General features: G+C 43.1%; 2 protein-coding genes across 8 annotated transcripts; one reads left to right on the plus strand and one right to left on the minus strand.

The window, feature by feature from the left end:
• Positions 1–7,396: 7,396 nt before the first annotated feature.
• KATNAL2 (katanin catalytic subunit A1 like 2) lies at positions 7,397–59,040 on the plus strand. Its single transcript, XM_047764222.1, has 14 exons — positions 7,397–7,563; positions 9,394–9,436; positions 14,732–14,849; positions 16,471–16,569; positions 19,806–19,904; positions 20,085–20,162; positions 24,501–24,599; positions 25,325–25,388; positions 25,583–25,701; positions 33,305–33,396; positions 36,260–36,370; positions 56,622–56,784; positions 58,029–58,131; positions 58,608–59,040. The coding sequence occupies exons 1-14, from the start codon at positions 7,437–7,439 to the stop codon at positions 58,745–58,747; spliced, it is 1,455 nt and encodes a 484-aa protein (XP_047620178.1). The 5' UTR covers positions 7,397–7,436; the 3' UTR covers positions 58,748–59,040.
• Positions 59,041–66,528: 7,488 nt separating this feature from the next.
• On the minus strand, positions 66,529–114,629 carry HDHD2 (haloacid dehalogenase like hydrolase domain containing 2). 7 transcript variants are annotated; one of them, XM_047764235.1, is made up of 7 exons: positions 114,473–114,629; positions 98,002–98,112; positions 94,715–94,923; positions 87,444–87,528; positions 75,692–75,908; positions 72,604–72,667; positions 66,529–67,615 (listed from the first exon to the last, which is right to left on the minus strand). In XM_047764235.1, exons 2-7 carry the CDS (start codon positions 98,100–98,102, stop codon positions 67,512–67,514), a joined length of 780 nt encoding a protein of 259 aa, XP_047620191.1. In that variant the 5' UTR covers positions 98,103–98,112; positions 114,473–114,629; the 3' UTR covers positions 66,529–67,511. The 7 variants fall into 7 exon arrangements, with proteins under 7 accessions (XP_047620191.1, XP_047620198.1, XP_047620185.1 ...); XM_047764242.1 differs by having other exon boundaries at positions 114,332–114,618; XM_047764229.1 differs by having other exon boundaries at positions 114,416–114,617.
• Between the last annotated feature and the right edge of the window lie 10,415 nt (positions 114,630–125,044).

The raw sequence follows: 125,044 nt of genomic DNA on the forward strand, positions 1-125,044 counted from the left end.
ATTGCAGTATTCAGGGCTTTGCAAACCGATCTGGCGGAGGAACACTTTCTTTTCTTCAGGCCATCTTTTTTTTTTTTTGTCTTTTTGCCATTTTCTTGGGCCGCTCTCGCGGCATATGGAGGTTCCCAGGCTAGGGGTCGAATCGGAGCTGTAGCCACCGGCCTACGCCAGAGCCACAGCAACACGGGATCCAAGCCGCGTCTGCAACCTACACCACAGCTCACGGCAACGCCGGATCATTAACCCACTGAGCAAGGGCAGGGACCGAACCCGCAACCTCATGGTTCCTCGTCGGATTCGTTAACCACTGCGCCACGACGGGAACTCCTCTTCAGGCCATCTTTAGGGACTAGTTTTCCATGGAACACTTTGAGAAATGCTGCCTTCACAGGTTAATTGTCTCTTATAAAACCTGAACTCACAAGACCCTGACAAGGTGAGCACTGAATTTATAGATGTTTGATAAATATTATCTGAACAGCTGTTGAGGAACTTACTAGCAGGTAGATGGGTAGAATAATTAGAAAGCAAGACACAGTCGTTTCCACAGATGATTCCTGATTTTTATTGTAATGTATTTTGTATTATAGAAACTGTATCAGAAAGGAGAACTGAAGGGAGTTCCTGCTGTGGCGCAGTGGGTTAATGATCTGGCTTGTCTTTGTGAAGGCAGCTGTTCCATCCCCAGTGCAGTTGGGTTAAGGATCCAGTGTTGCTGCAGCTGTGGCATAGGTCGCAGCTCTGGCTCAGATTCGGCCCCTAGCCCAGAACTTCCATTTGCCACAGTTGTGGCTGCGAAGGAAAAAGAGGAGAAAACTTTAAAAACTAAAAGACAAAGACAAGTCACATTGCTTATTCCTTCTCCTGCAGGTACTGTTATGGCCTTAAGAGTTTACTATTTACAAAGCATGCATTTCCCCTTTCTGCCACAAGATGGCCTCTTGCATTTAAAATCAATGAAAACTATGCTAGAATTGATCATTTACCTGAGACCTGCTGGGAAAGGGACTTGTGAATGAATTATCAGGATGAAAAATGAACCATAGGTATGTTTAAGGTCATATCAATGTCAGAAAAATATACCCGCCTTTAACAACAACAACAAAAAAACCCCCTGAGATTTCAGCAAAGAGGGTAGATAATTGTGGATTGGAATAAACAGTTAGAGAAAGCTTTGTAGAGAAGGATGTGAACTGGTCTTGAAAGATGTGTACAGTATGGATAGAGAGATATGTTGGACAAGGACATTCTAGACAGGGGCACATGGAAAGAAGGGGCAGAGCATAAGTGGAACATTGAGAGAATTGGAAAGGTCTGAGTTCAAAGACATGAGGGGGATTAGAAAGGTCAGAGAGTGGAAGGTCATGCAGGTTCTTTTAGTTCTGTACATGCATCTTCTCTGGCCTGAGTGCCTGTTAACAGCCTCACTCCCTCTCCTACTCTGCTTCTCTCGTTATTGCTCATGCCTCTTCCTGAAGTCCTGTCCTGTCACTCTGTTGGTTAAGAACTTCTAGTGGCTCCTCCTCCCAACCCTATTAGGTTCAAGCTCAAACAGTGGAATAGGAACACTCAGAAGCAGTTTTATTCCCTTCATCAATTAGTTTATGAAATATAGGGCCTGCCATTGTCTATTCTTTTTTTTTTTTTTGTCTTTTGTCTTTTTTAGGGCCGCACCCACAGCATATGGAGGTTCCCAGGCTAGGGGTCTAATCGGAGCTCACTCGGAGCTCTAGCTGGCAGCTTACACCACAGCCACAGCAACGCCAGCTCCAAGCCATGTCTACGTTGTACACCACAGCTCACAGCAACGCCGGATCCATAACCCACTGAGCAAGGCCAGGGATCAAACCTGCAACCTCATGGTTCCTAGTTGGATTTGTTTCCACTGTGCCACGATGGGAACTACCATTGTCTATTCTTATAATTGTTAATTTAAGTCAAAACTCTATGATCTTGTGATCCTGTAAAGAAGATGTGGTATGTGTGTGTATACACACACACACACACACACACACACACACACACACACACACGCACACACACACACACACACAATGGGATACTACTCAGCCATAAAAAGAATGAAATAGTGCCATTTGTAGCAACATGGAAGAACTTAGAGATTTACATACTAAGTGAAGTAAGTCAGACAAATACCATATGATATCACTTAAATGTGAAATCTAAAATATGGCACAGATGAACTTATCTGTGAAACAGACTCACAGACACAGAGACAGATTTGCGGTTGCCACAGGGGAGGGGTGTGAGGGAGAGATGGATTGGGAGTTTGAGGTTAGCAGATGCAAACTATCATATACAGGATGGATAAACAAGGTCATACGGTATAGCACAGGGAACTATATTCAATATCCTGTGATAAACCATAATGGAAAAGAATATGAAAAAGAATGTATGTGTATGTGTGTGTGGGATTTGCAATGCTGGATCCTTAACCCACTGAGTGAGGCCAGGGATTAAACCCGCAACCTCATGGTTCCAAGTCAGATTCGTTAACCACTGAGCCACCATGGGAACTCCCTTGTTTTTTTGTTTTTTTGCTAAGTTGTTGGTTTCTTAATTGCACGTGCATCTCCAGTGTCCTGTACCCACCTCTTCTTATGATTTCTGATTTTGGTGGCATAATTGTGTGTGAATGATTTCATATCTTTACTGTATATATACCTTTACTGGTGAGCCTTGTCATGTGTGGTATTTTTGTTTCTGGTTGTGGTCTTTTCTTTTCTGCCTAGAGAAGTTCCTTTAGTATTTGTTGTAAAGCTGGTTTAGTGTTGCTGAATTCTCTTTGCTTTTGCTTATCTGTGAAGCTTCTGATTTCTCCTTCAAATCTGAATGAGAGCCTTGCTGGGTAAAGTAATCTTTTTTTTTTTTTTTTCAACCTTTTGTTTATTGTGATGATAAAGGGTAAAGTGATCTTGTTGGAAGTTTTTTTTCCTTTCCTCACATTAAGTATATCATGCCACTCCCTTCTGCCCTGCAGAGTTTCTGCTGAAAAATCTACAGATAACCTTCCCTTGTATGTGATTTGTTTCTTTTCCCTAGCTGCTTTCAAGATTTTTCTCTTTGTCTTTAATTTTGGTCAGTTTAAAATAATATGTGTCTTGCGGTATCCCTCCTTGGGTTTATTTTATATGGTACTCGTTGTGCTTCCCGGATTTGAGTGAGTGGTTCCTTTTCCATGTTAGGGAAGTTTTCGGCTATTATCTCTTCAAATATTTTTTTCTGTACCTTTCTCTCTCTCTTCTCCTTCTGGCACCCTATAATATGGATTTTGGTGCATTTAATGTTGTCCCAGGGTCCTATGAGACTCTCTTCATTTGTTTTCAGTCTTTTTTCTCTTTTCTGTTCCACATCCATAATTTCCACTAATCTGTCCTCCACCTCCCTTATTTGTTCTTCTGCCTCCTGTATTCTGCTGTTGGCTGCTTCTAATGAATTTTTTACTTCAGTTATTGTATTTTTCATCTCTTCTTGCTTAAGTTTTATATCTTGTATCTCTTTGCTCAGTGTTTCCTGTAATTTATCCATCTTTGTCTCCATTTTATTTCTAATGTCTTGCATCATCTTCAGCATCCACAGTCTAAAGTCTTTTTCCTGGAGGCTGAGAATCTCCTGATCACTTAGATGATTTTCTGGGGTTTTTTCTTTCTCCCTCATCTGTCTTTTCATTTTTACAGGTTTTTGGTGTGGTGACCTTTTTACAGAAAATAGAGTTGTAGCCTCTCTTACTTCTGGTATCTGCCCCCTTGTGGCTGAAGTTGGTACAGCGGCTTGCTGTAGGCTTCCTGATGGGAGGGACTGATGACTGCCCACTGGTAGGTGGAGCTGATTCCTATCCCCTGGTGGATGGGGCTTTGTGAGATTCCAGGTGGCTGTGTGCCTGAGGGGTCTTTAGGCAGCCTGTTTACTGAGGGGCGAGGATATGATCCCACCTGGATTGTTGTTTGTCCTGGGTTTCTCAGTGCTGATGGTGGAGCCAGGTTTTCCCAAAATGGCCACCTCCAGAGAAAGGCACACTGATGAATATTCCCAAGGGCTTTGCTTCCAATGTCCTTCCCCCACAACAAGCCACATTCACCCCTGTTTTCCCAGGAGGCCCTCCAAGAACTGCAGTCAGGTCCAACCCAGATTCCTATGGAGACTTTGCTTTGCTCTGGGACCCAGTGCATGTGAAAGTCTGTGTGCACCTTTTAGGAATGGGGTCTCTGTTTCCCCCAGTCCTATGGAGCTCCTATGCACAAGCACCATTGGCCTTCAATGCCAGATGCTCCAGGGGCTCTTTCTTCCAGTGCCAGATCCCCACACATGGCTGTGCTCCAGAGGCTCTTTCTCCCAGTGCCAGATCCTCACACATGTGAGAACTCTCACTCCTGTAGGTGAGTCTCTGTGAACCAATTACTTTCCAGTCTGTGGAGCTTCCGACCCAGAAGGTATGGGATTGATTATATCGCATAATGGCCCTTCCCACCTCTTGATGTGGCCTCTTCTTTGTTTTCTGGAGTAGGATATCTTTTTGAAAGTTTCCGGTCCATTTGGTGGAAGATTGCTCAGCATTTGGTTGTAGATTTTGTTGTTTTTAGGAGAGAAGTTGAGCTTCAGTCCTTCTATTCTGCCATCTTAATCCCCAGAAATCAACACAACATTATAAATCAACTATACTTAAGTAAAATAAATTAAAAAAAACCAACTCTATGATCCTGGAAAAAGTTCAGTTCAGAATATAATGTGATGTCAGAAAAGCAATCTTTTCTTTCTTTCTTTCTTTTTTTTTTTTTTTTTTAATGGCTGCACATGCGGCATATGGAAGTTCCTGGGCTAGGGGTTGAATTGGAGCTGCGGCTGCCAGCCATAGCCACAGCAATGCCAGATCTAAGCCACATCTGCAACCTATGCAGGAGCTTGTGGCAATGTGAGCTTAATCACTGAACAAGGCCAGGGATTGAACCTGCATCCTCACAGACTATGTCAGGTTCTTAACCTGCTGAGCCACAAAGGGAACTCCTAGGAAAGCAGTCTTTATGTACAAGCAATCTCTAGTGTATGTTCTCTTCTCCCGCCACCACCACCCCTTTTTTTAACAAGTGCATATGTGTATGCATATGTGTACTTAGTCATTAAAAAGTGTTTGGAAAAAGAGACAATGTTAACAGTCACTGTCTCTGAGTATTGGAATTTTCTTTTGACTAATCTGTATTTTCTAGTTTTTTCTTAAGTGTACATGTATTATATCATATTAAATAAAAATTACTAATGCAAAAATTATTTTTTCTCTCTGTAAAATGGAGTTTAAGACATAGGGTAGAAGCCTGGTGAGCCACCTATATAAGCTGACTGACTACAGTCAATTGACATTCTCAAATTCTTTACAATTAGCAGGGTCACTGGAAATAGTCATGGCAACCTCTTCTAAGAAAGTTCACTCTTCTCACTAATCTGAATCTGGGGTGGGGAAGAAAGCATAATTTTAAAAAGGAAAGTTTTCTCTTCTGCTTTTCCAGATTTGCAATCAAATTCTTAATTTCCTCCATGAATTCTTTTTTTTTTTTTTTTTGTCTTTTTAGGGCTGCACCTGAGGCATATGGATGTTCCCAGGCTAGGGGTCTAATTGGAGCTGTTTCCTACGACCTACGTCATAGCCACAGCCACGCAGGATCCGAGCCATGTCTGGGACCTATACCACCACCTACACTGAGCAACGCTGGATCCTTAACCCACTGAGCAAGGCCAGGGATCGAACCCACAACTTCATGGTTCCTAGTCGGATTCATTTCCACTGCACCACGACAGGAACTCCTCCTCCATGAATTCTTAATCTGGGGACCTAGGATGAGGTTCTGGAATTGTTATGCTAACTTGTGCATTTTCAGGAGAGGGTTTTTGGTTGTAAAAGAAATCAACCCTTACATTAGAACTGGGAGAGTTTTTCCACTTTCAAGGATTGTGAGACAAGGAACTTGCTTATATTTCTAATACCACATAAGTCAGACAGCCGTATGAGTGACCAGCTTAAAAATGACTGAAGAAACCGATATGTACAGTGAAAATGCTATTTACATACAGATGCACTTGATAGTGGAATCTGTGACTGGTAAAAAAATTGTCAAGGGGTTCCCGTCGTGGTGCAGTGGTTAACGAATCCGACTAGGAACCATGAGGTTGTGGGTTTGATCCCTGGCCTTGCTCAGTAGGTTAAGGATCCGGTATTGCTGTGAGCTGTGGTGTAGGTCACAGATGCAGCTTGGATCCCGTGTTGCTGTGACTCTGGCGTAGGCCGGTGGCTACAGCCCCAATTAGACCCCTAGCCTGGGAACCTCCATATTCTGCGGGATCGGCTCAAGAAAAGGCAAAAAGACAAAAAAAAAAAAAGAAAAAAAAAGAAAAGAAAGAAAAAAAAGTCAAATAATTTATCTAAGTGGATGAATTAATTCCACTGGTGAAGAAATTATCAGAAATAAATCATCTTAGTTGATGTCTTCTTATATTAAATTTCCTCTGTGATTTTTTTTTGATAGGCGAGAAATAGATTTATTAAGATAGGATGCTTGTGAGAGATGCAATCAAGGAGGCTCTGCCCCCAGGATCTGGTGGGCTAGTTTTTTCTCCTCAGTGATGTTGATTAACATATTTTTGGAATTCCCTTCAGAGCGCGTGCCATGTTCTTTTGCGTTGCCTCAGTAATGGAAAATCTTGCCTGTTGGGGTTGAATTTGGGTTTTATCACTTGTCAAATATTACCTAAAGTTAATAAATGCTAGTGAATAAAGAAGTAATCAAGTTGGGCAAATAATCACTTTTGGCTAAAAATGAGTAAAAGTAAATCATAAGACATTGTCTCAGTCGATTTACTTATTTGAGTTTTAAGTACTTCCAAAACATTTCCAAATACAATATTTGGATATACTTAACATATGTGCAGCTCCTTTCTCTATAAACAAACTTCATATATTTTAGTTTCTTATTATTTATTTATTTATTTATTGCTGTTTTAAAAAGCAAAAACTTTCCATATGCACCTCCAGCATATGGATGTTCCCAGGCTAGGGGTCCAATCGGCGTTACAGCTGCCAGCCTATGCCACACCACAGCAACTGTGGGATCCAAGCCTCATCTGTGACCTACACCATAGTTTATGGCAATGCCAGAACCCTGAGCCACTGAGCAAGGCCGGGGATCTAACTCACACCCTCATGGATTCTAGTTGGATTCGTTACGGCTGCACCATGAAGGGAGCTCCCTCATATATTTTAGTTTCATCTAAGGTATTATTTAACATAAATTTTACTATTTGCGTTGAGTCTGTTTGGACTTGTAATGACTGTTTACATTTAGTCTTTTTAACTAGAGTTAATTTTTTTTTTCTTATGTGAAATGGCCAGATATATTGATACAGCCAATGCTCTGGATCAAGAAACTAAAATGGGGTTACGACGCTTTGAAGTTTGTGACAACATTGATCTTGAAACTATTTTGATGGAATATGAGAGCTACTATTTTGTAAAATTTCAGAAATACCCCAAAATTGTCAGAAAGGCAGCAGACACAGGTACCTGGCTATTTTCTTTTTCTTTTTTTCTTTTGGCCACACCTGAGGCATGAGGAAGTTCCCGGGTCAGGGATCTAAAACCCCTGCCACAGCAGTGACCTTGGGCCACAGTAGTGATCACACTGGGTCCTTAGCCCACTGAGCTACCTGGGGAACTCTGATGACTATTTTCCAGAAATAAGGCTTCATCTCATCTTTCTTTTGTGTTTCTTCTTCATCTTAATCCCAGGTAGATGATGTCCTTCATCATACACTGAAAGAATAGACTAGAAAATTGTGTAGCCTCTCTTAGATCCAGTGCAAATAATTTAAACACGATCATCTGAACATGGACATCCCTTTAGATATGTTGGCATTTGTTTGATGAATGTATGTTTTGGGGCAATGAAAACAAATTCCCAGTGTATCACGGGTATTTTTCAGAAGATCAACATTACTTTCATTTCTTTAGAGTTGAAAGAGCTGTTGGAAGACCATAAATGACAGAAGACTTTTCTTGTTAGGAAGACCTATTATCTATCTTGAAAATAACATGAAAATGAGTATTGGTGAGGCTAATAGCTCATGTATAGATAATGAAATGCTTTTGAAAGCCATCAATCCAGATAATGATCAATATAATGCAAAGACCCTGTATAGGTTGGCAGTCAAGGAGGCTGGCTGGAGGAAAGATCTAAAGTTAGGGCCCCACGTTTTGTAGTGACATTGACTTAGAAGTCTGTAAGTGGGGGAAGTAATTATAAACCAAGGGAGATCATTGTCCTGTTTACAAGGCACTTGTTAAGCCACAGACTTTAACATTTCATGTGGGGACCAGGAAACCAAGAGGAACATCAATTAAAAATAGCCAGGGCTGAATCTTAGAGCTAGAAGGGGTCCGAGAGAGAGAGAAATGTTTTATCTGAGCTCCCTTCTAGTGCAGGGTTCAAAGCTCTATGTCCTTTGCTGGTGGTTGGATCTGGGTTTTGACAGAAAAAGCACTGACGCCTAACCACTGGGCCACCAGGATTCTTATTGGCATGATCTGATTTCTAGAATGCTACTTCTGGCTTGGAGCCACGTTCTCCTGGGATATTGGACACAATGTCTTTATTTTAAAGTAAACAGGCAGAGTATGACTGATAAGCATTCTCTCCTAGACTCAGACAATCATCCTGGTGTCCCAGGACCCATAGAAAAATGGTGTCAAGTTCATGAAAACTTGAAATGGTAGCTCTAATGCCAGCCCACATTAGAGGTGCCACTGAGCCTGTGGTCTCCAACGTGTGTAATATCTGAGGTCTTTGGGGTCTTGGCGTGGAAACACTTGTGAAACCTGGGCTTTTTTCTCTTTGGCAATTCCACTCCTCTCTAGACGAGAAAGGTTTAGTGTATCTGTATATGTAGTATGCATTTAAGATGTATACATCATGAGATGTAGGATACTTAAGGTGTAGGATACTTAAGATGTCTTTTTTTTTTTTTTTGTCTTTTGTCTTTGTCTTTTTAGGGCCACACCCGCATCATATGGAGGTTCCCAGGCTAGGGGTCTAATCGGAGCTACAGCTGCCAGCCCACACCACAGTCTCAGCAACATGGTATCTGAGCCTCGTCTGTGACCTACACCACAGCTCATGGCAACACCGGATCATTAAGCCACTGAGCGAGGCCAGGGATCGAACCCTTGTCCTCATGGATACTAGTCAGGTTCATTAACCACTGAGCCACGATGGGAACTCCAGATGTAGGATACATTTTAAGAACGATGTAAAAGGACAGACATGCCTGAAGAATCACTTTCTCTTAAAAATTAAATCTTTCCTTTCCCTCCCAATATTTGTTTTGCCACAGCAGAAAATAATTTACCACAAAGAAGTGGAGGGAAGACCAGAAGGTAAATGGTAATTCATCTTGACCAACTCAACTCTAGGCACCTGTGGAGTTTCCAGAAGACTCTCCAGTGTGGTTCCACATCAGCCCACCAGCAATGTGACTTTGGTGGGCCCAGCCAAGGGTTCCCCTCGTGCTACAGGTGTCTGGGACATGGACCAGTGTCTATCGGCTCTCTGGTTTTACCACAAAGCATTGCACCCACTGATGCTGTGTCTTTCTAGGTGAGGTGGTGTGAAAAGTATGGACCTCAGAGATGAAAAGACCCAGGTTTAATTTCTGGCTCCGCCACTTAGAAGCTTGGAGTAAGATTCTGACACACAGTGGGTTCCCGGCACATAGTGAACACCCAAGAAATATTATTTTCCCTTTTTAAATTGTTATCTTTTCTTTTCTTTTCTTTTTATGGCTGCACCTTCAGCATATGGAAGTTCCAGGGCCAGGGATCAGAACACAGGCTTCCACAGCAACCCAAGCTGCTGCAGTTGGATTAACCCACTGTGCCACAGCAGGAACTCCTCAAATCGTATTTTAATTTTTTCCCCCTTCTTTTTAAGGCCGCACCTGCAGCATACAGAAGTTCCTAGCCTACTGGGAGTTCCCATCGTGGCGCAGTGGTTAACAAATCTGACTAGGAACCATGAGGTTGCGGGTTTGATCCCTGACCTTGCTCAGTGGATTAAGGATCCGGCGTTGCCGTGAGCTGTGGTGTAGGTCGCAGACACGGCTCAGATCCTGCGTTGCTGTGGCTCTGGTGTAGGCCGGCTGCTACAGCTCCGATTGGACCCCTAGCCTGGGAACCTCCATATGCTGCGGGAGTGGCCCAAGAAATGGCAAAAAGACCAAAAAAAAAGTTCCTGGCCTAAGGGCTGAATCAGAGTTGCAGCTGCAGGCCTACACCATAGCCATGGCAACACTGGATCAGGCTGCAGGTTGTGGCCACGCTGGATCCTTAACCACTGATCGAGGCCAGGGATTGAACCCACATCCTCACAGATGCTATGTCAGGTTCTTTTTATTGTGTGTTTTTTTTTGTTTGTTTTTGCTATTACTTTGGACCGCTCTCTCGGCATATGGAGGTTCCCAGGCTAGGGGTCAAATCGGAGCTGTAGCCACCGGCCTACACCAGAGCCACAGCAACGCAGGATCCGAGCCGCGTCTGCAACCTACACTACAGCTCATGGCAACGCCGGATCATTAACCCACTGAGCAAGGGCAGGGACCGAACCCACAACCTCATGGTTCCTAGTCAGATTCGTTAACCACTGCGCCACGACGGGAACTCCTATGTCAGGTTCTTAACCCACAGCCACAACGGGAACTCCAGATCGTTAATTTCTTTGTGCACTCTAGATCACATGTCCTGACTGTCTGAAGGGAATCAGATCTTTCTTTTCCTCTCCTTTTCTCATGCTCACCTTATATTTCTTTCTCCAGCTTCTCAAATCCAAATTTCATTTGGGACTCATGGCACCTGATGGGAGCCCCTCTGTCTCTTGACTGTTCTGGGTTGACACAGGCCTCTCACTCTTGCTTCAATGTCCACCTCTTTCCTTTCTTCACTCCCAACTGCATTCCTGTTGTCAGAACCTGTTCAGAGGTGCCTGGGATAGCACAGCTTTGAGGCTGGAGTTCCCATTGTGGTTCAGTGGTAATGAACCCGATGAGAATCCATGAGGACACAGGTTCGATCCCTGGCCTCACTCAATGGGTTAAAGAACCGGCATTGCCATGAACTGTGGTGTAGGTCACAGACTCAGCTTGGATCTGGTGTTGCTGTGGCTGTGGTGTAGGCTGGCAGCTGTGGCTCTGATTCAATCCCTAGTCTGGAACTTCCATATGCCATGGCTGTGACCCTAAGAAGCAAAAAAAAAAAAAAAAAAAAGTGCCCAAGTTGATACAGCTTTGGGGCATCAAGGCCTATGGGTTTCTGCTATTATGATAAAGTCCAGACCTCAGGGGAAGGTGGAAGTGGGGTTCTGGCAGGGGTAGTGAACAAAATTTTTTTTTTTTTTTTGCTTTTTAGGGCTGCACCTGAGGCATACAAATGTTCCCAGGCTAGGGATCTAATCGGAGCTATAGCTGCCAGCCTATGCCATAGCCACAGCAACACAGGATCTGAGCTGCATCTGTGACCTACACCATAGCTCACAGCAACACCGGATCCTTAATCCACTGAGCAAGGCCAGGGATTGAACCCACAGCCTCATGGTTCCTAGTCGGATTCGTTTTCACTGTGCCAGAGAGGGAACTCCGTGAAAAAAATTTTTAAAAATCTTAGAATGCAATAGAAGGATGCAAACTTAGGTTGTGATCATAAGCAGCTCATTAGACCCTCAAGAGGTGCGGTGAATTCCATAAGCCCCACTTAGCTCCCTTCTCTCTGACTCCAGTGCCCTGTCTGGAGCCTAGAAAGAAGGTACAGTGACACCTCACCTTGTAGTGAGAGAAGATGTTTGGCATTGCTTATAAAAAATCATGGAGCCCTTGCCTGCTTCATGATAATACAGTGATATTTGACCTGAGGATACCTTTGCTTTGTGATTCTTTAGGAGCAGTTTTATGGTTTTGACCAAAGCATTATTCTTTTATTTATAGTTTCCATAAAGCTAGTCAGACTCTGGTAATAAATGATAACTACCTGCAAACAGAAACAGTGAGGAGCATTTTAAGAGGCAGCTTTGGAGTACATCTGGATTCTGATTGTTTTTTAGCTACATATGCATGCCTGGAGCTTCCTTAGTGTGCCTTACCTGGCAGAACATTCTGGGAGCCAGTGTCCTTGGAGCCCTTTGCTTCCTTCTAGGGCTGGAGCTTGGTGGCATAGGATAGCTCAGGATTGCCTCAGCCCCTCTTGGGGTAGCTGTTTGTGCATGGTGGGCACTGAGGTTGGATAGCAAATGGCTGGAGTCAGGAAGGATAACTAGAAGAGTGATGAATGGTGTTTGTGTATAATTTTATACTCAAAGATAGTTACTGAAATGAGCAGTTGTGTCATGAGACTATTAACAAATGAAAGTGCTTATTCCTAATTCTTGCGTCTCACATCAGAGAGCAAACTCCCACTTTACAGGTTTGCAGATGATCCAAAGGAGGAAAGGTTTTCTAGTGTGATGGATGACTGAATTAGGATGCCAAGAGATCTTGACAAATGGGGAGGTGGGTCCAAAATAACAAGATGGAATTTAATGAAACAAGGTTTAGGCTCTAATCAAAAATTCACAATAGTTCCCTCATTACAGAATCTGAGACCTAGAAATCTGAGATAGCAGATGCCCTGTATGTCAGCCATGTGATGTGATTGCTAATGTAGTCTCAGGCCTCATCAGTAGAAATACGGTGTCCAAAATGTAGGAGGTGACTCTATTCCAGTCAGATGACAATGGACAAAGGGAAGATGACTAGGACAAGGAAGACTCTGGGAGCCAGTTAACCTTAGGAATGCTTGGAGCTACTGGAGATATTTAGCTGGAAGACCAGATGACTTGGAGTGGGGGTAGGGCCACCTGGAATAACATGGTGGCAGTCTTCACTCTCTAAAGTGGGATTGGGCCTTCATTGCAGAATTCCACAGGGCACACCCAGGACTGGTGACTGAAGTTAAAGTGGGGTGAATTTGGTTTCATATCCAGAAGAATTTTACAGTCCTTACAGCTGATTGGAAATGGATCGCATTGCTTTGTACATCAGTGCCCTTGACTTTGGTCATGCTGAAGCAAATCTGTGAATTGGTTATCTCCCGTGGGAAATCACTGTGGGAAAATAAATTCAGAGCTCCTTGTCAGCCTCACAAGGAAGTTTAGGCAAGATATATATATATTTTTTTCTTCAAGATTTATAATATATATATTATAAATCCTTACTTCATATAAATCAGTGCTGCTCATAAGGGTTTGTACTTATAAAATGCTTGGTACTCATTGATATTTCATTTTTGTGCCTGTCATTGCTTAGTGCATTTAGGATCTGGTGTTGCCACAAGCTACAATGTAGGTCGCAGACATGGTTCAGATCTGGCATTGCTGTGGCTGTGGTGTAGACCAGCAGCTGCAGCTCTGATTGGAACGTAGGCCAGGAATTTCCATCTGCCACAGGTGCAGTCTTTAAAAAAAAATTTCCAATACTGAATTTCATGTATACTTATGAAGACATGGTGAACAGATTTCTCTTACCTTTGAATTGCTATATAACGTAAATACAGTCAAATACTTAATATACTCTCGTAACCACCACATGTCCACCCCCCCACCCCCATCCCCAAGCAGGCCTCCTTCCTGGTCATGACTTCCCATCTCCATCAAAGAGTTGCTCTTTTGACTTCCAGCCCCATCAATTCATTTTTCCTTAATCATACAATATTTGGTGAGAAGTTGTTCTGCAAATATGATCTATGACAACAGAGATGAGGGAAGGTTTGCCTTCCCCACCCCGCTTTTTTTGGGGTGGGGGCCATACCTGCGGCATATGGAATTTCCCAGACTAAGGGTCAAATCAGAGCTGCAGCTGCCACCCTATACCACAGCCACAGCGACACCAGATCCAAGCCGCATCTTCAACCTTTGACCTATGCCACCACTTGTAGCAATGCTGGATCCTTTAACCCACTGAGGTAGGCCAGGGGTCAAACCTGCAACCTTATGGATACTTGTTGGGTTTGTTATCACTGATCCACAACAGGAACTCCCATAAACCCCTATTGATGGTTGTTGGACACGACCTGAATGGTACTTTCTGTAGACAGATCCCTAAGCTTCTTGATGTTCCTTAATTTGAGCAGGAGGGCTCCCTCCTCCCCTGCCCCTCTTCCATGGTCTGAGTGCTGTTCTTTAAGGAAGGAGGAACGGAACATTGGAAGAATACTTGTAAAGTGGGATGTTCTTGAAGATAGAAATTTATCTGCAGGAGTCCTGTGGTGGGGAGACTGGAGAGGGACAGGGCTGGGCTGGGCTGGGGAGGGGGATGATACAGATGGACTTGCATCTGCCAGTCTTTCCAGAATTCTCTCTCTCTCTCTCTCTCTTTTTTTTTTTTTTGTCTTTTTAGGGCCACACCTGTGGCATATGGAGGTTCCCATGCTAGGGGTCTAATTTGAGCTACAACTGCTGGCCTGCACAACAGCCACAGCAATGCCAGATCCTTAACCCACTGAGCAGGGCCAGGGATTGAACCCACAACTTCATGGTTCCTAGTCGGATTTGTTTCCGCTGCACTGCGACGGGAACTCCCAGAGCTCTATTTAGGGTGTTTAGCTACCTCAAATTAAAAGGATTTCCTCCAAGATCTTTGTTCCTTCCCCTAGGGTGATGAGCGACAGCTGTCAAAATCTTCCCAAAATCAGCCAGCAGAGGCCACGGTCCAAAACCACGGTGGGGAAGCCAGGGGATGCCAAGCCCGTGCACAAGGAACATCCTAAACAGGTCGGGATGGCTTTGCTTGGTGTTAGTACAATTGCAGGTAGCTGAGGAACAGTCTCAAGAAAAAAGTCACAATTTTTGATTATTGAGGACAATTTGAAGTTCCCGCTGTGGCACAGTGGGTTAAGAATCCAACTATAGCAGCTCGGGTCACTGCAGAGGTACGGGTTTGATCCCTAACCTGGCACAGTATGTTAAAGGATCCAGCATTGCTGCACTTGCAGCGTAGGTTACAGCTGAGGCTTGGAGTCAATCCCTGGCCATATGCCAAGGGAGCAGCCATAAAAAAACAAAAACACCCAAGAAGACAGGGGTTCCCACTGTGGTGCAAGGCATTAGCAGCGTCTCTGCAGCACCAGGACGCAAGTTTGATTCCCCAGCCTGGCACACTGGGTTAAAGGAGCTGGTGTTGCCACAACTGTGGCTTCACAACTGTGACTCAAATCTGATCCCTGGCCTGAGAACTCCATATGCTGCAGGGCAGCCAAAAAGGAAAAAAAAAAATAGAAAAAAACAGGATAATTTGATTTTGCTAAATTGTAGATTTTCTTCCAGGACACTGGGTAAAAATGACAGGCAGATCTTCATGCTTTCTAATGTTTCTTACCTTCGGTGGGAGGACTCCTTCCCTGCCTCCCTCACCATCCCGCATTCCCATGCTCCGAGTGCTGGATATCAGTCTGGCCTTTCAGGCTGAGGCCCAGGCAGAGCAGGAGGCCTGGTTCCTGCACAACTCAGTCCTCTCATTTGAGGAACCATGGGCACCAGCTCTTCCTGTTCCGAGAGATATCTCTGGGTTCCTAAATGTAGGCGGGGGGCGGTGTCCGGGTGTGGCTGGGCCTGAGTCTCTAGTTAGGTTTCTCCGTGGGATATCTGGTTGGTCTCCATCCCTAACTTCCATATTGGACTTTCTGGAGGAATGGATGGGCACTGAGAGGAGAGCGCCCAGCAGGCAGGTGAAATCCATGCCCAGAACCTCCTGGTTTAGGACAAAACATAGCAGGTTTCAAAGGAAAAATAACTTTTTCCTTTGATAGTGGAAATCGTGAAGAGCAAGGGGGAGAATGCATGTCAAAGGTGGAGTTACCTTTGTGGCTCAGAGGTAAGGAACCCGACTAGTATCCATGAGAATGCGGGTTTGATCCCTGGCCTTGCTCAGTGGGTTGGGGATCCGGCACTGCCATGAGCTGTGGTGTAAGTTGCATACACGGCTGGGATCCTAAGTTGCTGTGGTTGTGGTGTAGGCTGGTAGCTACCACTCTGATTATACTTCTAGCCTGGGAACACCCATATGCTGCAGGTGCAGCCCTAAAAAGACCGGGGTGGGGGGCTGGGGAGATAGAAAAGTGTCACAAAACACAATTGGTCAAGGGGAATCTCACCGTCAAGGAAGTTGTGTCTTTCTGGCCATTGCCAGTTGCTTCCAGGGACAGCTTCTCCCACCTGGTTCTGCCTCTTCTCCCACAGAGTTCATTCATCTTGTTGGGTTTGCACAGAAGTGGTCGAATCATACACAGGGTCCCCATTTATAGAATGGTTTGGGACAGTTGGAATAGGCAGCTGCAGCCAGCATCTCGAAGTTGATTTTTACTGCTGACTTCTCACTCTCTTCCTCTTCCTCCAGGAGCTTGTCAATCACACTCATATGGAGAGTGCTGATTTTGGCTTAAATATATATGGAATAAACAAAGGCAACGGAGAAGACAACATCCGCTCACAGAAAGTGAGTGAGACTCAGGAACCGAATACTGAGTGGGGAAAGTTCCCTTTTCTTTTTGAACATGAAAAATTGTGTTATTTTTGTCCATCAGGGAAGTTGATATGTGATGATCAAAGGCTGGCTCTGAGGAGCACTGGGAAGAGACTGGCTGAGGATGAGAACCTGGGGTTCTGGTCTGGACCTCACTCCTGTCTGAATGGACTTGAATAAACAGCCCCCTCACCTATTTGTCAATTGGGGTTTGGAAGAGATGACTTTTAATGTTCCTTTCAGCTGAAAAATTCTGTGATTACAATGATCCACTGTTTGGTATCATTTAAAGAGTTGTGGCCTCACATTCATTCTTTTCTGCCATGTCAGTGACAGTTAACTAGTGGTGGCCCTTTCTCTTTGGAGATGTGGCTCCAGGCTTGAATGTCATTTCATATGAACTGGGAGACCTTACATGATAAAGCATTGATCTTATCCTCAATAGCTATTTCTTCCACTGTCCTAATGGACCTCATGTCCTGATTTGAAAATAATAGTCTCTCAAACAGAAAAGACCCAGATTGGGTGGCTATAGGCCAGAAGTAGGAAAAAACGTGTCACCTGGGAATAAAAGGCAGCATTGACACTAACATGTTCCCCTTGATTGTAGCTTCAAGGGTTGAATTTCATTGAGAGTCATCTTTTTGGAGTTCCTATTGTGGCTCAGTGGGTTAAGAACCTGACATAGTGTCCATGAGGCTGCGGGTTTGATCCCTGGCCTTGCTCAGTGGGTTAAGGATCCAGTGCCACAAGCTGTGGCATAGGTTGCAGATGCGGCTTGGATCCGGTGTTGCCGTGGTTGTGGTGTAGGCCCCAGCTGTAGCTCCAATTTGACCCCTAGGCAAGGAACTTCCATATGGCACAGGTACAGCCTAAAAAAGAAAAAAAAAGTCATCTTCTTTCTTGGGTCATACAAGACTGCTGACTTACCTGTGGGCCAGTTCTTCTCAGGCAAACAAAACCCTGGGTGTTTGGAAGGGGACACGGAGCATCTCCCTGGAAATCAAGGGGTGCTGCTTCATTGGCCAGAACTGGCTCTGTTTAGAGCATCGATGATATGGGTGATGGCCGGAGGTATTACATTCAAATCAGAACTGCGCATGGATTCTGGATACTTCCCTGCTCACCGTCACTGCTTTTTTCACATTTTTGGTCACTTGTGTGCCTCACAATGTTGTGGCATTCGTTGCTCTCATGAGCATCTCACATTGATATGAATGGATATTTATTTTTGATTTTTTTTTTGTCTTTTTGTCTTTTTAGGGCCACACCTGCGGCATATGGACGTTCCCAGGCTAGGGGTCAAATCAGAGCTACAGCCGCTGGCCTACATCACAGCTCATGGCAACACCAGATCCCCAACCCACTGAGTAAGGCCAGGGATTGAACCCACATCCTCATGAATACTAGTCAGATTCATTTCCATTGGGCCACAACTGCTGGCCTACGCCATAGCCATGCCAGATTTGAGGCCATGTCTGCAACCTACACCACAGCTCACAGCAAAGCCAGATCCTTAACCCACTGAGCAAGGCCAGGGATCAAACCTATAACCTCATGGTTCCTAGTCGGATTCGTTTTCACTGCGCCATGACGCCATGACGGGAACTCCCTGAATGGATATTTCCGATCAGGTCAAGGAAGGGGCTATTTAACTCAGCATTTAACCTCTGAAAGAGTCTGCCTATAAATTCTCTTGGCAGCAGGAATGTCCTCAGGGTAAAATATGGATGGGTTTTCTCCCTAGTGTTATATAAGCTGAATGAGGGCTATGTTCTGGGGCTCATCTCCAAAATGGGCCCCTAGCTTCATGACTTCCATGTCCCACTGCAAATTTAGTGGGTATGTTGGTCCTGAATCCTCCAGCTTTGGAGTCAGACTGCCCAGGTTCAAACCCCAAGTCAGACCTTCCTGTCTGTGAACCTTGGGCAAGTTGTTTAATCTCTCAAACAAGGTGTTCCATTTCTCTCGTCTGTGAGACAGAAATAATCATAGTGCCCACTCTCAATGTCATAATGAAAAGAGAGCCTTAGTCGTTTGCCTAGCATGTAATAAACACTTAATACATGTTGGCTATTGTTATTTTTTTTTAGTTTCCACATGTGTCCTTGCTTTTTCTTCTGCCTCTAGCATTCATTGGAAGGGGTATGGAGATGGGAGACATATCTGAGTTTGAATCCTGGCCTTAAGTCACTGTGTGGCCCTGGGAAGATCACTTACCTTCTCTCACATCTTACCTCCACATCTATGAAACTAGTATGCCCCTTCTGGCCAGCAGAAGTGTTATAAGAATTAGAAATAATCTTCACAAGGTACCTTGTACACCTGTTTTGTGCCAGGGACAAAATAGGAGGAGGAGACATGTAAGGAAGCAGATGGTGTGCTAGGAACTGAAAAATGCTTGGGAACTTTTATTCAAGCCAACTTGATTCTGAAGAATTTACTTACAACTTTTTTATTTCCCATAGAGTGCCCAAACTTGAGGAAATCAACCTCGTTCATTATTAGCACAAGTTATTTTTACTTATTTATTTATTTTTAAATTTTATTTATTTATTTATTTATTTATTGTCTTTTGAGGGCCGCACCTGTGGCACATGGAGTTTCCCAGGCTAGGGGTCTAATCAGAGCTGTAGCCACCAGTCTATGCCACAGCCACAGCAATGTGGGATCCAAGCCGCATCTGCGACCTACATCACAGTTCACAGCAATGCCAGATCCTTAACCCACTGAGCGAGGCCAGGGATCAAACCTGCAACTTCATGGTTCCTAGTCAGATTCATTTCAGCTGTGCCACAATAGGAACTCCAGCACAAGTTCTTTTTAAAACTTCACTTTAAGTTTTCCCTATACAACAAGGTACATAAATGTGTCTTGATTTAGAAGTTCCCATCTTGGTCAGTGGTAACGAACCCATCTAGTATCCATGAGCACATGGGTTCGATCCCTGGCCTTGGTCAGTTGGCTAAGGATCCAGTGAGCTGTGGTGTAGGTCACAGACACTGCTTGGATCTGGCATTGCTGTGGCTGTGGGGTAGGCTGGCAGCTACTGCTCCAATTGGACCCCAGCCTGGAAACTTCCATATGCCATGGGTGCAGCCCTAAAAAGACCAGAAAAAAAAATGTGTCTTGATTTCATGATGCTACCTTCTTCAAGATAGTCTCTTCTCATGTTTTAATGGTGTAAATAACCATTTTTCCCTTTTTAGAGCCAACTTGTTGACTTCCGAGGGCTGCTCACAGATGCTCTCAAAGGAGCAACCAGTGAACTTGGCCTGAACAGCTTTGACTGTAACCCAGATCCCTCAGTAAGTGGCTAAGATCCAGATAAACTTTAGGAATGCAATTTTGAGTCCATAGGAACCTTGAGATCAAGTTGAAGGTCATAGTAACCTGCCACCATTTGTGTCCTGGAGATCCATGTTCAGTTTTTCTTTCTAAGTGATGAGGCAATATTGTAACATGAGGTCTTATATTCCCCTCGTCAGGAACGATTGCTGAAACCTCTGAGTGCATTTATTGGCATGAACAGTGAGATGCGAGAATTGGCAGCCGTGGTGAGTCGGGTAAGATCTGATATTCAATTCACAAATTTACGGAGGCGGATTGGGGCTCCTGGAGCATTGTGGGCTGCTGCTTTTATTAATAACAATAAATATGATCATTTATTTATAAAGTGCCCCCACTTGCGAAGGCACTCATATTGTTTAGAGGCACAATAATGCATGATAAATAAATTATAGAATCATAAAATTACAATATAAAGAGCCCACCATCCTACTATAGAGGCCAAGAAAACCGAAAGAAAGACTTCAAATGGAGGGGACAGGTGAAAGGTTTTAGAGCTGAGCCAAGAGTTAAGGAAAGAAAGCTTCTTAGAGAAGGAAAGAGCACATCTGTGTCTTGCTTAAACAGTTTAAGCTTAGAAATAGAGATGTTGGAGTCTGATTTCATAATTGGAAATTGTCATGAAAAAAACAGATTAGTAGGAAAGATGTTGCCATTGAGACTACTGATTTTTCAAGCTTCTCCTCCCCTGCCCCCAAACCTAAAGGCAGTGAAGTCTAATAGTTAATGACACAGGTCTGGAATAGGTTGACCTGGGTTTGATTTCTAGATCCTCCTAAGTGTGTGACTTTGGGCAAGTTCCTTGGGAGTAGAATAGGTTCTTGAATCATAGGAGATAGTTGTAATTTCCAGTGATCTCTCTCTCTCTCTCTTTTTTTTTTTTTTTTCTTTAGGGACAAACCCGAGGCATATGGAAGTTCTCAGGCTAGGGATCTAATTAGAGCTGTAGCTGCTGGCCTACACCACAGCTACAGCAATGCAGGATCCGAGCCACATCTGCCACCTACAACATAGCTCACAGCAATGCCAGATCCTTAACCCACTGAGTGAGGCCAGGGATCGAACCCGTCCCTTCACGGATACTAGTTGGGTTTGTTAATGCTGGGCCATGACGGGAACTCCTCCAGTGATCTCATGTTTAACAAAAGACTTCTTAAACTCAGGAAGGCTCAGAGAGGATGCAAGGAGTCCTCATCATGGCTTAGCTGATTAGGAAACCGATGTAGTGTCCCTGAGGATTTGGGTTCAATCCCTGGCCTTGCTCAGTGGGTTGAGGATCTGGCATTGCTGCAAGCTTCAGTGTAGGTCACAGGTGCAGCTCAGATCAGGTGTTGCTGTGGCTGTGGCATAGGCTGGTATCTGCAGCTCCAATTAGACTCCTAGCCCAGGAACTTCCATATGCTGCTGGTGTGGCCATAAAAAGAAAAAAAGATGCAAAAACTACAGGGTGGTCATGAAGGGCTCAGCCCAGCAGGTGTCCTCTGCACACCTCTGATGTATCAAACATGTCGTGGAGGCTGGAAACACAAAGGTGAGCAAATCAACGCCATCCTTGCCCACAAGGGTTTCTTGTGCAACCCTTAGAGATTATAAAGTATGGATGTTATTGCACCAAAGAGCAGGGAAAGTGTTAGGGAAGAAGATACATAGGAAACAGCCAGGTAAAAAAAGAGTAGATGAAGGTGGAGAGAGGCATCCTGGGCAAAAGTTCAGACTGTGAAATTGCAGAGCTTTACACAGTGTTTCTGGGGAGCCAAGTGGGATGCCAGGAATGGTGGGAGATGGGGCGGAAGGGAGAGGCTGGGGTTCCTGAGTAGCGGTGCTGTCGATAGGACCTAGGGCTGGCACCTGTCCTGTAGGAGACAAAGAATCCTTTGAAAGGCATCCATCAGGAGCATGGGATAATCAAATGTGCTTTCAGATAGCTTGTTCTAATGACAGTGTGGAAGGCTCAGAGAAATGGAGACAGACGAGTCAGAAGTGATTACCAGTGAAAGAGGATGAGAGATTGAGCCAGGCCATGGTAAATGGAATGCCTAAGACAACAGAGAAAAATAATTTTTTTTTCTTGTTAGGGCTGCACCTGAGGCATATGGAGGTTTCCAGGCTAGGGGTTGAATTAGAGCTACAGCTGCCAGCCTACACCACAGCCACAGCCATGCCAGATCTGAGCCACACCAGATGTGAGCCACACCTGTGACCTATGCAGCAGCTGTGGCAACATCGGATCCTTAACCTACTGACTGAGGCCAGGGATCAAACCCACATCCTCACAGACACTATGTCAGGTTCTTAACCGCTGAGCCACAACGGGAACTCCAGAAAAACATTTTGTAGGCCTCCAAATCAATAGTTTCTTGTTACCGTTTTGCAAAAGGATACCATGACTAGTGATGATAAAGTTGTAGAGTGGAAGTGGCCTGAAATGATTCTATCTGGAATCCTTTCTACAGTACCAAGGGAGGTAGTCTCTAGCCTTGCTTGAATGCTTACAGGGACAGGGAGCTCACTACCTCATAAGGTACTTCTATTGAGTTCTGACCCATAACTTTTGATTACTGTAAGAAGGAACTTCCTATTGGGAAATTAAACACTACCATGTGAAATTCAATGTCAGTTCTAGAAGGGGGCAAGAAATATTGCTATTGTCTATGGATATTTTCAACTCCAAGGTAGATGAATCCCTGTTGTGTGCAAAGCTTTTCCAAAAAAAGTGTAATAATGAGTGGTTAGGAGTTCCCAAGAGGCTCATCAGGTTAAGTATCCGGCATTGTCACTCAGTGGTTTGGGTCACTGCTGTGGCTCAGGTTTGATCTTCCTGAGCCAGGAATGTCCACATGCCACAAGTGAGGCCAAAAAAAAATCATGAGTGTCTGGTGGGCCAGCATGAAGATCCATCCTTTAAAAACAGGGTGGTTTTCCCAAGGTTATGGAAGACTGAGAGCTTTTCTCTGTCATCTCCCTCAGGAATGGATCATACATATCATGCAATGCCAAAATCACCTGCATAAATAGTTTCTCTAATAGAAGTAGTAAGGAGTTCCCACTGTGGCTCAGTGGTAACAAACTCGACTAGTATCCATGAGAATGCAGGTTTGATCCCTGGCCTTGCTCAGTGGGTTAAGGAGCCTGCGTTGCTGTGGCTGTGACATAGGCTGGCAGCTGCAACTCCAGTTTGACCCCTAGCCTGGGAACCTCCATATGCCGCAGGAGTGACCCTAAAAAGACACACACAAAAAAAAGTTTTCACCCATGGTAGAGGGAACTGAGGGGATAGGGAACAGGAGTGGGAACATAACATCTCATGGGCATTTTTTTAAGTGTGTTTTTATATTTTTGAACTTTGTACTTGTATTGCTTATTTAAAAATTAAATAATATAAAAGTAGTTTCCAGATTGGTCTGTAGTTGCTCAGAATGACTTTGGAAGGGAGATTTTTTTTTTTTTTGGTTGTAACACTCTAGATGTTCAGTTTGCCCACAATAGCTTCTCCTGAGAGAGGCCCTTGAGTGACTTCTGAGCATCCAGTGAAATTGAAGTTTGGAAACTGTAAATTAGTTATCAGTACAAGCCACCCTAATTGATCACTCTCATTGCTACAGGGCTCTTCACTGTGAGGAAAACTGCACTTTTGCTTGGTTGTTGGCTTCCTTGGATGTTGTAGAAGCAATTGCTCCTGATGGAAGTGGGGAGCGATCACTAGGGAAAAAGAGAAATTGGTTTCAGAGGAGCATTATCTCTTTTATGCAACAAATTAAAGTATTTTAGAGATCAAGGAGCAAGAGAGAGGCCAGGCACTGGCTTGGAACTGTTTTGGAATAAAAGCTAGCGTAATTTGAAGCATATTCTGTAGCTTTGATTATGGTCATAAATCAGCATGGTTTGCTATTGACTAAAGAAAGATACAGTCCATCATTAGGAATTTTTTTTTTAACTCTAAAAGTACCATATTTTATCAGCAGTATCTTCTTGGGGGAAAAATTACTGAATATTTTCATGGCATCCCTTTGGTGAACTAACCCCAAATTATTTGTGTGTGTGTGTGTGTGTGTATGTGTATGTGTGTGTGTGTACATATACACACACACACACACACACACATTCTATAGGAGTTGCCATTGTGACTCAGCGGGTTGAGAACCCAACATAGTGTCAGTGAGGATGTGGGTTTGATCCCTGGCCTCCCTCACTGGGTTAAAGATCTGGAGTCGCCACAAGCTGTGGTGTAGGTCCCAGACATGACTCCAGTTTGATGTTGCTGTGGCTGTGGTGTAGGCCTGCAGCTGCAGCTCAGATTCCACCTCTAGCCTGGGAACTTCCATATGCCACAGGCATGGCCATAAAAAGAAAAAAAATGTTTTCAGTAGAATAAAATAAGTATATCTAAGGATAAAATAAATATACACACACACATATATGCATATATCTAATATGTAAAGTTTTTCTGACAAGCACTTTATGCCCTGTTGTAAGTCAGTTATTCTTCTGCTCCCATGTTTATTACACCCGAAGAGGAGAACATTAGTTTTAACAAAATGATCCACTGTGCTTTGCAGGACATTTATCTCCATAATCCAAACATAAAGTGGAATGACATTATTGGCCTCGATGCAGCCAAGCAGTTAGTCAAAGAAGCTGTTGTGTATCCTATAAGGGTAAGGATGGGAAGCCTCTTGGGAGATATTTCTTTCACTGTCCATTGGACAAGCCGTCCATCTTACACCCATCAGGAAGAGAAGGACAGGGTGACTTTCTGCCTACAAGTTAACTTTTTGCCTGTGTCACAGTACATTATCTACACTGGAGCACCAAGGTGCAGTCCATTCTAGGCAATTTGAAATCATCTTACATATTGGTTGGGAGCAGATCAGAAGTCTGCTCTAGAGGTAATTTAAGATCTAATACTCCATAGTATATACAGTTTGTCAGTTCCTATAGGTTCAAATTGGCCTGCCTCCCTCAAAATATACTTTAAATACCTCCCAGAGGAGAGAGCATCTTTGTTTGTATAGATCTTCCCCACAGCTCCCCAAACCCCCATCATCTGGGGCTTTGCTTTTTGCAGGTTCTAAGACTAGATAGCTTTAAAAAAAAAAGGGAGGGCGTCAGAGTTCCCTAGTGGCCTAGTGGGTTAAGGATCAGCATTGTTACTGCTGTAGTGTGGGTTCAATCCCTGGGAATTTCAGCATGCCATGGGCGTGGCCAGAAAAAAAAGAATGAATAATTAACCAATGACTAGATCTTTAAACACATAAAGAAGAGGAGGGCCTGACCTAGACTTGTGCCATGTTTGGCTCTTGCCTCCCTACCTGGTCTGTGCTAAGGGCATGTAAACGGACATACAGGTCCAAAACCTCATCATTTTTCCTTATTTCTGTAGTACCCACAGCTGTTTACAGGAATTCTTTCCCCCTGGAAAGGACTGCTGCTTTATGGACCTCCAGGTAAAGGAATCTTTCTGTTTTGGTCTTGGTTTTAAGCGTGTGTGTGGTGGATGTTACCCAATCCGTCCTTGAATCAGGGCTGGGGCAGTGACAGCTGACTGACTACCTCCTTTTTTGCCTGTGTGACTGCCTCTGTCTGTAAGCAGAGCCACAGAGTTCCAGGGCCGCTCATATTTTATCCACATGTGTCCTAGGTACAGGAAAGACTTTACTGGCCAAAGCAGTGGCTACGGAATGCAAAACAACCTTCTTTAATATTTCTGCATCTACCATTGTCAGCAAATGGAGAGGAGATTCAGAAAAACTTGTTCGGGTAGGGATTCTTGATTTTGATTTTTTAGAATAAGATCTGCAGACTTGTAGTTGCCGAGGGGGAGGGGGAGGGAGTGGGATGGACTGGGAATTTGGGGTTAATAGATGAAAACTATTGCCTTTGGAGTGAATAAGCAATAAGATCCTACTGTATAGCACTGGGAACTATATCTAGTGACTTGTGATGGAGCATGATGGAGGAAAATGTGAGAAAAAGAATGTGTATATATTTATATGCATGTGTGTGTGTGTCTGGGTCACTTTGCTGTACAGTAGAAAATTGACAGAACACTAAACCAACTATAATGAAAAAAATAAAATCATTTTAAAAAATAAAAAATAGAATAAGTTCTGGCAGAATTTATCCTGGATCTTAATTACCAAAAGCCCAGGGGGTGGATGGACTACTGTATGTGGATATTGGTCATACTGCCATCAGCAAACACAGTCTCCCTTCCTTTGGTAATTTGACCAACAGCCCTTTTTTCTTTTTCTTTCCCCCTTTTTAGGGCCATACCTGTGGCATATGGAATTTCCCATGCTAGGGATTGAACTGGAGCTGCAGCCACAGCAAGACCAGATCAGAGCTGCATCTGTGACCTATGCCTCAACTTGCAGCAACACCAGATCCTTAACCCACTAAATGAGACCAGGATGGAACATGCATCCTCACTCTGGACATTCTGCCAGGTTCTTAACCTGCTGAAACACAATGGAAACTCCTAACAGCCCTTTTTTGGATTCATGCAACTTAGGAATGGAAGCTGGAAGAGAAGGGTCTCTGAAGTGGGCTATTTTTCTTCACTCAAGAAGCTTTTACTGGAGCTCCTCTGTGGCTCAGTGGGTTAAGGACCCAGCATTGTCACTCTGCTGCTTGGGTCTCTGCTGTGATACAGGTGTGACTCCCTGCCCAGGAATTTCCACATGCCAGGGGCTTGGCGTAAAAGAAAAAGAAATGTAAAGGAAGCATTTATTATTAAGTATGGGCAGTACATTCAGTTAACATTTATTGAGAGGCTATTATGGTATACTAGTCCCTAAATACTCTAAGGAAGAATCAAGAAACTTGAAAATTATTCTTTCAGATGCTCTGAGCAACTTCCTCTGAAGTGCCCATAGCCTGTAGCGTTGTTTTCTTCTTTTAAGAGATTGTTTCCATTTTTACAATATTTTCATTTATCATATGGTATGTTTTATATTATAAAATTTTACTGTATCTTCCAGTGACCTTATAAAAAGACCTGCTTTTGACTTGAGCCTCAATTTAAAGTGGGTCCTGCTCAGAAATGCTTGTAAACTATTGTACTCTATAGGATGACTGATAAATAGTCAATATAAACATAAATATGATATATTTTCTGAAAAGAAACTTAAAATTATGCTTAAATGACATTGCCTTGAGTAGACTCATTTTCAAAATATTATGTCTTATTAGAAGTGATTAATAAAATATTTCCAAGGATCGATTTACATAAAATAACCTATTATTTTTTACTTGGGTATTGTTCTCAAGTTACTTCAAATGTGTAAGTTTTTATAAATTCTTATCATCCCTACCAGATTTTAATTCTTGGAAATCTATGTTCACATCTTCTATTTCATTTTTCTTCATCTAGAGTCTAACTTGATACCAGATGGAGTTTAACCTTAAAGTTATGAGTTCCATGTCGTTCTAGCTAGTTAGATTTCAGACATCTTAAATCCAATGAACTAGAATTCTTTTTTTTTTATTGAAGTATAGTTGATTTACAATATTTCTTCAAGTTCTGTTGTACAGCAAAGTGACCCAATCACACATGTCCCTGTGCTGTACAGTAGGGCCCCATTGCTCATCCATTCCAAATATAACAGTTTGCCTCCAAAAAAACCCCCAAAAACCCATCCATCCCACTCCCTCCCCACCCCAGGAACCCCAAGTCTGCTTTCCTTGCCCATGATCTGTTTCTGGGTTTTTTTTTTTTTTTTTTTTTGTCTTTTTGCCATTTCTTGGGCCGCTCCTGTGGCATATAGCTGTAGCCACCGGCCTACACCAGAGCCACAGCAACGCGGGATCCGAGCCGCGTCTGCAACCTATACCACAGCTCACAGCAACGCCAGATCGCCAACCCACTGAGCAAGGGCAGGGATCGAACCCGCAACCTCATGGTTCCTAGTCAGATTCGTCAACCACTGCACCACGACGGCAACTCCCTGTTTCTGTTTTTTAAGATAGAATCATCTATACTATATTTTAGATTCCACAAATAAGTGATATCATATGGTATTTGTCTCTCTCTTTCTGACTTGACTTCACTTAGTATGAGAATCTCTAGTTCCATCCCTGTTGCTACAAATGGCATTAATTGTCTTTTTTTATTGAACTAGAATTCTTATCACCAGAAGATTTTTTTCTTTAACATTCCATTTCTGTGTGCTAAGGAACAACAAAATTTACAAGATGGGGAGTTCCCATCATGGTGCAGTGGTTAATGAATCTGACTAGGAACCATGAGGTTGCAGGTTCCATCCCTGGCTCTGCTCATCGGGTTAAGGATCCGGCGTTGCTGTGAGCTGTGGTATGGGTCACAGACACGGCTCAGATCCCGCACTGCTGTGCCTCTGGTGTAGGCCAGCAGCTACAGCTCTGATTAGACCCCTAGCCTGGGAACTTCCATATGCCGAGGGTGCAGCCCTAAAAAAAAAGCAAAAAAAAAAAAGACAAAAAATAAAAATTAAAAAAAACCTTACAAGATGTCCCCAGAATCAGATTAGATTCATTTCCTCTTATGAAGAGTTATGTTTAGAACTTTGAGTACAAAACACATCAAGGGGTTTGCAGAGAGATTCCATAATGTTTCCTGGATAGGATTCACTCAGGCAGAAGAAGAAATTCAGATGTTTTATGAAATTTTTTTTTTTTTTTTGTACTTTGGTCTTTTTAAGGCCACACGCATGGCATATGGAAGTTCCCAGGCTAGGGGTTGAACTGGAGCTGTAGATGCTGGCTACACTACAGCCATAGTAACTCGGGATCCAAGCTGTGTCTGCAACCTATACCGCAGCTCATGGCAACACTGGATCCCCAACCCACTGAGCGGGGCCAGGGATTGAACCCACATCCTCATGGATACTAGCTGGGTTCATTAACCACTGAGCCACGACGGGCACTCCTTATGAATATTCTTAACAAGGATTTAAACTAAATAGATTTTCTTGTTAATGTTGAATAGCCAGAAAATTCATCTAACGAGAATGCTCCCTTCTGTGCCAGCATTTTATTAAAGTTTTCCTCTGCTTCAGTATTGTTTCATTAGACTTCTAAGAGTGAGAAAATGATTCCACCTCCAATTTCTCCCCTTCCTTTACCATATATTTTAAAAAGTAGTCTTCCTGAAAGAAAAAAAAAGAAAAGACCCCGAGCCCCCCTCCCCAGAGGAAACTACCATGATTGCTGGTGCAGACTTCCAGAACATTTATTTATATCTACATTAACATCAACAGCTGTATCTTTATCTCTCTTCCTTTTAAACTATAAGTAGATGATACAAAAACTTATTTAAAAAAAAAAAAAAAAAGGAGTTCCCCTCATGGCGCAGTGGTTAAAGAACCCGACTAGGAACCATGAGGTTGCGGGTTCAATCCCTGGCCTTGCTCAGTGGGTTAAGGATCCGGCGTTGCCGTGAGCTGTGGTGTAGGTTGCAGACGCGGCTCAGATCCAGCGTTGCTGTGGCTCTGGCATAGGCTGGTGGCTACAGCTCCGATTCGACCCCTAGCCTGGGAACCTCCATATGCTGCGAGAGCGGCCCAAGAAAATGGCAAAAAGACAAAAAAAAACAAAAAACCAGAAACTCGCAGATTTCAAAACCAGTTTCATAGTTACCACAGGTGAAACTGTTGTGGGGAGGGAAGAATTGGGAGGGTGGAAATAACATACACATACTACTATATAAAATAGAGGATTAGTGAGAACTTACTGTATAGCACAGGAAAATCTACTCAATAGTTTGTAATAACCTATATGGGAAAAAAGAATGGATATATTTGTATGTATGACTGATTCACTTTGCTGTGTACCTAAACCTAATACAACATTATAAGTCAACTCTACTACAATAAAATTAAATTTTAAACAATAAAATATAAGTAGGAACATGCTACACATACTTTTCTGTACCTTGTGGGTTTTTCACATTCAATGACATAACTTGGGCAGTTCCTGTCGTGGCTCAGTGGTATTGAACCCGACTAGAATCCATGAGGATGTGGGTTCCTATCCCTGGCCTTGCTCAGTGGGTTAAGGATCTGGTGTTGCTATGAGCTGTGGTGTAGCTTGAAGATGTAGCTTGGATCCCGCTTTGCTGTTGCTGTGGTGTAGGCCAGCAGCTGCGGCTCCGATTCAACCCTTGGCCTAGAAACTTCCGTATGCGGTGAATGCAGCCCTAAAAAGCAAAACAAAAAACAGCAAAAAAACCCCCTGTAACTTGGATATTGTTCCACACTATTATGGATAAATAGAATGTGTTTTGTATGTGTCTTCATGGCGTTTCACTGCATGGGTGCACCAAAATGTGTGTAGCCAGTGTTTTCTTAATGGACATTTAGGTTGTTTCCAGTCTCTTGCTATTATGAACAAAGCTACAGTGGAGAGTCTTACTATATGTGTGTCTTTGCACATAGAGTAGTGTAGGACAATTTCTTAGAAGTAAGCCACTTGGTCAGAAGGAAAGAAAACCACCGACTGACAAATTCCCTGCCAACAGGGTTGCACTAGCTCACATGTCACATGTGTTGTTTGCTTCTCCACACCCTGGCCAACACCATGTAGTACACAAACTTTAAAATATTTGCCAGCCTGATAGTGAAAGTAATATTTCAGTGTTCAAGTATGCATGTCTTTAATTCTGAATGAATCTGAGCATCTTCTTATAGGTTTAGAAAGTATTTGTATTTCTTTTTTTCTGTGAAATACATTTTTATTTTGGATATTAAAAAATAATTTAAAAGGAAAACAGATAACCTCTGCTAACCTTGAAGGATCTTATTGTCTAGCCTTTCCAAAATTATTCTATTTTCTGAGCTCTTAGAGCCTCACCTGGAAAATCTTGGTCCTGCTGTCAAGATTCTTACTGTGAAGCTCTCAGGTAAAGAAAGCCCTTCAAGACCTTCCCCTAAATCAGAAAAGCTTTCCTACCATTTGTTTCTTTTTCTATTCCGATTAAAGAGTTATTTATAGGGAACCCTTTGGTCGTGTTTCTCCCTCCCCTCATAATGTTCATGCCTCTTAAGAATTGATGCTATTGAATAGTTGAGTGGCCTCTTTAGCAAATGCATACACCTGTTGGCGCTTACATCTTTCAACATTCCTCCCCCTACCCCATGTATGATTTAACTTCCTCCAAGTACTTTTGAAAATTTTAGACTAATGCTTCCACAGCACTTACCCAGGATTCCATATCTTCTCTACTAGTGGAAGAGCAGTGGTGTGGTCCATGTAGAGACCTGGGCTCCAGGTGTGGTCCTCCTTCCAGTGGGATATTTGGTGTTATCGAGCCTCTTGGTCTCTCTGCACTTTGGGAAGCTCCTTAAAAACATGTATGGTTCTAGGAGTTCCCGTCGTGGCGCAGTGGTTAACGAATCCCACTAGGAACCATGAGGTTGCGGGTTCGGTCCCTGCCCTTGCTCAGTGGGTTAACGATCCGGCGTTGCCGTGAGCTGTGGTGTAGGTTGCAGATGTGGCTCGGATCCCACGTTGCTGTGGCTCTGGCGTAGGCCGGTGGCTACAGCTCCGATTCAACCCCTAGCCTGGGAACCTCCATGTGCCGAGGGAGCGGCCCTAGAAAAGGCAAAAAGACAAAAAACAAACAAACAAAATGCGTGGTTCTAAAAGAGTTTTTTTTTTTTTTTCTCCTTTTACAGTTGCACCTGAGGCATATGGAAATTCCCAGGCCAGGGATCGAATTTGAGCCAGAGCCATGGCTACACTGGTTCCAAGCTGCATCTGCCACCTATGGATCCAAGCCGCATCTGCCAGCTTGCAGCAACACCAGATCCTTAACCCACTGAGTGAGGCCAGGGATCGAACCTGCATCCTCAGAGAGACAACGTCAGGTCCTTAACTCACTGCGGCACAACAGGAATTCCTAAAAGAGTTCTAATTTCCTTTTTTCATTGGGTAGATTGCCGATGTTGCAATCATCCTTAATATCCTTAATAAATGCCCTTTGGAGTTCCCTGGTGGCCTAGTTGTTAAAGTACCTGGCGTTGCCACTGTTGTGGCTTGGGTCACTGCTATGGTGTGGATTTGATCCCCAGCTCAGGAACTTCCACATGCCATAGGCATGGCCAAAAACAAAAAACAACAGCATCCTTTGAGCTTTTTTGTGACAGATAGACAGGTTATCTGCTTCTTATGAGATGGTGTCTGTTGTGTCTAAAGGTATTTGCAATGAGTGTCCCAGCATTGACACTGGTCTCTTTAGCTCCTTAGGCTGAGCCAATTGTCTCGGCCCAATGAAACAGGATGCTGTAAAAGGAAAACCCTTCTGCAGGATCATGGAGGCACTGCACACATAAGCAGGGGTGAAGATGAGGAGGTTCCCACTCAGGGACAGGGAGGCTTGTAAAGGATGATGCGTTTTGACCATGGCACACACCCTGGCCTTTTCTGAGCCCTTCCCCTCTGGTTTATTCTGTGATGCTTTGCTAGTGCAAAGTATACGGAGAGCAAATCCCTTATGCCTATTAAAGGACATCTATTCTTTTCTAAATCTCTAATGCTTTCTCTGATCAAACGGGGAAGAATTGTATATGGTGCTCCAGAGATCAGTTTCGGGGTTTAAAAAAAAAAAGGTATAGTTTTTATACTCTCTTCATCACAACCACATCTCCCTTTAGAGCTCTTTATTTTGTTTTTATATGTCTGTTCTCTTGCTGGTTGCTTTCTTGTTCTTGTTCAGTCTATAATATTTTATTCTGGGATGGAACATTTTATTCCATTGGGAATTGCCTCCAAGCACCTGAGTTTACCAAACAGCAGTGCTAAGGACTTCATGGAGTAATTTGAGGTGTAGAAAGGGGCAAAATTCTTCAGCCAAAATTCTTCTTACCCACGACTGGAACTCTATCCTTCCCCTGCAATTAGTTCTTCCTCCTGAGAATAACCCTCTTATTGCCCCTAAATGTTCAGGAAAAGAGCATTCAATGATTTTACATATTCCAAGGTTTCTGTGTCCATATGGAACATGTTATTGGAAGCGGTAGCAGCGGCGGCGGTCGTGGCGGTGGCGGTGGCGGCGGCGGCAGAGTGGGCGGTGTCCCAGGGGTTAACTAACTGGAAGCTTCAGGAACTGAGTTTTATCTTAAGCTCTCCCATTCGTGATTAGCAACCTTGAGCTAACCACTTATTCTCTCTGACTCTAATTTTATCAAGTGATAAATGGAAGTAATTGGACCATCCAACCCCACGGGGTAGTGCTAGAGAGAAATAATTGTAACAATGAACGGTTACTATGAAATACCAGAGTTTAGCATAAATGCTTAATATCACAGCCGTCCTAAGCTTTTAATCTCTGGGAGCATCTGAGAACTTATGAATGTGAACACATGCTTGCTTTTCTCCCACCCAGGTGTTATTTGAACTTGCCCGCTATCACGCCCCCTCCACCATCTTCCTGGACGAGCTGGAGTCAGTGATGAGTCACAGAGGCACAGCTCCTGGGTAACAGACAGACAGGGTTTTTTTGGTTTTTTTTTTTTTGGTCATCACTTCTTCCCTCTTGCCATAAGTGTGTTTGATGGTCGGAAGCCCATCGACATTTACCAGCAGAATGAGCCTATTAACAAGCCCACAAATTTTCTGCAGACACACGGAAAGGTCTTTAAATTAGATCCTGTTAACTGAATAGCTGATTTAAGTAGTTTTTATAACCGGAGGAAATGTCATGCGCCCTTCCCCCGCTTCCCCGCAGAATGGTTTTCAGGCCTGAAGATCACCAGCCCCATGATCTCAGGTGGCCCTAAGGGCCCTGCTGGCTCAAAATAGCCACGTGTGAATACCTCCCCTGGAGCCAGAGGGGCTGCCTGGGGCCAAGTCCCGGGAGGTGGTCCTTGACAAAGTGTGTGAAGTCAGGGAAGGCACCACTTCTCTGTGACACCAGACTGTGGTTCAGCCTGCCCGATTTTAAATGTCACATAAGTTATCTCTAAAGATTAAGTGTCTGCTAATGTCCCCAGCAGGAAGAACACATCCCAGACAGTAATGAGGCAGTGTGTGTGTATGTGTGTGTGTGTTTTAAAAAATGCCTTTTTGTCTTCATCAGAGGTTTTTTTTTGAAACTTTTTACTAAATTTGGTATCCCTGGCTTGAAAAAACAGGTCTTGGGGGAAATCTCAACACAGCTGTATTTATTGATGGCCTCTAATGGTCTATCATGAAGGCAGAACTAATAGTAATAAAAAGCATTATCTTGTTGGAAGATAATTTATGATATTTATTAAAAACCATTTCCCTGGAGTTCCCTGGTAGCCTAGTGGCTAAAAATCCAGCATTGTTACTGCTGTGGCTCAGGTCTGCTATGGTGCAGGTTTGATCCCTGGCCCAGGAACTTCTGCATGCTGTGGGCAATGCTAAAAAAATAAATCCAAAAGAACCAAATCGTTTTCCCAGCAGGGAAAAACAACCATCAAGATGAGCCCCAGAGGAGTTCATGTTGTGGCTCCATGGGTTAACAATCTGATATAGTGTCTGTGAGGATGCGGGTTCGATCCCTGGCTCTGCTCAGTGGGTTAAGGATCTGGCATTGCCTCAAGCTGTAGGTTGAAGATGTGACTTGGATCTAGCGTAGCTGCAGCTGTGGTGTAGGTGGGCAGCTGCAGCTCAGATTTGACTCCTAGCCTGGGAACTTCTATATGCTAAAGGTGCAGCCACTACAAGAAGAAGAAAAAAGATGCTCCCAAGATGCATGGGATTCATGTCATTGATTGAAAAGCAACTATTTCTGTGGCTTAAGGGGGGACTTAGCCCCAGGCTGGGCACTCTGCCTCTCCAAAGGGGGCTGGATGGGAGCAGGCAGTTGCACAGGGGCCTGGCTGGGAACCTACCAGACCACCCTAGTGGTCATGCCCTTTGCAAAGCCCCGAGTGCCTGGCCTGCCCTACTGTGGTAACACTCTAACATCCACTCTCTCCATCTCTGTTCCCAGAGCAGCCCTCCACAGCTTTGACTGAACTAATTTGGAAACTTCATCTATTAGCCTTGAGTGCGTCCATTTCCTTGTCTGGAAGTTAAACACTAAAACCAGAGTCTTCCAAGGGTCAGGGAATAAGAACAGGTGCTCTGAAGACTTCTGGGGTCATAGTATGTTAAAAGAATAATAATTTTGTGGACATGCTAAATAGGTATATAGCTATACTGTGAGACTGGCTTCTCTTTTAGTTAAATAGAAAGGGGCACAGTTTCTAAAATGCCCAGAAACCTAATTGGAGCTGCTACCGCCATATAGAGGCAGAGATGAAAACTTGAATGTCATTTTATACTAGAAAGGCATGTTTTGTCCTTTTAACTTGATCTACATGAGAGCCTGTGGATGCGGCCAGGACTTAGAGCCCATTTTGACTGTATAGGTCCTGTGGCATAGGGAGTTCTTTCTTGGTGGGAGGGTCTCAGGCAGTGGTGGTGGCGGGGAAATTGGAGGATGAGTTTGTGCAAAAAACTGCCTCTAATTGGCTGTGTAAGGAAAGCGTGGTTTCCATGGTCCTTATCCTGCCTCTTATCAGAAGAGAATGAAACAGTAGTAATTCATCTCTCTTCTTGGACAGTTTATAAATTACACTAAAAGAAATATAGTGTGTAAAATAATTTAATGCCTGTTATTTAACTGAAAAAGATTATTCCCAGTTCAGTTTTTTTTTGGTTTTGTTTTTGTTTTTGATTTTGTTTTTGTTTTTGGCTGTACCCACAACATATGGAAGTCCCTGGGCCAGGGATGGAGTCTGAGCCACAGCTTTGATCTACTCCACAGCTGTGGTAATGCCAGGTCCTTAAACCACTGTGCTACAGCAGAAACTCCTTAAGTCATTTTTGAAAAGGATAGATAATACTACAGATTGGAAGTTCCCTGATGGTGCAGTGGGTTAAGGATCTAGTGTTGTTACTGCTGTGGCTCAGGTCACTGCTGTGGCATGAATTTGATTCCCAGCCTGGGAATTTCCACAGCCATGGGCATTGCCAAAAAATAATAATACTGCAGGTTGAAAGAGCCATACACAGCCAGACTGCATTTAATTTACCATTGCCACGATCTCCCCTTCTGTTATTTTCAGGTTCACTGCCAACCTTTGGTTTTCTTTTCCTTAGCATCGTTATATTCATTTACTTGCTTTCTTTAGCTCTCTATTTGAAAATAGTACCAATTGCTTGTTTTCTCCAGCCCTGGGATGAGTAGCTCCTGAGAATGTGGCAGGGAAGGGCTTAGTTGTCAGAAGGCAACTTGGTCTGCCGTCATTGAGTCCTTGCTGTGAGTGCAGTCTTGTCATGGAAGCAAAGCCTCTTGGGAGAATCTCACCTCCTCCTCTTTCTCTAGGGGCGAACACGAAGGAAGCCTGCGGATGAAGACAGAGTTGCTGGTGCAGATGGACGGGCTGGCTCGCTCCGAGGATCTTGTGTTTGTCTTAGCAGCCTCCAACCTGCCGTGGTAAGAGATCTAGAGAGTACATTCTGTGAATCACCAAGTACAGGTTGAAGTTATTATATTGACCACTTTGGGAAAATCCTTGTTTGGTTCCAGCCCTGGAAGATTAAGCTGAAGGCTTGGAGGTCACATCCTTAATCCTTGCTGCCTGGACCATGAAAGAATTTGCCTGAACAGGAGGAGTACAGGCCAGGGCTACCTCTGACAATACTGAAATTGGACACTCAGCCAGATTTTTTTACTCTGTTTAAGCAGGGCTTTGGCAGAGAACTATATAATGCTAAAATCTGTAGGATGCAAAGAATATTCCAGAAATAATATGTTTGGATTTTAACAATGTTCAAATTAAATTTTTTAAGTTAGGAGGAAAATCTTTAATGTTGTGCAGTAAATAGGAAGTTTAAATAATCTCTAGTTGAAAATATAATCTGCTCTTGGAGTCTGTATCCCAGAGTGGTTTAAGAACAATTCTAGAAGTAGAATTGGGAAATAAGAGATGCTGACTAGAGAAAAACATTATCTACTTGGGGAAGGGTATTTTAAAAAATAATTATAATCCCTTTATAGTTCCAAGATTATTTTCATATACATTGTTTCTTTTGAGCTGCAGGTAAGACAGGAGACAGATAAGGAAATGGTACTCTTGCCATTTGCAGAGGGGACCAAGGTCAAGGGCGGTCAATCCACCCAAAGTCAACAGCCAGTTTGCCACAGAGCTGGGACTTGTGCCACCTTTCCCTCTACTCCTACTGTGTCCATTTCTGTTTCTACCTTCAAAGATGAAAAGAGACACTGCTGTTTGGACATGCTGATCATCCAGGCTCCCAAAGGGGTCACTGGAAAGAGATGATGACATTCAATGTATAATCTGTTGTTTTAACTGTATTCATAACTTTGTCCCAGCTCCACCTCTTCTCACGTTTGCAAGACTTCTCTAATGTGCTAAGGTGATCCTCCGCATTTTACATTCCAGAGTTAGAGGTATCTATACACGATGTTATAGCTGAATCCAGAGAGCCATCCTTTAACTGTGGCTGTGAAGTCCTTTAGAGAAAGAACCTCCATTCCTTCACCTGTTGAAACACGGTTGATTATAGCCTCTTCAGTTATGTCTCAGGGGGACTATGAGAGTCAGCAGAGGAGGGTATATGAAAACTGGACAGCTTCGTGCATAGTTCTGGGAAGGGAGTGCCCCCCAGCGAGGAATAGAGATCCTTCACTCCCAGCCAGTACGTAGGACTTCCCTGAGGAGGTTACTGTGCTGTCACAGTTTCCCTAAGGTGATCAATTTTGGGTAAACTGCAAATAAAATGGTTCGGGGGGAGCTAGTAAACAATCAAAAGTAAAGATGTTTATGGAGTTCCCATCATGGCGCAGTGGTTAACAAATCCGACTAGGAACCATGAGGTTTCGGGTTCGATCCTTGCTCAGTGGGTTAAGGATCTGGCGCTGCCACGAGTTGTGGTGTCGCTCAAAGATGCAGCTTGGATCCCGAGTTGCTGTAGCTCTGGAGTCAGCCGGCAGCAACAGCTCCAATTAGACCCCTAGTCTGGGAACTTCCATATGCCTCGGAAGCGGACCTAAAAAAGGCAAAAATACCCCCCCCCCAAAAAAAAACAAAAAACAGTAGAGATGCTGAGAAGGAGTTTTCTGAAAGAGTTGCCTCTCATCATGTCAGATGGCAAATACATATGTGCTTTTGAGCGTGGATTCTTTGATATTAAGATTACATCCTTAGGGAGTTCTGTTGTGGCTCAGTGGAAACAAATCTGGCTAGTATCCATGAGGATGCAGGTTTGACCCCTGGTCTTGCTCAGTGGATTAAGGTTCCGGCATTGCTCTGAGCTGTGGTGTAGGTTGCAGACGAGGCTCGGATCCTGCTTTGCTGTGGCTGTGGTATATGCCAGAAGCTATAGCTCTGATTTGACCCCTCGCCTGAGAACTTCCATATGCCATGGGTACAGCTCTAAAAAAAAAATCAAAAAAAAAAAAAAAAAAAGATTACATCCTTAAAGCATACGGGGAACCAGTAAGCTCTATCCATTCTTAAATATTGCTGGGATTAAAAAAAAAGGAGTTCCCATCGTGGCGCAGTGGTTAACGAATCTGACGAGGAATCATGAGGTTGCGGGTTCTGTCCCTGCCCTTGTTCAGTGGGTTAACAATCCAGCGTTGCCGTGAGCTGTGGTGTAGGTTGCAGACGCGGCTCGGATCCTGCGTTGCTGTGGCTCTGGCGTAGGCCGGTGGCTACAGCTCCGATTGGACCCCTAGCCTGGGAACCTCCATGTGCCGCGGGAGCGGCCCAAGAAATAGCAAAAAAGGAAATAAAAAAAAAAGATCATTAAAAAAAATCATTAAAAAAATTTATGATGAAAATTATAGACAAACACTAAAAAAGAGAAAAGAGCACAATGAACCCACTTTTTCCCAGTTTCAGTAAGTAGCATCTTGCCCAATTGATTTAATCTATTCCTGCTTCCTCTCTTGTTTTGCTGCAATATTAGGCGATATCCCAATTCACGTATTATTTCTCACATGTATATACTTCAGCATACATCTTTGAAAAATAAGGACATTTTCTTACATTATCACAAAGTCATTACCAACTGCAACAAAATTAACAGTAATTGCTCAATATCATCTAATATCCAGTTTATATTCTGATTTCCCATGTTGCTCCAAAAATGTCTTTTTGCAATTGGTTTACTGAACTGGTAACCAAACAAGATTTGCATTTTGTAATTGGTTGTTTTCTTAAGTATCTTTTAATCTAAAACAGACTCTTTCCCTCCTGCCTCCCCAACTCCCCACTTGCCATTGACTTGATTGCCAGGGAGGTTGTCCTACGGAGTCTAACTTTCTGGATGTGGCTCATCATAGCCTCATGGTAGTATTTAGCTTGTTCTTCTTACCCCTGTAATTACTCTAGACTAAAAGTTAGATTGAGGAGTTCCCATCGTGACTCAGTGGTTAACGAATCCAACTAGGAACCATGAGATTGCAGGTTCGATACCTGGCCTCTCTCCGTGGGTTAGGGATCTGGTGTTGCCATGAGCTGTGGTGTAGGTTGCAGACTCGGCTCGGATCCTGCATTGCTGTGGCTGTGGCGTAGTCCAGCAGCTACAGCTCTGATTAGACCCCTAGTCTGGGAACCTCCATATGCCGCAGGTGTGGCCCTAGAAAAGACAAAAAAAGACAAAAATAAATAATAAATAAATAAATCAGTAAAAGTTAGATTAACTAGCTTGGATTCAGGATCAGAATAATTTTGGGGGGCGAACATAACCTCATCAGCGATGCTGAGTACATCGCATTGCATCATGTGCAGAAGTAAGTAATGCCCTGTCGTCCTGTTTTTGGTGATAACAAGACTGAGCAGTGGGTTCAGGTGTGTCGGCCAGGTTCCTCCACTGTGTAGTTTCCATCAGTGGTTGTAGCATCCATTGATGATTTCTTGAATCATTTATTTCACAAGAGATGTGATTCTGTCATTCCTTCTGGTTAATAGCTGGAATTTTTCTCAATGCTAGAACTTTCCCCCATCCAATATTTGGTTACCTGGAAATATAATTCATACTAGAAAAGTGGGATTCTTCTCTTTGACTTTTAAAGTCGTGAGCTATGCCCTAGCAAACTCCAGTGGTAACAAATTAGTCAGTCTCTCTCCCACTATAATCTCATGATTTGTTTGGTATAACCTCATTCGTTTTTTTTTTTTTTTTAAGCTTCATTGAGATATAACTCATATGCCACACAATCATCCATTTAACATGTACAATTCAATGTTTTAGTTATATTTATATAGTTGTACAACCATCTAATCAATTTTAGGACTTTTTTTTTTTTACCTTAAAAAGAAAGCCTATACCCATTAGCAGTCACTTCCCTTCCCCATGCCCAGCACTAAGTAACCACAAATTATTTTCTGTTTCTGTGGATTTGCCTATTTTTATACCTACAAATAGAATTATTATGGTAACTCTCTATTTAATTGAGGAACTACCAACCTGTTTTCCAAAGTGGCTGCACCCTTTTACTTTTTTTTTTTTTTTTTTGTCTTTTGAGGGCCACACCCACGGCCTGTGGAGATTCCCAGGCTAGGGGTCTAATCGGAGCTGTAGCCACCAGCCTGCACCACAGCCACAGCAACGCCAGATCCAAGCCATGTCTGTGACCTACACCACAGCTCACGCCAATGCTGGATCTCCAACCCACTGGGCAAGGCCAGGGATCAAACTGGCAACCTCATGGTTCTTAGTTGGATTCATTTCTGCTGAGCCACGACGGGAACTCCAAGATTTATTTTATATATATGCAGTCCCCTGTCAGATAGATGATTTGTAGATATTTTCTCCCGTTCTGTGACCACTAGTCTGTCTTTCCTTCTTCCCTTCCTCTCTTTTTGTTCCTCTTTTTCTCTTCCTGTCCTTGCTAAATGTCCCATGTCTGTCCTATTTCCCAAGCTCTGAGTCTTTCATAAGATCCTGTAACTGGTTTTCCTACAGCAATGCTAATAAAAATGTAATATGAGGCATACATACTTTTAAATTTTCTAGTGGCCACATTTAAAAAAATGTAAAAAGAAAAAGATAAAATAAATGTTGTTAACATTTTATTTAACCCAGTATATCCAAAATATTATCACTTCTGATATAATCAATATAAAAATTATGGTGATAGCGTACATTCTTTTTTTGCATACTCAATCTTTGAAATCCAGAATACATTTCACACTTTCAGCACTTTTCAGTTTGGACTAGCCAAGTGCCCAGTAGCCACATGTGGTTGGTAGCTACTCTATTAGACGGCAAATCCAGAGACTACTTTGTCAGCTCACATGCTGCTGTGGAAGAGGTTGGTAATTGCCTCCTGATATTCCCTTCATCCTTCCAATTTATTAATCCAAAAGTACCCTGTTTCTTAGCCTCCTCTGCTATTAGGCCTGGCAAGGCCTAGCTTCTTTGTCATTTACACAAGATGACCAGGGCTTAACTTGAATATTCTGTTCCAGATCTGGAACTGGCCATTGATTCACAGAGACCTGCTTCCTTTAATGGGAAATACTACTTAGAGACCACAGTCTCATAATTATGGGTGCTTCTTGCTACTGGATTATTACTGTTTCTTGGCCTTATGATTGGGCAGGGCTAGGAAATATATATAGTTTTTTTTTTTGTCTTTTGTTGTTGTTGTTGTTGTTGTTGTTGTTGCTATTTCTTGGGCCGCTCCCGTGGCATACGCCAGAGCCACAGCAACACAGGATCCAAGCCGCGTCTGCGACCTACACCACAGCTCACGGCAACGCCGGATCATTAACCCACTGAGCAAGGGCAGGGACCGAACCCGCAACCTCATGGTTCCTAGTCGGATTCCTTAACCACTGCGCCACGACGGGAACTCCATCTTTTAAAAACTATATATATTTCCTAGGAGTTCCCGTCGTGGCGCAGTGGTTAACGAATCCGACGAGTAGGCCGGTGGCTACAGCTCCGATTCAACCCCCAGCCTGGGAACTTCCATATGCCGCGGGAGCGGCCCAAGCAATAGCAAAAAGACAAAAAATTAAAAAAAATTAAAAAAATAAAATAAAAGAGGCAAATAGTATAAACCAACTATAATGAAAAAATCATATAAACTTAAAAGAATACCTTCGATTAAAAAAAAGAGGCAAATCATGAGTTCATACTAGTATTTTCCATTCAAATTTAAGATTACAAGGTTTTTAGTTAAATTATTATATATATACACACATACATACAGAGTATATATATATATATATATATATATATATATATATATAGCATGTGAAAGTCCCTAGACTAGGGGTTGAACCCACACCACAGCAGCAACCCAAGCCACTGCAGTAACAACATTGGATCGTTAACCCACTGTGCCACAAGGATACTCTCTAAATTATTTTGTATTTGTGGTTTTATTTTTGCTTTTTAGGGCTGCTGTCTAACCTCATATGGAGGTTCCCAGGCTAGGGGTCAAATTGGAGCTACAGCTGCTGGCCTACACCACAGCCACAGCAATGCAGGATCCGAGCCATGTCTTTGACCTACACCACAGCTCAAGGCAACGCCAGATCCTTAACCCACTGTGTGAGGCCAGGGATCAAACCTGCAACCTCATGGTTCCTAATTGGATTTGTTTACTCTGTGTCACAATGGGAACTCTGAAAATCTTAGTTCTTAACAACATTAATATACTTACTACTCACTTTATCCTAATATGTAGATGTATTTTACATTTGTGTATATAATGGAGTTTTCAGTAATAATACCAATACTATCATAACAGTAATTTTTTAAGATTTTTATTTTTCCTATTATAGTTGATTTATAATGTTCTGTCAATTTCTGCTGTACAGAAGTGACCCAGCTCTCTCTCTCTATATATATATACATACATTCTTTTTCTCACATTATCTTCCATCATGTTCCATCACAGGTGACTAGATGTAGTTCCCTGTACTATACAGCAGGATCTCACTGCTTGTCCATTCCAAGTGCAATAGTTTGCATCATAATAGTAATATTTTGATGAGAAAAATGGTACAGACTTGTTATGACTAAGATAGAAGAGCTGATTGGGGATTTCTCATTTTCAGCACTCTTGACATTTGGGGCCAGATATCTCTTTGGGACCTCCTATGCACTGTTGGATTCTGAGCAGCATTCCTGGACCCTCCCCACTAGATGCTGTTAGCAGCACTCCCAGTTGTTACAACTCAAATAAGTCTCAGACATTGCCAGATGTCCCCCCAAGGGCAAAATCACCCCTGGGTGAGACTCACTGCACCGATGGAAGGAATGACAGACATTGTACAGAGACAAGTTGTCAGATGCTCCACCAGTAAACTCTCAAGTTTTTGTTTTTTTTTTAGGAACTCCATAAAATAACTGAACTTGGGGACTTCTCGTTGCAGCTCAGAGCATTAAGAACACAACATAGTGTCTGTGAGGATGCAGGTTCAATCCCCAGCCTCGCTCATTGGGTTAAGGATCTGGCATTGCCCCGCAAGCTGTGGTATAGGTCGCAGATGCAGCTCAGATCTGGTGTTGCTGTGGCTTTGGTGTAGGCCGGCAGCTGTAGCTCCTGTTCGACCCCTAGCCTGGGAACCTCCATATGCTGCAGGTGCAGCCATTAAAAAAAACAAAACAAAACAAAACAAAAAACCCTGAACTTGGTTTACTTACACAAAAGGTGATCTGTTATAGAAATTGTTCTGGAAGTTCCCATCGTGGCTCAGTGGTTAACGAATCCGACTAGGAACCATGAGGTTGTGGGTTCGATCCCTGGCTTCGCTCAGTGGGTTAAGGATCCGGCTTTGCCGTGAGCTGTGGTGTAGGTCGCAGATGCGGCTCAGATCCTGTGTTGCTGTGGCTGTGGTATAGGCCAGCAGCTACAGCTCTGATTGGACCCCTAGCCTGAGAACCTCCATATGTGGCGAAAGTGGCCCTAGAAAAGACCAAAAAAAAAAGAAAAAGAAAAAATAATTGTTCTGTGTTTTTATTTATTTCCATAACAAAATGTTCTGCAGATTTTTCCAATTAAGTACAGAATGTTCTCCCTCCCTGCCTTTGTAGCTGCCAGGGTTCCATTTTGTTCATATGATAATCTGTCCCAGTCACCTACTGATGGGCATTTGGGCTGTTCTTTCTCTTTGACTATTACAAATAATGTTGCCGTGAGCATTGGTGTGCATACATCACTTTGTGCGTGTGCCACTGTATCTTTGGGATAGATTTCTGGAAGTAGAATTGCTGGGTCAAAGGGTTAACATGCACAAAATTATAGTAGAGGTTGCCAAATCTTCCTCCGTAGAGGTTGTACATTTTGTATTCCCTCTAGTGTCCTGCTTTTATTAACTTAACATTATAGTAAGAACATTTCCAATGTCATTAAATAATGCTTGAAAATTGAATTTTGTGATGGCTGCCCAAAATTCCCACATGTGAATATACCACAATTTAGTTAATCATTCCTTTCCTATTGAACATATGCTTCCAAGTTTCTCTAGTATAAATAACACTGAAATGAACTTCCTTGAATAAAAAATCTTTGACCAAAATCTAGCTGTTTCTTGACAGATTTCTGGAAGTAGAATTACTGTATCAAAGGGTAGAGATGTTTTTTAAGTCCCTTGCTACATATTGTCCAAGTCCTTCTGTTAAGAAATAGTATATTTTAAGAATTCCCTTGTGGTGCAGTGAGTTAAGGCTCCAGCGTTGTCATTGCAGCAGCTTGAGTTCGATCCCTGGCCTGGAAACTTCCAGACTGCCTCAGGCACTGCCAAAAAAAAAAAAAAAAAAGAAAGAAATAGTGTATTTTTATCAAGAATATTGAGACAGACCTTTATTCTGGCTAAGGGTCTTAGATGAGGGAATAAACTTAATCTGATTTAAGCAGTCTGACCTTCTTAGGGAAATAACTAAATCATAGCAAACTACATGAAAACCCAGTCATTAAATTCCCAAAGAAATTATTTATGCTTAGTTAGTGGTACTACTCATCTACAGCATCTTCCAGGGCACAGGGCTATCATCTACCGCTTGTGAACTTACAGTTTCCCTAGACAAACCCATTCTGTCTCAGAGGGCTAGTCATTTTCTCCCTTTTCGTAGTGGTGTTGCAGCATCTTTGTTTATTCACTGCTTCTCCACCAAGGAGCCCCTTCCCTAATCTATAACATCACAGAGAGGACAAGAAGGAAGCAAGAAATAGCAGCCCCTCTGTGTCATTTGATGTGTAAATAAGCAATGAGAGGAATAATGATTGTTGTATCTTTAATATCACCACTTAAAGTAATAGCCATGGAAGAAATGTTTAACAAGCACAATTAGGGCTAATTTGACCCGCCCCAATTGAATATTCACAAGCTCAGGCTTGGGAGTCCAGAGGGAAACAAAATACTGAACAGGGCCATTAAGGCAAATGCCATCTTTAGACATCTAATTAACATGATGGTGGTTTGTCCAAATAAGACGTAAAAATTGTGTGACGTGTGTTGAAGCTCATCTTTTCCTTGCTATTTGCAAAAGGGCTAGACATTTCACTGTCCCTCTTAAAAGTCATCCACCTATGGTATGATCACACTCTGGATTAAAAAAACCTAATATGTAGAAGAAAGCAAAAGATCCAAGAAATTATTGCCCTCTTCCCATGTGAGTTCTCTCTGGCATAAGATTTCTATAGAAGTATATACATGTGACCTATTTCTATAGAAGTATCTACATATGTATAAGTATATACATATACGTCAAAAGTTCAGCAGACGTAACCCTGGGTTTTTCCGCAGTAATTCCATGCATCTTCTGGGCTCCAGGGAGAAGCTGTGCTCTCTGAGGTCCTACTTTTTGGCCTCATGCCTTGATTAGCATCATCCTCTAGATCAACATTTCTGCAGGCACGGTCTCCCTCAGGTCAGTAAGCATTATCCAAAAAATGGGAAGCATTATCCAAAAAATGGAATCTAATGGTCTAATAAGTTTGAGAGATACTGAGTTAAATATAGTTCACCTGATTTCCCCCTTGGCAGGACTTCTCAGTATCTTTAAGATGCTATCATGTGTTGTGACTCTAAGAAAAGTGATGAGAAAGCAGTACGTTCCATATTTATTTGACCCCAGAATTCTTTCCTGAAAAAGCATCTCATAAGACCAATGTTCTCTTTGAAAACCTTTTGGGAAATAGTGGTTAGCATTAACTCACTCTGATCTGATGACTGCATTTTTCATTGTAATTGCACTCAATCATGCTTGTAGACCTTTAAAGTCATTTTATAGGTTTAAAAAAGTGACAACAGGCCTGAAATGAAGTCACTGGTTCTAAGTCCACGTCGCCAAATTGAGACTCAACACCTAACCTAGTTGCAGTTTCAGCCTCTCCTAGAAATGTGATCTTAACCAGTCAGTCAGGAATTACCTGGTCAGCATTAGTGAGGTAATCCACGGGATAGCCACTGCTGTCCCCTAAAGGTGACCTTACCTGAAGCAATCCACTCTTTGCTAATAACTTTCTTGTTGCATCTCCTTCTGTGTATAGTCTTCCATTTTGTACAGCTCTTCAGAGCTCCTTTCTTTTTCTTTTCTTTTCTTTTTCTGTGTGTGTGTGTGTGTGTGTGTGTGTTAGGGCCACACCTGTGGCATATGGAGGTTCCAAGGCTAGCGGTTGAATCAGAGCTACAGCTGCCAGCCTACCCCACAGCCACAGCAACTCAGGATCCAAGCCATGTGTACAACCTGCACTACAGCTCACGGCAACGCTGGATCCTTAACCCACTGAGCAAGGGTAGAGATCGAACCTGTGTCCCCACATCAGGAACTCCCCAGAGCTCTTTCAGTTTGCTAGGTGAAATCCTCTTGGATTTCTGAATCATTGAATAAAGCCAGTTAGGTATTTAAATTTACTCATTTGAGTTTTTTTTTTAACAGTAGTATTTTTGTGCCTACTGGTGGTCAAATTGTTTTGCTTGAAATTGCTTCTCTCCAGACAGAGCTTCCCTGTCTCAGGTGATAACAGCAAGCCCATCATCCTCTGCCTTGGTTGATGAGTGATTCTGAAACAACCAGGAAAGAAGTGTGTGGTGCAGGACTTGGTGGGTGCAGCAGGGCAGATGCAGGACTGAGTGGGCAGGAGGTTACTGATGTTGACCTTGCCCTTGGCCCATTCACACCTGGCACAGTTTATTTGGTTTCATTAGACAAATTGATTTCAGCCTGCTTACTATGTGGTATTATTACTTTTCTTAACAGGGTGCAGGCTGACATGTGAACTGTAATTCTAATTTTTTGAAGTACAACATTAATATAATCATTTTATAGAAAATTTGAGAACTAGAAAAAAACCAATCATAATCTTTCCCCCGTGACCTAAATATTATCCTCTTGGTATAAACCCTAATGGTGAAAATTATTTCGTTATTTGTTATCACTGGCTGCCTGTGTACCCTTCTGTGGTAATGTTTTTTCCCCAAGAAGGAAACAGTTTTTATTATTTTGAAAAAGAATGTGTGTTCATTATAAAAATCATATTTTAGGGAGCCCCCATTGTGGTGCAGCAGAAATGAATCCATCTAGTATCCATGAGGATGCAGGTTCGATCCCTGGCCTCGCTCAGTGGGTTAAGGATCTGGTGTTGTCGTGAGCTGTGGTGTAGTTTGCAGATACAGCTTGGATCCCACATTGCTGTGGCTGTGGTGTAGGCTGGCAGCCACAGATCCAATTTGACCCCTAGCCTGGGAACTTCCATATGCTGCATGTGGCCCTAAAAAGCAAAAAATAAATAAATAGGCTTTATAGGCTTTGGTATGACTTGAAAGTAAATAGTCCCCATAACTACATTCATAGACCCCGCCCCCCCAACAACAAAAATGTGAATATCCCATGGATACATAGTATTTTGTTCTGTGGCCTGGTTTTTTTCTTTTTTCTTTCACTTCATTATGGTGGACAACTCTGAAAATCTACCTACCTGTATAGAATTCTACTGTATGAGTGGGCCATAATTTAGTTGACTTTTCTTTTTCTTGAAGGTTTTAATATGGCACCAGCCTCCTGGACCGAGCTCCTTCCACCATGACTCCCAGCTTGGACATTCGAGGGGGCAGGGGCAGTTTTCTCTTGGCATTTGGCTGATGTAGGGCAGGTGTTATCACAAAGGCTTTGTGTCCTGGGAGACCTCCTTTCCCCAGCCCTTTGTTGTCAGTCCTTTGTTGTTAGAGCTTTTCTTGAGCTTTGGCCTGTGTGTGTTAGCAGCTTGACAGCAGGTTTCTCCAGTGACTCCCATGTGGGAAGTCTGTGGGAGGGAAAAAAGATACCCTAAGACCATTGCCATATCATTCCTCAAGTCCCCAGGTCCCTAGCCACTCATCCTCCTTCTTTCCAGTGTCTTCCTATGTTTATTTGTTGTATGCAGGGATTTTTGGCTGTTAGAGGGCGGATGGGCTACTCCATCTTGATTCCTTCTTCTCTTCATACGTCTTAAACATAATGACTCTATAGTCTCCTGATCTACAGTTCTTAAGTTTTTTTCTGCAGACTCTCATTCATGGTGCTTGTTTGTCTATTTCATAATTTTGGATGGTGAGCTTCATTTAAGGAGGGGAATCCTATCTGTAGGAGTCTTGTGTGTATCTCTCCACAGAAAATGTATGTCTGACCATGCCAGGCTTTGGACCACTGCAAGCTAACATCTCAGCATAGGGTTTCTTCAGCCATGTCAGTGAGGGTAGGTGTGTGGTTCTGAATGACCAGTGAAGACTTTTTCCCACCCCAAGTACAAGACAAACAAATTTTCTTGGTTCTTTCCATTGCTAGTGAGGAGATTTTTCTTTTTCTTTTTTTTTCCTTTTTTGGCCACACCTCTGGCATAGGGAAGTTTCTGGGCCAGGGATCAGATCCAAGCTGCAGCTTTGACCTATGCTATAGCTGCAACAACACCAGATCCTTAATCCACTGTGCTAGGCTGGGGATTGAACCTATCCCTCAGCCACTGAGGAGACAACACCAGATCCTTAACCCACTGCACCACAGTGGGAACTCCAGTGGGGAGATTTTCCTAACCTACCCTTTCATAGAGGATGTCACCTCTGTTTTTTTATTTTATGTGATGGGCCTGGTTTCCACCTACTATCTTGAATGGGCCCAAGGCTTCTATGCTATGCCACATGTAGGCTTTAAAATCCAAACTTCTTTGTGTAACTAAGAGTCAAACACTTCTGAATCAGCCACAGCTCCAATTTCAACTGATTTTTGGCTTCCTCTTTATTTGTAAGGCTTGAGAATTTAGGCGCTGCTTCCTTGTGGACTCATTTGTTGTGTCTTCCAGAAGTGTTTCCTACAATTCATCAAGCCTTCAAAGGGGCTTTTTGTTTGTTTGTTTTTGTCTTTTGTCTTTTTAGGGCTGCACCTATGGCATATGGAAGTTCCCAGGCTAGGGGTCAAATCGGAGCTACAGCTGCTGGTCTATACCACAGGCTCAGCAACACCAGATCCGAGCCGCATCTGTGACCTACACCACAGCTCACAGCAAAGCCGGATCCTTAACCCACTAAGTGGGGCCAGGGATCAAACCCATGTCCTCATGGATACTAGTCGGGTTCATTAACCACTGAGCCACGACGGGAACTCCTTAAGGGGACTTTATAACAAGAGATTTCTGAATATCTAGTTCATCATTTTGCTGGAAAAAGAAGTTTCCCATTTCTTTTCTCAATTACTGGTCATATGTTTTCTGGCAAGAGTAATGTATCTCTTTTGTTGGCATTGTAGTAACTAGAAGTAATTGTCATTCTTTATTATAAAGAAATGATGCTCTTGACTCTAATACCAGTAGGACATAGACTAAACTGGGAGCTCTCCTGCTGGGTCCCTTGTCTCATGCTTATGAGCTTGCTCCTCAGAATGAGATGAGGAGTCTCTGGAGTTGAGAGGCCCCATATGGAGGCTTCTTCAAAAGCACTGCCCAGCCAAGTGAGTTGCATGAATCACCCCCTAAAATCATTACTTCCATTATTTTCACTAAAGATGAAAAGAGAATGTTTTATTCCTATTGCCCAAGTTAATGCTGATTTTTTCTGTTAACTCAAATTAACAATGAGTATAAAATGCTAATTTTCAACAAAGCAGATGCACCTTCATAAATTAAGACTGGGCTTTAAGGAAGCAGGTCATTTTGCATGAAGCCAGTAGCCCTGAACTAAAAGTTTATTCATTCACCCAAATAGTTCCTATTGAGCATTTAGTGTGAGTATTCTGCATGATGGAAGGAAGAGGAACCCGAGACATATGGTCCATGATCCTCGGCTTCTCAAAGCTGGCTCTCTGATGGCACAATGGATGAGCTCTAAATACACATAACTATGAAGTGAGGATAAAGCCGGGCATGTGGCTGGTACAGACAATAAGTAGAATCAAATTGTATACGGAAGAGGCCATTTCTGATGAAAGATGTTTAAAAGGAAAGGGGTTAGAGAGCGCTTGAACTGGACCCATAGAAAGGACTTGATTCTTGGTAGACAAAGTGTAAGATCCAAGTAAAGGAGTTTTTGTCGTGGCTCAGTGGTTAACCCAACTAGCATCCATGAGGACACGGGTTTGATCCCTGGCCTCACTCAGTGGGTTAAGGATTCGGCATTGCCATGAGCAGTGGTGTAGGCCGGCAGCTACAGCTCTGATTAGACCCCTAGTCTGGGAACCTCCATGTGCCTTGGGTGCAGCCCTAAAAAAAGAAAGAAAGAAAGAAAAAAAAAAAGATCCAAGTAAAGAAAATGATGGCCTGAGTAGAAACTCGACTAGGATGGCAAAAGGTAGCTTCAGATAACGGCAAAGGGAACGGTCTGGCCCAAGTGGGAAATGTAGGTAGGAGTCACCCTTGTGGGGGGCTCACTGCAGAAGGCAGGTAACCACCAGTGCCTTATTCCCTGGCTCCCTGTCAGCTACCAGAGACACTGCAGTTCCGTGATCTACTCTTCAAAGATTGCCGTGGTCACCCACTTCGCACTGGCTGTAGACAACACTGCAAAGGCTTTGCCTACAGAACTGAAGGTTGCTTTCCTCTTGCCACCCTGAGATGGTTTGACCATTGAAGGAACAAGCCAGAATTATGTTTGGTTTCCAAATTCTGTAAAACTGGGAATTATCACTATCCCAGGAACAGGGAGACAGGTTAAGGGGCTGAGGAAGGGCCCTGAAGATTTGGTGTGGGAGCCCAGGTGCTCCGGTGCCAGGCACCGTGGCCCATGTAAACTGCCCAGGTGGCCAGTGGCCATTGGTCCAGGAGCCAGGCAGTGAGATCTGTGGACCCTCGCTGTGTTGCGGTCACTTGCTTGTTGCTTTTGATCTTCGAGAGGATGGACCTACCAAATGACAAAGGAGATAATGACAACAGATGAACTTGGGTTCAAAAATCAAAGGGTAGCAGCTAAAGGGAGTGTTTTCTGGTTGCCGCAGGTTAAATTTTTCACATAAATATATCGGCATAAAGAATGATTCCTGGGTACATTCCATTTGTCCTTTGTTTCCTCCCTCATATGATTATATTATTATTGATGTCATTAAAAGTGCATTTATCAGGCCCAGCTGTCAGAGAGTTGCACTTATTTTGTGCCCACAAGCAGTTTTGAGGTAAATCTCTTGCTTTAGGGCATTAGCTGATCAATACAACCATCTATAGTGAGGGATCGTTTTCCCACCTCCCTCTGCTGGCCTCCATTTGCCTAGGGCTTTTGGGGACCTGGTCTTCCTTTCAAGAAGTCACGCTGGCTGGGATGGAAAGACCTGAAGGTTCTCCTTCCAGAGAGCCTTCCTGCTGCCCCTCCTGACTTTTCAGGAGGGGCAGCTGGTCCGAGGAAAGGCCTTGGGAGAAATTCAGCAACCGCTCATCATCCCGGCTCAGCCGTTTCTCCAGCTTCTTCTCTCCTCCTTCCTGGTTTTCAGTTGCAGGTTCTCAAGTCTAATTTTGTCTTTGACATTTATGGGAGCAGCACTCCTGCAGTCCAAGGCCCACACCAACCTGTTAGTGCCTATTATTTGCATAGAAGCAGGGGGTTTGTCATACTCATTTCTGTGTGCTGGAGACTCTGCAGGGACAGTACTGCTGAACTCAATTCCTAAGTGTGAGTCTAATGGTCCCTCTTCTCTATGGAAAGATCTCCCTGACCCTCCCGTCTTCCCTCCCCCACTGACATCACCTCCTTCTGCCACTAACTCAGGCGCAGCTCTCCGCTGTCTAAGCAGACTCTGGATTCACTCAGACATACCAGGCATCATGAAACCAGTCAATTTCTTTCTTTCTTTTTTCTTTTGGTCTTTTTAGGGCTGCACCCGCAGCACGTGGAGGTTCCCAGGCTAGGAGTCGAATCGGAGCTGTGGCCGCCGGCCTACACCACAGCCACAGCAATGTGGGATCTGAGCTGCCTCTGCGACCTACACCACAGCTCATGGCAACACCGGATCCTTAATTACTGAGTGAGGCCAGGGATGGAAGCTGTGTCCTCATGGATGCTAGTCGGGTTCATTAACCATTGAGCCACAACAGGAACTCCCGAAACCTGTCAATTTCCTCCTCTTGGAGGCACCCCTTCCAGAGCCTTGTCACCAACTGCATACTGCATCCTGAGACCCCAGCTCATCTTCTCTTTCTGTGCCAAACTCTCTGTTCCTTGGATCCCATGTGGCCCTTTGGTTTGGTTTCCCTCTCTTTTTGGTCCCCCAGTAACTTCCTGACAAAGGGTACATGCAGGTAGTATCTTTCAGGCTCTGCATATGGAAACTGTCATTATTCTATCTTACTACATAATTGATGGTTTGCATAAGATATGAATTTCAGAGTTCCCATCTTGGCTCAGTAGTTAACGAATCCGACTAGGAACCATGAGGTTGTGGGTTTGATCCCTGGCCTTGCTCAGTGGGTCATATGCCATGGGAGTGGCCCTAGAAAAGGCAAAAAGACAAAAAAAGATATGAATTTCTACATTGGAAATTATTTTTTCTTAGAATTTTGAAGTCATTGCTTTATTTTCCTTTAATATCTCACATTGCTGATGAGAGTCTTCTTGTGTGCAACCTGTTTTTTTTTTTTTTTTCCTTCTCTCTGGAAGCTTTTGTGAACCTGTCTTTTTTCTCAGGGTTCTGAGATTTCACCATGATACGACTTGGGGTCTCCTTGCTGTTCCTATGCTGGCTTCAGGCCAGTGATTGAGACACAGGTTTCAGAGTCTCCCTCTTTGGGTTCGAGTCCAGGGCTTCCGTTCACGAGCTTTGACCTCAGGCAAGACCATCAGCCTCTGTGCCTCAGTTTCCTCATCTTAAAGTGGAGCTAATAATAGTACCTCCCTCACAGGGTAGTTCTGAAAATTAATGTCTTTAAAGTGTTTAAAGCAGCACCTGCCGCTTGGTGAATGGCACCTAAGCCCTAGTTTTTACTAATATCTCAAATAGAAAAGATAATCTCTTTGAAGGCTGCAAAGTCCCCTTGACCCTGTGACCTCTTGGCCCTGAGAGGGGGCGTGGTTGTGCAGGGGCTGCTGTTAGATGGATTCCAACAGGATGAGGCTGATAAAGAACAAAGCAAATGAGAAAAAGAAATAGGAAATAGTTATTGCCAGGAAAACAGCCCCAGACTGGATTCTCAGCTCAGGACTGGAGGAATAATAGGCAGAGGAAAGATGCAGTCTTTTAAGAAATCTGGTTCCTCCAATTTAGGATTCAGATATGCTCCCTGGAGGGGCGATTTCATGGTTTCAATTTAAAGAGAAATATCATTGCAGAGATTCAGAACAAGAACAAGAAAAACAGGAGAGTCTTTGGAAATTCTCGACATCTTTGTGAATGAAAAGATCTGGTGATGGTGTTTTCACTGTTACTCTCTATTAGTGGCTTAGACTGACCAACACATGGCATTTCCTAATTTCTATACTAGAAAATCAAACAGGTATTTCCCTCCCGTTTGAAGTTTTTGTTTGCTTTGTTTATTTGTTTCCTTTTTAGGGCTGAACCCATGGCATAGGGAAGTTCTCAGGGTAGGGGTCCAATTGGAACTGCAGCTGCTGGCCTACACCACAGCAATTCGGGATCCAAGCTGCATCTGTGACCTACACCATAGCTCACGGCAACACTGGATCCTTAACCCTCTGAGCAAGGCCAGGGATCGAACCTGAGTCCTCATGGATACTAGTTGGTTTGTTACCTTCTGAGCCATGGCAGGAACTCCTAGGAACTTGAAGTTTTAATGTATAAAGATTCACAGACTCCACACTCAAAATGATCTGTTTTTAATAGGAATGGTAACTCAAGGCAACCAGAGTCCCAGTTAATGAGGGAAAGCTCTCCTTTACATAATAATTCCAAATAATACATTTGGAATGGAAAGAAAAAATTTAATTTGCTGTTTTGCACCACTCCCCTGAGACAGATGATTCAAAGCTCATTCACAGATGCTTAAACCACTAGTTGAAAGGGGATGGGAGGAGTTCCCACAGTGGCGCAACAGGATCAGCACCAGGAAGCAGGTTCGATCCCCAGCCCAGCACAGCGGGTTAAGGATCCAGCATTGCTGCAGCTGCAGCTCTGATCTGATCCCGGGCCCAGGAATTCCATATGCCTCAGGGCAGCCGAAAAATAGGGGTGGGGGATGGGGAAAGGGGTATTCACATGGCACCAAAGAATTGTATGTCGAGTACCTAGTACTTGCAAAGAGATGAGGGATCATCCAGTGAAGAGTGCCATGGTCACCAGGTGATCTCAGGAACTAAACACCACATCACTGACAGTGAGACCAACACCTGGATCCCAGCGTAATGAATATGAAAACGTACCGTCACCAAGGAAATACACTTGCTATGTATGTTTATCCTGATTCTGATTAAGCTTTGAGGCCTACCTTCCATCTTGGAGGACAGCAGATAGAGAAACCAGTCACCTGATACCATGAGGAAAAAACTTCAAGGGAACCTAGGATGTGGGACTTTTCTACGGTGAGCCTCACCTTTTCAAAAAAAAATCCAGGCCAAGGAGACTGCTTTAGATTTTGAGATCAAGAGACATAATTACGTGTGATGCGTAATCCTTGATTGAATTTTGGTTGGAAAAACTGTAAAAGATAGTTTGGGGATGTTTGGGGAGATTTTTATTTATTTTAATGATTTTAATTTTTTCCATTATATCTAGTTTAGAGTGTTCTGTCAATTTTCTACCATACAGCAAAGTGCGATCCAGTCACACATACACATACACATTCTTTTTCTCACATTATCCGACCGGAGAGATTTTAATATGGAATGAGGATCAGACATATAATGCAATCAGGGTTAATTCTGTTAGTGTCATAATGGTATTTATTGGAGCTATTTAAGAAAATATCCTTTTTGGGGGGAAATGCACACTGAAGCATTTAAGGATGGGGTTTAATGATGTGATTTACATTAAAATAATTTAACAAGAACAGATAGGAAGCAGATATGGCAAAACGTTAACTGTCGTTGAATCAAGATGGTAGTTATGTGGAGTTTTGTTGTTTTAGTCTAATTTCCTATTTGCTTGAAATTTTTATATTAAGAAATGTAAGGAGGAGTTCCCGTCATGGCGCAGTGGAAACGAATCCGACTAGTATCCATGAGGTTTCGAGTTAGATCCCTGGTCTCACTCAGTGGGTTAAGGATCTGGTGTTGTTGTGAGCTGTGGTGTAGGCCGGCGGCTGTAGCTGTGATTGGACCCCTAGCTTGGGAACCTCCATATGCTTCGGGTACGGCCCTAAAAGAAAAAGAAGAAAAGAAAGAAAGAAATGTAGCGAAATGAAGGCCTGAAGATGAAAAATTGCATAAACCTGGCCTGAGAGTGTTTGGGGAGGAGTGTCTCCAAGGGCTGCATTTGCAAGGGGCACCCTGAAACGAGCATTCACTCTTGGGGTCACCTGAACAATGGGGTGAGATAGTCATTCACTCCAGCATGAAGGAGAGTTTGGGAAGAATTAATGGACTTCCTGAAGGGCCCAAACTATTGTTAGCAACAGTGTATTCACTGGCAAGATCAGATTGATGGAGTTCCCTTAGTGGCACAGTGGTTGACGAATCTGACTAGGAACCATGAGGTTGCAGGTTCGGTCCCTGCCCTTTCTCAGTGGGTTAACGATCTGGCGTTGCCGTGAGCTGTGGTGTAGGTCGCAGGCGCAGCTCGGATCCCGAGTTGCTGTGGCTCTGGCGTTGGCCAGCGGCTACAGCTCTGATTCGACCCCTAGCCTGGGAACCTCCATATGCCGAGGAGAGCGGCCCTAGAAAAGGCAAAAAAAAAAAAAAAAGATCAGATTGAATAATTGATGTTACAATTGCCATGGGAATGTTCACATGCTTGGGTTTTGTTACCTGGATTTTTTTTCCCCTCAAATTAAGTCTCCTGAAATTAGGTCCTTTACATGAAGTATTTCAGGATGATATTTTTCTATTTCTCTCCTTCTTTCCATTTCTCTCTTTTCTCTTTTTTCTTTTCCTTTTTCTTCCATTCTATTTCCCTTTCTTTCCTCCCTCCCTCCCTCCCTTTTCTTCCTTCTTTCCTCCCTCTCTCCCTTTTTTTCTTTTTAGCCATTTCTTTCTCCCAAACAACATGAAATAATTGTTCTATCCACTCAGGCACAGATGCAGAGTCACAGTTATGATGCAGAACTGTTTCCTGCTAAGTGTTCTTCAAATTTAGTTGTTTGCTTAAGAAGTGAGTTTACTGCCTCAACCAGTCCTTCTGTTTCTGACGCAATTCAGGGAGCTGGACTGTGCCATGTTACGCCGCCTAGAGAAGAGGATTCTGGTTGACCTCCCCAGCCAGGAGGCCAGGCAGGCCATGATCCACCATTGGCTGCCCCCAGTGAGCAAGGGCAGCGCCCTGGAGCTGCGTGCAGAGCTGGAGTACAGCGTGCTGAGCCGGGTGAGCTGCTGGGAGTTTTCTTACAGGGCCTTCTCATGGGCTTTTTGGAGTCTTGAGTCACTTTTAAAAGACCCAAGCTTGGAGTTCCCATTGTGGCTCAGCAGAAACAAATCTGACTAGTATCCATGAAGTTCGATCCCCGGCCTCGCTCAGTGGGTTAAGGATCTGGCGTTGCTGTGGCTGTGGTGTAGGCCGGCAGCTGCAACTCCTATTGAACCCCTAGTCTGGGAACCTCCATATGCCACCCCTGTGGCCCTAAAAAGACAAAATAAAAATAAAAAGATCCAAGCTGCCCCAACAACGCAATGGACTTCCTTCAAGGAAGAGTGAGCTCTTTATCCCTTGGAAACATTCCAGCAGAGCGAGATGTGCTGGAATGGAAATAGAATATGGATTAGACTCAGAGATCCCATGGTCAGGTCCTGACCCTGCCGTTTATTAGCTGTGTGACCTCAGGGACGTGACTTCCTCTCCGAGTCCCCACTTCTGTAAAATGAGTAACAGCTATACTACATTGGGCTACTGTGATGATTAAATACAAGTCTTTCAGAACCAAAAAGCTTCAGGTACAGATCTGTACCCCACTGTCACTGGTAGGGTTGTCTCTGAGTGGACACTTGCACGTGATGTTCTTTGAGGTTTCTCAAAGGCAGGTATGAACTTATTTACAAGAACCAAAGAACTTTCTTGGATCTGGACACCAGGGCTCTTTTAGGCTAACACAGGTGGACCAGTCCTTCAGCATCTCCCCATCTACACTTTGGACAGTGTTAGGAAGCAGTTCATTGCCCAGCATCATAGGTTACCTGAACACTTTAGCAGCCTCTCTCCCTAAACATTACTTATCTTGGAATCTTTGTATAGTGTTCAGGGGTGACAGACACAGAATCCAAACAGAGGCTCTGGAGTTCCCATCATGCTCAGCGGAAACGAATCTGACTAGCATCCATGAGGACGCAGGTTCGATCCCTGGCCTCGCTCAGTGGATTGGGGATCTGAACTGTGGTATAGCTTGCAGATGTGGCTTGGATCCTGCGTTGCTGAGGCTGTGGTGTGGGCCGGCAGCTGTAGCTCCAATTTGACCCTTGCTAGGGAACCTCCACATGCTGCGGGTGCTGCCCTAAAAAAAAAAAAAAAAGATTTAAAAACAAAAACAGAGGCTCTGATACCGAGTCCTGCCTATAAGAACGTAACCCACCAGCATTATGCCTGCTGCCTAACGGCTGGCTTTGTGGCTGTTTCAGGAGACCGAGGGCTACTCAGGCTCAGATATTAAGCTAGTCTGCAGGGAAGCAGCCATGCGACCTGTGAGGAAGATCTTCAGTGCCCTTGAAAATCACCATTCAGGTAGGCCAGTTGGGATGACAGCAAAGGTGCGCTGGGAGAAATTCAACTTTCACCAGCAGATGGCGCCTTGCTCCTGTTCTTGGTGGCTCGGCCTTGGTGCGCTCTTTGGTTGAAATCCTCCCTTGTGCCCTCAACTCCTTCCTCCTCTGCAGTTCTGTTTTGGATCAGCTTTGCCCTCACATGATAAACTCCTTAGGGCACAGGCTTTTATTTCTCTGGGCTGAATCCATTTGCAGCACTATATAAATATTAAATAATCTTTATAATGATACATTTAAGTCACATTTTGTGTATGGGCTCAGGGCCTCAGTTGCACATTAAAGACTTTTTTCTCCAGCCCTCTTGTCTTGCCTTTTGCTGCATTAACATTAAGAATACTGCATTATGCATTGTCTTGAAAGAAGGTCTATTAGTGTCTCAGGAGCATTGATCACCATCAGGTCAATTGTTGTGCTGTTACTCTTGTTTTCATCTAGAAAGCAGCAATTTACCTGGGATCCAGTTGGATACAGTGACCACTGCCGACTTTTTGGACGTGCTAGCTCATACCAAGCCTTCAGCAAAAAATCTGACTCAGAGATACTCAGCCTGGCAAAGTGAGTTCGAGTCTGTCTGAAATCACATGTACCCTGACCTGGCTGCAAAGACAACCACAGAGGCCAGCTGATTGAAGTTTAAGTGTTAGAAGAAATGTATCACTTGGAATCAAAAAGTTATTCTTGAAGACTGGATTAATTTGGACAACTGTACCATTTTGGAAATAGATACTTTCATTAGTTTTTCATGGTTAATGTCAGCAGAATACTGAAGACTGACTACAGGTGTGTGTGCTCTGAGGTCATGCAATGGAGACTTTTCTCACAATGAGATCCCATAAAATTTTGAGGAGTAATTTCTTATAGTGTTCCTCATTTGTCAACTGGAATTTTCATTTTGAAGAAAAAGATAGAGAAAGTTGTGTTGGGATGGCTGTGAGTTCGGGAGCCAGATAGACCATCAGACCAGCTGACAGTTCAAGGGCAGATAAGGGTGGGAACAGGGAAGACGAAGACAGTCTGCTCCTTTTGACAATATTCTGAATCTCATCAGCTCTCCCTGATTCCCACCCCAACCAGTTTTATCATCAGCAAACCTGTACCGGACTAGCCCCATTCAGGAGCGTCACTGACCATCTCTGAAGATGAGCTAATAGCAGTGGTGGCCAGCATGCCACTGCCACTACCTACCAGCTTGTTTTGAGTTCCGGGCCCTAATAACACCTTCACATCTCACATCCTGTGTGCTCTGCCCTTCTCTTTCCATTGCCACAGCTCCTCGCTGGATCCCAAGCTTAGGATGAGGTACCTGAGCTTCTAGGTTGGTACCAGAAGCTAGATGGGGTACCAGCTCTTAAGCTCCTCTACATCCCTTCATGGGGTAGTACACAGCTAGCAGCATCTCCTTCAGACCCACAACCTGAGACTCAGCTTCCAACTCCTGGTAAATTTTGAAGGCTTCCACTAAGTAATGCCAGCCCTCTCCTCACTTAGAGCTTTCGTATGGTAAGTTACCTTCTGTTCTCTTGTTTTCTTTATCCCTGCAAGGCAGACTCCTCCAGAGAAGAAAAAATTTCCAGGAAAAGGGACGTTTGGGCTAGCTAAATAGTCCCAAGGATTCTACCCTTTTAAACAGAAGCATTTTGGGGTATTAATTATATTCTCAAAGAGTAGAATATTCTCAAATGCCTCTAAAAATGCCATTGCATGGAAAATGTAGTCAAATTGAAAATAATGAAAATATACCTTATCTAACAAGTTTAAAATAAAGAGACACGGAGTTCCCGTCGTGGTTCAGCGGTTAACCAACCCAATTAGCATCCATGAGGATGCGGGTTTGATCCCTGGCCTTGCTCAGTGGGTTAAGGATCCGGCGTTGCCGTGAGCTGTGATGTAGGTCACAGACAGGCTCAGATCTCGAGTTGCTGTGGCTGTGGTGTAGGCTGGCAGCTGAAGCTCCAATTGGACCCCTAGCCTGGGAACCTCTATATGCCGTGGGTGCGGCCAAAAAAAAAAAAAGACAAAAAAATAAAAAGACTCTTCATCTTGGTAGAAGCTCAATAGAAACTTCTTCACTAGGTATTATACTGTGAAGCACTGCTGATACCTGAGATGAGGAGGTCTCTAAGCTCAGTGGCCTCAGACCACTATACTGTTCAGTTTCCAGCATCTACCTTCTGTGTTTTGGGGTTATATTGTTAGGCTGTCACTTGAAATTTCTTAAGCTGTTAGTCTAATTTGCTTATAGTCTTTACCATGCGTTCTGATTTCATAAAATCTCAAGTGGATGGAACCTCAATTGTTGCTAATCTGCTGTGCTTGGGAAGCAGGTAAAAATGCACGTGTACTTAAGAGTGAACAGGCAAAGGGGCAGCGGCGTGCTCCCACGACAGCAGGCTTTGTGACAATAGTGTTGGGTCCTTGTAGCTCCCTGCCTGGGAGTTCCTGACTCCATCCAGGTAAGTGTATTACCTCTCCCAGGAAATACACGTAAGCTTCCACTTCTAAAACCCACTTGCTTCCATTGCCTTTAAGAATCTCCAAGTTCATCTTTGTAACACTTCCTCCTACACATGATCACAAAGCCCATCCTTTCCTCATTCTCTTAGAAAGTTTGTTTACAAATGGTCACGCATGTATGTTTTTAGGTTGTGCCTTCATTTTGGAGGCTTGTTCTTGATCAGTTTTATACTTTAATAACTTCCTGCTTTGGATGAAATATAGCTCTTTCATTCTTTTGCCCTGTCCCTACCAAACCTACCTTCCTCTATCATTTTATTACAATTTTAGGTTAACTCAATATTTTTATGACGGAGTTCCTGTTGTGGCCCAATGGTAATGAACTCGGCTAGTATCCGTAAGGATGCAGGTTTGATCCCTGGCCTGGCTCTATGGGTTAAGGATCTGATGATGCCATAAGCTGTGATGTAGGTTGCAGACACGGCTTGGATCACACATTGCTGTGGCTGGTGGTTAGGCAGGCAGCTACAGCTCCAATTTGACCCTTAGCCTGCGGACTTCCATATGCCACAGGTGCAAACTTAAAAAAGATAAATATATATGTGTTCACACACATACACATCATTCACTGTATATTGTTCACTGCAGAGCCAACTAATGAATTAGGATTACATTTCCCTTCTTAAAGTTTGTCTTGGAACTAATAACTGTTCTTTTTTCATTTGCTTAATTTTATAAGTATTTTGATTTTTTTAGAAGTCTCAGAACTGTAGTGTTTTGTATTCTGTTTGGAACCCCCTAGTATTGTCTTCTAAATGACCAAGCACATCAGATAAACTTTCAGTTCCAACCCCACTCTGGTCCCAGCTGTCAGGAGAAAGGGACCAGCGGACCACTGGAGACTAAGCAGAGATTTACCTAATCCCATTTTCAGCCCTGTGTCTCACCCTGGCCCATCACCACGCCCGGTGTCTCTAAGGCCTTAACATTCATAGTTCCACTTTTCAGAGTAAACTTCCACTCTGCTGCCTTGCCTGAGGGTGCTCATTGGCTGCTTAGGGTGGGGAGGGTTTCTGGGGCTCCAGCCACTTCACCAGCTTTGAACCAATTCTTTGCTTCTCACACTTGATTCATACTTCACTTCCTCTTGACCCCGTGTCTCCAACCATTGAGTCTTTGAGGCTCTTCTACAGGATGAATTGGGTTTTTTTTGCACTTTTAGTTATCAATACTCTATCCACTTTTTTTTTTTTTTTTTACTTTTAAGGCTGTACCTGCAGAATATGGAAGTTCCCAGGCTAGGGGTCCAATTGGAGCTACAGCTGCCGGCCACAGCCACACAGGATCTGAGCTGCATCTGCGACCTACACCCCAGCTCACGGCAACGCCGGATCCCCAACCCACTGAGCAAGGCTGGGGATCAAACCTGCAACCTCATGGTTCCTAGCTGGATTAGTCTCTGTTGTGCCACTTTTCATCTCCCAAGTTATCATACCTTCTCGTCCACTGATGTCTTTGCTACCAATCTTTGTAGTTATCTTTGTGGGTTTATACCATCTTTATTCCTTTCCTCTTATTTTAGCGGGGCTTTCTTAATTTGTTTGGAGTCTCTGGTTATTTTTTTATTTTATTTTATTTATTTATTTTTGTCATTTCTTGGGCCGCTCCCACAGCATATGGAGATTCCCAGGCTAGGGGTCCAATCGGAGCTGCAGCCACCGGCCTACGCCAGAGCCACAGCAACGCGGGATCCAGGGGATCTGAGCCGTGTCTTCAACCTACACCACAGCTCACAGCAATGCCAGATCCTTAACCCTCTGAGCAAGGCCAGGGATCAAATCTGCAACCTCATGGTTCCTAGTCGGATTCATTAACCACTGAGCCACAACAGGAACTCCATCTGGTTATTATTTTTTTTTTAAGTAGATTAAAATAGATCTAAGTTTACAGGGATATAGGAGATTGGCCCGTTAGCTGTTGGTGGAAATTTAATTCCACATCTGGTATTGAGGTCACAACTCAAATGCCTATAAGAACCTGGAACATAGCAACAACTGGGTAAGGTAAGACCAGGTGGGGACTGAGGCCAACCGGAGAACCCAGAACTATCTAAAGGACACAGCAGTGACCCAGCTCCAACTGAACATGGCAATTCAAACCTAACACTGCCAGCTCTTCCAGTCTTTCTAGGAAAACCAGTCCACGGGAGTTCCCATCGTGGCGCAGCATAAACAAATCCGACTAGGAACCATGAGGTTGCAGGTTTGATCCCTGGCCTTGCTCAGTGGGTCTCGGATCCGGTGTTGCCGTGAGCTGTGGTATAGGTTGCAGATGCAGCTCGGATCTGGCGTTGCTGTGGGTGTGATGTAGGTCAGCAGCAACAGCTCCAATTAGACCCCTAGCCTGGGAACCTCTATATGCCGCGGGAGGAGCCCTAAAAAGGACAAAAAAGGCAAAAAAAAAAAAAAGACAAAAACTGAAAACCAGTCCTTGGCTTGCAGTTGCATCTCCTGACATTCAGATATTGGCGACTACAGCTGGCCATCTGCCTCTCCTATGGCCTGCTCTCCCGCCCTCATCCTGGCCGTCAGAAGCCTTCCCTGATGCACAATACTTACCTAAAGTAACCGCAGCCTCATCTTCTTGGCATTCTTCTTCGTCACTTATTAATATCTCTACTGCATTATGAAGTTGTATGTTGTATTGTGTTTATCTTACTCGAATGTTAGCATCGTGTTCTTTTTTCACTGCTACTGAATGAATGAAACATTCCTTTAAAATGACACAGACCACAGACTGAGCACTGTATGTGCGTCATATGCTAGAAGCTGTGATTATTCTTCTAAAGCCTCTCAACTACCACTCATGATCTCTTCTCTGAGTGGACTTACACAACCATCTTGAACTTGTCAGAGCCCTTTGGGCTTTTAGATATACTGGTACATGCTTCAGTTTTCCAACTAGAAGATATGTATCTTGGGAGTTGGAACTATATTCTGCTCTTTCTTAGTGCTTTACCCTCAGTGGGCATTTAATAAATAGTCTAGTTTTCTCAGGCATATCAGTCAGTGAAACAAATAGGCATTGAGATGTGTATGACATGGTAAGCATTGGAAAAGAGTATTAAAATGTGTTTGATTTTAACAGATGTGCAGTTTGAATTTTGACAAATGATTTCTGGTGCTCTGGCACCTTGCTCTGGTCGCCTCTAAAGGACAGCAGTGTCCTTTGGGTAATAGGCCTTGATGGCTGACCTAACACCAAGTCAGCAAAGGGCCTGCACCTTTACGCCAGGAAAGGCTTTTGTGACTTGTGTCAAAGAAATCTGCTAATACAAACATGGCTCTATACAAACAACTGTTAACAGGAAAAAGGAACTCTCCTGCTTAAGGCAGGTGTTTTAATGAAGGAGATTAGTGCAGTTAAAATTCTTTACTGTGGGTACCCAGGGACTTTGATTTCATCCTACGTGAACCATCACTGATCCATAACCAGTTAAACACAACCAGTGCAGGTGTGTTTTCCTGTCCAACTTGCTCCTATAATTTTTCAACATGGGATTAAGACTGAGGGGACAACACTACCATACCAAGGGAACTTCCTACATTCGCAGCTACCAGTGTTGGGTGGAACCATCACTTAGAGTGAGCTAGGCCAGCCCACTTTTCCTTTTGGGCATTGCAGTCAGCTCTGACGGGGACAGAATTGTGGGTCAGTAGGGCTGCTGAAAACCTAGCCGATTCTAGACATGTGAGAGCGACCGGGTTTCCTCCACTGGATTGGTCCTTACCCTCCTCCACACCCAGCATGCACCTGGCTCACAGCAGATGCTCAATGACCATCTCCTGACAATGGGTGTTCTCTCATACCCTTTCTAGTCCTAAGATGTCACTTGGTCCCTTTTCTGGGGCCAGGATAGGACTACAGTAAAGCTGATGCACACACTATCCTCGGGTATCAATAAGACCGGCCTTGACATGAAACAGTAGGGAAATGAAGTCCTTCACGCATTTGTTATTACATCTCCTCCATGCCCCAGGCTGACCAGCCAGCCGAGTTGGGAATGTTTACAGCAATCTTGATTTAAATCAAAATTTTAATTTATCCTTACAGACTTCATGGTGGACAGGTCAGTTAGTAAGCCCTATATAATGTTTGCTAAATAAGTAAAATATCAAACTAAGTTTGTTTTTTTGTTTATTTTGCATTTTAGGGCCACAGGTGCGGCATATGAAAGTTCCCAGGCTAGGGGTTGAATCAGAGCCAGAGCTGCCAGCCTACACCACAGCCACAGCAACGTGGGATCCAAACCACATCTGTGACCTACACTGCAGCTCACGGCAACGTCGGATCCTTAACCCACCAAGTGAGGCCAGGGATCAAACCCACATCCTCCTGGATATTAGTCAGATTCGTTTCCACTGTGCCACAATGGGAACTCCCTCAAACTAAGATTTTAATGGCCTATAGGGTCAAATGAGAAAGGAGGAAGGTGCCTTGGCTGGCATGTCGTACTCCAGCGTCTTACCCACTCCTGCCACTCATCCATCCATGACATCCACTTCTTGGCTTTAGCTCGAACCTGACTCCAGGGCAGCAGAGTCATCATTTAAGAGTCTTCTGGGCCTCCCCTATAGGCAGCAAGTCTAAAATGGAACTTACTGTTTCCTCTCTACCCACAATGATACCTTCTAACATTCAATTCCTCTAATACTTACATCTAGTTGTAATTGGTTTGGTGACCGCCTGGGTACTTACCTGTGTTGTGGCACAGAGTCCTGTCTGGTGGGGAGAAGAGAAGTGTGAGGATTTAAGTCTAACGAGTGCTCCGTGAGCATGAAGAGGGAGCACCCCTCCACCCAGCATCAGGACATCACAGAGGAGGGGGGCATGAGTTTTCACACTGCCTTGGGTATTCTCCTTACCCAAGGCCCTCAACCATAAGGGCCCTCAGGGCAGACTCCTTCTCTTACATGCTTACTTCCTAGCATGGCACTGGGCACACAGCAGCTAGCAAACACTTGGTAACACAGGAGTCAAGGAATCACTGACCCATGTGTCACAGAGCAGGCCACGGGCGACGCAGCCTGTCCCCTGGGTGCCAGGCAGCCCCTCTGCCTGCACACCAGGCTTCTCTCTTGGTGCAGCTCTGGCCTGAGGCGGTTTATATGCAGTAGAAGGTCTCACTTTTCTAAACTCTCTGGAAGCTTTTCCCCACTGAACTGAATACAGAGGTGAGTTCCACCAACCGGTTCCGGTTGTGAAACGCAGACACTCCTGCTACATCTGCACGTCATTATCACCAACACAAAACACCTCGTATTTGCCCAATTCTACTCAAAGTCCTTAATATATAAGTTGTGCGTTTAACCTTACAACGAGCCTGTGTGGCGGGCCCTGTGGTTCCTCCACTTTACAGAGAAGGGAAAGGAGGCAGGAGAGGTTCGGTGATTGCCCAAGGTCACTGAAGGGAGATGTCGGTGCTCCAGGACCTGTGCTCTCTGCCCCTGCACTCATCCTTCCACTCTGAAAGGCGGTCCTATCACATCCATCTTTTACTCTTTAAGATGCACAAGTCAGGGTGTCTGCAAAACCCAAGAACAGCGTTCACTAAGCGACCGAAAGGAGAGGGAGCTGCCATTTATTTAGCTCTGCTCCCTGAATCCAACACCAAGCTGATCTCTAAACAAGCATCAAAACCCGAGGCCCATTAACATCACGATGCGCTTCGAGAAGGTGAGCGCTGTGATGATGTACAATTACATGCTAATAACCCAATGCCCGGGAGCCCCGTAAAACAACTGCAAAGGCCCAGGATCATCACGGTATGCAGATGCACGAGGAAAATCATTACCCACTTTGTCCCCTTCGTTTTGGTGGGTTTAACATGAGAAGAATAATCCACGCTACAAGACGAGATTTCATTTTACAGCCGTAGTAACCAAGTACATAAAAGCTTGAATCTGTCCCAATAGCTTCTAAAAGATTTCTCCCATAGTGTCAGAGGCAAAAATAATGAAATCTTGCAAATGTACAGTTAATAGGACTCTGGTGGACACTAACCTCAAAAATGCATGGTCTATAAGACATTAAAGGCTTGATTTTAGTTTCTGCACTGTTCCTGTTAATAACAATGTCTAATTAAAACATCTGTAAAATACTGATAGTTTTAATTCTACATAAAATTTCCAAAACAACTGTTACACAGTATAATAGGTATCTGCAATGAATAGATTATTAATGGAAATATTAAATTAAAATCAGGTTCTAAATTTAAATTAGTCATCTCTGGCTAATGAAGAGAAAAAGAAGTCACCCGTGCTGGGAATAACACAGTAGCTAATGTAGTTTTCAATAGCCGTTAAAGCATATTCACTCCATCACTTGGGCTAAAGGACAATTTCTCTTGCTTCTTCTGTCCTGTGTTCCACTTGGCACTTCTGATGGATTTCTCAGTTGAACTCGATATTGAAACTACAGCCTAATGCACCCATCAGTGCAGCTGTAATCGACTTCATTCACAGTCTGAAACCCCACCCCCGCACCTGACCAATGAGGAGACAGCGGACAAGACTCTGCAGTAGACTCTCCCTCCAGCCCTGCTAACCTGATGAGTATTTTAAGAGGGATGGCACACAATCTCAGCTTTCCCTTTCTCTGGTCTCATCTTTTACGAAGTAAAACAAGAGGGATTATTAGCAAGGCTTAGTGGCTGGCTGCAATTCAATACCTTTCTTTCTGATTACTGCACAATAAAAGAGGGTTAAGTTGTGGTCGTGCCAAGTGGTCCGCGCCTGTCTATGCCGGCAATGAGTTGTTGAGGGACTGAGTCATTGCAGAGGATGGAAAGCTGCATTTCAAGGTGCTTCTGATTCAGGCAGCGATTCACAGTAGATGCTGCAGAATGTGGTCCACGGCATGAGGGAAGCTCTCACAAGTTAAGTAAGGAGGTGGATTAATTTTTGCTTCATCTGCTGCTCGATATTTCCCTGAAATGAAAGTAAAGCCACTGAACAAAGGCGACTGATAGAACAGCAGACTGATGACACCTGTGAGCACCTGGGCCACCCTTACAATGACAGAATCAGGCGCTCTGCACCTCCCATAGTGCCTTTTGTCCAGGCTTCGGGATGCGCTGAGGCGACTCAAAGATCACAGTCTGCATTTCCCCAGGCCCTCTGGTCTTCCACACAGAGAGGCTCAGGTACTGGGCACCTGAGCGCTAAGGCTGCCTTCCCATCTCCTCAGCTGGTGAAACCATTTCTTCCCCCCGCCAGCACTAAAGATAGGAATGGTGATTAAATCAGTGCTGTACAATGAATGCCCAGACGCCACAGGGCAGAGGCTTGTCAGTGCCAGAGGGTGAGTGGAAACAGCATGAGTTACTGCCAAGCAGGAGCCAAGTGAGCTGGCAAATGAGAGCCCCTGGGGGTAGGAGGGCAGGGGGGGAGAGCTGCAGCACCTGGGCCCACGGGCAAGCCGTGCACAGGGCACCGAGGGGCGGGCCTGCCACCTAGCTCTTCCGGATCAGGACCCACAATTGAAGTCTAGTGCAGCAGAGGAACCATCCGGCACAGGGTCTCAGCGCTTCCAAAGTAAATCAGAGATGTGTCGCCTCTATTTAAACACCCTTAATGTGTCCCAGGGCCATTCAAAAAGAACCCCAAATCTCACTGGCCCAGCACCCCTCACCTGAGCACGCACTACCTTCACCAGCTGCAGTCCTTTTGCTGGACATGCCTTCCACTCCCTTTGCCCGGGACATTCTTCCCACCTGACAACCTCCTTCACGCTTCCCATCAGACCCCTTCCCATCCAAACGAAGTCCCCTCCCTGTTATTCTTCCTCTCTCTCTGTCTCTCTCTCGGCACCCTGTTCTTTGTCTCTACAATATAACGTGTAATTATATATTTATTTGTTTAATGTTTGTCTCTCATCTGAGCCTAAGTTCTCTGAGAGTAGGAACTCTGTTACTGACTAGCACATGATGAACATTCTACAGTATTTTTTTAAAGAACTGATGGAAGGATGGACGGACAGAAGATGCTTTAGCCCAGGCCTGGGAGAACAAGGCGACAGCCCTGTGGTCTCAGCGCTGCCTCTGCGCTTGCACTCTCTCCTTGCCGTCACTGTTTTCTCTATCTATTCTTCTGCATTTTCTAGTCTTTTCTGTCTGAATTCAGGTTCCCCAACAACATAGCCACTATTTTCGACAAGCCCTTCTGTTTTCTACAACTACCTCTTTAAGAGGCTTTGTCCAGCAGACACCAAGCCTGAAAACCCCCAGTTCCACATCCTTGCACTGTGGTGGTGACAATGCTTCCTGTCCTGTCTGGCTGACCGTGAACCCCTACAGGAAAGGAGCCAGCATCAAACATACAAAGATAACTTACGGTGGCATACTCAAGGCACCTATCCACAGTATGGTCCACACAGCAAACTCTACTCCTAGTTTTTCCTCAAGCTTAAATCCTATGCAGTATAAACTCCTTTGCAAGGTTTCCACTTGGTCTCACAGGTAAGTCAATGACCGGCTTTTGCTATACCACCCACTGCTTGGATCCAGTGGCCCAAGGGCAAATATGTGAAAGTCAGGCTTCTTAGCCATGGAGGTAAAGGCTTGGCAAGTGCTTTTCTTAGTCTGGCCCTGAACGCAGGTTTCTACAAAGTACAAAGCGACACAGTGGCTCAGGTATGTGTGATAGTTTCAGCAACTTGCATTGTGTCTGGCATATGGCAGGTGCTCAATAATGTTGGCTGAGTGAACGAAGCAGGCCACCATCCCTCTCAGGCCTGATTCAGTGTGGCGGTCTGCACTTTTCTGGACCAATAAAACATTCTACAGTATTTTTTTAAAGAACTGATGGAAGGATGGATGGACAGAAGACTGCTTTAGCCCAGTCCAGTGAATGGGGGGAGGATGCAGGAAGCCAAGTTGACAACATCAACAAAGGGCAATCCCATCTCTTCTAGGTGATTGTTTCACATGCTGAACAGAAATTCTGGTTACGGCTAGACAAAAGCCTTTATCAACAAATCATGGAGGAGTTCCCGTCGTGGCGCAGTGGTTAACGAACCTGACTAGGAACCAGGAGGTTGCGGGTTTGATCCCTGACCTTGCTCAGTGGGTTAACGATCCGGCGTTGCCGTGAGCTGTGGTATAGGTTGCAGATGCGGCTCGGATCCCGCGTTGCTGTGGCTCTGGTGTAGGCCGGTGGCTACAGCTCCGATTCGACCCCTAGCCTGGGAACCTCCATATGCCGCGGGAGCGGCCCAAGAAATAGCAAAAAGACCAAAAAAAAAAAAAAATCATGGAGGAGTTCCCATCGTAGTTCAGTGGTTAACAAATCCAACCAGGATCCATGAGGACGCAGGTTTGATCCCTGGCCTCACTCAGTGGGTTAAGGATCCAGTGTTGCTGTGGCTGTGGCGTTGGCTGGCAGCTATAGCTCCAATTTGACCACTAGCCTGGGAACTTCCATATGCCATGGGTGTGGCCCTAAAAAGACAAAAATACAATTAAAAAAAAAATCACGGAGCAAATATATATTATCTGTCTGAGAAACAAACTTAACTCAAGACTATAACTGAGTAAGTCCAAATCATCATGGTAATTCCCAACACTGGGAAACGTAGCCTTTGTCCACTGCACTGCTTTCAAATTTATCTGTTGAGCCAGCTGCTCTGTACGTTTTCAGGAACAGTGGGCTTACTTGGGATTTTTTTCTGACCAAAGGTGAACAGTACAAATGGGCCTGTTTTTATGAGTTGGACTTAGCTACGTGACTAAATTAGACATTTCAGGTTTGAGTGTGTGCAGCTGCTGGCTTCTCTAAGACTAACTGGATGCCCCTGTGACAGGCTGACCACCACCAGTCAGGAAAGAAGGCAGAGCCAATGGTGACCAGTCAGGGGAAGCTGGGCTTAAAAGACACTGGCATAGGACCAGTGTGATGCTTGGTGTAAATCCTTAATTATGCGAGCTAAAGACATGGTCATGGGAACAATGCACAAGAGGAAAAAGTCATCTGAGGATTTCCTCAATGACCAGATCATCAAATGGTGGCTGATGGGAACTTGAAAAATCAAACCCAGGGTGACAACCCGCCTGATACTTCTCGTCCTTTTGCTTCCATCGAAGGGCAGTAATGTTCTTGGAAAGGTGGTGATTATTTTGAGTGAGTAATGTAAAAAAACCGCACACTATTAATTCCAGAATGACGGTGTCACCTCTGCAAGGCTCCAATGGTTCAACCCAGAACCCTGGCCTGAGAAGATTGTTTCCACCTTTTGCTCACACAGGGCTGGCAAATACTTCTTATTCAATCGTACCAGCATCTATGTCTTCTTGTTTTGGTTTTTATTTTTTTCCCCTTTTTTGGCCATTCCCTGGCATACGGAGTTCCCAGGCCAGGGATCAGATCTGAGCCATAGTTGACACTTAAACCGGAGCTTCGGCAAAGCCAGATCCCCACCCCACCGTGCTGGGCCGGGGATCCAACCTGCATCCCCATGTTTCCAAGACGCCACTGATCCCATTGTGCCACATTGGGAACTCCTTGTTTGGGTTTTTAAATTCGAAATAGCTTTATGTGACCACATTTTCTTCAACAAACATCATGCTCATGAGTAAATATACTTTTTCTACAAAATTTCCCGGTGGCAGCTCTCCCATGACCTTTATGTGTAAATCCTCCGTTTTATGAACTGCCTACAAGAAAGCCAGGCATATGAGGTCACAGAGCCAACTATGGAACCATTTATCTGCTAATTCATTCATAAACAGCTCGAAGAGGTGAAGGGCCTTGACCAGAGTCTAGGACACTGCCGAGCTGAGAACAAGACTCAGGACACCTAACTGGTCCCCCATCATCAGGACACCGTATCAGCTGGGTCTTCCCCATTCCGTTCTTTCCCTTTCCTTAAATTTATTTGAAGGACCACACCCAGTTTACCTAATTTGGGTACAGGAAATAGTTACTAAAACACTATGTGAAAAGACAAGGAAAAAGGTTTTTTGTTTTTTTTTTTTTAATGTAAACACTGGAGTTCCTGTTGTGGTGAGGCAGAAACGAATCTGACTAGTATTCACAGGGATGTGGGTTTGATCCCTGGCCTCGCTCAGTGGGTCAGGGATCCGGCATTGCCATGAGCTGTGGTGTAGGTAGCAGATGCAGCTTGGATCTGGCATTGCCATGGCAGTGGCATACAGTGGCAGGTGTAGCTCCAATTCGACCCCTAGTCTGGGAACCTCCATATGCCGCAGGTGAGTCCCTAAAAATAAATAAATAAATAAATAAAATATGTAAACATTAACACAAAATATCAGATCACTTATCTAGCTAGTTCCTAAAGATATCAACTTTATCATCTTCTAGCTGATGCAAAAAGAAGATATTTTTACAGAGCTGCATGACTGTCTTTTGGTCTATTAGTGGTTTGTAGATCCAGAAATCATACAAATGATAACTGTCAACTGTGTATAGTTATCTCTGGGTAAGCCTCCAAACCTCTAACTCTGATCTGATCTTTCTAGGTTTGAACAGCAAGGGCTTTCTCACATTGCCTTTTTTTTCCCTGCAATCCTAGGCCCAGTTTATTTTTGCTTTGTGGCAGAAAGTGAATTAAAGGGCCCAGTGGAGAGTTCCCGTTGTGGTTCAGCAGGTTAAGAACCTGACACAGTGTCTGTGAGGATAAAGGTTCAATCCCTGGCCTCCCTCAGTGGATTAAGGATCCAGTGTTGCTGCAGGCTGCAGCACAGGTCGCAGATGAAGCTCAGATCTGGTGTTGCCATGGCTGTGGTGTAGGCCAGCAGCTACATCTCCAATTTGAGCCCTAACCTGGGAATTTCCAGGTGCAGCCGTTTAAAAAAAAAAAAAAAAAGTGCCCAGTCAGCTTTGCCATTTCTGCAAAGACTGTTCTTTAAGCAATGTGAGTTCTACAGTTCTGAAAGAAAGCTCATACAGCAGATACATACCTGTTTTCACTAGGATGCCCAGCATGCCGACATTCTGTGCCCCACCAACATCATCCCTGCAGTCCTAGAAAAGCATAAAGAAGCATTTAGTCCAGGGCTTTCGGGGAGCTTGCCAACAAAACTTACCAAATGATTTTCATTTATTAGGCTGAGATGGCTAACTCTAATTCCATGCTTTTTTGCTTAACATGAAAGAAAGGAGGGTGTAAAAAACCCTACATCTAACGGTCTGAGGGAGCATATTGTTTGGAAAGGGAGACATTACAGAAGTCAAGGTGTACAAAAGAGTAATAATCCTAGTAACATTATCCTAGTAAACATAAAAAGCACAGGTATAGTGGCATGTGGAGGTTCCCAGGCTAGGGGTCCAATCGGAGCTACAGCTGCCGGCCTATAGCACAGCCACGGCAACACAGATCCAAGCCACTTTTGCAACCTACACCACAGCTCATGGCAACACCGGATCCTTAAACCACTAAGCGAGGCCAGGGATTGAACCTGTGTCCTCAAGGATACTAGTTGAGTTCGTTACCACTGATCCATGACGGGAACTCCCGTTTCCTTTTAGAACAGGTGATGGAAGAAAAAGTATTCTATCATTTGGAAGCTTTTAAGGTGAATGATACAACTGCAGGACAGTGAATGAACCAGGTCCAGAAGACAGCTCTTTTGTTGCTCTTATAATACATTATCCTTTTCCATCCAATTGTCCATAACAGGTGGAATCAAGTCAAAGAGAATATTAAACAGATTCTGAGAGTGATACTCACTTCACATTTACGAGTAACAGATCAGCTTGAAAAAGCAGCTCTTTTCTAATTCTTACTCAACATAGGGGTGAACATACTTGGTTAAATGTTAATGACAAGGTAATAAAAATCCAAGAAGTGGAAGAAACACCAATGAAATCAATGCTGCCATCTCACATCTATAAGCAGGATTCATTCAGGCCATGCCTGAGGAAGTTCTTTTTTCCCTTAAAAATCATATTATTCAACAATAGCCCTAGGAAATTAGCCTCGGAGAGTCAAATCTTCATTCAAGGTCTAACTTAAAACCTTTTCTGGGAGTGACTGTCGTGAGTCAGAGGAAGCAAGTCTGACCACCATCCACAAGGATGAAGGTTCCAATCCTGGTCTCACTCAGTGGTTAAGGATCCGGCGTTGCTGTGAGCTGTGGTGTAGGTCACAGGCGTGGCTCAGATCCCGAGTTGCTGTGGCTGTGGTATAGGCCAGCGGCTACAGCTCTGATTGGACCCCTAGCCTGGGGACCTCCATATGCCACGGGTGCTGCCTTAAAAATTTTTTTTAAATTAAAAAAAATAAAAAACCCTTTTCTATTGCAACTAAACTTGCCTTGATTAAGCTGTGGAGATGGGGGAGGGGGAGAGAAGGAAGAAGGGAGGCGAGGAAAAGTGGACAAGGAAAAGGAGGGAAAAAACCATCCCTCTATTGGCTAACAACCCTCCGTGCAGCTGAACACTGCTGCTGCCTGCCCTTGCCGCCTTCCATCCCATCCCAGTACCAGTATCTCCAGGGATAAAGAAGTCTGATGTCTCCAGGCTAAGATAACCACTTTCTCGAACACATATTTGCCTAGGGAAGTCAGCGAAAGGCCAACCAAGGAGAACAGGTTACAGAAAAGATGGTTTTTCAAAACAGTATGGAGTTGAGTGATTATCCGACTGGGTTTTAGGTAAAAGAATAGAGAAGTGGAAGATGGAAGCAGGAGGACATGGCACCAGCACAAGTCAAGAAAATAAGGATCTATAGTTGGTTTTGGAGGAGTCCAAGACCTCCAAGTAGAGTCCAAGACCTCTACTTCCAGCTGTGCCACTTGTCCCCTGTGGGAATTCGGGATGGAGCTTACCTCTCTGAGTTTCAGTTCTCAGTGTAAAATGAGAAAGTCTGGACCAGACAATGGTCCCTTCCAGCCTAATATGTTATCATTTAAAACTGAAGTATAGGAGTTCCTGTCATGGCTCAGCGGTAATAAACCCAATTAGTATCCATGAAGACACAGGTTCAATCCCTGGGCTCGCTCAGTGGGTTAAGGATCCTGCATTGCCATGAGTTGTGGTGTAGGTCGCAGACACAGCTTGGATCCATCATTGCTGTGGCTGTGATGTAGGCTGGCAGCTGCAGCTCCGATTCAACCCCTAGCTTGGGAACTTCCATTTGCTGCAGGTTCCTAAAACAGACAAATAGAACTGAAATATAATCCTGGCCACCTACTTAGCCCAAGGCAGTGTGCTTTCTAGCTCTTTCCCCTTATAGCACACATAGGAGATAATGTTCCCAGTGCACTGGGTAAACTGACAAGGCGCTCACAGCCAAAGGTCACCAGCTAGGGCCTCCTATCACCTGGGTTCAGCCCTGCTGCTCAAAAGCCTGCGGCAATCGATATCTTTAGCTATTGTGGCACACTGACTGGGAAGGTCTTCCATAAAGTATATACTAGGAAAAAATCACTAGTGGCAAAATTCTTTAGGTACAGGTGATCTCTGCATTAAGCGATATTAAAAAAAAAAAAAAATCTACGGAGTTCCCATTGTGACTCAGTGGGTTATGAACCCGACTGGTATCCTTGGGGATGCAAATCTGATCCCTGGCCTCACTCAGTGGGTTAAGGATCCAGCATTGCTGTGGTGTAGGTTGCAGACATGGCTCGGATTCTGTGTTGCTGTGGCTGTGGTGTAGGCTGGCAGCTGCAGCTCCAATTCAACCCCTAGCCTGGGAACTTCCATAACCTGAAAGTGTGGCCCTAAAAAGCCAAAACAAAAAACAAACAAAAAAACAAAACTAAACTTGTGTTGAAGTTTACTTCAAAAAGACATATAAAGCCTTTAATTGACTTTAAACTGTATGTATCTAATCACAACATGAGGGCTGTCAGAAATAATCAACAATTTAGTACTTTAGAAGAACATCAGTAAACATCTGCTGGAAAGCCTGTCTCATAGCGGCCTCTTATTCCCACCTGATATCGCCAATAACAGAGTCTGCTCGTGTTTCAAAGCAGCGCTTTGCGTTGGCCCTTCCCAGCATGACAGGTGAGCTCAGGGCATTTCCTGGGCTCTTCTACTTACATCTCCTATCATGACGGCCTCCTCAGGTTCACAGCCAGTGCCCCGCAATGCTTCCAAAAAGAACGTTTTCTCTGGTTTCCCTACCACTGTGGCTTTGGAGTCTGTGGCATACTCTAAAGCAGTCACAAATGGTCCGGGCCCCAGGGCTAAGCCATCTTTCCTCTTGTAATACCTGGCTTTGTGGATTGCTATCAGAGGCGCCCCATCCAGGAGTAACCTAAAGAGACAAAGAAAATGGAAATTGGCTAAAAGCAAGGCTTTTATGACTGGAAAAGAATGTCAGACTTACAAAGTGCTTTTACTCACACTCACAGAAACAGATAGTTTCTTATTAACTTTTAATGACTTGCTGTCTTCTAATGAATTCGCTAGGAACTGCTGGGAATTAACACTCAGTACACTAAAGAAAGGTGATAGATTATTAAATTTGGGATTGCTTCAACCTTTTACCTTTAGTGGTTTCAGACACTTTCCCCAAATCACCAGGGAAAGAGAATTAAGAGAAGTAAAGCTAAATAAGATACTCTAGGAAAGAAGCTTAACTTAATGAGACAAGTTGTTTCAACCTCCCTAATGGTAAGCAGGAGCGTGAATCTTTTGCAATACGATGCAACTGTTGCTGTGGTGACAATTCAGCTAACTCCTAAAATACCTGGATGCCTCTTTCCTCTACTCCAAAATAGAATATTCTTTCTAATTCAGAAAGTTCATAGAGGATTTTACAAATATTTTCTGCCGGGATCTTTCCTCTTCATTCAACCTTTTGATCGCTTCCACTGCTACTATGCAAATTAGGCCTTGCTCAATGGGTTAAGGATCCGGTGTTGCCATGAGCTGCAGTGTAGGTTGCAGACACGGCTTGGATCCCTTGTTGCTATGGCTCTGGCGTAGGCTGGCTATAGCTCCGATTCGACCCCTAGCCTGGGAACCTCCATATGCCGAGGGAGGGGCCCAAGAAATGGCAAAAAAGACAAAAAAAAAAAAAAGAGTTGTCCTCTAGAGAACCAAACTCTACATATAGCTAAGGAGCCTCATTTGTGACTCAGGCAAACATAACAAAACAAATCCCCACAAACCCACAAACCTCTTAATACCCACCAACCCCCATCCAAAAAAATGTGCCATCCGTTCCGACAGTGCCGCCTGTAGTCACACACATTATCATCTAATGGAATGCGGGCCATGATACTCTTCTTACACTGCTTTTAACCAATAAAATAAATGATCTCACTAGCTTAATTTACTTTAAGTAATCTACTTAGTTAAAATATTTAGTATGTCCATCGAGGAAGAATTCATCACATCTTACCCTTCACAATTATGAGTAATTAAGCGCTCAGCTATGAAACTGCTAAATTATTCTTGTCAGTGGGCATGGAAATGCCTTCCTGTGGGAAATGAAGAACTCAGACATTTATGATTAAATATTTTATTAAGTAAAAACCAATACTGGACTATTACAGGGCCTTATTGTTAGTTACTACAAATTGCTCACAGCACAGGGCAAAGCTTTCAGCTTTATTCACTAATATTAGTACGAAGCAGACCTTAAAATCCAACAGTTAGGAAATCTGATAAAGCCACTATGCTGGCCTTGGAGAACCACAGCTGGAAGCAATGATATAATAATGGGTGATTTATCTATCACCCCTTTCATCACCCTGCCCCCAATCCCATTTATTTGCTGCTCTACCACGGAACTGGAATTCTTTATGCAACAGACCTCAAAATTGCTTTCCACCTATATAGCCAAACTAAAAACTCATTTGACTTAGCTTTGTTAATATTTTATTATATATTAACTGGGGATAAGACTTAGTGGCTTGATTGATGCATGTACTTAATTCCCAGGCAGTTACTTCAGTGCCTTCCCTGGGAAGGGCTGAAACTGCGGGCTCTTCTACATTTCTCTAAATGGGAACTCGTTCTACACAAGGCTGGAGAGAGAGGCATCTCTCGGGGAAGTGGTTCCTGCTTCTGTCATTCTTCTCTGCACAGCATAAGCGGTATTGCATTTTTGAAGAGCCAAGGTATGTTCAGGATGGCCTGAAAGGTAGATGTTTCCTAGGACACACATTAAAAGATTTTTTTAGAGACCTCCCGTCACGGTGCAGCGGAAACGAATCCAACTAGTATCCGAGAGGATGCGGGTTCTATCCCTGGCCCTGCTCAGTGGGTCGGGGATCTGGTGTTGCTGTGGCTGTGGTATAGGCCGGCAGCTGTAACTCCATTTTGACCCCTAGCCTGGGAACCTCCATATGCTGCAGGTGTAGCCCTAAAAAGCAAAACAAAAACAAAAACAAACAAAAAAATCGTATAGTTAAATATTTTCAAAAATATAAAAACATAGACACCTCACTACCTGTGAGTGTTTTCACATCTTCTAGAGAGGGTAACATGCTTTGTTTTGTTACCAGAAGTAATGCATCAACAAGAAATCAGAATTTTTCTGTCTGTGTTTAACTACAAGCCCACTGACGTGCAAGAAACGAGAAAAAAAGAGAAAAAGACACAAAGAAGGCCTGATGCAAAAATGTATGGCTCTACATTCCATGGAGGCAAAGGGTAAAAAGCTATTAAAAAACAAAACAAAACCTAGCAAGGGAGCAGGGCCAAATATAAAAATGCTAGGCAGCAGGAGAGAAAACTGAAGAGGATAAACTTAAATTCAGAGCACGGCACATTACTGAAAGGACCTTAAAGGGCCTCAAGTCCAACACGGCCCATTTTCCATATGAGGAGATCACTCGGAGACGCTGGCCAAGACAAAGGAGCTGGAACCCAGAGCTCCTGAAAGCCAGTCTAGCACTCTTCCAAATAAAATAACCTTTCTAGAAAAATGATCAACTTTTCACCATTTCTGCTGAAGAAGGTACATATGGAAATGCAATTACAGGGCAGCTTAAGTTACTGTCAAAAACCTCCCATAAGTTCATCATCAAACTAGTGAGTCCTTTCCTTCTAGATCCCAAAATAACCCTCCTCCCATCTTTCCTAACTCAGTACATCAGCCCCGATGCTCGAGCCAGACACCTAGCAGCCACCCAGGATTTCTCACTCTTCCTCATGCTCCCACATCCCCTATTCATCAGCAAACTCAGTCATTTCCAAGTCCAAAACAAAAATAAAATATATCTCAAAATGGTCTTACTCTGCTGAACTCTGCAATAGTCGAATTCATCTTCCTGCTTTCTGCCCTTGCCCTATTCCTGTGGCTGTGGTGTAGGCCAGCAGCTGTAACTCCATTTCGACTCCTAGCCTGGGAACTTCTTTTTTTGTACAGGCAATAGCAGCAGTCCTAAAAAGTACAGATGGGATCATGTCCCTCCCCTGCTTAAAACCCTTCAATCACTTCTCACTGCAAAGAGTATAAAATCCAAAGTCTTGGCTGCAGCCTGTAAGGCCTTGTACCTTATCTGGCCACCGTCTACATCTCCTGTCTCAAATCGCCTTCCCTTTCTTTCTTTCATATGTATGTATGTATTTATTTGTTTTTGCTTTTAGGGCTGCGCCTGCCGCATATGGAGATTCCTAGACTAGAGGTCGAATCAGAGCTACAGCTGCCGGCCTACACCACAGCTCACAGCAACACCAGATCCCCGACCCACTGAGCGAGGCCAGAAATCTAACCTGCATCCTCATGGATACTATTGGGTTCATTACTGCTGAGCCATGAAGGTAACTCCACCTTCCCTATCTCTGACTGTGTACCAGATAACAATATTCTTTTCTCAGTTCCTAAAAAGAGGCCAAACTCGTTCCTGCTTCAGCTGTGGCATTCCCTCCCTCTGAAACAGTGCCCCACACAGTTCGCACAACTATCTCCCGCTCATCTGCCAGGTCTCAGCTTCAGTGTCAGCACATCAAAGAAGTCATTCTCGACCTCCCTGGAAGGTGGACTTCCTTCTCACATCTCACCTGTATCTCATCCCCTTTTTCCTTTATATCATTTCCCCTGGTTTGTAATCAGTACTCAATTATGTTTGGTTTGTCTTCCTCACTAGAATGTAATCTCCATCATGGCCTCATCACTGTATTTCTTACTTCCAAAAAAAAAAACAAAGCAAAAAAATCTCCATCGAAACGTCCGTCGTGGCTTAGCACAAACGAATCTGACTACTAACCATGAGGATGCTGGTTCGATCCCTGGCCTCGCTCAGTGGGTTAGGGATCCGGCGTTGCCTCGAGCTGTGGTACAGGTCACAGACACGCTCGGATCTGGCACTGCTGTAGCTGTGGAGTAAGCCAGCAGCTACAACTCTGATTTGACTCATAGTCTGAGAGCTTCCATATGCCGCAACACCTTAAAAAAAGCCAAAAAGAAGTTCCTTTTTAGGTTAAAAACTAATTTCAAAAACCTGGAAATACTCAAAAAAAAAAAAAAAAACAGACAAAAAAGGAGTCTCCATTATAGCTCAGTGGTTAACGAACCCGACTAGGATCCATGAGGCCTCAGGTTTGATCCCTGGCCTTGCTCATTGGGTTAAGGATCTGGCGTTGCCATGAGCTGCAGAGTAGGTTGGATCCTGCGTTGCTGTTGCTGTGGCTGTGGCTGTGGTGTAGACTGGAGGCTACAGCTCCGATTAACCCCCTGCCTGGGAACTTCCATGTACCATGGGTGGGTAAGGCCTTAAAAAAAAAAAAAAAAAACCTGGAAGTAACAATTGGAAATTCATGGCTACACAATTAATTGCACTTTTTAAAGTGGAATATGCTCTGGGAAAACAGGTTTTAGAAGAATATTTAAGAACATAAAAAAACACACACAATATATTGCTGGGTTTTTAAAAGCAAGTTACCACAGTATATATACATTCTTACTTTTGTCTAAATGTATATGTGCATGTAAACAAACTAGCTATGTACTAAAATGTTATTGTAGTTCTCTTAGGTGGAGAACTATAGGTAATTTTTTTTATTCATTTTTCTTTTTCCAGCATTTGAATATTTCCACAATGAAGGCATATTACTTTTGAGGTCAGAGATATTTTTTCAGTCTTGTTATTACTAAATTCAAGTTAGATTAAGTGCTCTGCTTGCCCAGATGGCCTTTCTCCTTAATAGAGAACATGAAATTTTAATTAAAATTGGTCCATTAATGGGAGTTCCCGTCGTGGCGCAGTGGTTAACGAATCCGACTAGGAACCATCAGGTTGCGGGTTCGGTCCCTGCCCTTGCTCAGTGGGTTAACGATCCGGCGTTGCCGTGAGCTGTGGTGTAGGTTGCAGACGCGGCTCGGATCCCGCGTTGCTGTGGCTCTGACATAGGCCGGTGGCTACAGCTCCGATTCAACCCCTAGCCTGGGAACCTCCATATGCCGCGGGAGTGGCCCAAGAAATAGCAACAACAACAACAACAACAACAACAACAAAAATAAATAAATAAATAAATAAATAATAATTTTAAAAAAATTGGTCCATTACTAAAATCCTTAAGCTTTGGATTTCTAACAGGTCAGAATACGAAAAAGGACCTTGCTACACACTAGGTCTACCACTGTGAAAATGAATGAACTGGAGCTATAGGCATTCGTATTGATGAATCACACAAAATTTCTAGGGAGGAAACCAAACTGAAGAACATAGAAAGTATAAAACATGCAAGTAATACTCTATACTGTCTAGAAATACCTGCATATGTGTTATAAGAAATGCAAGACGGGAGTTCCCATTGTGGCACAGCAGAAATGAATCCGAACCATGAGGTTGTGGGTTTGATCCCTGGCCTTGCTCAGTAGGTTAAGGATCCGGCATTGCCATGAGATGTGGCGTAGGTCACAGACGCAGCTTGGAGCCCAAGTTGCTGTGGCTGTGGTGTAGGCCGGCAGCTGTAGTTCCAATTGGACCCCTAGCCTGGGAACCTCTATATGCTACAAAAAAAGAAAAAGAAAAAAAAAGAAAGAAAAAGAAATGCAAGACAATAATAAAAACAAAAGTCATAACCCTTATTTTACTTTTGAGTCTTGGTTGAGGGATATAAAGGGGATTTCAAATGTGCTGATAATTTTTATTTCTTAAACTGGTTGATATTATTATATCAACTCCCGTCTTGCATTTCTTATAACACATATGCAGGTATTTCTAGACAGTATAGAGTATTATCTTGCATGTTTTATATTAATATAATATTCATTATATTACACTTTGTATCTTTTAGCATTAGGTAAAAGGAAAAAAGCCATCAGTGGGTGTCAGGATTTGAATGTTTCACTGACTCCAAACCTAAATCATGTCTACTCTTTTATAAGTGGTTCATATCCTTCCCCAAAATCGATTCTTTAAAATTTAGTATTCTCAAGTTCATTCAGATATTTAAGACATATTTGCAGACAGAGTATACTATGCACTTTGGGGCAGGGGGTGCTACCCATTCAAAATATAGTAAAGCAGAGGCAGTATAACATGGAAGGTTGATATATCTGCCTGAGGGCAATATGCCTCTAAATTTAGGGGGCATTCAAGGTAGCTATGCAAAGGGTTTAAAATGTACCGTTTATTCTCATTATGAACCTGAATAGTAATTTAACTAGTTGGCGGTTTCTTTGAGATGTCTATATTTGCCACTCACCATCCAAAAAGCTGTAGTCATTGGCTGGAAGGCATGGTCTCTGTGGAGACATCAATATGCAAAGGAGGGCAAGACCTAAAATCCTTCTGTTAACTTTCCACCCAGCTGTTAAGTGCATTTGTGAAATTAGAGTTGACCTATAAATGCACTATAATGCTTTAAAATGTAGTGTTTAAAAAATCAATATGGTTAGGGAAGTGTACTAATTAGACAGCATCCGAGCAATTACTAAGGCAGTATTATGTCAGCATGCATTTTTATTACCCTGAGTCTAGTATTTATCTAAGACAGAGACCTCCCAACTTCCTATTAAATATGTCCTTCCCAAATTACCAGCTAAAAATCAATCAATATCTTCTCCTTGAATTCTGTAGTTCAAGAAATGAATAAAATATAGTAGAGGGTAAATGCAGAAGTAAGACATAATAGCAGGTCCTCTATTTTAAATGAAAATAGAGTTGTAAATTTTGGTAGAGTTATAAATTTTACTTAAGGAGCAAGTGAGATTATCCCCCTGTCCCCCAAGAAGCTAGAGTAGAAAACTGAAGCAGGCAAAACAAAGAATTTCTAATATTAAACCAAACTGGCATAGCAGTGGATCTCTGGGAAATAATGTCTACTGAGGAATTATAAAAAGCGAGTTTGTTTTTGCAGTTCCCGTCGTGGCTCAGTGGTTGACGAACCCGACTAGTATCCATGAGGATGCGGGTTCAATCCCTGGCCTCACTCAGGGGGTTGAGAATCTGGCATTGCTGTGAGCTGAGATGTAGGTCACAGACGCAGCTCAGATCCTATGTTGCTGTGGCGTAGGCTGGCAGCTATAGCTCCGTTTCAACCCCTAGCCTGGGAAACTCCATATGCCACGGGTACAGCCCTTAAAAAAAAAAAAAAAAAAATTTGTTTCTATTTAAACAAAGGCTTAACTATCATAGTGACTAAGATGGTCACAAATAAGAATGCATTAAGGAACTATAGTTTCCATTAACCGAGGATCTAAAATTAATGTGTAAATACACTGGGAACTGTCTAGTCACTTATGATGGAGCATGATAATGTGAGAAAATAGAATGTGTACATGTATGTGTAACTGGGTCACCATGCTGTACAGTAGAAAAAAACTGGATTGGGGAAATAACTATGAAAATAATAATAATAAAAAAAGATAAATTAAATTAAATTAAATTAATGTGCAAATGGAAAAAAAGTTGACTGTTTCCACAGTGCTATTTCTGGCCACATAGATTGCATGGGAGAGCCATCTTCAAGGTCAACTAATGTGCACAAATGCGTGAACCTTGTACTGAGTTTAGTTTCCAAATACATGGATCTACCATATGACCCAGCAATTCCACTCTTGGGCATATATCCAGACAAAACTTTCCTTAAAAAAGACACATGCACCTGCATGTTCACTGCAGCACTATTCACAATAGCCAAAGACATGGAAACAACCCAAATGTCCATCGACGTATGACTGGATCAGGAAGATGTGGTATATACACAATAGAATACTACTCAGCCATAAAAAGAACAAAACAATGCCATTTGCAAGCAACATGGATGGAACTAGAGACTCTCATCCTGGGTGAAGTAAGTCAAAAAGAGAAAGACAAATACCTTATGATATCACTTATATCTGGAATCTAATATACAGCACAAAGGAACTTTTCCACAGAAAAGAAAATCATGGACTTGGAGAATAGACTTGTGGTTGCCAAGGGAGAGGGGGAGGGAGTGGGATGGATTGGGAGCTTGGGCTTAATAGATGCAAACTATTGCCTTTGGAATGGATTAGCAATGAGATCTTGTTGTGTAGCACTGGGAATTATGTCTAGTCACTTATGATGGAGCAAGATAATAGGAGAAAATAGAATGTATATGTGTACGTGTAACTTAGTCACCATGCTGTACAGTAGAAAAAAGTTGTATTGGGGAAATACAATTAAAAAAAATTTTTTAAAGAAAAAAAAAATAAAGTTTCCAACAAACATTCTGATTTTACAATATATACATCAAGAAATGAATTCTACATCAAATATAAGTTAGAATGATTCTTGTAGATCTTTGTTGCACTGGTATGCAAATGATGTCAAACAGCAAAAATTTACCAAGCTATTAAAAAAAATTTAAGTTAGTTCAATGTACACCTATGCAGTATGTAGGAATACTTATCAAAAATTTAAAGGCAGGAGTTCCCGCCATGGCTCAGTGGTTAACGAATCCGACTGGGAACCATGAGGTTGCAGGTTCAATCCCTGACCTTGCTCAGTGGGTTAAGGATCCGGCGTTGATGTGACCTGTGGTGCAGGTCACAGATTGGGCTTGGATCCCGCGTTGCTGTGGCTGTGGTGTAGGCCGGCAGCTACAGCTCCAACTGGACCCCTAGCCTGGGACCCTCCATATGCTGGGGGAGCAGCTCTTGAAAAAGCAAAAAAGACAAAAAAGACCAAAAAAAAAAATTAAAGGTAAATTACAGTTTATTGTTTGACGAGAGATAAAAGGCAAGATGAAAAATGAAAAATCTATAAAAAATGAAAAATCCAAGGGAAAAAAAAATCACACTCTTACTCTGAAGCAGACCTGCGAATAAATTCTGATCTGATTTATTTTAGGAAGAACGAGAACCAGAATGTAGTCTTCCTTTTGGGAGCAGCAGTAAAAGGTTCATGCAGGTAAAATGCACACACATTGAAGATTTACCTTACTTGTTAACACTGAAGATTTACCTTACTTGTGGTTCCCCATATTTCTACCAACAGCCATTAGAACATCTCCACTTCTCTAGCCCGGCAGTTCAAACACCATAACCCTAAACTCATTACCTCCAGAACCCACACAGGCTGTGTTCTTTATCACACAAGCTCAGGTTAGATACCAGGATGTCCTGCTTGACTCACTGTTCTACACCCCCTTGACCCAATTGTCCACCAAGTCATGCTGATGCTACCTGAACCTCGTTTTCTTCTTCCCTCCTGCCATCATCCCAGATCAGACTACCATTATGCCAACTTTTTTTGATAAGTCTGGATTCCTGCTGGAGGAGGAATCACATTTATTGCTTTTGGTTTGTTAGCCTGGGTCCTATCTTCCTTCAGAGATCATAGCCAGTGAAGAATCATAAGAGTGATAATAAAAAACTGACAGCTTTAGAGCTGTAATTTTATTATGAATTTCTGCCCCAGATTACTGATACACAAACCAGAAAAATCCTAATGATCATCACATTTTAACATCTTTATTTTTAAAAAACTGAGATACTGACACCTATGGTCAATTAATCTTTGACAAGGGAGGCAAGAACATCAAATGGGAAAAAGAAAGTCTATTCAGCAAGCATTGCTGGGAAACCTGGACAGCTGCATGCAAAGCAATGAAACTAGAACACACCCTCACACCATCCACAAAAATAAACTCCAAATGGCTGAAAGACTTAAATAGACGACAGGACACCATCAAACTCCTAGAAGAAAACACAGGCAAAACACTCTCGGACATCAACATCATGAATATTTTCTCAGGTCAGTCTCCCAAAGCAATTGAAATTAGAGCAAAAATAAACCCATGGGACCTCATCAAACTGAAAAGCTTTTGCACAGCAAAGGAAACCCAAAAGAAAACAAAAAGACAACTTACAGAATGGGAGAAAACAGTTTCAAATGATGCAACCGACAAGGGCTTAATCTCTAGAATATATAAACAACTTATACAATCCAACAGCAAAAAAAACCAATCAATCAATGGAAAAAGGGGCAAAAGACCTGAATAGACATTTCTCCAAAGAAGATATACAGATGGCCAACAAACACATGAAAAAATGCTCAACATCGCTGGTTATAAGAGAAATGCAAATCAAAACTACCATGAGATATCACCTCACACCAGTCAGAATGGCCATCATTAATAAATCCACAAATAACAAGTGCTGGAGGGGCTGTGGAGAAAAGGGAACCCTCCTACACTCTTGGTGGGAATGTAAACTGGTACAGCCACTATGGAGAACAGTTTGGAGATACCTTAGAAATCTATACATAGAACTTCCAATATGACCCCACAATCCCACTCTTGGGCATCTATCCGGACAAAACTCTACTTAAAAGAGACACGTGCACCCGCATGTTCATTGCAGCACTATTCACAATAGCCAGGACATGGAAACAACCCAAATGTTCATCGACAGACGATTGGATTCGGAAGATGTGGTATATATACACAATGGAATACTACTCAGCCATAAAAAAGAATGACATAATGCCATTTGCAGCAACATGGATGGAACTAGAGAATCCCATACTGAGTGAAATGAGCCAGAAAGACAAAGACAAATACCATATGATGTCACTTATAACTGGAATCTAATATCCAGCACAAATGAACATCTCCTTAGAAAAGAAAATCATGGACTTGGAGAAGAGACTTGTGGCTGCCTGATGGGAGGGGGAGGGAGTGGAAGGGATTGGGAGCTTGGGCTAATCAGACACAACTTAGAATAGACTTACAAGGAGATCCTGCTGAATAGCATTGAGAACTTTGTCTAGATACTCATGTTGCAACAGAAGAAAGGGTGGGGGAAAAAATGTAATTGTAATGTATACATGTAAGGATAACCTGACCCCCTTGCTGTACAGTGGGAAAAAAAAAAAAACTGAGATAGTAATACTTATTTCATTTGGTCTTGAAGTGATTTTTTTTTTTTTTTTTTGTCTTTTTGCTATTTCTTGGGCCGCTCCCGCGGCATATGGAGGTTCCCAGGCTAGGGGTCGAATCGGAGCTGTAGCCACCGGCCTACGCCAGACCCACAGCAACGAGGGATCTGTGCCGCGTCTGCGACCTACACCACAGCTCACGGCAACGCCGGATCGTTAACCCACTGAGCAAGGGCAGGGACCGAACCCGCAACCTCACGGTTTCTAGTCGGATTCGTTAACCACTGAACGGGAACTCCTTGAAGTGATCTTTAAGATTACCTGTCCTCATGTACAATTTAGGTGGCCAGAAAGTAAAATACATGTAACGTGACATGAAGTGTCACAACGGGAACTCCTTGAAGTGATCTTTAAGATTACCTGTCCTCATGTACAATTTAGGTGGCCAGAAAGTAAAATACATGTAACGTGACATGACAAAGACTTAAGAAGAGAAGAAGGAGGTATATGATCACATGAAAAATAAGTAGCTAAAGACTTACCGGAATGCTTGATTCAGAATTTGATAATGAAAATGTTCTGGTGCCAATCCTATGACCACAGCATTAGGATCACCTGTTTGGATTCCTGGGCATAGAAAGAAAAAATTATGGAAAAGTGCAATTAACAGTAATGTCACATTTTATTAATGAAGTACTTTTAGTCAATTAAGTACAAATGTTTGCTGTACCCATAATCTGAAGTTTAAGAGATTATCCTGCCCAGTCTATTTTGGAAATCTAAGTGATACTTTAAAGGAAAAAAAAAAAAAAAACCAGTCTCCTAGTATTTTTGTATATTCCTTTTGCATGGTCTTATAGCTACTCAGTTACTAGAAGATCTGAACTGAGACCTGTAAGCTGAGGTTCTCAAACAAGTAACAATTTCTAACTTCAAAAACCTTTACTGATTACAATCAACAAGAAGAGCGATGATGAGTTCTCTATGAGCTATCAGATCAATAGCAACTGATGAGGGACTGAAATTAGAGGCAAGGGAAATTAGGCTTTCTAATTGTCACAGCTGAAGCTAACACACTCATGATAAATATGGAACCCACTGTTAGATTCCAGTTTTCTACATAATGCCTAGTCCACTTTTAGTTTCACAAATATTATTCTATTATTAAAGCATGTTTTAAAGCCTTGGTAACTGATGAGAGGACCTCAGACACAAGAATCAAACAGGTACATTCATCATCATAGCTATTAAAAGTCTGATGGAAGAGCCTGTGAATTATCCATATGCTGATTCCTATTTGCCTCTCTTACTGCCTGCTTTTAAGCATTCTCATTTTCAATTCTACCAAAATATGAGGGGAAGAAATAGAGCTGATACCCAAGATTTCCAATTTCCTCCTTACCAGCAGCCATGAGTACTGAGTAACTGGTTAAAAGTTTGTTGAAGGAAGAAAATAAAATCTGTGGCTACAGTTAGGAGTTTTTTGTGTTATTATTATTATATCCATCTACCCCAGGAAAGATATTCAAAATTAACAAAGATATTTCCATCCCCTTCAAAACTCATCTTCTTCAGATATTTTTATGTATATAAAGAGGTTGCAAAAAAAAAAAGAAAGAAAAGAAAAAAAGAATGGGAGTTCCCGTCGTGGCACAGTGGTTAACAAATCCAACTAGGAACCATGAGGTTGAGGGTTCAATCCCTGACATTGCTCAGTGCGTTAGGGATCCAGCATTGCCGTGAGCTGTGGTGTAGGTCGCAGATGCGGCTCAAATCCTGCATTGCTGTGGCTATGGTGTAGGCCAGCAGCTACAGCTCCAATTAGACCCCTAGCCTGGGAACCTCCATATGCCGAGGGAGCAGCCCTAGAAAAGGCAAAAAGACCAAACAAAAAAAAAAAAGAAAAAGATGTTGCAAATTTAGTCTTACACCAAATAACAAAGATTTCTTTCAGACCTGGGGTTCTGCTCATATATGCCAACTCCAGCCCACTGCTGACACAACTAGAATCTTTTAACTTTCTTCAATAAAGTAAAAAGATCCTAATAAAAATTGTTTTGCAGTACTCTGGAAATGAATGTTTGTCATCATTTTTGGTAGCTCAGTTTCTGAATATCATTTTCATAATATGGGGAATTCACTAGCTCATAAGGCGTGGTAAGAAGCAGAGCTCACCCTCTCCTCAGAGGGTGAAAACACCAGGTACTTACTCTTCCAGCCTCTCTGCAGCTATGGGTACTGGCTGAGACAGAGGTTCTGCCAATCAAAGTCACCCACCCAGGGCTTTAAATTGGGATCTAGGAACATAAAGCAGCAGGGAGAACTCCACCGGAAATTCTGAAGCAGCAGTGCTAGCTGAAACCACAAACAAGTTGCAGAGGTCTGCGCTTGGCGGGGATGGTACGGGGCAGGCACCTGGTGCCCTTGGTCAGTTCTGCAGCATGGCTTGTTGCACTGCTCCTCAGAGAACAGCCCCTGAGACCCATCTCTAGTTCCCATGGGCAGTTCTGTGGACATGGCAGGAGTGAAGGCATGGCAGGCCGGGGGGACGGGGCGGCACCTGGTCAGTTCTTCAGCATGAGATGTCACACTGCTCTTCACAGAATAGCCTCTGACACTCATCTGTAGTTTCCATGGGCAGGTCTGTGGCCCACTCAAACACCTGTTTTTTTCTTTTTGTCATGGGCATTTAAACAAGTATTTAAAAAATACAAAGACTACCCCTTAATGACCCCGATGTACCCATCACCCAGCTTTGACAGTCATCAACATTTTGCCAATCTTAGCTACCGTTCTCAACATTTTTAAAAGTCTCTTTATTTTAAGGGCCGCATGTGCAGCATATGGAAGTTCCCAGGCTAGGGGTCAAATTGGAGCTGCAGCTGCCTAAAAAGTCTTTTTAAAGTAAACCCCTGACACCATATCATCTCACCCCTTCATATGTCAGTATCTTTAACTGATAAAGGCCTAAAAATAACCCACATTATTATATCAACAGTGTCACTAATTCTTCAATATTACTCAATACCTAGTCCACATTTTTGTTTTGTTTTGTTTTTTTGCTTTTTAGGGCCATACCCAAGGCACATGGCAGGTGAGAATTCTACCACTGAACCACCCATGCAACCTGAGGCATATGGAAGGTCCCAGGCTAAGGGTTGAAGCAGAGCTGTAGGTGCTGGCCTACACCATAGCCACAGCAATGCAGGAGCCAAGCCACGTCTGCAACCTACACCACAGCTCACGGCAACGCTGGATCCTTAACCCACTGAACGAGGCCAGGGATTGAACCTGAAACCTCATCATTTCTGCTGTGCCATAGCGGGAACTACCCTAGTCCACATTTGAATTTCCCCAAATGTCTCAAAATGCCTCTTTTCATCTAATATGTAATTGGCACCCAACATGGTCCATATATTGCACTTGACTGTTGTCATTCTACAGCAGCATTCCTCTCCACTTACTAGAGCAACTAGATCATTAACCTTGGAAAAGGTCCCCCGTTCTGGATTTGGCTGTTTGTAATGTTATTTAATTTGTTCCTGTACTCTTTTTTTCTTATTCTTTTTGGTCTTTTCTAGGGCCACACTAGCGGCATATGGAGGTTCCCAGGCTAGGAGTCGAATCGGAACTACAGCCGCTGGCTTATGCCATAGCCACAGCAACTCAGGATCCGAGCTGTGTCTGTGACCTACACCACAGTTCACGGCAATGCCGGATCCTTAACCAACTGAGCGAGGCCAGGGATCAAACCTGAAATGTCATGGTTCCTAGTCAGATGCGTTAACCACTGAGCCACAGTGGAAACTTGCCCTTTACACTTATTATTTATTATTATTTCCTATAAATCAGTAATTGGATCTAGAGGCTTCATAAGTTCACATTCAATTACTGGGCAAGATTATTTCATGGGCAACGCCTATGAATTTCCTATTCTATCACATCATGAAGCTCAGGAGTTCTGGGTATTCTACTTCTGGTGATGTTAAGATTGCTCAGTAAGTTCAGGTGGTATTAGCCTGATCCCTCTGTTTTGAAGTTCCATATCAACTCTTCACCTGAAGTGTTTAAAATCTATTGATATTGGAGTTCCCGTCGTGGCTCAGTGGTTAACGAAGCCGACTAACATCCATGAGGACAACGCAGGTTCCATCCCTGGCCTTGCTCAGTAGGTTAAGGACCCAGGATGGCCGTGGGCTGTGGTGTATGTCACAGACACGGCTTGGATCCCGCACTGCTGTGCCTGTGGTGTAGGCCATCAGCTATTGCTCTGATTCGACCCCTAGCCTGGGAATCTGCATATGCTGTGGGTGCGGCCCTAAAAAGACAAAAAAAAAAAAACTATTGATGTTGTTACCTATTTCATCAAGGTTTGTCAAACAGTAATTTTCTAATTCTGCAATTCCTTTTGTACTTACTAGTTAGAATTCTCCTATAAAGAACTTCTCATCAAATATTTCAATATTCTAAAACACAGTTAAAATAGGAAAGGCAGAATAAACACTTGTTTCATTTATCATTTTTTAGAACGAGGTACTTCCCTAAAAACTTCCAATAGTGACCAATGAGTTTTGTGAGACTGAGTATCATTTCAAACTTTTCATACACATGATGTATTGTGATCTACTGAAATAATTTTTCTTTTTCATGCTAACATTATCCCTTCAAATTGGCTTCAGTGCCCTTTAGGCATGACCTAAGTCTTGAATAGTTTTCTTGCTAACGCAATTAGTTATCCCAGACTCATTTTATACAATGCCTGCCTAAATCTGAAATCAGCTATTTCTCCATGGAACTAAAGTGGGAAACCACAGAAGACACCATGTCTGACCATTGGGTTTCACTACTTCAATACCTTTTCAGTAGGAGATCAAAATAATAGGTATTTTTTAGGAGAACAAGGAAGTTGATAATATTTTTAATTCAAAATTAATACACAACTTATTTGATATTCATATTTTTATCTTTTCATTGACACTTAAAATCTAGAGTATTAACAACACTAGCATAACTGCTACTTTGCTTTATCCTGTAATATACCCATAATTATAAAATATTGTCAACACCACTAAAAATACCAAGACTACCGAATGCAGCTTTAGACTTCTTTGCAGTTCTTTTACCCCTAGAATTTATCCCACTATGAATGTCAAAATACTGTATTCGAAAAAATATAGTGCATTTGAAGTAGAAGTTCCATCATGGCTCAGTGGAAACGAATCTGACTAGGAACCATGAGGTTGAGGGTTCGATCCCTGGCCTCACTCAGAGGGTTGAGGATCCGGTGTTGCCGTGAGCTGTGATGTAGGTCGAAGACACAGCTCAGATGTACTGGGGCTCTGGCGTACACCAGCTGCTATACCTCCAATTAGACCCCTAGCCTAGGAACCTCCACATGCCACAGGTGTGGCCCTCAAAAGACAAAAAAATAAAGTCATTTGAGTAATTTTTTTCTCCAAGTGGTTACATCACTAACTTTATATAGATATTACTAACTTTACACAGAGTTCACTTGCTTCAACCTATTTTCGGTTTTCAGGGATTGGTTTTCTTTTCTTTTTTATAGCAAGCTGAAACCTGCAGCATATGGAAGTTTTCTGAGCCAGGGGTCTAATGAGAGCTGCAGCTGGAGTCTATGACACAGCTCATGGCAACGCCCAGTCCTTAACCCACCAAGCGAGGCAATGGATCGAACCCGCATCCTCATGGCGACAACGTCGGGTTCTCAACCTACTGAACCACAACGGGAACCCCTGTTTTTAACTTTTTAGTTGTCTTCTAAATATGTAAAATATTTACATGGTTCCAAAGATAATAAGGTACTTTTAAAGAAATCACCTCTCCTCTTCCTGCCCTCCCTCCCACTTTAGATAACTTTTTTTTTTTTTTTGCTTCTTAGGGCCGCACCTGCAGCATATGGACGATTCCAGGCTAGAGGTCAATTGCAGCTGCTGGGATCAAACCTGCATCCTCATAGATACCAGTTGTTTCTTTACCACTGAGCCACAACAGCAACTCCTAGATAACCATTTTTACTAGTTTTTCATGTATCTTCCTTGAGCTTCCTTTCACAAATATAAGACAAATATATATGTCCATTTCTCTCTCATTTTCTTACACAGAAAATACATAAGGTTTTCTATAACTTACTTTTTTCACTTAATATATCCTATGAGGATAGCATTCGCTTTTATTTGTCTTTCAATTACAAAGCATTCCATTTTGTGGACATAACCATAGCTTTAATCAGTCTCTACCAGTGAACATTTGGGTTGTTTCCAATCTTTTGTTATTACAAATAAGATCATAATGAACATCTGTATTCATATGTCCTTGTACATTTTCTTCTTTTTATGTCTGCACCTGCGGCATATGGAAGTTCTCAGGTCAGCGGTCAGCTGAGACCTATACCCGCAGCCATGGCAACCTGGATCTGAGCTGCATCTTCGGCCTAGGCCGCAGCTTGTGGTAATGCCATATCCTTAACACACTGAACCACAATGGGAACTCCTCCTTGTACAGTTTTGGAGACAGATTCCCACAGGGGGCAGTAATGCTTCACATGCAATTTTCAAAGCTATTGCCAAATTCTTCTCCATAGGAGTTGCACCATTTTATAGTCCTGTCAGCAGTCAGGTCATTTTAATAAGTTTATTTTCTGTTTAATTCAGCCAAAGCTGGTTTCTGTTTCTATTAAATAACAATTCTGATTGATAAACAGGTATATTTCCTGATCGTACAAGTTTTGAGGTTCTGCCTAACTGTATATCTACACTGAAGTTCCCTATCATTACTTGCAAAGTTATCAGTTTTATAATGATGTATTTATATCCATTTTTTCTATACTATGTCATTTCATTCTGAGTATCATCTACAAAAAAAAAAAAAAGTAGCAAAGCTTCATAAAACTAGGATGTTTTTCCAGAGTTTGTTAATTTTTCCCAAGAGAAAAGTTTTATTTTCTCTTGATTGAAAATATTTCATGGTCATTGCAAAAACTTCACATTATACAGAGTGACATCTATTTTAAAACAAGCAGATCTTAGTTTATCTCATGTAATCAAATTAATAGAATGGTTCCAGGACTGAGGATTATAATACTCAAAGAAATCTTGAACTGTGTTTTTTAAAACTGTGGATCATGATCCATTAAGCAGATTGTGCTACTAATACAGAAGACTCTGTTAAACAGCATCAGAATCACATAATTAAGTAAACCAAATAGAAAACAGAGTACACCTCATACAGTAAGAATAATTATTATTTAACATACAGAAATACACATATTTATGTCCCAGATTTCTATGTAATATGTTTCACTTATTGTAGAGTGGAGTCAAAACATGTCTGAGAAACACCAATTTAGATTTAAACCATGTGCTGACCATTTCAATAACAGAAAATATGAATAAACACTTCTAAACATTCGGTTTTAAGAATGATTTATAAGGAAATATAAAAAGACAAAAAAAAAAAAAGTGCCCTCCTCTCATTGGAGTTCCCGTGGTGGCGCAGTGGTTAACGAATCCGACTAGGAACCATGAGGTTGCGGGTTTGGTCCCTGCCCTTGCTCAGTGGGTTAATGATCCGGCGTTGCTGTGAGCTGTGGTGTAGGTCGCAGACGCAGCTCGGATCCCGCGTTGCTGTGGGTCTGGCGTAGGCCGGTGGCTACAGCTCCGATTCAACCCCTAGCCTGGGAACCTCCATATGCCGCAAGAGCGGCCCAAAGAAATAGCAAAAAAAAAAAAAAAAAAGAGGGAAAAAAAAGGAAATATAAAGAACCAATCGTTAAGTCCTTTCAAATTTTCCCTACCTTTAAAATCAGGTAGGGCCCGATCATCAACCAGCAGCATGGGTCGGACTTGTTTCTGCTCTACCAAGTTTCTGGCTGCAGTCAGAGAAGTGAATATTTCATCTTCAGAGATATCAAACTCCAATTTTTTCAACCTTTCCAATAGGTCCTGTTTGCTCTCTTTGGTTGTATTGGTCACAAACCTAATCATTACAGAAGTGGCACGTAACCTGGAAAAATAAAATTCAGACGTCAATAGGCAGCTTTTACACTCTAGCCCCATAAAACCTCCTCATTTGTTCTGTGTGTGTTTGTTTTTTTGTTTTTGTATGCCCACAGTTTGTAGATGTTCCCGGACCAGGGATCAAACCCACACCAGAGCAGCCACTGCCGTGACAATACCATTGTGCCACAAGGGAACTTCCAAAAACCTCCTAATTTGGTAGTACTTGCCAAAGGTCAAAAAAGAAAGGATAAGTCATTGAGTAAGTGTCCTTATGGCCAACAGGTTTCATAAGCTATCCAAAAGTGCTTACAAATTATCCACACCCTGTGGGCTGCTTCATCTCCAAAGGCTGTGAAGTCTACCTTTTCAAGGGCCTTCTATACCTAGGCTGAATTTTACTATAGGGTTTTAGTAAAGACATGGGGAAAAAAAAAGCTTAATAACTCTCATACTCACAGAATACGGAAGGTAAAGTTATCATAGAGATTATCTACTAGTGCAACCTTCTGAAGATAAGGAAACTCATGCTTCATGACTGCGCTCAGTTGTACACAGCTGGGCAGCCACAGAGCTGAAAAAAGAACTCTAGCCTATGTCCTGGACAGGGTCTGACCCCCTATACTAAGAGAACAGAGGCTACCTTGGGAGTTTTTTCCTCCTTTTTTAGCCAGCTAGACACCAAGCCCTAATGTTGTACTAGGTTTATGAATAGAAACCACCTGGGAAGCTCAAAGAAACACTGCATTTTTACAGACTAAAATGTCTTTTCCCCTTGAACGACTTATATGTAGGACCATTTCAGTTCCATGATTTGCTTTTGGAACCTAAACTGGTAATCAGGTATCAGGAAAGTCCAGTTCATGAATAGTCTAGCCTTCTTTCAAAACAAAAATTATTTTCTTGGTCCTACACTGTTTTAATCTAAACATCATGTCAATTTAGCTATACTTAAAATTTTTATATTTTGTTGCTGTTTATTTTATGCCTGCCCAAAATGGACACAAAGCATACAAACACTATCCACAATTTAAAATAAGCAAGCAGGAGAGTTCCTGTTGTGGCTGAGTGGAAATGAATCTGACTAGCATCCATGAGGACACAGGTTCAATCCCTGGCCTCTCTCAGTGGGTTAAAGGATCCGGTGTTGCTGTGAGCTGTGGTGTAGGTCACAGACATAGCTCAGATCTGCCATTGCTGTGGTCATGGTGTAGGCCGGCAGCTACAGCCCCTGATTCGACCTCTAGCCTAGGAACTCCATATGCCACAGGTGCAGCCCTAAAAAGAAAATTAAATTAAGAAAGCAAACAAAACAGAAAAGAGATTAAGGAGTCACTCATAAAGAGTTAAATAAATTTATATGATTAAACAGTTCACTAAAATCATGATTATCTCTATAATGTCTGTGTGGTAGCTTCTATGAAAAATACATTAAATTTGGTGGTTTCTCTCTCAAAAGAAATTGAGTAGTTCAATAGAACTATTATCCTAAAAATGAACAAGTACTGAAATAATCATCATTTTTAAGGAGGATTTAGAAAACTTTTCTTTTTACTAGTCTGTCAACTTCCCTTAGTCTGTTTGTTTCTATAGGAACCAAAACTGGCAGTGACAGTACAGCGATCTTGCTGCAGTGGAAACCCACCAGCACCAGAAAGAGAACAATTTGCAGGCGCCAGTCCCTCCAGAATAGCAGGCTCACAGTTTACAGAGCTACTTAGAGATGTCCTTCATTTTTCACTGCAAATAAGACTTCTTTGATCCAGAGCAGAAAGCTCATCTCTGAAGCAGTAATAGTTCTTGTCCAATGGGAGAGCAAACTGATTAAGAAACATCCTTTTCCCTAGAAAGCCTAAGAGAGAGGCCATGTCAAGGGGTCAAGAGAATGTCAACTCTCCAACTGATGTTCTTTGGGCTTTAAACATGTTGTCCACCTGTAAAGTCAACATCATGACTCTTGGCTAAAAGGATAGCTTCCAAATGATGCCTGCCAAGTCTATAAATCTCTTCATACTTGTTAATAATCCAAATGGAGAGTAGGCTCCTTGAGAGAGTGCCAGATCTGTGCTGATCTTCTTCCTGAACTACAGCATACTATGAATATTCTAAGGTTTGAAAATGATAATGCATCACATGCTAAATATTACTGATTTTGCAAGCTCCTCTAAATCATTCTAGGGTGAGGTGCTTATAACATTAGTTCTGTTGTACTGAGGAGTATTTTTTAGAAACACATTCACATTCAGTTCACTTTAACCAGCTCTTACTATGTACCCTTGGTTTGTATCTAGACTCGTGGTAAGCAATGCATCAGAAATATAAGGCAATCTAACCTTCAAAAGCATTAATTTTAATTAATGGAAATAACTCTGAAAGTTCAGTGGGTTCTCACTGTGGCTCAATGGTTAACGAATCTGACTAGTACCCGTGAGGACACAGGCTTGATCCCTGGCCTCGCTCAGTGGGTTAAGGATCTGGCGTTGCCGTGAGCTATGATGTATGCCGCAGACTCGGCTCGGATCCCTGTGTTGCTATGGTTGTGGTGTAGGCCAACGGCTACAGCTCTGATTTGACCCCTAGCCTGGGAACTTCCATATGCCTTGGGCATGGCCCTAAAAAGACCAAAAAAAAAAAAAAAAAAAAGTCCAAGCCATGTATTTAAATATTACTTGAGCAGATGCACACTCAATGCTAGATCTTAAGTGAAGGGGGAATGGGCGGGACCATGCCTTTGTGTATGTGTGTTTCACTTTGTGATTCCAGGATTCATCTGTGATTTTTCCAATGCTATTTATTCCACATTTTAGAATCTTGAGTCCTCATTCCCAAATTTACATTACTGACTTAGAAAAAGACTCACATCAAGAATAAGAACACTAGATCAAAAGGCCAAAACTAATAAAGGCCTAGAGAACAATGTTTGGAAGATAGTATAACACATACATCTTCTAAGCCCAAGGCAGTTCCTGAATATACGGTAACCTGGTAAAATGCCATCTTAAGGCCATCCATTCAGCTAATGATCTGCCTTGGTAAAATGGCACTTACAAACATATTTGTCAGCTGAACCTGGAGGATAGCTTGCCTTTTAAGAGCTTCCTGTGCGCCTGGCACAGCTGCATCTTCAATGTGAAGTGTGCCACTGAGATCCACCAAAACAGCCTTTAATGCGCGGCGTGCTGCCATCCTTCATTCCCTAGGAGAGAGCAAATGAAATTGAAAATACAGTTTAGGAAACAATGGACAATTAAAAACTGGTAAGTCTTCAAAATATCATTCAGATCTAGAAAGATACTGCTTAGTGTTAAGCTGCTTCTCTTTTAGAAGAAAAAAAAAATCAAAAATCCAAATTTGGTCCGTAACATTTTTATAACGGTTAGGTTTTAGGTCTCAAAACCAGAGAAAGGGAAATATTAAAAGAGGGGTTACTATTTACTTCAGGTTTCTTAAAAGAACTCTGTGGAACAATTCATTCGCTTTTTTTTTTCTGGTCCTTTTTTTTTTTTAAGGGCCGCACTCGCAGCATATGGAGGTTCTCAGGCTAGGGGTTCAATTGGAGGTGCATCTGCTGGCCTATGCCACAGTCACAGCAATGCCAGATCCAAGCCACCTCTCTGACCTATACCACAGCTCATGGCAACACCAGATCCTTAACTCACCGGTCAAGGCCAGGGCTCGAACCTGTATCCTCATGGATGCTAGTCAGATTTGTTTCCACTGAGCCACGATGGGAATTCCCCCATTCACTTATTTTTATTTTTCACTTATTTGTTTTTTTTGTCTTTGTGCCTTTTCTCGGGCCGCTCCTGTGGCATATGGAGGTTCCCAGGCTAGGGGTCAAATCAGAGCCGCAGCCACCGGCCTATGCAGAGCCACAGCAACGCAGGATCTGAGCCGCGACAGCAACCCACACCACAGCTCACAGCATCCTCAGATCCTTAACCCACTGAGCAAGGCCAGGGATCGAACCCGCAACCTCATGGTTCCTGGTCAGATTCATTAACCACTGCACCACGATGGGAACTCCCACTTGTTTTTAAATATGGAAAAATGTATATTGAAGAATGGGTGGATGGAAGGAAGCCCTAAATCAATGACAAAATCTTTTGCATTCTTGGTTCTGTACAATGAAAATGTTCTAATTGCCCATCTCCACTGAAGATGGCTTATGTATGACCCAAGAACTACCAGTATTTATAGGTCAGTGAGGAGGAAATTTCAAGTTACACAGTAATTTTAATCCAGACATATTTTCCTTACCAACTTTCCTTTTGCATATTTTCCCTTTAAAATATGTTTCTCATGAGCTGTATCATATACAGTGGAATTTAAGGTATACGTATGGTTTAACGATAATAAGGGAGAAGGTAAGAATAGTAATGGAAGCTAAAGAGAAGAGGATGGGACTTTTTAGCTTTTTAAAATTTATTCATTTATTCTTTCCATTTTTCTTGTTTTTATAATAAAGTATTTCAGATATACTTAAAGGTATCAAGGATAATATAACAACCCCCTTTATCTGTCATTCAGTTTCAGAAATAAAACATCATAGAGGGAGTTGGAGCCTTCTGTGTACCTCTCTGAAATTCTTCCCTCCCCAAGGTCACTACTTTCCTGATTTTTATATACAATATATACATGTCCTGATGTATATGGTGTATATAAACAAATACTAAATGTGTATATATATATAAAACATATATATTAATGTTCTTCTATGTAGACTTCATGACTTGCTTACTAGTCCACATTATTTGTGAGATGCATCCATGTTAACACATGTAATTATAGGTCATTCATTTTCACTGCTGTATGGTATTCCATTGTACGAATATACCATTCACCTATCTGTTCTCCTGATCATGATGATTAGGTAGCTTTGCCCATTTTTATTATAAAGAAGAATGCCTACAGGAACATCCTTGTGCATGTCTCCCCAGTGGCCACGTGTGTGAACATCTCTCTGAGGTCTTGCTGGGTCTGAGTGTGTGTGCTCCTCTCCACCCTTACAGGAATGTTGCCCAGCTGCCCGTTCACTGTATCTTCATAGGGCAAATGTGTACTGAGCACTTACTGTGTTCAGCTCTGATGTGACAGCAGAGCTGGAAGAGCCTTCTCCTCTGAAGTGAGAGGCAGAGGGAAAAGAGGGAAAGCACCCAGGGAGATGTTAAGTAGTCAAGGACCAATAATTTGTGGATGGAGTTCCCGTCGTGGCACAGTGGTTAACGAATCTGACTAGGAACCATGAGGTTGCGGGTTCAGTCCCTGGCCTTGCTCAGTGGGTTAACGATCTGGCGTTGCCGTGAGCTGTGGTGTGGGTTGCAGACGCAGCTCGGATCCCGCGTTGCTGTGGCTCTGGCATAGGCCAGAGGCTACAGCTCCGATCAGACCCCCAGCCTGGGAACGTCCATATGCCGTTAAAAAAAAAAAAAAAAAAAGAATTTGTGGAGAAATCTACCAGAAAAACCCTCAGGGGGTTTATGCCATCCTCTCCTGGGACATGCAGGAGGTGAGGCTTCTCCCTCCTAGCTAGCTCCCTCTGTCATAGAACTGTGAGAGCCAGGTGCTGGTCCTGGCTCTGCCTCAAATTCCCTGTGTAACATTGGCCCAGTGCCTTGTCTGGTCCTCAGTTTCTCCTCAATATGTGGGGCAGGGAGGCGAGATGAAGCCTCAGTCTTTATCTACTGCCTACATTTGGATGGCCTGGGATGAAAGATGGCCTGATCCCACCTCGATTTTTCTCTTAGCCAACCCCAGTTTGCTAATCCCTGCTGGTCCATCTCCCAAAGCTGCCAGGAGATCTCTAGACTGTCCAGCATTATACTTTGTAAGGCTGCTCTCCCTTAGGTATAGTCCTGACAGAATGCAGAGGGATAGCAAAGAGGACCCCGGAATCCCTTTCCAGCTTCTAGCTTTTAGCTCCTTTGCTCCTCTCTTTCCCTGACCCTGCTCCTACTCCAAGTCAGCCATTTCTGCACATAAGGTATAAATATAAAAAAGAAACCCAGAGTGAGCCCAGAATTGTGGCCAATTGCTGGCAAGTGCTACCCACTGATTAGCATGCAGACGGACTTGCCACCAGGCATATTAAGAGAATGGCATTTTCCCACAGGGTAGAGCTGTCAAGCACGGTCCAGAATGGGGACGGATGCAGACGGGGGAAGGCAGAGATGGAGCTCCAGGTGGACACAGGGAGCCCATCAGCCAGGACAGCTCCAGGCCTGCTCTGTTCCTTGTACATGCTTCCCAAACCTGAACAGGCTTTCCACCCAGCAAGCTAGAACCTAGGTTCCAAGTGAGAGAGATGCAGAAGGTGGGGAAAGCAGAGCCATATGTGATGGTCAGATAGGTTCAGAGTCCAGGGCTAGTTGAGTAACCTTGGGTAAGAGCATTCGTCATTCTAAGCCTCCATTTCCTCATATTATAAGGGGAAGAATACTTGTAAATACCTGGCAGGTCTGTGAGGGATCACCAAGTTAGGAGACTGCCTGGCAGAGATAAGCACATAGTGTCCTCTTCCTTCCCACTCATCACTATATTTACGTCACCTTCCCCTCACCTCATGCATGGCCTAGGGTCACAGGCCAGGAAAAGTTAGAAGAGCAACTGGGAGGAATCCATAGAGAAAGAGGAAAATTAAGAACAGCTTGCATTTATTGGACTCTGTAGGTGTTCTGTACTGTGCTAAGTGTTCCACAGTCTTTGCTACATCACTGGAACTTCTCAGCGACCCTACCGAGAAGGAAATTAAGACACTGAGAAGCTACTAATTTGCCCAAGCTTAGTTTTGACTCGAACCATATTAATGGTTTATATATTCGAACTTAAATTAAGCTGGCCCTAAAATGGAATACAAACGGAAACAAACTAAGACAAATTTTGCAGAGCATGGACTCTAGTCCTGCTGTCAAATATACTCAAAGGAATTGTGAGGAGATCTTGAACTTCCCCTAGTAGGTTTTTTGTTGTAATGGCAGAGGTATGAGTTCCAAAACAATTCTGTATATATTTTAAGACTGAGCAATCGGTATAAATATATTGTTGATGTTTGAAAAAATCAGGGTTCTCAAATGGGAGAAAAGAGCTATAAACATGGAATGGAAGGAGAAGAAGAACCCTGTTGTGTTGGCTTGGAATTAGAGGTGTCGTTATGACTTCATGATTTATGTGTGTGTGTGTTTAGCTCTGTCCGCTAAAAGGAACAAGAAGCAACAAGCCTCCAATACCTATAACCACAGCTAAAGTGCACTAAACAAAACAAGGGCTGGGGCTGCCAAAATTCATGGTGAGCCTGGAATATATTGTTTTACCAGATCACAGGCAGACAAAAAGGACAGGAGAACCAGGGGTTCCAACTAGCCAAATTTGGGGCTATGCTATCTGAATACCAAAAAGCAAAAACAATAGAAATGAATAGTGCATGATAAAACCACTGGATGAAAAATTATTGGAGACTAGTACAATGGACCCAGGAACAAGGTGGGGGTTAATTCACATATGACTTACAGTCAGCCGGCCGTATCCAGGATTCCTCTGCATCCTTGGATTCAACCAAATACTAATCATGTAGCACTGTAGTATTTACTACTGAAAAATATCCAAGGGGGCCCATGCAGTCCAAATCCACACTGTGTAAGGGTCAACTATATAACCACCCAGGCTCAAATAATCACCCACAAATTAAGATTCTCCACTGACTACAAAGGAGAAAAGATACTTTTCTAGTGCAGAAAATGGCCGCATACCACCTTAACCGATCAAATTAACTCTATTAGGAGTTCCTTGTAGCTAAGTGGTTAATGAACCCAACTAGCATCCACGAGGATGAGGGTTCAATCCCTGGCCTTGCTCAGTAGGTTAAGAATCTGGCAATGTCGTGAACTGTGGTGTAGGTCACAGACGCGGCTCAGACCCCATGTTGCTGTGGCTGTGGTGTAGGCTGGCGGTTACAGCTCTGATTGGACCCCTAGCCTGGGAACCTCCATATGCTGGGGGTGCAGCCCTAAAAGACAAAAAGACAAAAAACAGAAAAAAATTAACTCCATTAATAACAAGACAAAATGCTTCCTGAGATCTTTGTAGTAGTCCTGCCTTTGTAGTATCTCGGCCAAAAATGTTTAACACAAATCAATCATGAGGGAAGCATCAGATGATCCCAAATTGTATAAAACAACTGGCTTGAACTTTTCAAAAATATCAACATAATAAGAGACAAAAAACGAGCCAGGGAACTGTTTCAAATTAAAGAAACGTCAATGGACATGATATGTAAGTTCAATGCGTGAGAGAAACATAAAACAAAAAGTAAAATATTAACAATTAGTAAATTTTGGTGAAAGGTATATGGTTTTCACTGCATTATTTTTTACAAATCTTCAACTTTGGGGGGGGGGAAATAATTTTTAAAAGATCTCTTTTAAAAATGGGCTAGGAGTTCCCGTCGTGGCACAGTGGTTAATGAATCCGACTAGGAACCATGAGGTTCCCCTGGCCTTGCTCAGTGGGTTAAGGATCCGGAGTTGCCCGAGCTGTGGTGTAGGTTGCAGACGTAGCTCGGATCCTGCGTTGCTGTGGCTCTGGTGTAGGCTGATGGCTACATCTCCGATTTGACTCCTAGCCTGGGAACCTCCATATGCCGTAGGAGTGGCCCAAGAAATGGCAAAAAGACAAAAAATAAAAATAAAAAAATGGGCTGAAGGCAAAAGAAAGATGTTTTCATACCTAATAATGATCATAATAAAAAAAATGAAACATGTGTATCTAGCCAGTCCCCAAGTTAAGATTAGAACACTGCTAATACTGGTGAGCCTCCTACATGAGCCCCTTCAGTTACATTCCCTTCCTGCCTCCCAGAAGTAATTAACGTAATGAATTTTGTGATAATCACTTCTTGCCTGCCTTTATATTTTTACCTATTGCACAGCTTGAATGTCTTTCAACTTGTTCATAAAAATGAAATCGAAATTTTGTAACTTTCATGATTTGCTCAACACTGTATTTCTGAGATTTGGGTTGATGATGCCTGTCACTTTCCATCAAAACCAAAACCCCCCTTTGGGGATTCTGACTAGAGTTGCACTAAATCTATCGAACAATAATGGGAGAACGGAGATCATTACTAAAGTGAGTCATCCTATCCAGAAGCATACTGCCTCTCTCCATTTATGTAAGTTCTCTTACACAGAATTTTATAAATACCTACATAAATGTCTTTTTATAAATATCTACATAAATACCTTGCATATGCTTGTAGACACATTCTATCATTGCCACAGTAAATGGTATTTTACTTTAAATTACCTTTCCTAACAGTTTGGTGTTGACGTATTTAAAATACAACAATATTTTTTGGCTTATATCTTTTAAGTATTCTAAACTTTCTTATTAATTCTAATATGTGGCCTATGGAGTCTCCTGAGTTTTTTAAATAGGCAATAATTATCAACTGCAAATGGCCATTTTCTTCATTTCTTTCCAAGCATTTTCTCTCGTTTTCCTTTTTTTTTTCTTTTGCTTTTTTAAAAAAAGGGCTGCACCAGTGGCATATGCAGGTTCCCAGGCTAGGGGTCTAATCGGAGCTACAGCTGCCGGCCTACAACACAGCTCAGGGCAATGCCAGATCCTTAACCCACTGAGGGAGGCCAGGAATGGAACCCAAAACCTCATGGTTCCTAGTCAGATTCATTAACCACTGAGCCACAATGGGAACTCCATTACCCCTGTAAATTGTTAATGTGGTCCATTAAATTAATGCTGAACCAATCCTGCATGAATCCAACTTGGTCCTAATGCATTATCTTTTTAAAAAATTAAATTTAAATAGCAAAAGATTAGAAACAACCTAAGTGACCATAAACAGAAGGGTAGTTAAATAAATAATGGTGTTTGTCAGGTTTCTTCATATTTACTGTTTCTCCATTTCCATATTTTATTCTTTGGAAGAAAGTCACTATGCGGGGGTGCGGGGGGAACTAAGCTCTTCCTTCTAGACAGGGGAGTGTCCTCAACTTTCATTTGAAATTCTTCTGTAAGGAAGACTTGTGCTCAGTATGTGCTCACAGATATTTATTATTTGTAACTTTCCTCTCAGCAGAAATCTGGCTCATTCCATCCACTGAAAATTTACTTAATTTGTTCACCTCTGATGTATAAGTCAAGCAGTCCCAAGACTGCTAACTCCTATCCTCACAAAAAACAAAAAGGGCTAGCTAAAGTACAGTGTTTATGTAGTTTCATTTTGTCTTTATCCTTAGAGTTTTCAGTCAGAACACCATTTTCCAAATGGCCAGCTTCTCCCCACTCCCTACAGCCTTCAGTGTCATGTCACACATTTGTAAGATGGTTAGATTCTTTGGTCAAGATCTGCTTTCCCATTGGTGGTAACCAAGGGTTGGGGGGGGGGGGGAATGGACAGGCAGAGCCCAGAGGATTTTTAGGGCAATGAAAACTATTCTTATGATACTGTAAGGCTGGATACGTATCATACATTTGTCAAAACCCACAGAATGTACAACACACCAAGAGTGAACCCCAATGGTACACTGCGACCTGGGCGCTAACCGTGTGTCAATGTAGGTTCATGAACTATAACAAATTTATCACTGAGGTGAGAAACTTCACAGTGGGGGAGGCTGTGTGTGTGGGGAGGAGGGATATGGGAATACTCTGTACTTCCTGCTGGATTTTGCTATGAATCTAAAACTGCTCTGAAAAATAAAGCCTGTAATTTAAAAACAAACAAACAAAAAGATCTGCTTTCCATCCTGGGATCTCCTGATACTCAGGTGATTTTTTATTAAAGTTTGCATACACTGAAGTTCATTCTTTGCAATGTAGTTCTATGGGTTCTGACGAATGCATAGAGCTAAGACCCTACCACCCAGCACTACACAGAATGGTTTCATGGCTCTAAAGTTCTGTGTACTTGCCCTTTGTCGTCAACTCCCCTTCTCCCCCCTAACTCCTGGCAACCACAGATCTGCTTTCTGTCCCTACGGTTTTTCAGAGTGTACTTACAAAAAGAATCAGACAATATGCATCCTTTTGGACTGGGCTTCTGTCACTAGCAAAATGCACTTAAGATTCATCTATATTTTTACCTGAATCAATAGCCCATTCCTTTTGCTACTGAATAGTATCTCACTGTATGAATACACTACAGTTTGTTTATCCATTCCCCTGTTGAATTTCATCTTGGTGTTTCCAGTTTTAAGTAAGACAACTATAAACATCCTTGAATAGGTTTTTGTGTTAATGTTTCCAATTCATTTGGGTAAATATGTAGGAGTGTGACTCCTGGATCCTATGGGAAGTCTATGTTTAATTTTGTAAGAAACTACCTGTCATCTGTTTTTGTATATCCTGCAAGCTGAGTGGTTTACGTTTTTAGACAGGTGGGAATAAAACCAAAAGAAGAATAATATTTTCTGACGCATTAAAATGATATGAAATGGAAATTTTTAGCTCCACAAATAAAATTTTTCATTTTGTCAAAAGTGTAAAATATTTACTATTTAGCCTTTTACAGGAAAAATGTGTTAACCTCTGTATTAGAGGAAGTGATTCATATGAAAAAATGGCCAAAAAAAAAAAAATCCCCCAAAGAAGAAACAAACCTAGCAGCTAAATATCCTAATTATAGTTACAGGGAAATATACATAACATTTTGTGGTCACAGTATGTGAGTTTATGTGTTCCCAGGAAGAAAAACTTGTATACGCTTTTATTAAAAGTGTGGGAAAACAGGAGTTCCTGCTATTGTTAAGAATCTAGCATTGTCTCTGCAGCAGCTCAGGCTGCTGTTGTAAAGTTGTGGCCAATAAAGATATCCAAAAGAATATGCTTGGAGTTCCTGTTGTGGCTCAGCAGTAACCAACTCGACTAGGATCCATGAGGATGTGAGTTTGATCCCTGGCGTCACTCAGTGGGTAGGGAATCTGACGTTGCTGTGAGCTGTGATGTAGGTTGCAGATGCAGCTCGTATCTGGTGTTGCTGTGGCTGTGGTGTAGGCTGGCAGCTGTAGCTCCCATTTGACCCCTAGCCTGGGGACTTCCATATGCCCTGGGTGCAGCCCTAAAAATCAAAAAGCAAAGCAAAAAAAAAAAAAAAAAGAATATGTTACTAGCTCTGAAGGCAATTCCAAAACAGGAGTTCCCAAAAACATCTTGAGCAGTGTCAGAAACTCATAGTTTCCTTTACTGACTACTTTAAACATTTATAGATGAATAAAAACTTGCATACTTTAAAAATCATTTTGGACTTGGAGTTCCCATCGTGGCCCAGTGGTTAACGAATCCGACTAGGAACCATGAGGTTGCGGGTTCGGTCCCTGCCCTTGCTCAGTGGGTTAACGATCCGGCATTGCAGTGAGCTGTGGCGTAGGTTGTAGATGCGGCTCGGATCCAGCGTTGCTGTGGCTCTGGCGTAGGCCGGTGGCTGCAGCTCCGATTCAACCTCTAGCCTGGGAACCTCCATATGCTGCAGGAGCAGCCCAAGAAATAGCAAAAAGACAAAAAAAAATAAATAAATAAAAAATCATTTTGGACTTGGGCTTCCATTAATATAGCAGGCTAAATAATCAAATTAACTCCCCAAATGTGACTTAACACTAGATTTAAAAATCTATCTATCTTGAAAGAGCAAGGAAGAAAATAAGGAATTCTTAGGTTTCAATAAAAGGAAGAAACCAGGAGATGAGCACAACACTGCGTCTGTTTTGGTCCCAAGAGCACCTGCCACACAAGGTGACTTGGAGGTTCTCCCCCTGCTCCCTTCAGAGAATAAAAGATAAAATCCAGGGCCCATATGAAGAGATAGATCCTCCCAACCTAAAAGCTGAAACTTCACTGTAACGATGAGCCAGAAATAAACCCATCACAGTCACTGCCAGTCTACTTTGTCTTAGTCCACTACAAGAAAACCAAATGCTTTGCAACTTGACTCAACCAGTAGAAGGAAATGCTTTAGAGAACTTAGAACCACAAGACAGCCTTGGACACAGTTGGCAAACTAAATTCACCTTGCTTAAGGTAAGTCCTCACAAAACCTCAAGATTTTAATCAGAATGACCTTAACTAGCAGGTGTCTAGCTAAGGCAAATGAAAATCCTCCAAGAAATTAATTTCAGTCCAAACAGCAGAGAAATCTCACAAATAAAATCAAATAAAATTCTAAGCACAATGAGCAAGTAACCCAAAGAAACAAAGTACCATAAGAGAGATCCTATAGAAACAATAGGGCATAAAGCAGTCTTGTAAAGGCCCCTGATAATGTAATCATCAGATCACTGTCAAATGCCTATGTGTTTTAAAGAATAAAAGATGTTTCCTGGTGGCTCAGCAGGTTAATGACCTGGTGTGTCACCGCAGTGGCTCAGATTGCTACTGTGGCACAGTTTCAAACCCTGGCCCAGGAACTTCCATATGCCATAAGCATAGCCACCATACCCCCCGCCCCAAAGGAAAAACATCCATGACCAAGGTGAGGTTATCTTAGTAATACCCAGTTGCTTCAAATGTGAAAAACAATCAATGTTATTCACCACATCAATGAAAAAGTAATATTAATTAATAGATCAAAGAAAATGACACTATGATCATGCCAATCAATTCATGCAGAAAAAAAATTTGATAAAATTCAGCATCTATATACTCTAAAATACCCAAGCAACATAAAAATGGAAGGGAACTTCTTTGAGCTGATAAAAGAATATTTACGAAAAGCCTACAGCCAATATTAGACTTACCAATAATATACTGATATTTATCAGTATATAACTTATACTTCACACTATGATATCACTTATCAGTAATATACTGAAAGCACTGAGATCGGAAATAACACAGGGATGTTGCTTTCACTATTTCTATTTAACACTGCAAATGATAACCTTAGTGCAGTAAGGCAAGAAAAAGAAGCTATAAGGATTGGAAAGAAGAAACAAAATTACCACTATTCATAGATGATTTGGTTGTATATATAAACATCCAAGAATCTAGAAAAGATTAACAAAGTAAAAAAGTATGTCGCTATGTCACAAATAATTAGAAAACTAATTTTTAAAAAGATATTATTTGCAATAGTATCATAAAATACAGTTACCAGTCTAATAAAAGAAGTCAACACTTCTATGGGAAAATTATAAAACTTTAATGAAAGACACAAAGAAGACAAATATACAGATCTGTTAAAAGACCCAATCTTGTAAAGATAGCTGTTTTCCCTTTTAATGATCAACAGATTCAAAATAATTCCAATCAACACCCCAAGAGGTGTTTTGTGGAACTTAATAAGCTGATTCTAAAACTTACACACCACTGCAAATGGCCAAGATACTTCAGCCAAGATTGAAGAGAAAGAAAATGGGGGCCTTGCTTTACCTAATATCCAGACAATTAATGATGTCTTAGAACTAATTAAGATGTTGGGGTATTAGCACATAAAGAGACAAACTGATCAATGGAATAAAAGAGAGAACCAAAAAAAAAAACCAAACAAACAAACAAAAAAAACAAACCCTCATTCCCACAACCAATGTGTGGAAACTATATATGACAGAAATTGTGTTTCAAATCAGTGAAGAGAGAAAAATGTTAGAACAATTGACTATCAATAGGAGAAAACAATGAAATTGGACTCCTATATCATATCACATACACATTTTTTCCCAGGTAGATTAAGCCACCATATGTTTAAGGCAAAACCGTAAAACTTTTTAGATAAGAGAGTATCTACATGATTTGACGGTAGGAATGGCTTTCTTATGGCATGAAAAGCATAAAGGAAAAAACACATATTCCAAAATTACTGTAAAGAGAGAAAGAGTAGAAATACAGAGTGAATAACAGATTTCCAATACAAGAGAAAGGATCAGAATCCAGAAAATATAAACCATAAATAGCAAGAAAAAGACAACCTAAAAGAAAAATGGCAGGGATCTCAATATATCCTTTACAAAGGAACAAATATGAAACAAATACGAAGATGCTCAAAACTCACCCATACTCCTGATGCTCAACTGAACCATCAGATATGAACAAAAATGTCCAAAGCAGCAATATCTGTAATAACCAGGAGCTGGAAACAATACAAACGTCTATCGATGGAGAAGGGAACAAATAAACTTTGATATATTCACACAGGGAATGCAAAAGGCAGTGGAAAGGAATGAACTATAGTTATACAAATCATCCTAGGCAATCCTCCAAAATCTTCTACAGAGTGAAAGAAGCAAGTCACAAAAGAAAAAAAAAATAACAATCATATGGTCTCAGATTCTAGCATTCAGAAATAGGGATGCATACATAGGTGATAAAACTGCAAAGAGAAGCAAGGGAATGAATGTCCAGGGTCAGGACAGTGATTCCTCTAGGGCACTGAGAGGAGATGCAAACGAGCAGCACAAGGATGCCTCCAAGGTCTTTTTGACCTGGAGGGTGAGTACACAGGTGTTTTTAATTACAATTATTTAAAACTTACATATGTGTTTTGCATCCCGTGTAGATGGCATATTTCACAATAACAATTACTGTTATTGTTTTAGTTATTTCTCATATACTTAAGTTTCACAGTCCAATCATTATACACTAGCATAATAACCTTCATCAGGTATTCTGATTTTATAATAAATCCTTGGTTCTGTTTGTCTTTTACAATGTATCTGCAGAGGGGGTAAAAAAAAAGATACCAAGAGTTTTAGAAAATCAAGATTCCACTGCCAAATCCTTTCTTTTATAACAGTCTTCATATGTTATTCTACTTCTGATCATTATTGTGACCTTGAAATAGAGCATTACAGCAGCAATAGCATCAGCTATTACCCGCCTGAGAGGGGAGTCAGAAACTAGATTGTTCCTCCACGGATTCTATTTGGATGTATGGCAGTTAAAGGATTAATTTAAAATACATTTCACTACAAAAGGTAAGGCCATGCAAAATGTAGACACAGCATTCTTTTTTCTTTTCTTTTGTCTTTTTTTTTTTTTTTTTTTTTGTCTTTTTAGGGCCATACCTGCGGCTTATGAAGGTTCCCAGGCTAGGGGTCCAACCGGAGCTGCAGCTGCCCACCTAAACCACAGCCACAGCAATGCCAGATGCAAGCCTGGTCTTTGACCTACACCACAGCTCACGGCAATGCCAGATCCCCAACCCACTGAGCGAGGCCAGGGATCGAAACCACAATCTCAAGTTCCCAAGTTTCCTAGTTGGATTCATTTCCACTGAGACACGACAGGAACTCTGCATTCTCTTTTTATATACAGAGGAACCTAAAATTCCTTCTCTCAAAACCCAACTTTTATGACACATCATTAATTTTTTATTAATAAAAACTGTTAACTCTGAAGGTGATTAATGAACAAAATATAAACAAGACTGGGAAAAAAAAGAAACTGTACTGTTTTTAAAAAAAATAACAAAAAACTGTCCCACTAGAACCAGTAAATGGTTATAAAAATATTGATAATTTTAATCTTTACTGAAGTGTCCACATAGTCTTAATGTCACCAAAGCAATTAAAAAACCTGTATTTTCGCTTTCATCAGTTCCCCAGAACATAACTTTTAAACTCTAAAATGCTCTTCTGGAGCTTATCTGAGAGTGATTAACTGAGGCCTAGAAAAACATAATGTATTTCTTCAGTTACCCCCACTACAGGCCTTCATCACTTCTGCCATGATCTCTTTTCTTATCTAAATCTTTATAATACTTGTTACCTATACCTATACTTGATAAATGGTAATTGTACAATATTAGTATCACCCCTAGAAGAATTGCAAAGATTCCAAAGGCAGTCCATGTTTATTTATACTGAATCCAACAAGCTATGTGGGAGATAGTTTAGAAGAGTCAAACATTGATTGTGGTACATATTCAATGCAAAGAAGAAAAGTAAATTTTTTTTTTTGTCTTTTTAGGGCCACATCTGCGGCATATGGAGGATCCCAGGCTAGGGGTAGATGGAGCTGTAGCCACTGGCCTATACCACAGCCACAGCAACACAGGATCCCAGCCACATCTGTGACCTACACCACAACTCACAGCAACACCGGATCCTTAACACACTGAGCGAGGCCAGGGATCAAACCTGAGTCCTCATGGATACTAGTCGGGTTCTACCACTGAGTCAAGACAGGAACTCCAAGAAAAGTAAATTCCTTATCTCTAAAGGTACTCTCCAAGATACTTCAAAGGACATTCCCCACCCCCACCCCATATCCCAGGGGCATCTCAATCCAACAAGCCCCTTAGTTGCCCTCAAAGCTCCTCTTCATCCTGCGATTCTTAGGAGTAAATGGCAGCACCACACATGCAGATGTATCTATCAGCCTCTCCCATGTCTTCCTCCCATTCAGTCAAGAGCCAACTCATGTCTGCGCTAGCTCCTGTACAGACTGGAGGCCACCCACTTCTCATCACTAACACTATCTTAGTTTTGAAATCACCTCTCCTCTAGCTTATTTCAACAACTTCCTAAACATCCCCTCTGCTTCGATTTTGCTCCCCATTTCTAGTCCCAAATCTATTCCCTGAAATGCAACACTGCGGTGTTTACATACCAGAACTAAGAATGGAGTTCTCACTGTGGCTCAGCATTAACACACCTGACTAGTATCCATGAGGATGCAGGTTGGATCCCTGGCTCCACTCAGTGGGTTAAGGATTTGGGGACACTGCCATGAGCTGTGGTATATATAGGTCATAGACATGGCTTGGATCCCGAGTTGTTGTGGCCAGCAGTTGCAGCTCTGACTCAACCCCCAGCCTAGGAACATCCCTATCCCACAGGTGTGGCCCTGAAAAGCTAAAAAAGCAAACAAAACCGACAAACAAAACTAAGGAGATGTACATGCCGGGATTTGAACCAATACTCAATAGCAGTGTGAACCTGGGCAGTTTTCTTAACCTCTCAACCTTAGTTACTTCATTTCTAAAGTAAAAGTAATAACGGTCATCTCTAATGGCTGATTAGATGAAAGGAAGTAACGGATGTAAAGTATTGTGAACAGTGCTCCACACATAGAAAGACCGGGCTATGGCTTATGTATGTGGAGGGGGGAAGGGGTGGGGGAGAGGAGGTACATAAGGGATGTCTCAAGGGCTCCAAAAATGACAGGATAAATATGATGCAATGTCCTAAAGCATTACAATAACTTGAGGACCTGAGAAAACGTTTTACACCAAAGTAAGAATATACTGCGGGATATAAATTAAAACTCGGGGAGTTCCCGTCATGGCTCAGTGGTTAACGAATCTGACTAGGAACCATGAGGTTGCAGGTTCCATCCCTGGCCTTGCTCAGTGGGTTAAGGATCTGGCGTTGCCGTGACCTGTGGTGTAGATTGCAGACGCGGCTCAGATCCCGCGTTGCTGTGGCTCTGGTGTAGGCTGGTGGCTACATCTCCGATTCGACCCCTAGCCTGGGAACCTCCATATGCCACAGGAGCGGCCCGAGAAATGGCAAAAAGACCAAAAAAAAAAAGACCAAAAAAAAAAATTAAAACTCGGCATAAAGTTTTGAAACAAGAGGTTGTAATAAAAATTTTCTCCTGGGAGGCTGGGGCTCTTCCGGGCATGCTTAGTCCTCTGTATGCTTCCAGTGAGAAAGTCTGTAAACACTATAGGCACTCAACAAATGATGTTATTGCGCAGTCACTCTCCGCTGTCCCCAAGATAAAATACTAACACTGGTGTCCAGAGCCCTGGTTTACTTCTCCAACTCGTTTGTCTGCGCCAACTCTAATCCTGCGCCAAAGTTCAATGGCACTGCCCTCGCCCACCAGTCCTATACTTTACCTCCCTCAGAGCCAGACTTCGGCCTGAGACCATTTTTGCACCCTGCAGTCTACCACCTATGCCCGCTACAGCCTTCCTTTCCCTGGCCAACTCCTTTAGTCCTTGGGTCTCAGACAAGCACCATTTCCTCTGGCTTCCGCGGGTTCAACTTCTTTTCTCCCAAGGCCGGGCCAGGATCCCCAAGATGCTCCCAATTAGTACACCCCTGACTCTTCCAATCTGTGAAGCTCTGTGAAGAACTGATCGCTCAACACAGACCTCTGAATTAACCAAACTCATGAATTCCGGTCTCTGTAATGGGAAGGAATCCACAAACAAGGCTCTTTCAGCCTAATTCAACAGCGATCCCCTCCTCCTGAGTAGGCAGGGGCCTCAGGAATGGTCACGCACCCCGCCCCAAGGCAAGTTCCAGCGCCCAGCAAACGCTAGACTGACCGGAAGGGACGCCGGCTGCAAAGTACAGTCCAGGGGCACGTTTGGAGAAAGGACTGACACCCCAGAGTCACCATCCGCCCCTTGTCTACCACCAGTCCCGCGCACCCGGGGCCTGGCGTCCCGCTCTGCGCACGCGTGGTAGTGCGGCCCAGGGGCGGCCCCGCCGAGAGGGCTGGCCGATCCTCACCCAGCGAGCGTGCGACAGGGTTGGTCCAGGCCCCTGGAGGGTGGTGGCCTAGAAAGGCAACTGGTAAGTCCCCAGCCAGCTTACAAAGAAATGCAGCCGCCAGGCAGGCAGGTACTCGCCGGTCCCAGAGCGGCTCCTCACCTCCGCGCCGCACGCCGTCCTCAGCAAAGGCACAGGCCGCGCCTGTAGCTAAGTCAGTACAGCCGCACCCTCCGCACTGTCCTTGCTTGGACCACGGAGCGCCCAGGCCGCTGCTAAATGACGCCGGAAGCTAGGCCTGGGCCGCACCGGAAGTCCCGCCTCACAGACGCGTCTCCGCCCCGTCTGCCAGGGATTTTCTCACCCACAAGAACTAGTGCGGCTCCTTCTCCATCATTTAGGGGAACGCGAAGTTCCTGAGACCTGTTTCCCCAAGGGCGCCTGATAGGCACAGCTGTAGGAAGGAAAACAAAACCTCTGCCTTTGTTCAGTATCTCTTTCTCATTCCAGAAGAGAGTCATCAAACCAAGTATTAATATTTCCTTTTTTGTTTTTATAGGGCCGCACCCAGGGCATGTGGGAGTTCCCAGGCTAGGGGTCGAATAGAGCTGTGGCTGCTGACCTACATTAAAGCCACAACAACGCATATCTGAGTGGGGTCTGCGACCTACACCAAAACTCACTATAACGTTGGCTCTTAACCCAGTGAGCAAGGCCACGGATCGAATCCGAGTCCTCATGGATGCTAGTCAGGTTGTTACTGCTGAGCCACAACAGTAACTCCCCAAGTATCATTAACTTTCTTTGCCCTCACTCTCCCTCACTCCACCACTTCTGTTACTGACTCAGCTCCTACTGCTCACCCCATGGTAGGCCAGTAAGGAGACAGGGGATCACACAAGGAATACCAACTTTGTAGAGCTGGCAGACTAGTGTCCCAAGAACTGTCTTACCCTAGTTAGAATTCAGACTTCTTTTATCCTGAAAGGGAAGGGGGATGTGGATAGTTGTTGCAAACTTCTTGGTGCTGGTCAGACCCTGAAGAGGATGATAATCCTTTGTTTTTGCAGCTATCCCTGTAGGTCTGGTCACAATGTTCTTATAAACCCCCAAGACAAATGTTATTCTCTGTTCTGCAACTTTTTATCTCTATGTGAATGAAAAGCATTACACCTTTAAAAGTCTAGTCAGGGAGGCAGCACCTTGAGAAAGGGCTTTTGTGTATATTTCAGGATATAGGCAACATTCCTTTACAAAGGTGCAGACTCAGCATGACTAAGCACAGACAGTGGAGCACAAAGGTTAATGCTAAAGGAATAGCTCCAATATGGGGTCAGGTTTGTTGTTATCACACCTCTCATCCATTATCCAGGCCTATCTCAAAAGTAGCTCCTTGATAGTTTCCTTGAAACACCTGTCGACTGGGGGAAAAAAAGCACAAAAGTTGAAAATTGTTTTATTTGGCGGTCAAATTGAAAACTTAAGCCTGGAAGACAGCCTCTCAGATAGCTCTGAGGGACTGCTCCAAAGAGGTAAGGGAGAAGTTACCATTGTGGCCCATGGGAAATGAATCTGCCTAGTATTCATGAGGATGTAGGTTCAATTCTTGGCCTCACTCAGTGGGTTGAAGATCCAGCATTGCTGTGAACTGTGAGCTGTGGTGTAGGTGGCGGCTCAGATCTGGCATTGCTGTGGCTGTGGCATGGCTGGCAGCTATAGCTCCAATTTGACCTCTAGCCTGGGAACTTCCATATGCCACAGGTGTGGCCCTAAAAAACAAAAAGGCCAAAAAAAGAGATAAGGGAGAAGACAGGACAAATAGGGGTATTGCAATGAAAAGTCAGGTAGTTGGAACAACAAATGATTGTTAAAGAAAACAAACCAGATACTTCAAGTTAATGAATTTAGCCCCTTTCTATGTATAAGATGCAAGAGTCTGGGCTCACTGAAATCATTATCTATCTGGGGTCTGCTTTGTCCTTCCTGAATACCCTCAGGGTGCACAGTTGGAGGTGACTGCAGTGGCTGCTGACTTGATGGCTGCAGCATCCTATGTTTACGATGTGGTAGGCTACGTTTTTTATCCTCACACCCAGTCTCTGAAATCATTTCATACTTTACTATTTGAATAGCGCCTGGCACTTACTGCCTTTTTATTTTATTTTATTTTAGTCTTTGCCTTTTCTAGGGCCGCTCCCATGGCATATGGAGGTTCCCAGGCTAGGAGTTGAATCAGAGCTGTAGCCACCGGCCTACGCCAGAGCCACAGCAACATTGGATCTGAGCCGCATCTGCAACCTACACCACAGCTCACGGCAATGCCAGGTCCTTAACCCAATGAGCAAGGCCAGGGATCGAACCCGAAACCTCATGGTTCCTAGTCGGATTCATTAACCACTGCGCCATGACAGGAACTCCACTTATTGCTTTAATTAACCACTAACACTGACAGCGATGTTCCTCTTTTTCTGCATCAGCTATTTCAGAACCTACAAGTTTACACCGTCAAGTTCCTTAGTCTGCTCTCTGAGAGAATGCCTCTGGTCCCTAGGGGAGCAATATCCTGGGATATGGTAGAACCACCTCCCTCACTGCTCCCTTTCCACACATGTTGCAGGAAGGGGGACCCCTTCTAAGGCCCGAGAATGGGTTCTCATCTAACGCTAGGAAATGAATTGTCTGAGGAGATGCTTGTGCTGACAAAGCCAAAGACTTTATTGGGTTGTACAACTATAAATGTAATAAAATTCAAACACTGTGGAGAACAGTATGGAGGTACCTTAGAAATCTATACATAGAACTACCATATGACCCAGCAGTCCCACTCTTGAGCATATATCCGGACAAAACTTTCCTTAAAAAAGACACATGCACCCGCATGTTTATTGCAGCACTATTCACAGTAGCCAAGACATGGAAACAACCCAAATGTCCACTGATGAATGATTGGATTAGGAAGATGTGGTATATATACACAATGGAATACTACTCAGCCATAAAAAGAACGAAATAATGCCATTTGCAGCAACATGGGTGGAATTAGAGACTCATCCTGAGTGAAGTGAGAAAGAGAAAGACAAATGCCATATGATATCACTTATATTTGGAATCTAATATACGGCACAAATGAACCTTTCCACAGAAAAGAAACTCATGGACTTGGAGAATAGACTTGTGGTTGCCAAGGGGGAGGAGGAAGGAGTGGGATGGATTGGGAGCTTGGGCTTAATAGATGCAAACTATTGCCTTTGGAATGGATTAGCAATGAGATCCTGCTGTGTAGCACTGGGAACTATGTCTAGTCACTTATGATGGAGCATGATAATGTGAGAAAATAGAATATGTAGACGTGTGTGTAGCCGGGTCACCATGCTGTACAGTAGGAAAAAAAGATTGTATTAGGGAAATAACAATTTAAAAAATAATAATTAAAAAAAGGAGTTAAGAAAACATAATAGTCAATGGAGAAAAGCTGAAAGCCTAAAAGGAGTTCCCGTCGTGGCACAACAGTTAATGGATCCAACTAGGAATCATGAGGTTGCAGGTTCGATCCCTGGCCTCGCTCAGTGGGTTAAGGATCCAGCGTTGCCATGAGCTGTGGTGTAGGTCACAGATGTGGCTTGGATCTGGCATTGCTGTGGCTGTGGTGTAGGCTCGTACTTGGTCTGGCCCAGGGTCCATCTTGGTGGCATGTACACCTCTCAGTCAAGATGAATTCCAGAGCCAAGGAACCTGGGATGTTGTTTGTCTCCTCTCTCCAGTTGGCACCTCCCAAATCCTCCACGTTAGTCTTCAAGGCAGCACCATGTCCCATATCAGGACTTCCTGTTGTGAGACCACTCATGCAAGTGGCTATTATTGTGCTTGGCCAAGGTGGGCAGTTTCAGTCACTGGTCCCATCCCCTAACAAACATATTTACTTGTCTCCCTTTGATCCAAATAAGTTAAACCCATTGAGTGTGGAGATGGTGTATGTGATCCTACGCACTATGAAAATGACTTTTAAAAAGCTTTCAGGAGCAGTCTGATGTAATAGAATACATGCTCTGGTTCACACACATGGGACCACTTGACAAAACTGCTGTCTGCCCTTTACTGGGGGCCCATACTGCTGCTAACACCAATATCCCCTCTGCCCCCTGCTCCAGTCAGCCATGTGTAAGCTATAAATAACCCTTTCTGTCCCCTGGACTAAGGGGCCCTCTACTTTTCCTCTGGAGCCTGGAAGTTATTTTTGTCTTCTATTTTGCTAAGTGTAAGTTTTCTGTGGGAGGATCTACTTGGTTGAAGAAAGAGGAACCCGTTTCTAATTTCCCCCTTCAGAACTAGGAGCTGTGTCTTTGACCTGGTTAAAACACCAATGAAAAATTTTAAGCAGTAATATTAAGACATATGTTTTCTAAATGCTTATTTTGTCTGCAATATGGAGAGCAGTTGGGAGAGGTGCCAAAATATGTGAGACCCTAGAAGAATTTATTGCAGGGCTACAAGAGAGATGCTTAAACTAAGATGTAGGGAGCCAAAGCAAACAAGTCAAATTCAAGAGCTCTTTAGAAGGTAAAATCAGAAATTGGTGCTAGATTAGATTAAAAGTAAGGACGAGGAAGGCATCAAGAAATGACTAGGTTCCAGGTTTGAGCAATTTGGTAGTGTAACTGATGCTATCATTCACTATGATGCAGAATAATGGAATAGGACTGGTGGTGAAACTGACAGCATTAACAGATTTGAACCCACGTGTCAGGACCCATCCCAGGCTAAAGCCAGATTGGGACTTGAACCCAAGGTTTTAAATTAGAATCACTCACTCTGTGTCTGGACTTAACTGAGGTTCAGGTTCTTCATGTTTGCGTGCAGAAGGAATTCCATGAGAGACAAAGTGATAGGCAAGAAATAGATTAGGATGCTCGTGAGAGAAGCAAGCAGGCAGGCAAGGAAGCTCTGTCCCGAAGATCCTTGAGCTATAGTTTTATCATCCAAGGGCAGTAGGGGTTGGAAAAGACCGCCTCTTCCTTTCTTGGAGTAGTAGCTCCTCCTTGGTATCCAGTAAGATGTGTATCCAAATCAACTGAAGGGTGGTGCTAAAACTCTGGCCTTTGGTCTGAATCTGAATGCAGGCCTCATCTCATCCCCACCCAATAACCTGAAGCAAGTCTCAAAGTTCCACTAATGAAGCAAGCCTGCCTTGTGCTGATGGTTTTCTTGAGCAACTTATTAACTTACAGTGATCCTCCAATGTCCCCTAAGTTTCCCTCTTTAAATATGATCCTTTATCGGGACTTCTGCAACCACCTGTGCCTACTCCATCCCTATCAAGGGCTTCCTCACCAAAAGACTCAAATGGTGTAACGGAGCAGGACCTGGAGGCCCTCCCAAAGTGGACCCTCCACCCGCCTTTTTATCTATAGAAAAACTTTAGTCAAAGAACCAATTTAGGAGTTCCTTCATGGCTCAGTGGTTAACAAACTTGACTAGGAACCATGATTCGTGTTCAATCCCTGGCTCTGCTTAGTGGGTTAAGGATCCGGCATTGCCATGGGTTGTGATGTAGGTTGCAGACTCAGCTCAGATCCCGAGTTGTTGTGGCATAGGCCAGCAGCTGTAGCTCTGATTAGACCCCTAGCTGGGAACTTCCATATGCCCCAGGTGTGGCCCTAAAAAAAAAAAAAAGAAAAAAATTAGGGAGTTCTTGTCATGGCTCAGCAGTAACAAATCCAATTAGGTTTGATCCCTGGCCTTGCTCAGTGGGTTAAGGATCCAGTATTGTCTTGAGTTGCAGTGTAGGTTGCAGACCCAGCTTGGATCGCTTGTTGCTGTGGCTGTGATGTAGGCTGGTGCTACAGCTCCGATTCAACCCCTAGCCTAGGAACTTCTATATGCCTCGGGTGTGGCCCTCAAAAGATGAAGAAAAAAAAAAAATTAGAGAAGTGAAAAAAATGCAGAAAGAAAAAAAAAGTAATAATAAATCAGCAATTCAACAACGTTAAGGACGTTCGGTTCTCCAAAGACTGTGGATGATATTCGAGCCATGTCCTTGAAGCTATTTTGCAGGTGCTGAAGCCCCCACCAAGTGGAAAAAATCAACTGTATGCTGCCCACAAGCACGTAGACCCCAGAACAGCTGGAACCAGATGGTTGACAACTCTGATTCCCAGTTACCTCTCTAGACTCCCCCTACCCCCTCCGATGGGTACAGTCCTTGAGGCATTAGCCTGCTGTGTTCTTTTTTTTTTTTTTCTTTCTTTCTTTTTAGGGCTGCACCTGCAGCATATGGAAGTTCCCAGGTTAGGGGTCAAAATTGGAACTACAGCTGCTGGCCTATACCACAGGCACAGCAACTCGGGATCCAGGCCACATCTGTGACCTACACTACAGCTCACAGCAACACTGAATCCTTAACCCACTGAAAAAGTCCAGGGACTGAACCCTCATCCTCGTGGATATTAATCAATTCCTGTGTTCCTCTCTTTGCCTGGCAATTAAAGGTACTTTTTCTGTTTCCTCCAACTCTGTCTCCATGTTTCTATTGGCATCAGTGTACAGAGGCAGCTGATATTTCAGCAACAATGGATTTGTCTGCCAAGGAGCAAGATGAATAAAGATGGGGCAGGACCTCAAAAGGGGAATTCAGGAAAGAAGAAGATGGGGCAAAAAGCCAAAGGAAGAGTGGAGATGCAAAGAAAACAGTCTCAGAACTAAAACACAAGGAGCAGGATTCCAAAACTTATCTTGATCACTAGTACCCATGGACAACACTCTATATGCCGCACGTCCTTGCACAGAATGTTTTAGCAAAAAAAAGAACATTTTTAGCAAAAAAGAATTCCATTTTGCTTGGTAACAAATTATTATTATGTCTTTTGGCATTTTCTAGGGCCGCACCTGCAGTGTATGGAGGTTCCCAGGCTAGGGGTCTAATTGGAGCTGTAGCCGTTGGTCCATACCACAGCCATAGCAATGCGGGATCCGAGCCGTGTCTGCGACCTACACCACAGCTCACAGCAACGCTGGATCCTTAACCCACTGATCGAGGCCAGGGATCAAGCCTGCAACCTCATGGTTCCTACTCGGATTCGTTAACCACTGAGCCACAACAGGAACTCCAACAAATTTTTACTATTGACAGCAACTTTGAAACTATTAAGTCAATAAGAAAATGACTTATTTTTTCTTTTGTGTTTTTAGGGCCACAATTAGGGCATATGGAGGTTCCCACTGTGGAAAGTAACATAAATGTCTTTTCTATCAAAGGAAATCTTGATTACTCCATTTTGCTCCAGTTTCGCCTTCCTGCGACCCCCACCCCACCCCTTTCCCACTTCTCCCAGTAACAATTTGTTTCAAATTAGCCAACCGCGAAGAGTGTGCGCCCTGACCTGACCAATGGGAAGGGGACAGGTACATCACCTGCATTAGGGATAAATAGGGGTGGGTCCTCTGTTCAGCGCGCACACTTTTTGGAGTGCCTGCACCCTTCTGCAAAAGTAAAGAGCCTTGTTGAGATTTCTCCTTGTCCATGTGTCTCACTTTCTGACACTGACAACCCAAGCCAGAGTTATTGGAATTTCCAACATCAGGCCAGGGGTCAAATTGGAGTTGTAGTCGCTAGCTTATACCACAGCTCACAGCAGTGCCGGATCCTTGCTTAACCCACTGAGGCCAGGGATCAAACCTGCGTCCTCATGGATACTAGTTGGGTTCATTAACCACTGAGCCATTATGGGACCTCCAGAAAATGACTTGTTTCATCAAAAATATTTTACTTCTGGAGAACATCTCCTTCATTGAGGTTTATCAAAGGTTACTGACCTGGAAAAGGTATGTATATAAAATCAATCATCTGGAGCTGACTTCTGTTCTGAGTTACTGACAGATAAAGCAATCAAAACCAACTGAGGTCTTAGACGTTTATTTAAGTCACGTCGGGGTAGGAGGTAGATGGGCCGGCCCCTGGGCTGAAAACAGATGGGACTTGTCAGGCTGGGTAAATTGGACCTGGCTTTTTTTTTTTTTTTGCCTTTTATAGGGCCGTACCCTCCGCATATGGAGTCTCCCAGGCTAAGGGTCCATTTGGAGATATAGCTGCCCGCCTACACCACAGCCACAGCAACATGGGATCCGAGCCGTGTCTGAAACCTACACCACAGCTCATGGCAATGCTGGATCCTTAACCCACTGAGCAAGGCCAGGGACCGAACCCGCAACCTCATGGTTCCTAGTTGGATTCGTTAACTGCTGAGCCACGATGGGAACTCCAGGGCCTGGCTTACTCTTTAACACCTTAAGAAAAAAGTTAATGGCAAGAGCTGAGCTCTTCTGGAGGGAAAAGATAAGATGACCACTTCGATCATTCCTGGGGCCAAGGAGACCTTCCATTACATGTGTGCGGAAAGATCCAGGGGTCGCGTTGCTGTGGCTCTGGCGTGGGCTGGCGGCTACGGCTCCGATTAGACCCTTAGCCTGGGAATCTCCATATGTCGTGGGAGCGGCCCTAGAAAAGGCAAAAAGACAAATAATAATAGAAAAGAAAGACTCAGGGGTCAGAAAAGGAGGGGGCCCCAGGCCATAAGAAGTCTTGATACCGTCCCAGAATTCTTTGCTCTGGAATCTGTCTTTGCACATGCATATCGGGGAGGGTCCTGTGCCCAGTCAAGTTTGAGAAATAAAACAAGGCAACTGCCCATATGAAAACAAAGACCCAGAACTGTCCTATGTAAGTGATTTAAGTCACCTCTCTGGTGCGTTCCTCACTCAGTGTGTTCAGGCACTCGTACACCTCTTTAGGGTGTGTATTACTTCTTTGCTTCTGACTTAAACTACTTCTCTATGTGTTCTCCCACAAGTTGTAGTGGGACTCAAATAATAAACTATACCTGTTTTTTTTACCATCTCTGCTCCTTGAAACATTCTTGCTTTCAACAGGGGGAGGGGCAGGGCAAGAATCAGGGCACTACTGCTTTCTAGCCTCTAGCTGGTGTATTGACTAGGATTCCTGGTTTTTAATCTAGGCCACCCAGGTTCAACTCCTGAGCCGAGAATTAAGATCGCACTCCAAGCCATAACTCACTGCTCTCTCTCGGAGATCAATATGATAAAAGGTTCTGGTTCACATATTATCAACATCCTGCCTCCTATTTTACTCACATTCCTTTCTCTCAAGTCATTTCATGAGTATATAACATACATACAGAGATAACTATATACCTATAGCACACAGATCACTTTATCTACCCTATCTAAAGAGGAATTAAAAAAAAAAAAAACTTTTTGGAGTTCCTGTTGTGGTTCAGTGGGTTAAGGACCCAACCTTGTCTCTGAGGATGAAGATTCAATCCCTGGCCTCACTCAGTAGGTTAAGATTATCTGGCATTGCCATAAGCTGCAGTGCAGGCCAGCAGCTGCAGCTCTGATTCAACTCCTAGCCTAGGAACTTCCATATGCTGCAGGTGTAGCCATAAAAAACTGAAACCAAAACCAAAAGGTTTCTAATCATGTTTGTGAAAGCTTAGGGTTTTGCGGAGGTGCCTTAGGAAGCTTGATAGGAGTGAGGTGGAGGCTGAACAGTGGGCCTTTGAAATAAAGAAATGGACCTGCCTCATCTGTTTGAAATATTGGAGCACTAGAGTTGTTATTATTCCTTTGAAAATCTGGTTCTGCTGTTAACAAAGTTTGAAAACCACTGAACCTGATTAAGAATTATGGTATGAATTTGGTAAATATTAATAGAGCCAAGACCCTTCACCACAGGTTAGAGGCATATAGACACAGAGCCAGAATACATAAAACCATTAACAGCATGAATATTTGGAGTCAGAATGATCACAAATTGTTAATCCTGAGAATGGCAAAAAGGGACGATGTAGGCTGGCAGGCAGGCACTTAAGTCACTGTCTACTAAAGAAAGATGCTATGGTTACAGAATCCAAACTGCTCTGGGGAAACCATGGTTAATCAGTGAAATCGTACAGACCTCCCTCCAGGCACAGTAAAACTAGAATTGTGTTAAGTGGCCTCTAGAGATGAAATACTTTGATGTCCATACTTTTCATTCTCAGGACTGCTTTGCTGAAGGATACCCTGATCCTTCCTTGTTTCAGCTGTTTCCACTGGAGTATGAACTTGGGCAGTATCCTGACATAAACGAGTAGAAGGTGTGTTGCAATGTCTTACATGAAAATAACATCAGACCAGGGTCTCTCCTTTTTTTTTTTTTTGTCTTTTCACCATTTCTAGGGCCGCTCCCTCGGCATATGGAGGTTCCCAGGCTAGGGGTCTAATTGGAGATGTAGCTGCTGGCTTACACTAGAGCCACAGCAATGCGGGATCCCGGCCGAGTCTGCAACCACAGCTCATGGCAACACCAGATCCTTAACCCACTGAGCAAGGCCAGGGATGGAACCTGCAACCTCATGGTTCCTAGTTGGATTCATTAACCACTGAGCCACGACGGGAACTCTTTCTTTTTAAAATTCTGTATGGCTCATAGGCTGTAGGAATTCCTTCAATTAACTACTTCTTTTTAATCTGTTCGGTGGCTCAAACTCGGACTCATGCATCAGATCTTTGTAAGGCCAGAACGCTGCCTCTAAGTGCCAAATAAGTGAGTTACTCATATGAGCCAAGTAATCAACTAAGGATCCCGAACATTTCTCTGGTTCAGCTACAAGGCCCTCATGGCTCAGAGATCATCCATCTCCAGCTCAGGTGTGACCAAGAGGCATCAATACCTGCTCC

This window comes from Phacochoerus africanus, chromosome 2 (genome assembly GCF_016906955.1).
Source record: "Phacochoerus africanus isolate WHEZ1 chromosome 2, ROS_Pafr_v1, whole genome shotgun sequence".
NCBI classification, from domain to species: domain Eukaryota; kingdom Metazoa; phylum Chordata; class Mammalia; order Artiodactyla; family Suidae; genus Phacochoerus; species Phacochoerus africanus.

Bases quoted from the DNA above. Each gene is read 5' to 3' on its own strand.
- KATNAL2 (XM_047764222.1), top strand. From the start codon at position 7,437: ATGGGGTTACGACGCTTTGAAGTTTGTGACAACATTGATCTTGAAACT. The intron at 14,850-16,470 runs GTCGGGATGGCT...CTCTTCCTCCAG, and splicing joins ACAAGGAACATCCTAAACAG to GAGCTTGTCAATCACACTCA. The intron at 20,163-24,500 runs GTAAGATCTGAT...TGTGCTTTGCAG, and splicing joins TGGCAGCCGTGGTGAGTCGG to GACATTTATCTCCATAATCC.
- HDHD2 (XM_047764235.1), bottom strand. From the start codon at position 98,102: ATGGCAGCACGCCGCGCATTAAAGGCTGTTTTGGTGGATCTCAGTGGC. The intron at 72,668-75,691 runs GTAAGTAGAAGA...ATGCTTTTCTAG, and splicing joins AGGCCGTCATGATAGGAGAT to GACTGCAGGGATGATGTTGG. The intron at 67,616-72,603 runs GTATGTATCTGC...CTTTCATTTCAG, and splicing joins GGGCATCCTAGTGAAAACAG to GGAAATATCGAGCAGCAGAT.